General features: G+C 52.6%; 3 protein-coding genes across 15 annotated transcripts; 2 read left to right on the top strand and 1 right to left on the bottom strand.

Annotated features, from left to right (window-relative positions):
• Positions 1-13,754: 13,754 nt before the first annotated feature.
• Positions 13,755-27,532, top strand: U2AF1 (U2 small nuclear RNA auxiliary factor 1). 4 transcript variants are annotated; one of them, XM_067035197.1, is made up of 9 exons: positions 14,725-14,830; positions 18,278-18,365; positions 20,796-20,862; positions 21,670-21,736; positions 25,077-25,126; positions 25,276-25,374; positions 25,910-26,043; positions 26,142-26,234; positions 27,252-27,532. In XM_067035197.1, the coding sequence occupies exons 5-9, from the start codon at positions 25,097-25,099 to the stop codon at positions 27,388-27,390; spliced, it is 495 nt and encodes a 164-aa protein (XP_066891298.1). In that variant the 5' UTR covers positions 14,725-14,830; positions 18,278-18,365; positions 20,796-20,862; positions 21,670-21,736; positions 25,077-25,096; the 3' UTR covers positions 27,391-27,532. The 4 variants fall into 4 exon arrangements, with proteins under 4 accessions (XP_066891297.1, XP_058920807.1, XP_058920806.1 ...); XM_067035196.1 differs by lacking the exons at positions 14,725-14,830; positions 20,796-20,862 and adding an exon at positions 13,755-13,918; XM_059064824.2 differs by lacking the exon at positions 20,796-20,862 and having other exon boundaries at positions 14,693-14,830.
• Positions 27,533-43,242: 15,710 nt separating this feature from the next.
• Positions 43,243-73,466, top strand: CBS (cystathionine beta-synthase). 4 transcript variants are annotated; one of them, XM_059064784.2, is made up of 17 exons: positions 43,245-43,354; positions 47,083-47,302; positions 50,505-50,611; positions 52,524-52,658; positions 54,018-54,097; positions 54,178-54,312; positions 54,787-54,856; positions 56,104-56,195; positions 56,937-57,062; positions 57,458-57,542; positions 57,871-57,976; positions 65,826-65,903; positions 66,082-66,216; positions 66,886-66,994; positions 70,748-70,832; positions 72,608-72,765; positions 73,001-73,466. In XM_059064784.2, the coding sequence occupies exons 2-16, from the start codon at positions 47,091-47,093 to the stop codon at positions 72,751-72,753; spliced, it is 1,701 nt and encodes a 566-aa protein (XP_058920767.1). In that variant the 5' UTR covers positions 43,245-43,354; positions 47,083-47,090; the 3' UTR covers positions 72,754-72,765; positions 73,001-73,466. The 4 variants fall into 4 exon arrangements, with proteins under 4 accessions (XP_066891296.1, XP_058920767.1, XP_066891294.1 ...); XM_067035195.1 differs by having other exon boundaries at positions 43,243-43,354; positions 47,032-47,302; positions 72,608-73,466; XM_067035193.1 differs by having other exon boundaries at positions 43,246-43,354; positions 72,608-73,466.
• A 15,511-nt stretch (positions 73,467-88,977) lies between these two features.
• Positions 88,978-138,126, bottom strand: PKNOX1 (PBX/knotted 1 homeobox 1). 7 transcript variants are annotated; one of them, XM_059064788.2, is made up of 12 exons: positions 137,962-138,085; positions 120,254-120,322; positions 119,188-119,294; positions 115,440-115,567; positions 113,260-113,431; positions 111,280-111,450; positions 107,179-107,278; positions 106,227-106,324; positions 100,574-100,702; positions 97,054-97,130; positions 94,489-94,661; positions 88,978-92,155 (listed from the first exon to the last, which is right to left on the bottom strand). In XM_059064788.2, exons 3-12 carry the CDS (start codon positions 119,236-119,238, stop codon positions 91,944-91,946), a joined length of 1,311 nt encoding a protein of 436 aa, XP_058920771.1. In that variant the 5' UTR covers positions 119,239-119,294; positions 120,254-120,322; positions 137,962-138,085; the 3' UTR covers positions 88,978-91,943. The 7 variants fall into 7 exon arrangements, with proteins under 7 accessions (XP_058920771.1, XP_066891293.1, XP_066891289.1 ...); XM_067035192.1 differs by having other exon boundaries at positions 119,063-119,294; positions 137,962-138,080; XM_067035188.1 differs by lacking the exon at positions 137,962-138,085 and adding an exon at positions 137,633-137,747.
• Between the last annotated feature and the right edge of the window lie 2,198 nt (positions 138,127-140,324).

Raw genomic sequence — 140,324 nt, 5'->3', positions numbered from 1 at the left:
AAATACGGTCGAGAACAACGTGTCTTGTGCGCTAACATTTACGTCAAGGAAGCACACGTGCAGCCACTGCATAGGCTGTGTCTCTGGGACCCACTGGAGCGGGTGATGAGGCTGCCCTCGGTGAGGCGGATGCAGGGGGTCTCGCTTCTGAATTTTCTACCATGACAACAGCACCCACACATAAAGTCGTTAACTAAAGTACAAAGGCAAAGCATGAAGATAGAGGGCACCCCACAGAAAGCCATGGGGGCGGGGGGAGGTTGTGTGTGTGACGGGGGAGTGGTGGGTGTGTGTGGTGCGGTGTGTATGTGTTGACCGTCTTTACTCTGCCAGAAATACTGGTGTCCCAGAGGCCCAGGTGCAGACCTGAAGACTTCTTTTTTTCTGTTTTTTCCCTTAAAAGAATTTTTTTTATTGAGGTATAGTTGATATACAATATTAGAAGATTCCAGATGTACAACACCCTAAAGCCCTCTTAAGGGTCCAACTACACGGTCTGGCCTATTACACATGCTCATAAAAGAAAACACAAACGTGCTTCTTTTGCTGAGAACAGGTTAACTGATTCCCCTGGAGCGACGCGGAGTAAAACCCGTGTCACTCGTTCAGGAGCTGGTGGAAATGAAGTTCTCTCCATCCCACCCCACCCCACCCCCAGAGGCCCTGCTTTGCTTCAGGGCCTCCAGGGGGCCGCACTCTACCTCCTTAAACATGACTGGGGGCTGAGATTTCGTGGCTTTCCTCGGACCAGGGAGGGCAGCTATGTTCCATGTCCCAAAAGCACTGAAGGGGGCTTTGAGAGGAAACCTCAAAACTCCAGCCCCGGGGCTTCCCTGGTGGCACAGTGGTTGAGAGTCCGCCTGCCGATGCAGGGGACGCGGGTTCGTGCCCCGGTCCGGGAAGATCCCACGTGCCGCGGAGCGGCTGGGCCTGTGAGCCGTGGCCGCTGAGCCTGCGCTCCGCAACGGGAGAGGCCACAACAGTGAGACGCCAGCGTACCGCAAAATAAATAAATAATAATAAAATAAAATCTTACCTTTAAAAAAAAAAAAAAAAAAAAAAAAAACTCCAGCCCCATTAGACAGACCAACAAACCAAGGCCCAGGGGAAGGAAGCAAGTATTCCGAGCCTCCCAGCTGTAAATGCCCCGCCCCCCACGCTCTCACCAGGCCTGTGCTCAGCCTAACCACAGCCTCAGAGGAGGAAACGTCCTCCCCATCTTACACGTGGGGAAACTCACCTGAGAACTGGACTCCTTCCACAGCGGAGCCAGGATTCAGTCTGGTCTGAGGCTGGGGGCTGTGCAGACACGAGGCCCCAGGACGCTGTCCGTCCTGATTCCTTGTACAGGTGCCCACCCGCCTGCCTGGGTGAGACACGCAGGCCAAAAACCTCTTCCTTTCACACCCTCGCCCTCCGCGTCCAACCCATTAGCTGGGCCCAGCACCCCACCCCCGACATGCTTCCTGACCCCGTCTGCTTCACCCCCCCCTCCCTGCCCCCACCCGGGGCCAAACCTGGTCACCCTCCTGGGATCAGGGCCCTAACCAGTCTCCCCGCTGCCCTACCCGCAACACTCCAAGCTCTACTTTTTAAAGAAACAGCTTTACTAAGATATAATTCACGTATCACAAAGTTCACGCTTCTACAGTGTACAATTAAGTGATGCTTACAGTATTCACAGAACTGCACATCTATCACCACTGGCAAATTCCAGAACATTTGCTTTACCCCCAAAAAGAGACCCCATGCCCATTAGCAGTCACTCCCTATTCTCCCCTCCCCCACCCCAGCCCTAGGGAACCCCTAATCTACTTCCTGTCTCTACCGATTTGCCTACTCTGGACCTTTCACATAAATGGAATCTTACAATATGTGGTCCTTTTGTCTGGCTGGCTTATTTTACTTGAAGCCGTGTTTTCAATATTCATCCACGTGGTGGCACGTATCAGAATTCCCTTCCTTTTCATGGCTGCATACTATTCCACCGTGTGGACAGACCTCATTGTGTTTCTCTGTCATCCGCTGATGGACATTGGGTTGTTCTCACTGTCAACTAAAAACAGAACAAAACAGCAACAACAAAAAACGCACAACCTAAGGGTTGAGAATTCCGTCTTATTCAGGGACTTTACCGGGCACTACAGTCTGGGAAGGCAGCCTCTCAGCTCTGGGGAACTGCTCCAAAGAGGTAGGGGATGAACCAGGATGTGCAGGAGTTATTGCTGGAACAAAAGCCATGTATTTGAACATGAAAAGATTACTGCAAATCACAAAAACCAGACATCTCAAGTTAATGATCTCAGTGCTTTTCTCTGTACGGGAAGCCGCAGGAGTCTGGGCTCATTGAAATCACTCCTTTGCTCTCTGGGGCTGGCGTCCGTCCTGTGCTTTCTCATCCTGAGTCTCCGCGGGGTGCATTGCTGTGGGGATGGGCGGTGAGCTGCAGCGGCTGAGGGCTTGATGGCAGGCACCTGCCTCCACCCCGACTTCTGGCTGCTACATCCTTTGTTTACTGATATGGCAGGCAATAGTTTTCATTTGCAGCAGGCAAAGTTTGTCTGTGCACTTCACCTACGGCTACTGTGAAGAACGCTGCTGTGAACATTCAGGTACAAGTTTGTGTGAGACTAGATGTCATTCTAAAATCAATAGGTGCCACTGGGAAGTTTGAATGATGTACTCCACCCTTGAGGCTTTTTAAAAACATGGATCGGGTCTCAGTTCTCCTCCTTCACCCTCCCCGGTGACACCTATCGATTTCACAGCGACACATCCAATCTTGGGGTTCCGGCCACCCGGCCTGGCCAGAGCACCTCTCCAAACTCAGCCAGCCTCGTCCGCTCCCTCCTCAGGTCCAGGGACACTGATTGTCCGCTGAGCACCCCCTTCACCAAGCTCCCTCCCTCCCTCCCCAGGTCTCTTCGGTCACGGTCTCCCCCCCCGGTCCCCCCCCCCCATGCTAGTTCCCTACTCTCCACACCTGTCAGGTCTCAGCTCAAACGTCAGGACCTCAGAGGCCACCCTGACCCGCTCAACTGCCGGGTCCTCCTCCCGGCTCCGGGCCTCCAAATGCTCACTCACTCTTAACTCCCTTCACAGCTCTTAGAGTGGCCTGAAGTTAGCTCGTGCTTTTTCTCTTTTTTCTTTTTTTTGTAAGATGTTGGGGGTAGGCGTTTATTAATTAATTTATTTATTTTGGCTGGGTTGGGTCTTTGTTGCTGCGCGAGGGCTTTCTCTAGTTGCGGCGAGCGGGGGCCGCTCTTCATCGCGGTGCGCGGGCCTCTCACCGTCACGGCCTCTCTTGTTGCGGAGCACAGGCTCCAGACGCGCAGGCTCAGTAATTGTGGCTCACGGGCCTAGTTGCTCCGCGGCATGTGGGATCTTCCCAGACTAGGGCTCGAACCCGTGTCCCCTGAATTGGCAGGCGGACTCTCAACCACTGCGCCACCAGGGAAGCCCTAGCTCGTGCTTTTTCTCGCCTGTCTTCCCCTGAATGAGGGCTCCCTGACATTTTTTTTAAAAGCAGCAACAGGCCCCAGGTGGAGCCATTTGCACACCCCCAATGCCCGCCCCCCGCAGAGAAAGGAAGGAAGACTTAATTGCAGTTGCAACCCCTCCCAGGAATGTGACCATTAAACAGGTAATCTGAAATTTCCGGGTCAGCAAGAGTGAGGCAGTCCTCCGGGTACAGACCCTGCCGTCCCCTCCCCCAGAGAAGGTGGGGGGGCAGAGAAAATCCTTTCTTTTCTCCTGCTAATGCCCTCTTGCCCTGCCCTTCCTCTGTGTGTCAAAACCCTCCATTTCCTACAACCCCCTCGGGCCCTTCTGTTTACTAGATGGGCTATTGCTCGACCAGGAGTAGTTGAATAAAGCCAATTTGCCCTTCAAATCTACTCGGGTGAACTTTGTTTTTTAACCCCGAGGACAGGACTTGCTCTCTTATGCCCTGGTGTCCCCAGTGCCTCCAGCAATGAATGTGTGGTCCTAGAGGGGACAGGAAAAGGTGCGACTCTGATGAAGAAATGAACAATAGAAAGACTGGAAGCTCCTGCAGTCCTAGCCCCGCGGAGCTGCTTTCACCGTTACCAAAGCCCCCTGTCCACTTCCTACCCCGCCTGGTGTGTTTGTACGTGGTTTTGCTTGCTGGTTCGTTGGTGATTTTGATTTGGGGGCTTTCTCCTGTGTCATGAGAGCACATCCATCCTTCCACGCAGAAAGATAAACTCTCCTCCGTCAGGCCTATATGGCTTGTAATGCAGTAGGATACGGGTGCTACCAGCACGTGCAGGCAGTGTTTTCTTCTCCATGAAACGTAAAATGAGAAAGATCAGGCACACGGCTTTGGGATGGAAATGACTGCCCAGCAGAAGCTGCAAAGGCACAAAGCAGCCTGACGGGTCAGCCAGGAGGTCATCCCCACCCAGGGGAGAGAACGTTTGGCTGATGTGTTCAAACCCCACCCCCCTGGCAGCTGTGGACGCCAGCGCCCGGTCCACCTCTGCTGCATCAGCTCCTGATGCGTCTGCCATCACGGCCAACACACACTGTGTTATGGTCTCCTCAACAGTCACAGAGATGGGTGTCAGTGGTCGGGTCAAGCGGACACCAGTCCCTGGGCAGACCTATCATGACCACGATGGAACTAGGGTTTAATTCCCTTTGAAAGGCCACATGTGGCCAAGAGTCTGTATCAGCTACCTTCTGCCACAATCAACGCTGTGTAACAAACCACCCCAAACCAACAGTGCTTTTATTAGCTCATGATTCTGGGGATCGACCACTGAAGCTGGTCCACTGGCAGCTGGGCACCCTTGCGCATCTGCCATTGGTGCAAGTGGGCATGGCTGCCCTGGGCTCCGGGCTCCCAAGGAGGGTGGCCCCCACGCTGGCAGCCCCTAGAGTGTAAGTGTGAAGTCCTCCAGCGGACTTGCCAGGCTGGGAACCACACCACATCCCTTCCACCACGTTCTACCGCATAAAGCGATTCTCCTGGACGTGCCTCACTCGCGGAGAGGGGACACGAGACGCCATGGCTTGAGATGAGGAGTCACGGAGCCACAGGTCTAAGTGACAGAGTCCGCACACAGTCTTGCAGAGCCAGGGCACAGAACCAGCCTCAGATGCCGTCAGGGGGCCTGGTGCTTAACCTGCAAATTCCTCTTCCCCACTTCTGATCCTGTGGGGTGAGGCCCGGGAAGCTGTGTGCTTAGCGAGTGCCCAGGCCATTCGGACATGAGGAGTCCCTGACCACGCGTTAAAAGACATGGACCCAGGCTGATGTTTCTTAACCCAGATCCACAGACCTCAGGATGCTCGTGAACCCCCAGAAATGTACAAAGTTTCATGCTTCGAACCTGAGCCTTTATTCGGCATGGGAAAGGGCTCCATGACCCGAGAAAGGTTAAACTCGCCCATAATCCACAAGTACTCACTTTCACCCTGGTCTTAACCCTCTTGCCCAAGCCAAGGTGTGACACTCCACCCCCTCTACCACACAAAGAAATGTAAGGATGGTTTGCCTGATTTCACACGCATGGTTTTGTAGCCAAATGCCTCAGGTGTGTGGGAAGGAAAGGGGGTGGCTTCAGGGCACGTCCAGTGGGGCTGTTCTGGGGGGGGGCATAGATGAGCAGAGGGTCTGTGGCTGGGGACCAAGAAGCAGCCCCTGTAGACGGCTTACAGAACGTGCTTAGGTGGACGAAAGTCTTTGTAGAGATAAAACCCTCCTAAGGAAAAAAGAGGTCTGAGGATTTCGTTTCCTCATCTCAAATGACCCAAGGCCTTCCGTTTACTGTCCCAGCCCCACTGCGGCCATCTGGTGGGGCTGCCCGGGCGTCCTCGGTTGGGCCTGACGGAATCCACGTGGGTGGAGCCGTCATGAAAGGGGCGTCATCTGTCCATGCTGGGGTGAGAATCACGTGACTTCTCCAGCCACCCCCCCCCCACCCCCCCACTGAGGAACTGAGTTGGGTGTCTGAGTCTCTAAAAGAAAATTCTGTGTCACCAGATTGCGGCCTGTAACCTGAGTAGGACATCCCTGGTAAAATCAGCAAACAAACCTTCTGGGGAGTTTTTGCAACAAGCGTGGGCTCGAAATGCTCCCGTTAATCCAGACCCTGGAGGGGTCAACTCAAAGGCCGACGCACCGGGCAGCTCCAAGGAGAGGCTGCCCCAAAAATACAGATTCAGAGGCCCCAGCACGGAGATAGCGACTGAAGCTGAAGGGCAAGAGGGGCTCTCCCAGGGCCTCCAGGGGCCCTGCTATTCCCCCAACTCCACCTTACTGGAATAAGCCCAGAACCTGGGTCTCGGGGCCCCCTCCCAGCCACAGTGAGAGGCAGGGACCTCCCCAGAGAAAGGGCAGGAGAGCCCAGAGGGGTTGAGGACCATCCCTGAGGATAGCCCGAGAGGCCCTGGAGCCCCCACTCCTCCACTGACCAAACCAGGCCTCCTTCCAAGATCTTCTGGCTGACAGGGACCTGAGCAGTGGCTGCCCTTAATCCGCTGGCCCCAGAGTCTCCTGCTAGAGAGCTGCAGGGTGTCAGCGCCGGCTGGTGACAGGTTTTAAGGTTGTCAAAAGAAGAAAGTCACTCAGAGGCCCCCTGTCCCCTAGTCTAGTCACACCAATCTGGATTTGTTTTTTCTCCTGCTTGAAACTGTTGGGGAGGAAAAATTTCCACCGTTACCCCTCCTGGGTTCTTATGGATGGAATGGTAGTAAAATTGACACAAGACAGATTAGCAGGAGAGAAAGAAACTCATTTTAATTCATGCACAGGGAGGTCTCGTAGAAATGGAACCTAAGAAGTGGGCAAAGCAAGCAGCTTTTATATTTTTTAGAAAAACAAATGGTAAATTTGTGAGGAATTGAAAAGACCAAGAAACTTGCGTTTGGTGCCCAAATAGTGAAGAATCTAATCAGTTTGGGTGCCCAATGAAAGACGGCCCGGGGTTTTTTGTTTTGTTTGTTTGCGGTATGCGGGCCTCTCACTGCTGTGGCCTCTCCCGTTGCGGAGCACAGGCTCCGGACGCGCAGGCTCAGCGGCCATGGCTCACGGGCCCAGCCGCTCCGCGGCACGTGGGATCCTCCCGGACCGGGGCACGAACACCGCGTCCCCTGCATCGGCAGGCGGGCTCTCAACCACTGCGCCACCAGGGAATCCCAACACGGGGTTTTTTATACAGGCTTCTTGGCTCCTAATTCCCTCTCTGGTGATAAGGGTATCCTTCGACCTCCAGGTGCAGGGGGTGCACCCTTCACACGGGAGATTTCTTTCCTGCTCTCAGGGAGACAGAAAGGTCACAGTGTCCCTCTTGCATTGGTCATTTCTTAAGCAACTTTAATTCAAAACAATATGCCATCGAGGCACATTTCGGGGTGGCCTACCGTGGGCCCCACGATCCTGAACCACTGGAGTCTGCACAGGAGCTGCCTCCTCTGATGGGCTGGAAGGGACACGGTACGCCTGTGGGCTCCCATCGCGGTAACCCAAAGTTCCCAAGCCCACTCCCGGGGAAAAATCTCACATCACGTTCTCTGCATCTCTTTACCGCCGGCCCCAGACTGGCCCAGCTTCCCGCCCTAAACCCAGGAGACCTGGCTCCCCCGTTTTCCTTCAGCCAGGGGGCTGGTCGCTGGTAGCGAGGCTGTCACATGAACACCACTTCTCAGGAGGTAGACAGTGGCCTAAGGAGCCCTGAGGAGGCCTTTGGGTGGCATTGGGTGTTGGCAGCCCTGTTCCCATCAGAAAGAATCAGGCCAACAATCAAAACAGAGTCCCCTCCTGAAACAGAGAGGCAGCCCAGGTTCAGAGTGGAAACGGAAGTCTAAAGATGCTTCACAGCTGGCCAGCAGGGTCCAATCAGGAGACAGAAACCACGGGGGGATTTGAAAGGGAAAGTTTCTTACACAGAATTATGAAAAGGGCATTGGAGTAACAGAGAATTAATTGGCAGCAACAGGTACAGAGAACGCTGAAGGGTACAGGAAGAGCAAGACACAGGGAGCAGCCCCCAGGCTGACATGGGCTACCCACGGGAGACCCCAGCCCAGGCCGTGCTGGGGCAGGCACAGCGTGGCACGGTGTGGCCAGCAGCGCGGGGCAGGCACGGGGCTCGCTGGCTGGTGGAGAAGTCATGGGGGGCCTCACCAGCGGGGTTGCTGGAGGCTTGTCCTCTGGGATGCGCGGGGGTGCCGTGCCCCAGAGCTCTCTGCCAAGCCACCCCGGGGGATGCAGGAGAGGCTGCTCCTGGGACCTGCCTTGCCAGGTCACTCCAGTGCAGAGACCCTGGGAGAAGGGCCAGGGGAGGCGCTGGCCACTGTGTACTGCAGGGCCTGAACACTGGAACAGCAAGAGAAGCCCCTCCTCTGCGGGGTCCCTCCGCGATTCTGTACTGGCGAGGCTCCACACGGCTCTGGCCCCAGAGCAGAACGATTCGCAAAGCCCAGAGCAGGCAAAGAAGGGAGGGTCTGAAGCTGACAGGGAACAGACCGAGAGCTGACGCAAGCCCACGCGCCGGCAAAGTCCACGCCTACAGTCAGCCATTCCCCTGACGTCCACCCGTGCAGCACGAGGCAGCCCTGAGCTAGGGGGCCGTCTACAAAGGTGACTGAGGCCCTCGCGAGGGCGCCAGATTTAGCACATACAAGTGCAGGAAAAAGCTCAGCTGAGTGACAGATAATTTGTTAGTATAGATCCCATGCAATATTTGGTACATACTTATACTAAAAAATTATTCATCCTTTATATGAAATTCAGATTTAGCTGGGCATCCTCTGTTTGTTTTTAATTGAAGTACGGTTGATTTACAATGTTGTAATAACTTCAGGTGTACAGCAAAGTGATTCAGTTATATTTTTTTCTCAGATTCCTTTACACAAGAGGTTATTACAAGATACCGAATATAGTTCCCTGTGCTGTACAGTAAAGCCTTATTGCTTATTTATGTATAGTAGTTTATATCTGTTCATCCCAAACTCCTAATTTATCCCTCCCTTCCCTTTCACCTTTGGTAACCGTAAGTTTGTTTTCTATGTCTGTGAGTCTGTTTCTCTTTTGTAAATAAGTTCGTTTGTACTATTTTTTAGATTCTGTCTATAAGTCGTATCATATGATATTTGTCTTTCCCTGTCTGACTTATTTCACTTAGTATGATCATCTCTAGGTCCATCCATGTTGCTGCAAATGACAGTATTTCATTCTTTTTTATGGCTGAGTAATATTCTATTTTTTTATATACATACACACACACACACACACACACACACCAGATCTTCTTAAACTAACTGAATGTTAGACACTTAGGATGCTTCCATGTCTTGGCTATTATAAATAGTGCTGCTATGAACATTGGGTTGCATGCACCACTTTGAATTAGAGTTTTCGTCTTTTTTCCCGATATTTGGGCATCCTGTGTTTTACCTGACACTCTGACCCCGGCACTGCCCTCAGGGACACAGAGTGTGATAGACACGGTAAGTCCCATCAAGGCCTTTACTTCGGCATCTTCTGTTCACAAGAGTGTCGGTCAAGTACAGAGACTGGCTGAACTGGCTTATTCTCTGTGCCCCTTCCCCCTCCTCCGCAGGGGCTGGCCAGGGCCACGGCTCCTTCCATCAGTGTCCGTCACACCCCACAGTGATCGCCCCTCACCACGCTTCATTCGCTCACAAATAGTTCCTGGGATGCTTCTGCCGAGCTCCAGATCTGAGTCTTCCGGGGCCAGCGGGGCTTCGGAGTTCAAAGCAGTCAGAGCCAAAATAATAATAATAATAAGAGGACATATAACATATTATATAACCTCCATCAGGGCCTGGGGCAGGACCGCCAACACGAAATACACTAACACTTCTGCAGCCAAATCTGTCCCACTAAGTGGGATAAATACCCCATAAACAGTATTACACCTTGCTTCCGGCTGATTTATATAGTAATATAGTGGCTCGTGAGATGCTGAGAGAACTACAGACAATAAATTCTCTAGTACTTCTTACTCCCAAGGAAAACGTTCTAAAGCTTCAAGCTTATGCCAGTGCAAGCGAAGCTCAGCGCCCAGACATGCATGTGCAGTGAGTCATCTCCAGGCCTGGCTGCCCCAGCCCTGTGAGGAGGCCCAGCAGCGCCGCACAGCCTCAGTCACCAGGCTGGAGGTGGGCACTGGACGATGGTCATCTTGAGCCACGATGCAGCCCCAGAAAGATGGTGCCTCTCAGCACATCTCTGCGCATCACCAGCTCGGAACTAAGCCATCTCTTTGGCTCCGTGATTGCCTGCTTGCTGATAAATGTCCTCGAAGCCAGCGATTGGCAGGTCCCACATCATGACTGCACAGTCCCGGGGGGCCTCCTCAGCATTCACAGCGCCCCACCGTCTTCTCCCCTCCTTGTCCTCGTCTGTATTTAACCCAGTCCGGCGATGTCTCCAGCCCTCAAGGGAGGGAGGAGACCTGCTCCATTTCCATGCCCAGCATCTCTTCCATGTCCCTTTCCCCTGACTTAAGCCCTCGTTTACGTCAACTGCAGGAAGCATTCACTTACCCACCGCCCACTGCACCTCAAAACAAAGTTTTTACATTCACTCTTCATGGGGTGTAAAACTCCTGTCACAAATCGGGGGAAAGTGGATGTCAGAAATCTTACTTTTCAAAAAACATTCAGGAAGGCACCGTGGGCAGGAATAATGAAGTATCCGTTTTCTCCCAGCCTGGGCTTCTCTCAGTGAATTCATGCTGCTGATTGAAAGGGATTATCAAGCCAGGCAGAAAACACTTCTTGGGTTACCAGCACACGTTCGTTTGCATAAGAGGGCACCCACAGGGACGCATTCGCCCGCCACCCGTGGCTTTCTCTGATCACAGCCAGCTTCATCCTGAGTCGGCCTGTGCTTTGCATCCTGCAACCCTGCCTGTGCCCTCCTCAACCGTTCTAACGCCTTTCTAGAAATGGAGCCCAGGACCCAGCTGCCTCCTCTGCTCTGAAGACTAGTACAGACTGAGGTTTTAGCCCGAAGCAAGCTCAGCAAATCCACCATGGTTTTCAGATGGTTCCTGAAGAGAAGCTTTTCTACCCACAGACATTCAGACCGTTTTACATCACTGCCTAAATTTCCACAGCCAACCTTCTGAATATTCATGCTCACCTTTAAAAATCAGTTCTTCCTGTGCCGTCCAAGCTGTTTCATGAGCAGCAAATGCTGTTTGGCGTCCACTGGCGTCCTCATTGCCAACCCCGCCATCCACTTCTGCCCGCATCCCTGCCCCCCGCTGCAGCGGTTTCCATGTCTCAGTGGGTCTTGGTCATGACTAGTCCTGCAGAACCTCAACTGCCTGCCCTCGGATTTCCAAAGTCATACGTCATGGTGGCTCCCAACATCACTGGCTTCCTGGGATCACCAAGGACAGTGTTACCTGTGTCCCCAGGAAGCAGTGGGGTATCTTTAACTCTTTTTTCAGGCACGAATAGTATGACTGAACACAAAGTCACAAAAGGAAAAATAAACTTTAAAATTCAAAACATCAGCAACTGATAGAGGCACCTGCACCCCTGGAGCATTGGAGTGCTACAGTCAGGTCAGGTCAGATTTTGCAGCAAAGTGAATCTTGGCACCAAACTTATGGGAAAAAAACTTCTGTGTGCAGAGCCTTCTGCATTTTGGAATTGCAGATAAGGGACTGTAGGTCTGTTCTACCCGGGAATAAAAAAAGACAGAACCAGGGTCTTCAAAGAGCTCCCAGTCCAACAAGAGAGAGCTGTCTGCAAACAGAGTACAGTTCAGTGGTGAAAGCAGCTATTGTTTGGCGATGTCGGGGAGGAAGACCTTTCCCTCTACCCTTCTAGGGTTTTCTAGCTGCTCTAAGAATTAAGTTGACCTGAGACAGATTAATAGGAGAACATCAAACAAAAGTTTAATAACATGTATACATGGGAGAGGCACTGGAAAAGTGAGTATCTCACCAAAATGGCTGAAGCCCTCACCTGAAACACCATCTCCAGCTGAAGACAAAAGAGCACGCCGAGGGTAGTGGTTTGGGACTTCAAAGGGGTGGAAGGTACTTCACAGAGATGGAAAAGCAGACGTGTGGTAAGCGATGGTTCGTGGGCCTTTTGCAGAGACAGTGGGACAGAGTGGACTCTGACCTCTAGGTTTTTCCACCACATTGGGCCATGTTCTTTGTAGATATCTGTGGCGACGGCTCTATTCCAGGAACAGGCCCTTTATCTAAATTCTTTTTTTTTTTTTTTTTTTTTTTTTTTGCGGTACGCGGGCCTCTCACTGTTGTGGCCTCTCCCGTTGCGGAGCACAGGTCCGGACGCGCAGGCTCAGCGGCCGTGGCTCACGGGCCCAGCCGCTCCGCGGCACGTGGGATCTTCCAGGACCGGGGCACGAACCCGCGTCCCCTGCATCGGCAGGCGGACTCTGAACCGCTGCGCCACCAGGGAAGCCCTATCTAAATTCCTCAGGCAGCTAAGGGGGAGGTAAAAAGAAACACTTTCTGAGTCTTCTTTCTTACAATCAGCCTAAATTAATCCTCATGCAAAAGAGACACATTTTGGGGTGGTACACTTTGCTTACGTAGAGTGAACACCTATGAAGTGCTCCCTCCAAGGCAAGCACTGCTGACGCCATTAACAAATGGAAACTCTGAGTCCAGAGAAGTTCATAACCAAGTGCTATAAAGACTTACATCTCCCACCTCAACACATTTAAATTCTAACCTCCAATGGGGTGAGGGCCTTCGGATCAAAATCAGGCCATGAGGGCAGAGCTCTCACATATGGAATTAATGCCCCTATAAAAGGACCCCAGAGAGCTCTCTCTTCCCCGACGTGAGGACCGTTGGGGCCCAGGATAGGCCATCTCAAAATGTGCCTTAATGGCACATTGATCATTTTGAATTAAAGTACTTAAGAAACGGCCAATGCAAAGGGACACTCTGACCCTCCTTTCTGTCTCCCTGAAAGCAGGACATAAATCTTTTCTGTGAAAGGAGTATCCCCTGCATCTAGAGGCAGGACACCCTTATGCCCAAAGATGGGGAATTGGGGGCCGAGAAACACAAACAAACCTCATTCTTTAACTGGCACCCCAAACCTAAGTTTCTTTGTCCTGTCGAGTCCTCACAAATTTATTGTTTGTCTAAAAAGTATAAACGTTTCCTGCTTTGGCCACTTCTTAGCTCCCATATCGATGGGGCCTCCATGCACATGAATTAGTTTCTTTTTCTCCTGTCTGTCTTGTGCCAACTGTACTATCAGTCCAGCCACAAGAACCCAAGAGGGGTTGAGGGGAAGTTTCCCCCTCCCCAAGAGCACAGATAGGATCATAGCCCCTGCTATGACACTCACCAACCAAAAAAGTGGTTCTCAGACTGTGTCCAAAGGAAACCAAGAGGCCTCAGATCTGCTGTGAGAGCTACACAAGGACCTGATTATCTTTTTTTACCTTTCACCTGCAACCCATTCTCAAATGTGTTCTATACCAAATTTTAACACACTAGAGACGGCCAAAATATTAAACATTTCTGCCAGGATAACTCACTTATGTGTAGGCCTCCCCCCAGGATAAAACTTTGTTGCATTCTCTGTTTAGTTATGAACACCCGAGACTGCAGAGCTTGGTTGGCAAACACACCAGGTGTGCATTTGCCCCAAATACAAAAAGATGCCTGCAGGAGGCCACTTGTTGCAGGACTGCTAGTGGAGACGAGACTGGATCAACCCATGGGCCCATCAACAGGGGACGGGTTGACCACACAGTGGAGCTCTGCGCAGCTACAAAAGCAGTCAGGACCTTGACCGCGGATCCCTATGGTGCCTCCTCGAGGATGGACGGTTACATGAAAAAAGGCAAGGAGGAGGAAACAGTGGATAGAAAGGAGGGTCCTCCAAAAAACGGAATAAACTAAGAAAACCGGAGGTCGGTAGCTCTGGGGGAAGGACCTGGCGTCCCCGTAGGTCTGTAATCTCTGCTCGGCTCCCGACCGGCCCTCTTCCCGCAGCCTCCCCCTCGCTCCAGCTTTTCCGCGGTCTTTAGGGTTTACGCGCTGGGCGCTGCGGGCCAGTCAGCCCGGCCCGAAGACGTGCGGTCGGCCTTCTGGGCATCGGAGGCTCTCCGAACCCGCCGGGCTTTCCCGGGACCGGGCCCAGGCAGCGCACCTCCCGGAACGGGGGCGGCTGGGCGCCCCGATTTTGCTCCCCGCCTACGAGGGTGCTGGAGGAGGGATCTTCCCGGAGGAAGGGTTCGAAAGACGGTGGGGGTCCCACAGGCAAAGTGCGGGGAGAGGGCGCCTGTCCCGCTGAGAACCCGCGGAACCCGCCCGCGCGGGACAGGCGCGCCCCGGGCCCAGCCCCAGAGACAGCGTGGAGAAGAAGCCCCTCGTCCGCCGCCTCCTCCTCCTTGACCGCCATTTGCGCGCTCGGCTTCTTCTCGCGCGCTCGGCTTCTTCTCGCGCGCTCGGCACCGGGGGACGCCGGCGGGGGTCGCGGGGCCTCGGCCGTGGCGCGAGTAGCGCGGGAGAGGGGCCGGAGAGGGCAGGGAGCGCCGGGAGGGGGCGCCCGGCGGGGGCGCAGGCGGGCGGCGCGCGGGCTCCTGGGCCGCGAGGGCGGTGCCTCCCGCGCGCGCCAAGCCCCGCCCACGCGCAGGCAGCGTCTCTTCCGATTGGGCAGCGCCGCCAGGCCGTCGGGGTGGGGCGAGAGTCGTCGCGTCCGGGTGACGTCTCTCGCGGGCGTCGGGAGGGGTTGTCTGCGTCCGCAGCAGTGTCGGCCGCCGCGGCGGCGGGTGGGAAATGGCGGAGTATTTGGCCTCCATCTTCGGCACCGAGAAAGACAAGTGAGTTAGAGCCGGCCGCCGGGGTCCCGGGCCAGGGGGGCGGGTGGCGTGCGGCGGGGCTCGGCGGCGGACCCCGGGAGGCGGCGGGAGGCCCTGCGGGCCGGCGGGGGGAGGGGCGGGCGGCTCTTCCGGCCTCAGGAGTCGCGCGCCGCCGCCTCGTGCGCCCGGGCGGGCGGGCGATGGGCCGGGCGGGTGGCGGGCTTCCGCTCAGTCGGCGCGGCCTCTCCCGCCGAGGGTTCCTCGGCGGCCCACCTACAGGCGACCCTGGCCCCCGCGCCCCCGGCACTCGGAAGCCGCCTTGAGTTGTGCTGAAGTTGTCAACATTAACGATTTCCCCAACTTTCATCTTTTAATGTCGAGTCCGGCAAGCGGTAGTACAAGCTTCGCCCGCGTTAAATCGTTAGATAACTTAGGGTCCTAACTGTTAGGGTTTTATCCGCTTCACGAGCCTCTTGTGTGAGTTAAGCGTTGATCGGGCTGATCATAAGGATATTTGATGTGAAAAAGTATTTTGGAGATTACGGGTTTAACTAACCATAAAAGAGACATAATCTGATTTTAAAATACTTTAAGATGTAATTCCAATATAAGAGTAAGATGGGTGTTTTTTTTCTTTTTTGGGGTTGTATATCTTTTCGTAATCAATTGTTAGATTAAAAGTAAAACATATAATTTTGACTTTGCCACGTATTAATTACCAGTTTATTCACTGAAGTTTAGACTAAAGGGAAAGTTTCCAGACATTTTGGAGGATAATTCTTATTTTGAAAACCCAAAGATTAAGCTTAATCTATTCTTTGAATAAATGGTTAACATCTTAGGATTCTTTAGGGCTGTACAGGGCTTCCGTGAATATGTTTTTAATGATAAACTGCTAAGTTTGCTGTAGGTAATGTTTTAATACCACTTGATCAAACACTTTAAATTGTTTCTGTTTTCCAGGATGCAGTCTATCTTGTAAAATGTCTTCTTTTACACATTCTAGTATTTCCTGTGTTGTTTGGAAGAGGGGGTTATATTTTTTCCTAGCAAAACTCACAAGACAAAAGCATCAGTCATACTTACTCCAGAAACATTAATTGAGTGTCAACTCAAGGCCAATCTCTGGGCACTCAAAGATGGGTAACATTTGGATCTTGTTCTCAAGGAGCTCAAGGAGTGAGGGGGTACTTATCATGTAAAGGATAACTAAAGTAAAATGCACTAAAATGTATTAAGTGCTATGGAAGAGGTGTGTGCCCCGAAGGCTGTGGCTCCAGAGGCGGCAGCTTGGGGAACATGATCTTGAATGGATTGGCCAGCTCTGCTGGAAAAAGAGGTTTCTCGGAGTTTGCCGAAGAGCATGCAGTGTTAATTTCACTCTTGAGCTTATGTTAGTGTGGGCCATGACTTATGTCCCATGCAGTTTTTTTTCCATTGTTCTGGTAAAAAGCTGCATAAGGTGGTGTCTTCGCTGTTGCTCTATGAAACTCTTACTTCCGAGGTTCATTTCAATGTTTTTTATATTCTATAAATAACCACATTTCAATCTGTTGGTGTGCTGTATTGTAAAGATCATGGTTATAATTCAGGAAACTTGATTATTTAATCTAGGTTTCTCATTTCAGGGAGACTTGTGGGATTTTAGTTTCCAGGAAACGTCTTGACTCCTAAAAAATGAAGATGATGATTCCCGCTAACCTTTTTCTTTTCTTTTTTTTTTTTTTTTTTTTCAATTTAAGCTGGAAGTAAAATGTAGGTCTGTACCGATTAAAAATATTTAGCTAATTACACATGTGAGGTTATGGACATTTTCTAAATCTAAGCATAGATTAGCCTTTCTAATATCTTCTCTGTGATAGTAAATCATGTCTTTTATATCTTTTCATTTTATTTCAGTAGTTTAATGAGCACATTAGAAAAGTTTTGACTGATAGACTAAGTTCAGTAATTAACTGGGCATCATGAAAAGAGAGTCATCTCTGGAAGTACAGGACCAAGGATTGTTTTAACTATGTGGAATAGTTGGGTATTAATTGTTGAGATCGGTTTTGTCTATTCTGGGATATTCTTAAAATAAGCTCTTTTTTTTCGAGTGACTTCCTGAAAATGTAATGTTATATACTCAAGTGAAATAATCTGAAGCAAGACCTATAATTTGCAAATACATGTACTAATCATTTTCCTCTCCTGATAAATTTAGACTTTTCCACTTTTATTGCTATCTAATAATAAATCAATGGCCAGTTGATCTTCATGGTCCATCAGATTTCACTGAGGCCCTTTGACATTAACTCTGGATGGCCCTTGCTAAAAACTTGAATCTACAGTGTAACTTTCCCACCTCTGCACGTCTAAATTTGAATGGGGCCCACTAGTAAGAGTTCATAGTTCATCATAGATGGATTATGCAAAGCCACCTTTCACTGCTGTCACGCTGGCTGGAGTGCTAGTTTTGATTTTATCTGGATGGCCCAAGTATTGGAGTATTTTAAGGGAGAGCTTTGTGATATGGGGACAGAAGGTGGCCTTGTGTAGTTCCTGCAGATGGCGGGGGGAGTTCCCCAATAGCTTGTTTTCAGTGTATTAAAAGCAGGGGGAATGGTTTACTTCAGACCTCTTTTTGGAAATTTCCTATTCGTCTGGTGTCTTGGGTGAGGGAACCTGGACTTTGTGATTATTTAGATAATAACGGCTACGTGTAATGAGCACACAGATGGTACATCTGATTCTGGTTCTCGGAACAGTGCCATGTTGGCATTTTCCTCAGTTTACAGATGGCTCCTGAGACCCGGACAGGGACGGGCTACTGGCCCAAGTCCAGGCAGCTAGTAGCAGACTCAGGATCTTGACCCCTCGCTACACCGTGTTGACGTCCTCAAGAGAGAATTTCATCGTGGAAGACTAGAGAACAGATAGGTTTTAAGTTAAATACAGTTTTAGATTAACTTAACATACAGTTTAAGAGGAAACGATGGAGAAGTACAATTGACCTTTGAACCCCGTGGAGGTTGGGGTGCTGACCCTCTGCACAGTCATAATCCAGTCTGAGTTTAACTTCTAGTCAGTCCATGTCTGCTGTTCCGAATCCTAGGATTCATCCAACCATGGGTCGTGTAGTGCCGTAGGATTTAATGACTAAAAAACCTGAATATAAGTGGACCTGCATAGTTCAAGCCCGTGTTGTTCAAGGGTCAACTGTAGTTGAAAGTGGAGGGGATTCCAATGCGGAGGAACCAGGTTAGAATTAGAGTGTTCTTCGTTGAAAGAGTACCATGTTTTTAGAGGGGCAGATTGAAGCTGAGTAGTTCTAAAATATGGGAAGGTACCTGTTACCACTAAAAACAATGTGCCTATGTTTTTCTGAAGTAAAAGAAACGTAGTTTGATAGCATTTATCATGTTGATGACATTTCCATCTATTTGTTATCTTCCCAGCAAAATAATCAGTTCTTATTTTCCCTTACAGAGTCAACTGTTCATTTTATTTCAAAATTGGAGCATGTCGTCATGGAGACAGATGCTCTCGGTTGCACAATAAACCGACCTTTAGCCAGGTTTGTTTGTTTTTCCTTTTTTTTTTCCGTTTTCATGTAAATGATCAAAACTTCGTGTACTTTACAGAGGCAGTTAATTTCCATGTGTTAATAAGCAGGGGGGGGTTCTATAGTTTTATTTTCCATCTGTGTTCATAAATGTGTTTGTTTAAATGAGAATGAGGCAGGTGAACCACCCCTAGCGGAAGGTCTGAGAGCACCATTCCCTGTTTTTATCATTAGAAAAACTTGTTGGCTGTGACTGGTTTTCACCGCCTTACCACCCTCCCTGCCTCTAACAGGCGTGGGCTGGGAGGGGCAGCGGGGCCTGTGCTGCCTTCGCCTGGAGCCTTTGCTCCAGGCGCTGGTAGATGCAGAGCTGGCTTTCTGCTTGTTGCTCTCCAGGCGGTAGAGGTGGGTGGAGCCACCTTAGAGGAGACGCTGGTGCGATTGTCCGCAGAGCCGTCACATGGTGCACGCAGGGGCTCTCCAATACCCCCGGGTGTGTCCCCTCTGAGACCCCAGCCAGGGACACAGCAAGTTGTATCATGAAAGTTAACATTAGAGGACAGGCATTTACGTATTCATGGCCAGTCTGTTCAGTTAATTGAGAGATGCCTGTTACCTTGGGCCTGGCTATGTTGTGAGTTCAGATCAGTCAAAAATGGTGATTTTTGATAGTTTACTTTTGGCTAATTGAAGAAAAAGGCAAGGGTTTACACCCTGCAGCAGATCCAGTGAATTAAAGGGAGAAAGCACCTCTGGGAGGAACAGAAAACTTCTGTCCGTGTTTACCTGAATGTTTGGATTTGAAAAGAATCTATACTTCAGTCTTTCCAGGCTGAGGGCTCTTGAGCTCCTTCGAGCCGCCCGTGAAGTCTGAATGTGCAGCCTCAGGACCACTGTGTATAAGTATTTAGGAAAGTCAGTCAGTTGTTGTACGAAAGAGACAGTATTTTCTGATTTAATAGCTTTGAACATGTCTCTGGAAATTCAGAATATTGGAGAATTCGCTTTACGTTTTCTGTTTGTTGTATTTTTTTTAATGCGCTTCCAATTATGAACTAAAATCTCCCTCCCTAGGCCAGTGACCATGATTCTGTTAAAGTCTGGTGGGGTCAGGCGTATGTGTTAACTTGAACATCTTGTTTTGATTTGTTTGGTTGGCTTTAGGTAATCCTGACCACTTGTGATTTTAATGGAACTGAATTACTCCCTTTAAGTGAAGTTTCTTTTATTATTAAACAGCTACTGCCAGATGACCTGAGTGAGAGCTAAAATGAATTTCCTGTTGGATCACTGGGCTCAGTATAGCTTTTCCATCAGAGCTGTCACACACTGGTGATTCCAGTTAAAAACCAAGTGCGGTTGGCTTTGGGAACATCGGAGTCCTGAAGTGGTTGACTCGGGGTGGTATCAGTGGCTTGCAGAGAGGCCAGGCCCTGGGGGTGGGTCTGTGTGGTGGCAGCTGTGCTGTGTGGCTGGCGGGCATCCTCCCAGGTGGGCTTCCCAGAGCAGACCTGCGGTTGAGGGACCCGCACTGCCATCCCCCTTGACCTCGCAGCTAGAAGCGGAGCCGGCCGCTTCTGTGAAACCGCTTACAAAACTGCTTTGGATACACGTTGAGACTGAATATCTATTTTCTTAAATCATGCGGTTTATTGGTTCAGCGTGTAAATCTCTAGCATAATTCAGCGTGGGTTTCTTTTTAAGCTTCTTACAGTGATGTGGACGTTAAGATTCATGTAATGCTAGCTACTAACTTAAACATGGTTTGTTTTTTCAGACCACTTGAGTTTAAGAAGAACGGTACAATGTAAGGTTTCAAGTCTGCCTGATCCAGTTTAAAGCACAAGGGCTAAAAGGATTTTTTTCCCTTAAAAGAAGGATTGGAAAAGAGCAAATGTTTTAAGCTATTGTATTATGTAAACAGAGATCCCACCAAGAGAATGTAAACATGATAGGTGTCCGTGAGCGTTAGGAAACCCATTTGGTGTGCCTGTTTCCTACGAGATCAAGAGAGCTTGATGGACCACATATACTTGGGTTATGCACTTGGCTGTAAAATTGTTTTTCATATGGGGAATATGATTATAATGTGAATTTTTCGACATCATAGTGTCTGCTAGCTTGAAGTATGAGGAGATTTTAGCGTTCTATTATTTACCTTGTCTTAAAGCACTTCAGTGACATGGGACTACTCAAAATAACAATTACAATTTCTTCTTGGTTGCTGGCTGACTTGACCTAAGTCACTTGACCTAAGTCACCGCTCAAACTCTGTTTTCATAATATGATGGTTTGGGTGTACTCTTCAGAAGACAAGTGTCTGACTTGCAGGAAACAAACAGCAGGCGTTGAGCCATTTGCAAACAAGTTGTCTCTTTGCAATTGTCTAATATATGCACAGCAGCCAGTAGAATTCCCCTTTTTATTTTTTTTTCCCCGCAGACCATCTTGATTCAAAACATCTATCGTAATCCCCAAAACAGTGCACAGACGGCTGACGGCTCACACTGTAAGTCCCACAGTTGGAGAAATTTTTTTAAAACAATGGTGTTAAAGAGCCCACTCTTAATTGAGACAAATAATGTTGGCTTCTGAGCTGCTGACATAGAGCTGTTGCAAACAGGACACGGTGCCGGAGGTCCTTGGCGCTCACAGCAAGAACTTGATACTTGGCCGCGTTCAGCAGGCTGGCCGGGACCGGACCTCTTCCCACCGTGGACGTTTGTTAACGAGAGGGGTCCGGCCCTGTGACGCCCGGACGTCACCAGCCAGTCATTGGTCTTCACAGTGACTGAACCCCTGGCAATTATTAAGTTCTTTCTGTGAAATCAAAAACCTTAGGAATATTTAGGATTTAATAAGGTAAGTTGCCCAATAAGTGTGGGTTTTATTTCACCATTATAATTTTTCTTCTAGGAAGTAGAGATTTCATGATACGTAATTATTGTATTTCTCTAATCAGTTTATACAGGCACTCTTTCTCATTTGTTCATTAAAAGTTTCCTGTAACAGGAATATTTTGGTAGTAGCCTGCCGAGTTGTTTGCATTCTTCACTGGATTGGAACTTCGAAATGGAGAATTTTTACAGTCTGTGACAGAAATACAATATGAGCATGTCATGGGATCTCTGTTGCATTGCAGTGTCAGGGTGCTCCAAGACAGCCATCAACTAAGAGAAAACATCTCTGCTTCGAAAGAAAATAACTTGCTCTTTTTTCAGCACTGAGTCTTGACTGAAGTGATCGCCACAGGAAACCGGTTAAGTGTTTACATTTAATTTTCCATGATATAAAGTTGTTGCGTTTTGTATTTCAGACCATTGCCCTCTTGAACATTTACCGTAACCCTCAAAACTCTTCCCAGTCTGCTGACGGTTTGCGCTGTAAGTTCATACAAGTTCCTTCCCTGGTTCCCTGGGCTTGCGTGTCAGAGCTCAGCGTCAACTCCATCTGGTCTGCCGCTGTAGTGTCAAGGACCACCTTTCACTAGAGGTGTCGAGAGCTTGTGTCCCACTGACCCCATGGAAACCTCTGTTTGAGATTGGAGCTCGTGCCCACTTACTTAGGAAGGACCGAGTGACTGGAGAGGGTGCCCTTTACGAGAGCGTGGAGCTGCTGCTCTTCCGGTACCTTGGCCGTCATCCGGGGGAATGTGTGTCGGCTTAAATGTGGACACGTTCTTCCCGCTGAACAGTGAAAGTTTCTCTGACTTAAAAAACATTGTTCGGAAATTGTTTTTCAGATTTTATTTCTTATTAGACTTTTTTCCCCTTCAACTCCATTTTGGAGATCATGCTTTTAACTGTGAGAGCACTGTTCTGAGAATGCTTCCCAAGTAAGGCCCTCCAAGCTGCACTGACCCTGAGTGCAGCACCAGTCCTGTGTGGACTCCTGTCTTCATCAGGTACTTTCTGTAGGTATTTACAACTTCAGGAGTTAGTTTATTGCAGTTGGGAAAATAAAAGGATGCTTGGTAGGGAATAGCTCTAGCCTGGGCATTCAGTAGACATTCCTGGTTCCTTCAGGTAATGAGAAATGCTGAATTTAAGTTGTGAATGTGGTATTTACTGAGGGCCATCTTTTAGGGAACAGGAGAAATACTACTGTCTCTGGAAAGTTAAACTACAGTTTAAGTTTTACAGCTGTTGAACTGTAGAGTGAATTTAGTCATCTGAGGATAAACTGGAAGGAACATCCTGGACTCGTGTAAAAATCAAGGGGTCCAGACCAAAGGGTAGATGCTTCTCATTCACCAGTTTGTTTTGAAGCTGGAAAAAAGTAGATCACAGAATAATACCACGAGGTACCTTCGGATAGCCACAAACCTGGATCAAATACACCCTTGGCCCGGAGCCCCTCAGTTTATAGGGTGACCTACAGTGGGTGAAATGGTCCCAGCAGCCACCACTTCCTCAAGCTGGCCCCAGACTGGGAGGCCTTCCGGTTCCGTGTGTGTGCGTGCACGGTGCCTGTGTCTGCAGGGGAGGGACTGGTACATTTTTCCTGCCGAGACACTAAATGTTTTTCGATGCTAATGCTGATCTGATAGAGAATTAATTTCTTTCCCTGAATCTGACGGTAGCAGGATTTACTTGGTAGCCCTTGATTTAAAATACCTGGTTTTCTCTTTTTTAAAGAAATAAGATCAATGGGTGGAAGAAACTGTTTCTCTATGGACTGATTAAATAATTTTGTAACAGCCCTACCCTGGGGTAGAAATGAATGAGAAGTAGATGACTGAGTTATGACAGTTAATCACTCTTTGCCCTGCTTGTTTTTGGGGGGATGCGTATGCTTTATTGACAGAAGAATGTTGGATTAGTTCTCTGTGTCTGTATTTGCGATTCACAGGACTCTTGTTTTGCATATGCTACAAGATAAAAGTTTAGCTGTACTAAAGACTACAATTCTGGGGTTCAGATTGTACAAATTAAACACAGTTCTGATTCTACAATTTAGCTAGGTTCATCAGTTTCCTAAAATTACTGGCTCTTTTTAATGTACCCTTTTATCTGTAGAAAAATAAGCTATCTCTGCTCTGATTAAACTTAAAAATGAACCCCAGTTTAAGAGCGTTTCTGTAAGAAAACTGGGTACTTATTTAAAATACATTGAGTTGTGTAAATACTTTTTCAGTTGAACAGTTTTTTAATCACTCATCTCTGCCTTTTAGGTCATTTTGATTGACTCAGGCATTTTAACCAGAGTATAGGAGATATAAGATATGCCCACTATCAAGCATTTTAAAATAATGAACTTTAATATACATTTTTAAAATACGGTATTCTGTTATATAGTAACAGAATAGAAATTCTAAGAATATAGCCAGTATTTTTAACAGCCACCAAAATTTGATTCTCAATATTGCTAAAACTTTTTGAGTGTGTAAATATTTTCTGTCTTCTCATTTTTTCTGATGTGGAGAAGGAAATTTTAAACATTAAAATCTGCCCTTGGAATGGGCTTCACCAGACTAGCTTTTCTGTTGTTTAGAACTTGATTTCCGAGCTGTCGAGTAGCCATTGTTGCCTATTGCATTCAGTAAGTTCTGTGTTCTAATGCAAGCTGGATTCCTAGAAATTCAAAAATAACTAAAATGCAGGGACCCCGCCCCCCCCCGCCCAACTCCAGTGGCAAGAAAGTGAACTTAAATCGTTGTCAGAATCAAAAACTGAAGTTAGTTCTTATCCTTGAGGTAAAAAGTTTTCCAGAGAGCTCGGGAACGGCTCACAGGCAGCACAGTGTGGATAGAGCCCATGGCCACAGCCCAGCGCCCTTGGCGGGTGCCCAGAGGGGGCCGCCAGTCCAGGAGGTGGCCTGTGGAAGGTGACAAGTAATGACAGGCTGTCCCAGCCTCGAAGCCACTCCCTGGTCTGGCTGTTTGGAACGTCAGTTTACTGACACACCAGCTTTGTGCTTTCTCAGATTTAGGTTCAGAGAACGTTAGAGTTTGATGGTAAGATTTGGTAGGAGGAGGATGAGGATAGAATGTAAATTTGCAAAATCTATCCACACAACTGACTTGATTTCACTTAGTGCATGTGAATTATGAAGAATAAACTTGATGAAAATAGTTTGAAATATAAAATAATGCTTTCTTCAACGAAGCATTGTAACTTTCCCTTTATGCGAAAGAGGGCGTTCAAAATACTGTAATTGAACTTGGTAATTATACTACTGAGTCTTTATTTTCGGTCATTTGGGTTTTAATCGCATCAGAAAGAATTTTAATACCATTCTGTATGGCTGCTAATTGGTAAAAGAAGCTAGTCAGGAACATAAGCTTTTAATCGTTTACCCTGATTTCAGCTTTCATTTTAACCTAATAAAGGAAAGGAAAAAAATCAGTGTGATTACTTGGCCTGTATCTTAAATCTAAAAAGGAAGAAAATTTTCATTTAAAAATTTCTTAATTTGAGAGTCAACCTTTTCCTCACACTTTCTGAAAATGTTGGCCCTTTGATGCTGATTAAAACTTGTTGTGATTTTAACATTTTAATAGCCAGAATTGAGATTGTCATAAGGGGCATTTAAAAATCTCACCACACTTTAAAATTTTAACAAGTGGCTGTGTAATGCAGTGTCTTCAGTCTCCAGTAGAACGCAGCTCTCGTTTTCTCTCTAGATAATCTGATGTGTGTTATGTAGCAGTTTGAGTTTAAGCACAGAGCTGTCTCAGTCATGGTTCCCCGCTCTAACCAGCAAGATTTCTGTTGTTCACAGGTGCTGTGAGCGATGTCGAGATGCAGGAACACTATGATGAATTCTTTGAGGTGAGCTGTTGACTGAAACCCACTGACCTGTTCACCCTCTGTATCTGGAATTGGGACTTTTCTCCGTTAGTAAAAGTGCCTAAACGTGAGCTGTGTTCAGTTACTCTTTGACTTCTGTTGTGATCCTCAAACCGCTGTCCCCCCTTCAGGAGGTTTTCACAGAGATGGAGGAGAAGTACGGAGAGGTGGAGGAGATGAACGTCTGCGACAACCTCGGGGACCACCTTGTTGGGAACGTGTACGTCAAGGTAGGAGTGCGACGGCGCGCGGGGCTGAGCGGGGTCGGCGCCCTGAGCCGCTAACCTCGACGTTCACGCGCTCGCGCCTGTCCGTGCATTCGACGCGCTGACCGCCCTCGCTGCCTCCGGCTCGGGTCCGGCGGCCGGCCTGCGGGTGCCGGGAAGACGCAGGGGGGGCCCCGCTCAGCGAGTGGCTTCGGCCGTTGGTTAGCGGCTCCAGGACTGGGGAGAAGAAGCTGGTTTATATGTCTGGTTTCTTCTCCCCCCACCCCCTTTTTTAAATAAAACTTTCACTGCCTGCATAAATCATGACGTTCTTTTAACCAGTTGAATTTGAAAACCATGGCAACGTACGTGGCATGAGCTTGGACCGCGGCAAAATTAACTCATTGTAAATAAAGGGCGGGCTGGTGCTTAAATTGCTCTCCGACGTTACCCCACCCCAAGTACTTTACCTGTGAGCGGGTGACGCATAGTTGAGTCAGTAGTTGAAGACATTTGGCTTTAAAGTGTGGGCGGCAGCGTTTTTGCCTTGTCTTTTCAGTTTCGCCGTGAAGAAGATGCGGAAAAGGCCGTGATTGACCTGAACAACCGCTGGTTTAATGGCCAGCCGATCCACGCCGAGCTCTCCCCTGTGACCGACTTCAGAGAAGCCTGCTGCCGTCAGTACGAGATGGGGTAGGTGTGGGCAGGCCTCAGGGGCGCCCTGGGCGGGTGAGGGGCGCCCTGGGCGGGTCGGGGGCACGCACCGCATGACCCCGTCTGTTCTCCCGCAGGGAGTGCACGCGGGGAGGCTTCTGCAACTTCATGCACCTGAAGCCCATCTCTCGGGAGCTGCGGCGGGAGTTGTACGGGCGCCGCCGTAAGAAGTGAGTACTTGAGTGAACCGTGACTGTTTCTTAACCAAAATGCTGTTTTCAAGTAACGCTTGGCTTTCGTGTCATTTCTCCTTAAAAGGCACTGCTCAGAATGTAGTGCATGTTTTAAAATATAACATGTGCTCTTTGAAGGACGTTTTCCATGCATGCACGGCTCCCTCCTTGTCAGGTCGAGAGCAGACCTTAGTAACTGAGGGAACCGTTACGCTGGTGACCACTAAAATTAGGTTTGTTTACACGGTGTTTATTCTCAGATATCTGGACTTCCTTTACGTGCTGCCTGTTTCCATCGGGGTTTCTTGGTTTTTATTGGCTTGGGCGGGTTTCTTTGGCTGGGGGCGGGGGCACCGCCCTGCGGACCACCGACAGTTGGGCACCGTTAACGTGTCTGGTCCTGCTGCTTAAGTGCAGGTGGTCGTGTCACCAAGCAGAGAAGAGGCCAGGGTGTCAGTGTGACGAGTCTCTTCTACTCAGATCACTGAGTTCGGACCCCAGAGGGGTTCTTGTCCCTCTCCTGCCAAGCAGATATTTGGAAATGCAGACCTTATTGGTGATTGTTTCATTGTCAACAAAAAGAAGTGTAGGAGAAAATGAACCCTGGCCTCCCCTCACCCACAGTGGGCCCGACGGACACCGTCGCTGAGCTGCGTACATGCCCGGGCCGGGACCTGAGACTGGGGTCAGGTGTGGGGTGAGGGGTGTGTACGTCCCGTTCACTCTGGATTAGGGTTTCCCCTGGCCGTTTGGGTTGGCTCCACAGGAGGATGTGATAGAGAAGATGTCATATCTCTTCAGTCTTCAGGTGCCCCATTTTATCCCTGACGCTGTAACGTCTGAGACGAGGGCACATCTTACAGCTCCAGCCTGTGGCTTAATTGGCAGCGTTTTTCTCTTTTGTTGGTCTCATCGGCACCATGAGCTGCAGTGTTCAGACGTGTCAGCCCCCGTCCTGTATGTTGCGTGCTGCGGTGTGGGTGCTACGGTGTCCTTTCCTGTCCTTGGTTGCAGGCATAGATCGCGGTCCCGCTCTCGGGAGCGTCGCTCTCGGTCTAGAGACCGTGGCCGCGGCGGCGGCGGTGGTGGCGGCGGGGGACGGGAACGCGACAGGAGGCGGTCGAGAGACCGAGAGAGGTCTGGGCGATTCTGAGCCGTGCTGTTCTTGCCGCGTGTCTGCTGGGAAGTGTCGTCCGTCGTTGGTTGACCGAGCCAGTTCATAATGGGAGGTTTTTTTAAAAAAACAACAAAAAAAACAAAGATGGGTTTCTGAATAAAATTTGTAGCGATACAGAGTTCCTGTGTGACTGATTTCTTGTGCCAAGTCTTTGTTTCCAGTCTCTTCCTTTACAGACCTGCACGCACGTCATCAGCGCTTGAGGTGAAGGGTTTACATTGGTCACTTCGCGTATAAATGACACACCTTCCAGTTAAGGGAGAATTCGTGTGCGAAAAAGGCCTGTTTCCTCTGGTCTGCGTGTCAACAGGTAATCCAGTGTTTCTCTTCTGAAGCTGTTAGCAGACTGGAGTGGAAGCCCCGCAGACTGCACTGGCATCTGCAGGAAAGTTGATCTCTCGGCCAAGTGCAGTCCGTGGAGCCTGCAGCGTTGGGTTCTTATCCGTCTTCTAGTTTTGCTCCGAGGGCCGCCTTGTGTCCTGAGACACGGGTGGCACATAGCACGGGGATGTGCTCAGGCCCTCGCGTTTCTGTTTCACTGACTGAGGCTGCGTCGAAAACCACTAAGGGACAGGAGCACAAACCCTGTGATCACATCTGCCCCGGCAGAACCTTCCTGTCTGGCGTCACCTTCCCAAACCACCTTCCTCGTGGCACCGCGGGGCAGTGTGCCTCGGGGCAGCCGTGGAGTTGGGTCCCGGTTCCTGCCGTGGCCATTCCTCAGCTGAGAGCACAGAGATTCCCTTAAGAGAAAGTCTTACCCAAAGGCAGACCGGAACACGGTTCCAGGTGAGCAGCACACGGCACCGCGTGGCATCCCCGTGTTTCCTCATGGCAGCCCCAAGCACAGTTGCCCACAGGCGTCCGAGCCTCTTACCCATTCCTGGGAGGTAGGCCTGCTGAGTGCGGGGAGACACACTACTTCCCTGACCAGTTTGTTTCAGGGAAGTCAGCTTTTATCTGGTAAATTATAAAAAGTGATTTAGTGATTATGTTAGTCTTGTTCAGGTTTGCTTTCTTGAAATTTTTGGGTTTTCTTATTTTTTTGCAGTAGTAGGCAGATGATTGTGGATAAAGTGGCACTTTGAGTTGGTGGTCTAGGAAGTTATCTTTCTATCATTTTTCATACTCCCGAAAGAATCAGTACCAGTACTTCAGATTTTCTATCTAAGTTTCGTCAGAGTTGTGGAAATTACTGAGTCATTTCCACTGCATCTGAAGGAGGCAACGTGACAGAATTTTTAATTTGTATTTCTTAACTTTGATTAGAGTCACCTTTTCCTGTGAAAGTCTCTAGTTTCAAAAGTAAATGAAGATCCCTGGTGGTCCAATGGTTAAGAATCCGCCTTCCAACGCAAGCGACTCAGATTCGAGCCCTGCTCGGGGAACCGAGATCCCACATGCCACGGGGCATCGAAGCCCGCGCACCACAACTACTGAGCTCGCGTGTGCCTCAACTACAGAACCCACACGCTGCAGTGAAAGATCCAGCGTGGGGCAACTAAGACCCATTGCAGCCAAAAATAAGTAGACCTTTTTTTTTTTTTAAGTGTCTTGAAAACTTTGTCACCGAAGTCAGAAAGGAGCTTACAAAGTAAAGGGAAAGGAACCCTGCCGCCCCACCCTCCATACCCTAATGGAGATCTGGAGTGAAAGGCCGTTGAGGGCAGTTTGGGCCTGAAGCTGTCCTGTGTTGCCACTGGTTTGGGCCTGCTTGGACCTACCCACGTCAGCAAAGAGCAGCTCAGTAGATAAGCCCAAGTAAAGGTGGTAGCTCCCAGGTCCAAGGGGATTTTAATTTTTAAAAAGGGGGGGGAGCTTTCCTGGTGGCGCAGTGGTTCAGACTCTGCCTGCCAATGTAGGGGACATGGGTTCGAGCCCTTGTCTGGGAAGATCCCACATGCCACGGAGCAGCTAAGCTCGTGCGCCACAACTACAAAACCTGCACTCTAGAGCCCGCGAGCCACAACTACTGAGCCCGCGTGCCTAGAGCCCGTGCTCTGCAACAAGAGAAGCCACCGCAATGAGAAGCCCGCGCACCACAACGAAGAGTAGCCCCCGCTTGCCGCAACTAGAGAAAGCCTGTGCGCAGCAACGAAGACCCAACGCAGCCAAAAATAAAATTAATTAATTTTTTTAAATAAAAAAAAATAGATAACCAACAAAGACTTACTGTATAGTACAGGAAACTACATTCGATATAATAACCTATGATTTTAAAGAATCTGAAAAAGAATATATATATGTAAAACTGAATCACTTTGCTATATACCTGAAACACTGCAAACCAACTATACTTCAGTAAAAACAGTCTAGGGGGTGGGAGGATTGGGGAGATTGGGATTGACATATATACAATATTGATTCTATGTATAAAATAGAGAACTAATGAGAACCTACTGTATAGCACAGGGAACTCTACCCAGTGCTCTGTGGTGACCTAAGTGGGAAGGAAATCCAAAAAAAAGGGGATATATGTATGCGTACAGCTGATTCAATTTGCTGTACGGTAGAAACTAACAAAATATTGTAAAGCAGCTATACTCCAATAGTAATAATTTAAAAATCTACATAGGCTTCACCAAACATGACAGTTTCGCCTGTTTTTGAATTTTATATAAATGGAATCATTGCGTATCGCCTTGCCTTGCTTTGACTCAGCTTGTCTGCAACATTCAATATGTTTTTGGACGCCGCTGACTTGAAATCTGCAGCCCGAGGCATATGAATCGCGTAGTTAATACATGTTACTGGCACAACTAGCCAGCCAGAGGAACTGGAGGAGGAAGAGGAGGAGGGGTCGGTGGGGACACGTTCCCTGAGGCAGGAGCGAGCTTGGACGTGCGTGTGTGGATCAGGAAAGCCTGGCAGTGGGCTGTGCTGTGGAAGCACGGGGCCCTCGTCCCCCCTCACCCCGCACGTCGGCCGAGGGCCAGCTGCTCAGCTCCCGGCACTGTCATCTTCCCGGGGTGGCTGGTGGGGCAGCCCCACCTGGATGGAGCGTGGCCAGCCTGTGGGCGCAGAAAGAGAGGAAAAGCCCTTGCCGGTCCTTCATCTCTGATCACAGAGACGCACGAACTTCCTTCCACGCTGCATGGGGGTCAAAGCAAGTCACAAGGCCACTCAGCACTGCAGTGGGAGGGGCGCCAGCGGGAGGGGTCCTGGGATGCTGGGTGGACAGCGGCATCCTCCAAAGTGCATTCAAGGCCAAGCACATGGGAAAGAGTCAGGGCGACGTCGTACAGGGCCTCGTGAGCTTGGGAAGGACCTGGAGCTCGTTCTGGGCGGTGGGAAGGGTTTGAGCAGGAGGACCATACGTGCTGGTTCATGTTTCTGGGGCCGTGTCTCACCGCAGGGTGTTGGAAGGGGACCAGAGTGGAAGCTACTGCTGTGGTCCAGGCAGGCGGGGAGGGCAGCTCGCACTGTGGCAGGTGTTGGGGGCGGTTGAGTCTGGGACAGACAGTCTCCGTCCCCTTTGTGTTCTAGCTCTTCCAGTGGCCGCAGTGGCAGGTTGGCAGGTCCCTGGCTTCACCTGGCATGTCCCCAATGGATGGACGAGGTTGGTGCCTTTTTGTGCCATTGACCATTTGCATGTCTCTGTGAAGCACCTGCTCAAGTCTCTGCCCATCTTAAAATCAAGTCGTTTGTCTTTTTTCCTGTGTATTTCTAGGAGTTCTTTACACAGTCTGAGTCCTTTGTTGAAGGTTGCAAATATCTCTCCCGGTCTAGGGCTTCCTTTTCCCTCTCAGTGATGGGATGAACGCATGTCTTCCAGTGTAACTAGTCCAGTTCAGCAGTATTTCTTCTGTGCACAGTGCTTTCTGGGTCCTGTTTAACACATCTTTGCTCCCGAGTTGCTGCTGAGATTCTGCCCTCGCCATAAGCTTAGTGTCTTAGCGTGCACGCTTAGGGCACACGCAGGATTGTTCTCTGATCCTTTTGTGTGTGTGGGTGTGTGTGGGGGGCTTGTTTTCCTACAGGGTTAGCTCATCGCTCCAGCAACTTTTACTGTGGAAAGAGCCACAGCCTTCCCTGCAGAGCTGAGGGGGCCTCTGTTGAATCGGGTGACCACACATGTAGATGGGTCCGTTTCCAGGTTCTCCAGTCCCGTGTACCTCCTTGTGCCTCGCCTCACATGTAGTCAGAATGGAAGAGGGCCCATAGGACCTGAGAGAAGGTTCCAGGTCGCCTCCACGGGCTTTAACCTCGGCAGTTTTTTTTTTTTTTTTTTTCCTTTATCAGTTTCATTACTGATAAAGCTGATTGGAGAACATGAATGTGGATTTTAAGGCCCAGAGAACTCGTACTACCACCTCCGTCCATGGTTTGACCTTGGGACAGCCTGTGTCCGCAGGACATGCGGTCTCCAGGATGCTGCCAGTGCCAAGCTGGGGAGGGGACAGAGTTGGTCCCCAGGGTTTGCACCTTTTAAACTGATCAGTGTCCTGCAGTTGGGAGAGAACGGACAAGTCAAGGGCCTCCGCCGAGCAGACCGCTACTGTCCTCTCCTGGGAAGGAGGGACCGTGGGAGGAGAGGGGAGGAGGCGGCCCTGTGATGGGTGCTGCTTCCTTGTGGAAACACAGTACTGAGCTAAAGGGGCCTCACTCCCCACCCCAAGATTCCTCAGTGCTCTCTCCCAGCTCCCTGGGCGGAGGCAGTGGGGTCCAGAGTGGGCTGGAGAGGGCTCATCCCTCAAGGCTGCCCTCCGTCACGCACAGGCCACATCCCCAGTACCCCTACCCTTCCTGTTCTACGGATGGGCTTTTGGCTTCATCCCAAGAAGGTTTTGAACAGGTGAGAACCGTGCAGTAATCAGCTCAAGGGCCGCCCTGAGGTCAAGGCTGAAACTTCACTCCCTGAAGCATCTGTCTCCCCTGAGCCTCCGTCCCACTGTCCAGAGAGGCTTCCCAGCACCTGTGCAGGAGGCCGAATGAGAACAAAGCCAGCAATCTGAAACTTCCGGAATTGAGGATGTGTAAGCCTCCTCCCACATCAAATCGCTAAGAGAGGGTAGTCCAAAGCCGAAATCACCTTCCCCCATAAAGTTCAAAGACATTGAAGCTCAAGGTCTCTTCCTCCTGTGGCATCTTATGTAATGGAAGCTTATCAACCAGACAGTCCTGAGGCCACCAGGTGGCTGCCTTCCCTTGCACCTGTTCCAGGAGCAGCAGGACAGGCCTGAAAACACAGCCCTGCAAGTCCACGTGGCCCGTCAGGAGAGCTCCCTGCCCGGGACATAAGAGCTGCACCCGTCCCTGGTGGCGGGTTCCTGGTGGCCCGGTGACTCACGTGGATGGCACAGTATGGGTCTCGGGGGGACCTACCATGCCCCCCACCCCCGCTTGGGACTTACTGTTAGAGTGAGCTCAGGAGCTCTCACCTCCGAAACGGGGCCCCCATCTCAGGACAGACTGCGGTCTTTTGCTCAGAAGATGCCAGGCTCATCCAGGTGAACTTGGCTCACTCCCAGCTGGAGCTTCCTTGGCGAGCGTGTTCAGACCTTACACAGCAGAGCCTGAAACTCAGAAAATCCCCACCTGCATTTGGGGAACAAACATTCAGTCACCTGCTTCAAATCCCAGGGCTTTTTTTTTCTTTTTTAACAAGTTGAATCAAATGAAATTGCCCTTTTTTTGTAGGTTAAAAATGGTCAAACATCAGCAGTTTCATGTGGGTCAACCTAACATATCCCAGGGTTGGGTTGATTGCCATGGCAAGACGGGCAAGGAAAGCAGAGATGCAGGCGTCCGACTGCCTGGATGGGATCCTGGTTCCGCTCCCCTTCAGCTGCAGACCTGGGCAAGTCACCCGACCTCTCCTCCTAGGATAGTTATGAAGATTCCATCAGTTAAAGTTAGGTAAAGTTCCTCGAACAGTGAGGGGCACGTACATAGTAAGTGCTCAAGCAGGGTTAGTCGTTGTTATTAGTGGTAACACTACTAGTAGCTGAAGGTAGGACATGGTGGAGAAGGACAAGCAGAGGAATAACCAGGAGCCCTAATAGGCTTGTTTTACAAGGTGAGGACTTGACAGGTGGTGTAAGTAGTTACTGAGTACAGGCCTATATGGGAAAAGAATCTAAAAAAGAGTGGACATATGTATATGTATAACTGATTCCCTTTGCGGTACCTCTGAAACTAACACAACAATGTAAATCAACTATACTCCAATAAAATTTTTTTTTAAATAAAAAATAGGGCTTCCCTGGTGGCGCAGTGGTTGAGAGTCCGCCTGCTGATGCAGGGGACACGGGTTCGTGTCCCGGACTGGGAAGATCCCACATGCCGTGGAACAGCTGGGCCCGTGAGCCACGGCCGCTGAGCCTGCGCGTCCGGAGCCCGTGCTTCGCAACGGGAGAGGCCACGACCGTGAGAGGCCTGCGAACCGCAAAAAATAAATAAATAAAATAAAACAAAATAAAATAAGTTTTAAAATAATAATTTCATAAAGCAGTTACTAAGTATGAAACATACTCTGAAATTGACAAAACATTGTTGGGAAAACTAGAGCGGAGCTAAATAAATAGACCTCCCATGTTCATTCATGGGCTAGAAAATTTATTCCCCAAATCAAAAACAATAAAATACTTAGGAATAAATTTAATCAAGGAAGTGCCAGATTTGTACACTGCAAATTACAAAAAAAAATTGCAAAGAAATGAAAGAAAAACTAAAAGTGGAAAGTTATCTTTTTTTCACAGATTGGAAGGTTTGACATTGTTAAGATGGCAGTACTCGCCCAAAACAGTCTACAGATTCAGTTCAGTCCCTCTCACAATCCTAACAGCCTCTTTGTGCAAATGGAAAAGCTGATCCTAAAATTTTATGGAATTGCAAGGAAATCCAAATAGCCAAGGCAATCTTGAAAAAGAAGAACAAAGTTGGAAGACTTGCACTTCCTGACTTCAAAAGTTAGTACAAAGTTACAGTAATGAAAATGGTGTGGTACTGGCATAAGGATTGATGTATAGATCAATGAAATATTTAGAATTGGGGGTTCATAAGTAAACCCTAACATCTGTGGTCAATTGCTTTTGACAAGAGTGTCAAGACCAGTCAATGGGGAAAGAACTATCTCTTTAACAAATGGTGCTGGGACAACAAGTTATCCACATGGAAAAGAATGAAGTTGGATTCTTACCTCACACCATATGCAAAAAATGAACTCAAAGTAGATCAGAACTCTAAATATAAACCCATAAAACTCAACATGGTAAATCTCCACGAGCTTGGATTAGGCAGTGGTTTCTTAGGTATGACAGCAAAAGTGCAAGTTATAAAAGGAGAAAAAATAGATAAACTGGAGTTCATCAAAGCTGAACACTTTTGTGCATTGAAAGACACTGTCAAGAAAGTGAAAAATAGGCCTCACAGAATGGGAGAACATATCTGTAAATTATATATCTGATAAAAAGTCCAGTATCCAGACTATAAAAAGAGTTCTCCCAACTCAGCAACAAAAAGACAACCCAGGTAAGAATGGGCAAAGGATCTGAATAGACATTTTCCAAAGAAGATATACAAATGACCAACAAGCACATGAAAAATGCTCAACATCACTTGTCCTTAGGAAAACGCAAATCAAAACCACAATCAGATAGCACTTCACACCCCCTGGGATGGCTAGGATCAAATCAAGGAATGATGGTAAGGGGTGGTGAGTGGGTGAACAAATTGGAACCCTCCTACATTGCAGGTGGGAGTGTAACATGGTGTGGAAAACAGCTTGGCAATTTCTCAAAAGGTTAAACATAGAATTATCATATGACTGAGCAACTCTATTTTTAGGTATACATCCAAGAGAAATGAAAACACGTATCCATACAAAAAGTTGTACACGAGTATTCATAGAAACATTAAGCATAATCACCAAAAGGTGGAAAGCATATAAATGTCCATCAACTGATGAATAGGGAAATAAAACATTGTAGAGCCATATGACAGCATTTTATTGGACAATGAAAAGTACTGCTACATGTGACAACATGGGTGAGCCGTGAAAAGCATGCTGTGAGAAGGAAGCCAGTCACAAGTGACCACAAGCTATATGATTCCATCTATATGAAATGTCCAGAGTAGGCAAATCTCGAGAGACAGAAAGCAGGTTAGTAGTGGCCTGGGACAAACCCTGGGGTGTGTGTGTGTGGAAGGATTGGTGGGGGTGGTGGCTGAGGGGTTGGGGTTTCTCTCTATGGTGAAGAGAATGCTCTGAAATTGAGTGTGTGGTGCTGGCTACACACCTCTGTGGATACACGAAAAGCCATTGAGTTGTTGTACAGTTTAAATGAGTGAATTGTATGGTATGTAAATTGTATCAATAAAACTTGCAAATATTAAAAGTTATTGGCAGAAGAAAAAGCATTTATTTTTATTGTTAAAATAGATATGGCCTAAAGTTCATAAATAAGAAAAAGAAATACAGGATATCATCCACATTATGGCGATAAATACCATTTTAAAAATGGCCAGGGCTTCCCTGGTGGCGCAGTGGTTAAGATTCCGCCTACCAATTGAGGGGACTTGGGTTCATGCCCTGGTCCAGGAAGATCCCACATGCCACGGAGCAACTAAGCCCATGCGCCTGTGCTCTAGAACCTGCGAGCTACAACAGCTGAGCCCGTGTGCCACAACTACCGAAGCCCACACACCTAGAGCCCGTGCTCCACAACGAGAGAAGCCACCGCAATGAGAAGCCCGTGTGCTGCAACGAAGAGTAGCCCCCGCTCGCCACAACTAGAGAAAGCCCCCACACAGCAATGAAGACCCAATGCAGCCATAAATTAAAAAAATAAAATGAAAATGGCCAAATGAATCGTCTCTGAGACCTGGAACTGGGGGTGGAAAGAGACTCCAATGTTATTGGAGTATAGTTGATTTACATTGTTGTGTAATGCTTCTACCATTAGCTCTTCTCCTGCGTTTGCTTTGTCACCCTGTGGATGGGAACCGTTTCCTCCTGCTGCCCTGTAACTGGAGGGGCCAGCCAGCCATCTGCCTCTTTCTGAGCTGCAAGCCCTTTTGCTGGCCCCTAGGGACCTTGGGTGCAGGGACAGAAAACTCCTCCACAACAGACATTTTTTCACAGTTTTGGGAAGTCCAAGATCAGGTTGTCACAAGATTGGTTTCTCTCTCCTTGGTTTGTAGATGACCTCTTTCTCCCCGTGTTCTCACACGGTCTCCCCTCTGTGTGAGTATATCCCTGGTGTCTCTTCCCCATCTTATAAGGACACCAGTTAGATTGGGTTCCATCCTGCTATGGACTGAATATTTGTGCCCCCATCCCCCAACCAAAACCCCATGTGATGGTATTTGGAGGTGGGGCCTTTGGGAGGTGATGAGGTTGTGAAGGTGGAGCCCTCGTGATGGGGTTAGTGCCCTTATAAGAAGAGACACAAGTGAGCTTGTCCCCTGCTCCTTCCCCCAACGTCTACGAAGCCAGGAAGAGGCCTCACCAGGCTGGTGCCTTGATCTTGCGCTTCTAGTCTCCAGAACTATGAGAAATAAATGTTTGTTGTTTAAGCCAAGCCCCTACTCTTGTTAAAGAAAATTATTCTGACACTTGTTAAAAAGGTAAAGAAGACGTTATTTGAGACTATTGCAATAGGAGAGAGAGACGGGGCTCAACTCCAAGTACAAGGAGGGAGCCGGGGATTTGCAGCCAAGGAGCAGAGTGAGGGCTCAGTGGATGGAAAACTAATAGGAGACATCAAGGCAGGGAGATTCTTTTTTTTTTTTTTAATTTATTTTTGGCTGCGTTGGGTCTTCGTTGCTGCGCACGGGGCATTCTCTAGTTGTGGCGAGCAGGGGCTACTCTTCGTTGCAGTGTGCGGGCTTCTCATTGCAGTGGCTTCTCGTTGCAAAGCATGGGCTCTAGGCACACGGGCTTCAGTAGTTGCAGCACGCAGGCTCAGTAGTTGTGGCGCACATGCTTAGTTGTTCCACGGCACGTGGGATCTTCCAGGACCAGGGATAACCGCTGCTCCTCCAGGGAAGCCCTAAGGCGGGGAGATTCTTGATAAACAGACCTTGTAGAGTTCTTGCTAAAGGCAGGCCAGGGACTTATACAACAAAGGAGGGGGAACCTTGATCGGATGTCAAGGGTGATCAGATATGGGGTGGGCCAGTCTCTCTAAACTGACTTAGCAGGATGCCTGCTAAAACTGGCCTAGGTGGGCCCAAGACAAGGTGTGTTTTGGGGGGATGCTACTGGAGAAGAGGGCTCAGAGGAGCCTGACCAAGGTTTGGTCAAGGCGTCTCAGTTATCCTGAAGGCCTCTTTTTCACTTAATCACCTCTTCAAAGACTTTATCCACAAATATAGTTACATTCTTAGGTGTGTGTTGGGGGGTGGCGCTTGACATATGAATTTGGGGAGGTCACAGTTCAGCCCATACCAAGGACCCATTGTACAAGCAGACAGGGTAGGGGGTCCCTGGAGAAAGAGAACCAGGCATGGCCTTCTCAGCACAAGAGAAGCCATTTTTGGCCTAAGCCACTTTGGTTTTTTCTGTTTGTTTATTTTTGTTTTTGTTTTAAACTTGTATTTTATTTATTTATTTTTTGACTGCATTGGGTCTTCATTGCTGCGCATGGGCTTTCTCGAGTTGTGGCGAGCAGGGACTACTCTTCATTGCTGTGCGCAGACTTCTCATAGTGGTGGCTTTTCTTGTTGCGGAGTGCGGGCTCTAGGTGCTCGGGCTTCAGTAGTTGCGGCACGTGGGCTCGGTAGTTGCAGTGCGCAGGCTCTGGGGCACACGGGCTTCAGTAGTTGTGGTGTACAGGCTCAGTAGTTGTGGCTCGCAGGCTCTAGAGTGCAGGCTCAGTAGTTGTGGCTCACAGGCTCTAGAGTGCAGGCTCAGTAGTTGTGGCACACAGGCTTAGTTGCTCCATGGCACATGTAATCTTCCCGGACCAGGGATCGAACCCGTGTCTCCTGCATTAGCAGGCAGATTCTCAACCACTGTGCCACCCAAGAAGTCCCCTAAGCCACTTTGTGATCTAAGCTTGGCCATGGTGCTTGCCCTTAAACAGGTCTCAGTAATTAATGATCTTTGGGGAAGTGAGGGAATGCAGGAACACAGGAAAAGCAGTAAAGAAACAATAGTTCAGGACTTCCCTGGTGGCACAGTGGTTAAGAATCCACCTGCCAATGCAGGGGATGTGGGTTCGAGCCCTGGTCTGGGAAGATCCCACATGCTGCAGAGCAACTAAGCCCGTGCGCCACAACTACTGACACTGTGCTCTAGAGCCTGCAAGCCACAACTACTGAGCCCACGCGCCTAGAGCCCATGCTCCGCAACAAGAGAAGCCACTGCAATGAGAAGCCCGCGCAGCAAAGAGTAGCCTCTGCTCGCTGCAACTAGAGAAAGCCCACACGAAGCAACGAAGACCCAATGCAGCCAAAAATAGATTAATTAATTAATTTTTTTTTTAAAGAAAGAAACAATAGTACATTGGTAAAACTGAGTCCTAGTTCCTCCTCAAGGAATGTGCATCACAATCTGATACAGTCTTTGAGTTCTGCAGGAACTGAGACCCCCGCGAGGTACAGGATGGGATAATGATGTTGACCCTCCTCGCTTCAATCAACTTAAGATTGGATTCTGTCAACCTTGGCCCCAATTCTATGCTGAATTCTCCTCTGTTCAAGCCCCCTCATGAACATGCATACACCACCCAAGCCCCTCATGAATATGCATGTGCCCGTAGCTTAAAACTTACCCAGTTTTGCTGTTCGGGGAGACAGTGCTTCGGGAAGGATCCCCGGTGTTCTCCTTACTTGCTGCAAATAATACATCCTTCCTTCTCCCACTCTTTGGCTTGGTTTTGTCTCTTGGCTTGACACCCACCAAGAGGCAAACCCTGTTTTCAGGTAACAACAAGATCCAGCTTGATTCTTGATCTGGGACTATTTTCCATCAAAAAATGCTAGTGAAAGATTATAACCTATATAATATGGCTAGAATCCATGAATTTTCCTTATATAAATAAAAACATTACAAGTAGTGGTTTACCTATGGCTGCTGCATTGATGGCGGTATGGCTGCTAAAGCGTACAGGGTTTCTTTTTGGAGTGACACGAATGTTAAAATTGTGTGACGGTTGCACAACTCTGAATACTAAATATCAGTGCTGTGTGCAAAAACCCATTGGTGTGTGCACTTTCAATGGTAAAACGTATGGTTTTTTTAAAAACAGGAATCTATGAATCCACACTGGTGTAAATAAATGAATGAATGCATGAGTTGGGGAGAAGAAAAACTCGTATAGTGGAATGCCAAATAGTAAATGTAGAAGGAATGACAGAATTAGAAAACCATCCCTGGGCAACCATTTTCATCAAAATTGACTCAGACGGAAATCATCAATGGAAGCTATAATTAGAGGATGAGATTTGACAAGTCACAGGGTACTTACATAGTTTCAAAGCATCTCCCCAGGGCTTCCCTGGTGGCGCAGTGGTTGAGAGTCCGCCTGCCGATGCAGGGGACACGGGTTCGAGCCCCGGTCTGGGAGGATCCCACGTGCCGCGGAGCGGCTGGCCCCGTGAGCCATGGGCGCTGAGCCTGCGCGTCCGGAGCCTGTCCTCCGCGACGGGAGAGGCCACAACAGTGAGAGGCCCGCCTACCGCAAAAAAAAAAAAAAAATCTCCCCATAAGATGCTTACTAATTGCAAGAGTGAAAATGGTAACTTTACAGTGGAGCAAGCAAGCGGGCAAAGTTAACCTTGCCAGTGATGGGACACTCCGACAGCAGGTGCCCCTGTCAGATCACAGACACTGACTCAGCACCGCTCCTGTGGTCTCCATCCAGAGTGCATCCCCTGGGTGAAATTAGACCAAACCAAGGACATTCTACAAAATCCCTGGCTTGTACACTTCAAAGATGTCAGTGTCGTGAGGATCCCCTGGCAGTCCAGTAGTTAGGACTCCACGCTTTCACTGTTCAGTCCCTGGTCAGGGAACTAAGATCCCGCAAGCTGCACAGCACAGCCGAAAGACAAAAAAAAAAAGGTGGGGGAGGGAGGGAGGAAGGAAAGAAGGAAGAAAAAATATCAACGTCGTAATACAAAGAATAGCTAAGGAGACTCAGCCAGTGAATGTGGCATATGGTCAGGGACTGGCTATGCAGGACACTGTTGGAATGATTTTGGCAAACCAAGGAAGCTCTGTTGGTTAGATCATAGTTTTGTATCAACGTTAACTTTTTGTTTGTTTTATAAAGTATTTAATTTTTTAAAAGCAGTTTTAGCTTTAACTTCTTGATTTTGACAGTTGAATTACGGTCATAGGAAGCAATTCTTTGTTTCTGGGAAATGCACACTGAAGTAGTTGGGGGTAAAGGGACACTATCTCCAACTTACTCTCAACCATTCAGAAAAAACAGATAGATGGTAGATAAATTGATGACAGAGACTTAGATACATATTTTATATGTAAGAATCTAAGAGAGAGACACACAGAGAGAGAAGTGTAAAGCAAACATAATAAAAATTTAACATTTGGGAAATCTGGATGAAGGGCACCTGGAAATTCTTTATACTATTTTTGCCACTTTTCTGACATTCTGAAATCACATCAAAAAGTTTTTAAAAATTTGTATGCTTGCCTTTTAAAACAACACAAATTCATTGTCTCTCACAGCTCTGGAGGCCAGAAGTCCACAATCGAGGTGTCGCAGGGCCTTGCTCCCTCTGAGGGCTCTGGCGGGGGGTCATTCCTGCCTCTCCAGCTCCTGCTGGTCGCCTGTGTTCTTGTCTTGTGCCCGAATGACTCCAGTCTCTGCCTCTGTCTTCACATGGCCGTCTCCCCTCTGTGGGTCTGTGTCCAAATTTCCCTCTTATAAGGACACCAGTCATATTGGCTTTAGAGCGCCCCTCTTTATTCACTATGACCTCATCTTAAGTTGACTATATCCTCAAAGACCCTATTTCCAAGTCAGATCACACTCAGAGATTCGGGGGTTAGTAAAAGCTTCACATCCGGGCATCTTTGAGTATCCGGAAATTCTTACACTATGCCTGCCACTTTTGTGGCAGTCTGAAATGATGCCAAGATAAATAATTTGGAGCATAATCAAAAACTCCCCACTGGGGCTCCCCTGGTGGCGCAGCGGTTGAGAATCCGCCCGCCGAGGCAGGGGACGCGGGTTCGTGCCCCGGTCCGGGAAGATCCCACGTGCCGCGGAGCGGCTGGGCCCGTGAGCCATGGCTGCTGAGCCTGCGCGTCCGGAGCCTGTGCTCCGCAACGGGAGAGGCCACAACAGTGAGGGGCCCGCGTACCGCAAAAAAACAACAACAACAAAAAAAAAACTCCCCACTGGAAACCCTCCCAAGCACCCCAGGTCATTGAGGCTAAAGTCCGGATCCTGGCCTGGACTCCGCCTCCCCTCCGCACCTGCTTCCGTTCCAGCCACAGTGACCTTCCCTGCTTCCCCGGACACCCTGCCTTCTTCGTGGCCCAGGCCTTTGCACTGGCTAAGTTCAACCGGGGACATCCTTCTCCAGGACAAGATGTGGCTCCTAAGCTCTTTGCTCAAGGGTCACCTGTCCACAGAGACTTCTGACCACCTGATCTAGGACTCTCCCACGCCTGTCTCTCCATTCCCTGCTGTATCATTCCTTATTATGAGTCTCACTAGTGGAGGTTTTTCTAGGAAGTGATGTCTGTTGAGCCCCCTCCCCTAGGACAGCAACCCCACAGGCACAGAGGCCGTTTGTCTGAGCTTGCTGTTTCCCACGCAGCGCTGGGAGCTATGCGGGCACGTGGCCAGCGCACTAAACAGTTGGGTGCTGGGCCAGGTAACTCCATCCTGTATGTCTGCCCAAGCCTGGCGGCTCCGCCTTTCACCTAGTCACTACAGGGCAGAAGAAACTCAAGGGTCAGGGATTCTCCATGCAGCTCAGAACCTCAAGAGGCAGGCAGGCTCTTTAAAAGTCGAGAGCACCCTGTCTGGAATATTGTTATTAGCGGTGGCCTTCCCAGCGACCAGGGCCGTCCTGGCCGTCAGCCTTTGGCGCCCGTGACTGGTGAGAGCCTGCCGGCAGCCCGGCTCGCAGCGGCTTTGTGGCTTCTGGCCATGTCCACGTGCGCTCAGGTTCCCTCCCTGATGGGAGCGGTCACCGGGCCGGGCAGACAGCGGGGCTCGGCCGGCCAAGCACTGTGTATGCTGGGCCCTTGGACCGTGAGGGGCAGGGAATAAGTCGGGACAAACCCGCCGAGGTGGATCCGAAGGCCAGGTGCAGAGCGCCTACAGTCTGCGCGCTGGGTCCGCCCGCAGCTTTCAGCCCCCTGGGGTCCCGCGACCAGAGAGAACCGTGTCCGGTGGTCGCGGGACCGGGGCCTGCGTGAGGGGACCCAGCGGGCCGGATGCGTGCTGAGGCTCATCCTCGGGGCCTTCCAAGTCCTTTCTCTCTCCGGGCCGCAAATCAATATTCATTTATTACACTCCCGCAGAGCAAGAATTTACCCAAGTAAAACAGAATCGGGACATTGGGTACGGTGTTCGCACACCCCTGGATGCGCGGTTCTGATTGGGGTCCCGGGGCGGGGGTTGGGGAGAGGGTAGGGGTAGGCGGAGCGTACGGGGGTCCCGGGAGTGAGGGGAGAAGAGGGGACAGAGGCCACCGGGCCAAGGCTGCGTCAAGAGAGTAGGTGATGGGGGTGGGGTCTTCACCCAAGGTGCGCCAGAGGGGGAGGGTTGGGGGCGTGGCGGATGGGCGTGGCGAGAGGCGGGTACGAGAGAGGTGGTGGCCCCGCGATCCGCAACTCGGGATTGGCCGGAAGCAGGCCCCCACCCCCTCTTCTCGGCCAATCGCCTTCCTTCCACTCTGGCCGCCCGGTTCCCGGGGTGCCACCCAGCCCCGGGGTCGCGCTTTCCGGGTCACCACTCGCCGCTCCCGGACGCGCCCAGCCCGCCGCTTTTTCCCGGTCTCGGTCCAGGTGAGTACTTACCGGACCGTGACTCGCTCCACCCCTAGGCGGAGGGATCTGGCCGGGGTCTGGGACGGGGTCCCCGCCTCGGCAGCCGCTGGGCCGGCGTTGCATCATCTATATCTGCCAGCCGCGGAGCCGGCCCCGCGCCCCCCGCGTCCCGGACCCTCCCCTTATCGCGAGTCCAGACTATCCTGAAGCTGGGGGTTCCGCGCCAACGTGGCCCAGGGCCTCCACTCCAACTCCTGCGGCTGCGGAGGGGACGGCAGGGGGCGCGAGCCCGGGGGCGTCGAGCTGAGACTTTCGGAAGATGCGCTCTAATGGTGCCATCATTGATTTTTCGCTGCATTTTGGATGGGAAATGGTTGTCTCGAAAATTGCTCTTTTCTGCCAGTTCTGTGGAGTGGGGGTGGGGTGGGGTGTAAAATATTGATGTAGTTGCGTAGGCTGCACGGGAGGTGGCTGCCAGCGGTGGGAGGGAGCGCAGGGCGCGTAGGGCAAACAGGGCCTTGCCTCCAGCACGTACTAAGGGGATGGGGGAGGGTGCCCTGAGACCCCCCATTTCGAGCCCTAGGCAAGGCGGATGGCTGAGCTGTAGAATGGGGAGGGGTAGTGGGGAAGAAGCGGGAGCGCAAAACTTAGCCTCCCAAGAGTTACCTGGGGGTGTTTATCCCAAATGGTATCCCCCAAAGCCCCCCCCCAAAGGTCGGGTGACCGGGCGGTCTCCAGATCCTCTGTAGGGTCTCAATTTCCCGCCTGAGAAGTCTCCCTTTGAAACGGGAGTTTACTACCTCCCGCACCCTTGGCCCTAACTGGCTCCCTTGGGGCGACTGGTGCGCGCGTGCAGGGTGCTGGGGGGCACGGGGGGGCGTGACCCCAGGAGGGTCTTGTGGTTTGAGGTGCGGCAGGAGCCAGCCAGGACCGCGCCTTGGGAGCCCGCCTTCCCAGCGCGCACGTGCGTCGGCGCGCAGGGCGCTGTGCCCGCGGGGAGCTGTGCCCGCCAGGAGCTGAGACGGGCTGCGCTGGACTGAATCCGCGGGTTCGAACCCGGGTCGCCCAGCGAGGGTCCCGCCGAGTGCCTGTGGGTTCTACGGAGGCTCTGTCGGTCTCGATTTGAGTTCCCAGCAGCCCCTTACCTTTCGGGAGGTCTCTACAGGTGAGGCAAGTCGCCACATAGGAGGCGCAGGGCTGCCTGCGTCTTCCGGGCCGGTCTGCGGGGTGTCCTGGCCAGGGGGCTGCCGGCCTGTCGGCCTCTGATGGGGAGAGAGGTCTACGACAGAGGCGCTTCTGCACGACGGAAGAACCACCTATCCGCGGGCGCACCGCGGAGCGAAGGCAGTGTTGCGCTTACCTCGGGGGCGTTTTGAAAGGTGGAAGAAGGACGCGGGGACGTCCCTGCGTGGTTTCACGAGGGGAACTGAACGCCTGAAAAAGTACTTGCTGATCCAAAGACTTGAAGGAACCTCTGCTTTGGGCACGTTTGGGGGCAGATCGGCTGGGAGGCTGGTTTCTCCCGGAAAGCCGTGCGCCGCGGCCCTCGTGGATTTGAAACGGATGTGATTGCCAAGGGTGGGGGTCTCCGCTTCCCGTGCGCGCAGGCTCCGGTCTGGGCATCTGGGGCGACCTGCTGGGCGCTGGTCTGCACCTGGCCCTGCGCTGGGAGGCAGGGAACCAGCTGGGGCGGCCTCTGCCCTTGCTGATGGCAGCGGTACCCGGATGGGGCCGCTCCCGAGGAGAAATCCAGCGGTTCCACGAGCCTCCACGTGCACCTCCAAGTGTGGGGCCCTTTGCACCTTCAGCCCACTTCTGCCTGGGCCACCCGACCTTTTCACAGCAAACTGCCTGCCGAAATGTCCTGGGGAGCAGAGGGGCAAGGCTGGGGGCTGGGGTCCCTCCAGCTCCCCGGAAGGGTGGTGAGGGCTGCACGCAGAGGTCGCCCCGAGCCACATCCCCTGCCTTGAGCTCCTCGCAGGGACCTTCCAAACGCACAGGGCTCCAGAGACTTGGGGTTGGGAGGAGCTTTCGATTTACAGAAAAATTGAGAAGAGAGCAGAGTTCTCACGCACCTCCCCCCTCACACTCGCGGTTCTCCCTGTTATTACCATCTTACCGTTTTTACAGTTGATGAACATTATGATTAACTAAAGTCCCTACTTACTCAGATTTCCTTAGTTTCCCCTAATACCCTTTTCTGTTCTGGGATTCCATCCAAGAGACCTCATTGCATTTAGTTTTCTTTAGTTTTCACTGCTCCTTACGGAGTTGGAGCCGTGGTGAGTGTTCGGGCATCAGCCTGGTGGGTGATGGCTCCGCGCCGGCCGTGGACGGTCCTCTGTTCCGTGTGGGAGGTCACAGGGAGGCAGCCGAGCGGCTGAGTTCGGTCCTGGTTTCTGAAGATGCGAGGTGCATGTCCGCTCCTTGTCACCAGAAGGAGCCAGGCAGGGCTGCAGCCCCTTCTTTGAGTGTGTGCCCATTCCCTTTCCTTCCTTCCTTTCTTTCTTTTTTTTTTTTTTTGTCATCTATTTTAAGGTTCCGTGAGACTTTAAAAATTTGATAAAATACACGTAATATACTGTTTATTTTAACCATTCATACGTGTAAAATTCAGTAACAATACACACATTCACAATGTCGTGCAACCATTGCTATCATCTGTACCCCAGACGTTTTCATCATAACTCTGTACCCATTAAACAGTGACTCCCCTGCCCCTGCCCCCGGGAATCTCTGTTCCGCTTCATGTCTCTCTGATTTGCCTATTCTAGGTACCTCATATAGGTAGAGTCATGCAATATTCTTCTTTGTCTGGCTTATTTGACTTAGCAGAATGTTTCATTCCTTTTTGGGGGGGGTAAAAATATATTTATTATCATCTTCATCTTCCTCTTGTTATTTCCATCATGTAAATGTAGTCTTTTGAAACGTATATATATGTATTTATTTGGCTGCTCCGGGTCTTAGTTGCAGCATGCAGGACCTTTAGTTGCAGCGGGATCTAGATCCCTGACCCAGGTATCGAACCTGGGCCCCCTGCATTGGAAGCGCAGAGTCTTTACCCCTGGACCACCAGGGGAGTCCCTAAATGTAGTCTTTTTAAAACAACTTTTCTGAGATATCTTTGATATATAAAAATCATATATATTTAAGGTGTACAACTTGATGTTTTGATTTATGTATACATTATGAAAAGACACCACAGTCAAGCTATCAAGATGGATAACATTCATCATCTCTACATAGTTGCTGTGTGTGTGTGTGTCTGTGTGTGTGTGCATGCGCTCACATGTTGAGAAGATTTTAAAACTTCATTCTTCTTTCATGGCCAAATACCATTGCACTGTGTGGGTAAACCACGTTTTGTTTATACATTCATCCGCTGACAGACACTTGGTTTGTTTCCAGGTTTTTGCTATTGTGAATAGTGCCGTAATGAATGTGGTGGGCAAACACTGTACGTTTCCATTTTTTTTGGCTACATGCGTAGAGGTGGAATTGCTGGGTCACACGGTAGTCGTATGCTTATTAACCATTTGAGAATCTGTCCAGCTGTGGTCCACGGCAGCTGGCGCCTGCGTAGTTATGCTTTTTGCTGCTGAGCTACTTGAGTGGATGGAGCTCCACACCCCGAGGGGGCCGGGCGAGCGGGATTCCCAGGGCAGGCAACAGAGAAGTCGGCTCTTCCGCAGGTGTTTGGAAACGGCCCGAACTGACGGCGTCTCTCCCCCTGCCTTGGACAGATCCCACCATGCCTTCTGAGACACCCCAAGCAGAAGAGAGGTCTGCAGGCTGCCCCCACCACCTCTCAGGGGCAGCCCTGGGGAAAGGGAGCCTGGAGAAGGAGCCTCCGGGAGACACGGAGGACAAGGAGGTCCTGTGGATCCGTCCCGATGCCCCGAGCAGGTGCTCCTGGCAGCCGGGCAGGCCCGTCACCAACTCTCCACATCACCACACTGCTCTGTGAGTCAGTCCCCTTTATGGTCATAAGGTGGGGGGAGGAGTTGGTTACCTGAAGCCAGGTAGCCACAGGGAGCTGGGGTGTGAACCACCAGCCCACCACCCCCGTCCCTTGCAGTCACTCTGGATGGGTGGTGAGCTGGGGTGGGAGGTATTTTACAGCTGAGTCCCCCAGGGCTCAGAGAGGCCAAGCTCGTTTGTGCTGTAATGCAGCACCTAGTTCAGTGCCTCGCAAGAGCGGATGCTCAGCAGATAAAGGGATGTGCCCAGGTCCCAGGCTCCGAGTGACAGGTAGAGGGGAGGTTTCGGATCCAGATCCGTCTGGCTGCTTATAATTAGGATCTTGCGTGGCCTTCTCTGCTTCACTCCAGGCAGCGAAATATTTTTCTGTAGTGGGGTCTTTGTGGTTGGACTGAGACTGTGGGATAAATAAACCACGACTTTAAGCCTTCTCTTGGGTATTCATGTGTCTGCAGTATCTCATTATGAATAACTGCAGTGGAAAATGCAATTCACTTAGTCACAGCACCTGCTATATGTGTGCCCTGTTCTAGGTGCAGGAGATCAATCAGCGGGAAAGGAAAAAAAAAAAAAGGCAAAATTCCCTGACCCATCATGAAGCTCAAGCCAAGTTCACTAAATCTTAGGATTGTGTTTATTTCCTTAGTGTTATCTCCCAGAAGTACAACGGATGAGTCAGAAGCGCATGCCTTTTGGATGTTTGGTTCTTACTCCTCCTACACTGCTGTACCAACATTTATGATTATTGATTTTCGATTCAGAACTGGGGAGGGGGAGGGGGTGCTCTCCTCACCGGGGCCAATGGACCAAAGTAACATTTACAAACCCAGAAGCGCCCAGTGTTAAACATACCTCGATTCTGGGAGCTCAGGAGGCCAAGGTGGCCGCCGGCCATAGGGCATATGAGCCCCTGCTTCCAGAGCAAAGCAGAGCCGGGGGTGAAATGGCTCCGCGAGCTTCTCACTGGGCCTGGGGTGGCTGGGACACCATCCTATCCAGGCTGCAACCTAGCATCACCCCTGCACTTCACGTGGTGGCCTAACCCTCTTAGAACGCCCTGGTGGGGTTGCTGCCCCTTCCTGAAACCGCTTGTCCCAGTCCCGGTTACGAGAAGCTGGGCTCGGGCCTGAGGCTCTGGGGCTCACCCGCTGTCGGGACACCGGACCCGGGTCCCTGGACGAGGCGGCCTAGACGATCCCGGTGGTGAGAGCACAGGGGTGATGAGACAGGTGACGTGGCCGGGCGGCCTGGGGAGACCTCAGAGCCGGCACCTGGATGGGCAGGAGGTGCCAGCCCTGTGGGTATCCGGGGAAGGGGTTCCCGGCGGTTCCCAGGTAGAGTGGGCTTAGAACGAGGAGCGGGGTGGGAACAGCAAAGGGAGGGGAGGGGCTGCGGGGGGGCCGCAGAGTCAGGCGCCCTGCCAGGCGAGGGGTTTCAGGTTGTACCAGGGGGCTACAGGGCTCCGCTCCCGGAAGCCTCCTGGGCTGTCACAGGGAAAGCAGCTGAGATAACGGGTTAAATTCCCTCCCCAGGCCCCGGCCCCGATCACCTCAGCCAGGCTTCCCAGGTGACTTTCTGGCCCCCCACGGCCTGGTGCTAAGTCAGGAAGCCCGAGGTCTCCGCAGGGGCGGGGCGGCGGGCCTGGCCTCCCCCTTCTCAGGCCGCCACAACCTCTGCTGGGGGTGGACGACTCAGCGGCCCTGCAGTCCTTCCCAGGTGTCCACCCCTCCTGCCTTGGCTTTGACTAGTTAGTAAGTCAACCCCGAGGTCGCCCCTAGAGCTTGGTCTCCCTCCAAGTCTGGGGTCAGGAGCCCTTTGCCCCCGCCCGGGCTCTCCCCTCACCCTGACTTCCGCACCTCTCTCGGCCAAACCTGCCTCTGGGTGACTCGGGGCGTCCGTGACACCTCGCAGGGTGCAGTTGGGCTCCAGCCAGGCCGTGTTGCCGCCTGTCTGGGCCCTGGGGTTGGAAAGGCAGCATTCCCGGGGAGCTGGGTCACCACCTTGAGAGCGGAGAGGGATCTACATGGTTAATGGGTCCCTGCAGTGGGGACCGCGGCTCACGAAAGCGTGAGAGCCGTGGGGGTGGCACCCGAGAGATCCAGGGTGTAGGAAGCCACCGAGTCTCTTGGAACTCACGTCAGTTTTGCGTATCGCGGGGTGAACAGTTGGTTCCCGAGGGTGAGGATGGAGGCAGCATCGTGGGGGCCACTCGGGAAACGCGGGTATCACGGCGCGCACACAGCTGAGCAGCGGCTGGGCTACCCCACACCTTCCCGTCACCTGTCACCGGTGTCTCAGCTGGAAGGACCACTGGGAGGGGGCCAGTCACTCGAATGTGAAGGGGGACAGTTGGCCCGTGAGAAGCGAATCCCGTTCTGAGCCCGGAGGCCCACCTGGGAGTTCGCCTGACCTTTAGCCCCAAAGACAAGAGGTGACCAGCCAGAGGCCTTTGTTCCTTGGTCTGAGGATCAGGCTCCCTGCCACCTGTGCCAGACCCTCTGAGTGACGCCAGGGGCCTGCGTGGGCTCTTTGCGGGCACTGTCTCTGCCCGGTGGCCAGACTTTCTGAGGGCGTCTCTGTCCAGGGGTCCCCACCAGTTTTTTCATCGAAGAAAAGGAAGGGAGGTATCCCAGGAGGCAGGTGCTGAGAGAGGAGATGAATTGAAGATCAAAAACCTAACAGATCGGGACGTCCCTGGTGGTCCAGTGGCTATGACTCCGCCTTCCAATGCAGCGGGCGCGGGTTGGATCTCATATGCCAAAAAAAAACCTAAAAAGGTGGACCAGGACGTGATGTTGTTTTGAAGTCAGTGTGTGTTTGTTTTAACTTTTTTATTTGGAAACAACACGCAAATGAAGTTGCAAAAATCGCACAGAGAGGTGGTGGGGACGTTCTTGCCCAGCTGCCCGCCGGTACCGTCTGTTACCACAGTGCGTTTTCAAACCCCGGAAACGTTGGTGCAGCTGTTCACTGAATCGCATTCGTTTTCATCGGTTTTGAGGTGTACTTGCCCGTGCATGTGTGTGTGACCTTTTACCAAGTGTAGATGTGTGTACTTGCCACCCAGATCCTCACGAAAGGCGATTCTTGGATTTACTTCTTGATTGAGTTAAAAGAACGTGCTGGACTGCCAAGGCTGGTACCGTTTTGTTTTTCTGAGTCATCGTGGACTCTTCTGTTTTAGGGCAAAATCTCCCAAGATCTTGCCAGACATCCTGAAGAAAATTGGGGACACCCCGATGGTGAGGATCAACAAGATAGGAAGGAGCTTCGGCCTGAAGTGTGAGCTCTGTGAGTGTGGCTCCCTGCGGGGCGGGCGGGCCCCAGGCCCTGGGGGAGGGGCGTTTGACCACATCTCCTGGGGTCAGCAGGCACACAGGACGGGGTGGGGTGCCGGAGTCGGTGTAAGGGAGGCCGCGGCCTGTGAGCCGAGGCCTGAATTGTGGAGGGAAGCGTGTCCGGGCAGATGTCCGGGGCAGAGCCCCAGCCGGGAAGGCGGGCGCTCTAAGCCGGCCACCGCAGGAGCGGGAGGCCCGATCCCAGGATCAGAGCGGCGCCGCTCCGCCCCGGACCCCGGCAGGGAGGGGCGGACACGCCATGGGTGGGATGGGCTGACGGGAGAGCCGGGGTTTTTGCGACGAGGGTCCCAGCCGTCAGCCGGGCAGGAACTGGCTGCCCCGGGGCTCAGACAGATGCTCCACTTCTCACTTAGGAGACACGGCGTGGGGATTTGGGGGCTGTGTCTGGTACACACGGGGATCACCTGAGAGTCTTATCCAAGTCCTGTGGAGAAGGGACTTCTTTGCAGGAGGCTGTTTCCAGGAACACAAGAGGGTGGGGGGCTTTCTTCATCTCCACTCTTCTCCCGGGCTCAGGAGCCCAGGTAGACGTCAGCCTTGTCCCAGAGGAAGTGAAAGATGCAGAGGCCCTGGGGGGGCCAGGCCCGGTGCTGCTGGGGCAGAGAGAGCTGGGGAGGGGAGAGCGTGGGGGTCCTTGGGGGACAACACCTCCTAGGGGCGGGACCGAGGCCACGTGGTCGATTCACCCCAGAGGCATCACCATCAGAGGCTTCCCGCGCACCCCGCTGGTGAAGAATTCTCTCATAGGCAACAAGCAGTACACACCCCCAGGTGCTGCCGGGGGTGTATCAGAACAGCCCAGGAGACCTATCGTCTGCTCTGTGCTCCTCTGTCAGATAATAGAGACCAGTAACCAGTACCCCGTAGGCATGGGCCTGCTCCGTGCGCTTCAGCTTGGCAGGAGCCCCTGAAGTAGGTTTTACTGTGTCCATTTTACAGATGGAAAAACCGAGCCTCCGGTTGGTTACTCGGCTTGCCCACGGCTGATCAGCTTGAATCCCTGCGTCTTTGTTGGCTTTCCCGTGGGCTCATTAGAATTTTCTAACGAGTAATTCAAGTGTGTGACCTACAAAAGTCTGGGGTGCAGGGCTCCTCAGCGGTCAGACATTCAAGAGCCTCTCCTTCACTGTCCCGGCAGGGGCCTCTCTGGGTCTTAGGGGAGAAAGCCTGTCTATGGTTGTGGATTTCGGAAACCAGGACAAAGCAGGAGGAGCTTGTTTTGTGGGTGCTGCAGGCCAGCCTGGTCCTTCAGTCACGTTTGGCGCCATCTCTCCCCCTTTTACGAACACTGCATATTTTTGAGAGGTGGGAGGGAGTCCCCCCCACCCAAGGAAAGAAAAACAGAAGCAGAGGCTCAGGCACAGGAGAGGACGTCGTATCTGCTAGGTGGGGAAGATGGCGGGAGGCAGGTGTGGAAGGCATGTGGGCCCTGGCCTGGGGGTGTGACGGGCGGGCTGTGGCTTCAGGACATCAGTTCGTCTGTCATGGTCCGCTGGGTACGGCGGGGCTGTCTGCCCTGATTTAAGCCTGGGCTCCAGTCGGCCGCCCCCTGCACGCCCAGCAGGTCTCTTCGGGACTGTGCTGCCTCACAGGGGGTGGCTCTGCTCCGTCCATCCAGCCGGGGGGGCTTCTTAGGCTCCTGTGTCTCATGCACTTGGAGTTGCCACGTGGTCCATGGGGGGTGGGATGGGCAGGTGTCAATGGAAAGGCGATGATCTTCAGGACCACTGAAGCTTTTGTCCCTGCATGCGGGGCGTATCGGGTGCCGGGGAGGGGACGGCACGGCAGGCATCCCTTAGCTCTCGGGGGCCTCTTCCTCTCTCATGATGCGTCTTTGGCTCCAGTGGCCAAGTGTGAGTTCTTCAACGCGGGCGGGAGCGTGAAGGACCGCATCAGCCTGCGAATGATTGAGGACGCCGAGCGCGAGGGGACCCTGAAGCCTGGGGACACCATCATCGAGCCGACGTCGGGGAACACAGGTGGGCGCCGCCACGGGCCACAGCTCCCGGCCCGGGTGACCCACGGCTGCACGCGCTGGTGTCTCCGGCTGGCCCTTCCCTTCCCTCCACGCACTTTGCTCGGCACCTGATGCCTGCGTGCAGGTGTGTGACTGAGCCCAGCTTTCTCTGACGTCCTGCCGGCCCAGCTGCATCGGTGACGTTGGAGTCTCTCATGTGGGCAGCTACACCTGGTAGTAAAAATCTGTCCTAGTTTCCTATGGCTGCGGTGATAATCCCACAGCCCGGGTGGCTCAGTCCACAGACATTTATTATCTCACAGTCTGGAGGCTGGACAACTGAGATCAGGTGTCAGCAGGGCTGGTTCCTTCTGAGGCCTCTCTCCTGGGCATCTTCTCCCTGTGTCCTCACATGTGTCCCTCTGTGTGTGTCTGTGTCCTGATCTCCTCTTCTTATGAGGACACCAGACATAGGGGGTTAGGGCCCACCCATATGACCTCGTTTAACCTTCATCTCCTCTTCAAAGACCCATCTCCAGTTAGAGTCCCATTCTGAGGGGGGCCGCAGGGTGGGACTGCAACAGAGGAATTTTGGAGGGACACAGTTCAGCCCATAACACTCCGCCCTCTGGCCCCCAGAATTCATGTCCTTCTCGAATGCAAAGTGAATATACCATCCCAACAGCCCCCCAAAGTCTGAACCCATTCCAGCACCGACGTTGAGTCTCATCTAAGGATCCCCTAAATCAGAGGTGGATGAGACGTGAGGCTCGATTCCTCCTGAAGCAAAATTCCTCTCCGGCTGTGAACCTTCAAACCGGACAGGTTATGTGTTTCCAAAGCACAGTGGCAGGCCAGGCGCAGGACAGACATTCCCATCCAAACCCAGAAAGGGGTCGTGGGTCCCAAGCAGGTCCGAAGCCGAGTGGGGCAAACTCCGGGAGATCTTGAGGCTCCAGAACCCTCCTCTCTGGCAACATGTTCTGTCCTCAGACTAACTGCGGTGGCCCCTCCCCTCAGCCCTGGGCAGCAGCCCTGACCCCTTTGGAACCAGGGAGGAGGCGTCCGGCCCAGGCCTGTGCCCCGGGCCCGTGGTGGGGCTGGGCACGGGAACACGCGGGTTCCACAACGTCTGCTGCTATTGTCACCTCCCAGGCGCCCAGTAAGAGCTGGAGGAATTGGGGTTCATGGGCACCCTGCTTTTTTCTCTGGGCACACTTGCCTTTTTATCTCCGCCTCCACATTCTCCTCTTATCCCATTTGAGGGCAGAAGCGGGTGACGCAGGGCATTTTTGCAGCGCCCTCTCCCCTGGGCCTTTGGGGCTGGAAGCAGGGTCTCGGGGGCACCGTGGCCCCCTCTCACTCCATGTGCTGTCCCCAGGGATCGGGCTGGCCCTGGCCGCCGCGGTGAAGGGCTACCGTTGCATCATCGTGATGCCAGAGAAGATGAGCACTGAGAAGGTAGGCGGGCGTCTCCCCGGCCCCCTGCCCCTGCGCCACAGGCCCGGCGGGGAGGTGAAGGCCACCATGCACCTCTGCAGGTGGACGTCCTGCGTGCCCTGGGGGCCGAGATCGTAAGGACGCCCACCAACGCCAGATTCGACTCCCCTGAGTCACATGTGGGCGTGGCCTGGAGGCTGAGGAACGAGATTCCCAATTCTCACATCCTGGACCAGGTGAGGGCCGGGCCCTGGGGGATGTCTGTCGGGGGCTTGCGGCGGCGTCACCTCTGCAGCAGGAGCAGGGCCGCAGAGGGACCGGCGCGCTGGGACGCAGCCGCTGGCTTCTCCCAGCCCGGTGTGTGGCCTTTGGCTCTGCTGTCTGTGTGCCGGCTTCGAGGGGCTCAGCTCAGTGCGCTGGGATGCCCTTTGCAGAGGACCCTGGAAGCTCTCTACAGGCGTAAAATACATGCAGACCTTTTGACTGGAAGCTCTTCTTTGTCACTCACCGCACGTCTGGGTTGATTCAGAAATCGCATATCTTCTGGAGAGCCGGTTTTCATGCTTGGTGTCTCTTGAGGTTCCCGGGCCGTTCCCTGAGCTGCCAGGATCCTCTCTGGCTCGCACTGAGCTGTTTGCCTCATGCCCTGCGACTGCTGCCGGTTCTGTGCCTTGACTTCAACACGACTCCTTTGCTCTCTTTCCTTGCAGTACCGCAATGCCAGCAACCCTCTCGCTCACTACGACATCACGGCCGAGGAGATCCTGCATCAGTGTGACGGTGTATACTTCTAACCATGCTGTCCATCTTGACTGGGCGTGTACAAGTCACTTACCCGCCCCTTTGTAAACTCCTATTAATCCTTCAAAACCCAGCTCAAATGTCCCCTCTCTGTGAAGTGCTTTCTAGAGCATTTCTCTAGAGGGGTTTCCTCCCTCTGTTGTGCCCTCTTGGACTTTGCCCATGCCTCTCCTATAGCACCAAACGTATCACGTGGTTGTATTTGTTTACCTAGCAGTCTTTCCTCCAGACCTGTAGGAGCTCTTGAGTACAGGGAACAAGGGTGTCCCAGGCTGGTGCTGGGCTCACAGCTGGGGCTTCACGTTGCTGAATGGCACTTGGCCTCAAGCCCCAGCCTGGGCACTGAATTCAACATTGGGGTTTTCTCATCTGCTGAACTGGGGTGGTGACATCTGCAATTATCTTACTCTGTACAGACATGAGGCTGGCTTGGAACCTCTCCGCACAGTTGGCGCCAAGCCCAAGGGGGTTGCGATGTTTTCTGGCGGGCTGTTTCCCTAAGAGGTGTTCAGGAAGAGTTGCCAGGGGCTTGGCACCCCTGGCTTCCTGTTTGGAGCCTAGCGTTGGCTTAAGTGCCCTCGTTCCGTGCCCAGGAGCCAGGCAGCAAAGTCCAGGCATTTGCTCACCCAGGTTTTATTTGTGAGAATCCTCATTTGGTAAAAACAGCCTTTCTGCCTCAGCACGGGTGCCCGCGCTGACTTGTCTGCAGGTGCCTGAGCTGGCCACCGGGCACTGAGAGAGCCCAGACAACATCTGAGCCAAGCTGAGCGGTTTATTCTGGTTCCTTTGATAATTCGGTTCACTTACCCACGTCGTCTGAACCAAACAGCTTAAGGAACTTTGAAGAGCCTCCCTGGGCTCAGCCCTCAGCCACGTGGGGCCCACCTCCCGCAGGAAGTCACCTCATTCACGATTCACAACAAACAGGGATTTCAGGGACTGGCTGCCGTTCAGCCTCAAATGGGGCTCCCTGGGGCCCTGTTACTGTGACTGCGTCTTAAAGATGAAGGACTGTGAGAATAGGTTTGCTTTTGCCCTTGTAGATAACTTGGCTTCGTTGTGGTTGAGGACCTTCTTGCTTATTAAGAGTGGAGGGCCGAGCAGAAACTAACACACCATTATAAAGCAATTATACTCTAATAAAGATGCTTAAAAAAAAAAAAAGAGTGGGGGCCGGCCGCTGCAGCCTGAGGACGTTCTCCCTGACCTGCCTTCTCCCCTGTCAGGGAGGCTGGACATGCTGGTGGCGTCGGCGGGCACGGGGGGCACCATCACGGGCATCGCCAGGAAGCTGAAGGAGAAGTGCCCTGGATGCAAGGTGAGGGGCTGCGAGGGCGGCACCCTGCCCCACCCAGGAGACGGGGGCCTGCACACGTGCGCTTGTCCCACCTGCGGCCTGAACCGCAGCTGGAGGCTTAACTGTCAGGGTCCTTGGCCTTGGGCCCCCAGAGTGGCCTCTGCTTTAGAGCTGGAAGTTCCCACTTCTGACACTTCTGCATAGACGGCCTTGCATCTTATATAGCGGGGGGGGGGGGGGGGGGGGGCGGTACCTGTACCTGCCCGGGAGATAAAGGACCCGGCAACCTGGACGCCCAGATGAGCTGGGGGGTGGGAGCGTCATTGCAGAAGCCGAGAGCTCTCAGGTTCAGGTCCTACCTCTGCCCCACAGGGGCTCTGAGAGTCGGGGAGGGGCTCAGAGAGACCCCCACTGGAGGTGCCAAGCGCACCCTTCCTCTCTGCCCACTTCTCCGCCGTCCAGGAGAGGTCAGTCCTAGCACCCGCCTCGCCCCAGGCTCCCGCTGTCCCGGGGCGTCTCTTGGGGCTGTCCTGGGGCACCCCGCGCAGGAGGAGCTTTCCCGGACGCCACGTCCCCCAGCCTCGTGCCGTCCCCTTGAGTGCCCTGAGCTGGACATTTATTTACCTTGCGATCTCCCAGCGCCCGGGCCTGGGTTTGTGGGTTTCGAGCCTCATGCCCGAGGTCCGGGAACGGGGCCCGCGGCCCGATGACAGCCGGGTGCGTCCAGGTGAGACTTGAGCCCTAAGGCTGCCCGCTCTGCAGATCATTGGGGTGGACCCCGAAGGCTCCATCCTCGCAGAGCCCGAGGGCCTGAACCAGACGGAGCAGACGGCCTACGAGGTGGAAGGGATCGGCTACGACTTCATCCCCACCGTGCTGGACCGGACGGTAGGCGGGGCGGCGGTGACCAGCCCAGCCCTCGGGCCACAGCCTTTCCTGGCTGAGCGGGAACAGAGACGCGAGCTGCGCGCTGCACCGGGGCCAGTAGTCTCGGGGTCATGACGTGGTGACTCGCGGTGCTGTACCTGACGAGCGTGGGCCGCGGCCCTGGGGGGCAGACACAGAGGCCGTTGGGGGGTTGGCGGGTGGCACAGACCGCGCCGGCAGAGGGAGGGAGCCGGCTGGCTGCAGCGGTAAGCAGGCCGACGTGGGAGAGCTAAGGACCCCAGAGAAGGCTTCTTTTAAGGCCCTGAAGGATGCTTCGGTCAGGGACCTAGGTGAGAAGTGTGGCCCTGCAGCGGGGCCGGTGGGGGGGCTGAGCGCCTGCCTCGGCCCCCCCGCAGGTGGTGGACAGGTGGTTCAAGAGCAACGACGAGGATGCCTTCGCCTTCGCCCGCATGCTGATCGCGCAGGAGGGGCTGCTGTGCGGTGAGTGGGGCGCCGGGCACTCGCCCCCTGGCGGCCGCTGGTCCAGCGCCTCACGGACACCCTCGCGCTGGGGCTGCCCGGCCCGTCTGCCGCACGGCTCGGAGGTTCTGTGTGAGGGTTTGGTCGTGACGCTCGGCGGTAACGAGGAGAACGTGGGTGGACAGCGAGAAGCGGGGGGCGCCCCGAGCCCGGCCCCTCCCCCGAGGGCCCCTCCAGAGCGGGTTGGGGCGTGTGCACACGCACACACACACACACACATACACATACACACACACGTGCGTGCGCGCGCACCCGCCCCCCGCGGCTCTGACCCCGAGCCTCCCGGCAGGCGGCAGTGCCGGCAGCGCCATGTCGGTGGCCGTGAAGGCGGCCCGGGAGCTGAGGGAGGAGCAGCGCTGCGTGGTGATCCTGCCGGACTCCGTGCGGAACTACATGTAAGGAGCGCCCGCCCGGCCCCTCGGCTGCCCGCGCTCCGCCTCCCAAGCGCCTGTGCCGGCTGTGCCGCGCGCCGGGCCTCCCCGGAGACGCGGCAGCGGGAGGGAGGGGGCGCGGGGGGCGCGGAGGAGGACGCAGCCGGCCGAAGAACGCCTCCCCACCCCCGCTGCAGGGAGCTCCGGCTCTGCTGCCGCCCTCACACTCCAGCCCCAGCCTGGCGAGACCCAGGCTGGGGTCGGCAGCCCCGGGGACGGGCCGTGCGATGTCTGCCTGGTGGCCTCCGAGCCCCCTTCGAGCCCGCTTCGAGCCCCCTTCGAGCCCGATGGTGCTGAGTATCTGCACACCTGCCCAGGCGGCAGCTTGCAGCCTCCTGCTTCCAATTCCCGTCCTCTGGGCCGCCGGCTGAAAGCGCCAGGGTTGCTGTGCGGGATCAAGGGCACAGGGGGCTAGACACGTCCCCCACGGCCCCGCGGGCTTCCTCCCTGGCCCAGGCGTGGCAGGTTACATACCTCGGGGGAGCTCAGCTGCCCCTGGTGGGCGCCCGTTCCAGCAGGGGTGAAACACGTCTGGGTGTCCACCGCCAGGTCGCCCTGAGCATGGCCGTCCGCTCACACCACACAGTGCGTGAGAACGGCCATCTCTCCGTGTGCCGGGCCGGCCCGCCGTGCGTGCCCACGCCTGCCTGTGTGTGAGAGAGAGACTGAATGGGCCCGTCTCGGGCACACACGCCTAGGCTGGGGGGCTCTGGATCCGCTCTGCTCCCCACTTTGTGGGTCCTCGTCTGCCTGTTTTCTTCACATCTTGATGGGAGTATGATTGCTTTACAGTGCTGTGTTAGTTTCTGCTGTGTAACGAAGTGAATCAGCTATACATACATGTGTCCCCGTATCCCCTCCCTCTTGCGTCTCCCTCCCACCCTCCCTATCCCACCCCCCTAGGTGGTCACAACGCACCGAGCTGATCTCCCTGTGCTATGCGGCTGCTTCCCACTAGCTAGCTATTCTACGTTGGGTAGTGTATATATGTCCATGCCACTCTCTCACTTCATCCCAGCTTACCCTCCCCCCTCCCTGTGTCCTCAAGTGCATTCTCTACGTCTCTACGTCTGCATTTTTATTCCTGTCCTGCCCCTAGGTTCTTCAGAAACTTTTTTTTTTTTTTTTTAGATTCCATTTATATGTGTTAGCATACGGTATTTGTTTTTCTCTCTCTGACTTACTTCACTCTGTATGACAGACTCTAGGTCCATCCACCTCACTACAAATAACTCAATTTCATTTCTTTTTATGGCTGAGTAATATTCCATTGTATACACGTGCCACATCTTCTTTCTCCATTCTTCTGTCGATGGACACTTAGGTTGTTGCTTCCACGTCCTGGCTATTGTAAACAGTGCTGCAATGAACATTGTGGTACATGACTCTTTTTGAATTATGGTTTTCTCAGGGTATACGCCCAGTAGTGGGATTGCTGGGTCGTATGGCAGTTCTATTTTTAGGTTTTTTTGTTTGTTTGTTTGTTTGTTTTGTGGTACGCGGGCTTCTCACCGTTGTGGCCTCTCCCGTTGCGGAGCACCGCCTCCAGACGCGCAGGCTCAGTGGCCATGGGTCACGGGCCTAGCTGCTCCGCGGCATGTGGGATCTTCCCAGACCGGGGCACGAACCCATGTCCCCTGCATTGGCAGGCGGACTCTCAACCACTGTGCCACCAGGGAAGCCCTATTTTTAGTTTTTTAAGGAACCGCCATACTGTTCTCCATAGTGGCTGTATCAATTTACATTCCCACCAGCAATGCAAGAGGGTTTCCTTTTCTCCACACCCTCTCCAGCATTTATTGTTTGTAGATTTTTTGATGATGTCCATTCTGACCCATGTGAGGTGCTACCTCATTGTAGTTTTGATTTGCATTTCTCTAATGATTAGTGATGTTGAGCCTCCTTTCATGTGTTTGTTGGCAATCTGTATACCTTCTTTGGAGAAATGTCTATTTAGGTCTTCTGCCCATTTTTGGGTTTGGGTTGTTTGTTTTTTTGATATTGAGCTGCATGAGCTGCTTGTATATTTTGGAGATTAATCCTTTGTCAGTTGCTTCGTTTGCAAACATTTCCTCCCATTCTGAGGGTTGTCTTTTCGTCTTCTTTTTGGTTTCCTTTGCTGTGCAAAATCTTTTAAGTTTCAGTAAGTCCCATTTGTTTGTTTTTGTTTTTATTTCCATTTCTCTAGAAGGCAGGTCAAAAAGGATCTTGCTGTGTTTTATATCATAGAGTGTTCTGCCTATGTTTTCCTCTAAGAGTTTTATAGTGTCTGGCCTTACATTTAGGTCTTTAATCCATTTTGACTTTATTTTTGTAAATGGTGTTAGGGAGTGTTCTAATTTCATTCTTTCACATGTAGCTGTCCAGTTTTCCTATCACCACTTACTGAAGAGGCTGTCTTTTCTCCATTGTATATTCTTCCCTCCTTTATCAAAGATAAGGTGACCGTGTGTGAGTGGGTTTATCTCTGGGCATTCTGTCCTGTTCCATTGACCTATATTTCTGTTTTTGTGCCATTACCATACTGTCTTGATTACTGTAGCTTTATAGTATAGTCTGAAGTCAGGGAGCCTGATTCCACCAACTCCATTTTTCTTTCTCAAGATTGCTTTGGCTATTCGGGGTTTTGTGTGTTTCCATACAGACTGTGAAATTTTTATTTCTAGTTCTGTGAAAAATGCCATTGGTAGTTTGATAGGGATTGCACTGAATCTGTAGATTGCTTTGGGTAGTATAGTCATTTTCACAATGTTGATTCTTCTAATCCAAGAATATGGTATATCTCCCCATGTTTTATCATTAATTTCGTTCGTCAGTGGCTTACAGTTTTCTGCATACAGGTCTTTTGTCTCCTTAGGTAGGTTTATTCCTAGGTATTTCATTCTTTTTGTTGCAGTGGTAAACGGGAGTGTTTCCTTAATTTCTTTCAGATTTTTCATCATTAGTGTATAGGAATGCAAGAGATTTCTGTGCATTAATTTTGTATCCTGCAACTTTACCAGATTCATTGATTAGCGCTAGTAGTTTTCTGGTAGCATCTTTAGGATTCCCTATGTATAGTATCATGTCATCTGTAAACAGTGACAGTTTTACTTCCTCTTTTCTGATTTGGATTCCTTTTCTTTCTTTTTCGTCTCTGATTGCTGTGGCTAAAACTTCCAAAACTATGTTGAATAAGAGTGGTGAGAGTTGGGCCACCTTGTCTTCCTCCTGATCTTAGTGGAAATGGTTTCAGTTTTTCACCATTGAGAACGATGTTGGCTATGGGTTTGTCATATATGGCCTTTATTATGTTGAGGTAAGTTCCCTCTGTGACTACTTTCTCGAGAGTTTTTATCATATGGGTGTTGAATTTTGTTGAAAGCTTTTTCTGCATCTGTTGAGCTTTTCATATGGTTTTTATCCTTCAATTTGTTAATACGGTGTATCACATGGTTTGATTTGCATATATTGAAGAATCCTTGCATTCCTGGGATAAATCCCACTTGATCATGGTGTATGATCCTTTTAATGTGCTGTTGGATTCTGTTTGCTAGTATTTTGTTGAGGATTTTTGCATCTATGTTCATCAGTGATATTGGCCTGTAGTTTTCTTTCTTTGTGACGTCTTTGTCTGGTTTTGGTATCACGATGATGGTGGCCTCGTAGAATGAGTTTGGGAGTGTTCCTCCCTCTGCTATCTTTTGGATGAGATGGAGAAGGGTAGGTGTTAGCTCTTCTCTAAATGTTTGATAGAATTCGCCTGTGAAGCCATCTGGTTCTGGGCTTCTGTTTGTTGGAAGATTTTTTTTTTTTTTTTTTTTTTTGCGGTACGCGGGCCTCTCACTGTTGTGGCCTCTCCCATTGCGGAGCACAGGCTCCGGACGCGCAGGCTCAGTGGCCATGGCTCACGGGCCCAGCCTCTCCGCGGCATGTGGGATCCTCCCGGACCAGGGCACGAACCCGTGTCCCCTGCATTGGCAGGCGCACTCTCAACCACTGCGCCACCAGGGAAGCCCAGTTGGAAGATTTTTAATCACAGTTTCAATTTCAGTGCTTGTGATTGGTCTGTTTATATTTTCTATTTCTTCCTGATTCAGTCTCGGAAGGTTGTGCTTTTCTAAGAATTTGTCCATTTCTTCCAGGTTGTCCATTTTATTGGCATATCATTGCTTGCTGTAATCTCTCATGATCCTTTGTCTTTCTGCAATGTTAGTTGTTACTTCTTCTTTTTCGTTTCTAATTCTGTTGATGTGAGTCTCCTCCCTTTGTTTCTTGATGAGTCTGGCTAATGGTTTAACAATTTTGTTTATCTTCTCAAAGAACCACCTTTTAGGTTTATTGATCTTTGCTTTCATTTCCTTCGTTTCTTTTTCATTTATTTCTGATCTGATCTTTATGATTTCTTTCCTTCTGCTAACTTCGGGGGTTTTCTGTTCTTCTTTCTCTAATTGCTTTAGGTGTAAAGTTTGGTTGTTTATTTGAGATGTTTCTTGTTTCTTGAGGTAGGATTGTATTGCTATAAACTTCCCTCTTAGAACTGCTTTCGCTGCATCCCATAGGTTTTGGGTCGTCATGTTTTTATTGTCATTTGTTTCTAGGTATTTTTTGATTTCCTCTTTGATTTCTTCAGTGATTTCTTTGTTATTAAGTAGTGTATTGTTTAGCCTCCCTGTGTTTGTATTTTTTACAGTTTTTTTCCTGTAATTGATATCTAGTCTTACAGTGTTTTGGTCAGAAAAGATGCTTGATACGATTTCAATTTTCTTAAGTTTACCAAGGCTTGATTTGTGACCCAAGATATGATCTATCCTGGAGAATGTTCCATGAGAACTTGAGAAGAAAATGTATTCTGTTGTTTTCTGGATGGAATGTCCTATAAATATCAGTTAAGTCCGTCTTGTCTAATGGGTCATTTAAAGCTTGAGTTTCCTTATTTATTTTCTGTTTGGATGATCTGTCCATTGGTGACAGTGGGGTGTTAAAGTCCCCTACTATGATTGTGTTACTGTCGATTTCCCCTTACATGGTTGTTAGCATTTGCCTTATGTATTGAGGTGCTCTTGTGTTGGGTGCATAAATATTTCAAATTGTTATATTTTCTTCTTGGATTGATCCCTTGATCATTATGTAGTGTCCTTCTTTGTCTCTTGTAATAGTCTTTATTTTAAAGTCTATTTTGTCTGATATGAGAATTGCTACTCCAGCTTTCTTTTGATTTCCATTTGGATGGAATATCTTTTTCCATCCCCTCACTTTCAGTCTGTATGTGTCCCTGGGTCTGAAGTGGGTCTCTTGTAGACAGCATATTGATGGGTCTTGTTTTTGTATCCATTCAGCCAGTCTGTGTCTTTTGGTTGGAGGATTTAATCCATTTACATTTAAGGTAATTATCGATATGTATGTTCCTATTACCATTTACTTAATTGTTTGGGGTTTGTTATTGTAGGTCTTTTCCTTCTCTTGTGTTTCCTGCCTAAAGAAGCTCCTTTAGCATTTTTTGTAAAGCTGGTTTGGTGGTGCTGAATTCTCTTAGCTTTTGCTTGTCTTTAAAGGTTTTAATGTCTCTGTTGAATCTGAGTGAGATCCTTGCTGGGTAGAGTAATCTTGGTTGTAGGTTTTTCCCTTTCATCACTTTAAGTATGTCCTGCCACTCCCTTCTGGCTTGCAGAGTTTCTGCTGAAAGATCCGCTGTTAACCTTATGGGGATTCCCTAGTATGTTATTTGTTACTTTTCCCTTGCTGCTTTCAATATTTTTTCTTTGTATTTAATTTTTGATAGTTTGATTCATATGTGTCTTGGCGTGTTTCTCCTTGGATTTATCCTGTATGGGACTCTCTATGCTTCCTGGACTTGATTGACTATTTCCTTTCCCATATTAGGGAAGTTTTCAACTATGATCTCTTCAGATATTTTCTCAGTCCCTTTCTTTTTCTCTTCTTCTTTTGGGACCCCTATCATTCGAATGTTGGTGCGTTTAATGTTGTCTCAGAGGTCTCTGAGGCTGTCCTCCATTCTTTTCATTCTTTATGCTGCTCTGCAGTAAGTTATTTCCACTATTTTATCTTCCAGGTCACTTATCCATTCTTCTGCCTCAGTTATTCTGCTATTGATTCCTTCTAGAGAAGTTTTAATTTCATTTATTGTGTTATTCATCACTGTTTGTTTGCTCTTTAGTTCTTCTAGATCCTTATTAATCATTTCTTGTATTTTCTCCATTCTATTTCCAAGATTTTGGATCATCTTTATTCTCATTATTCTGAATTCTTTTTCAGGTAGACTGCCTATTTCCTCTTCATTTGTTAGGTTGAGTGGGTTTTTACCTTGTTCCTTCGTCGGTGCGTGTTTCTCTGTCTTCTCGTTTTGCTTAATTTACTGTGTTTGGGGTCTCCTTTTCGCAGGCTGCATGTTCGTAGTTCCCGTTGTTTTTGGTGTCTTCCCCCAGTGGGTGAGGTTGGTTCAGTGGCTCGTGTAGGCTTCCTGGTGGAGGGGACTGGTGCCTGTGTTCTGGTGGATGAGGCTGGATCTTGTCTTTCTGGTGGGCAGGACTGCCTCTGGGGGTGTGTTTTGGGGTGTCTGTTAACTTATGATTTTAGGCAGCCTCTCTGATAATGGGTGGGGTTGTCTTCCTGTGTTGCTAGTTGTTTGGTATGTGGTGTGCAGCACTGGAGCTTGCTGGTCATTGAGTGGAGCTGGGTCTTAGTGTTGAGATGGAGATCTCTGGGAGAGCTCTTGCCGATTGATATTACGAGGGGCCGGGAGGTCTCTGATGGACCAATGTCCTGAACTCAGTTCTCCCACCTCAGAGGCTCAAGGCCTGACACCCGGCTGGAGCACCAAGACCCTGTCGGCCACACGGCTGGTGAGGGTCACCAACTCTGCTTTGCCCTCTGGGCTTCAGTTTCCTCACCCATAAACTGAAGTCGCTCTGGGCTTTCAACGGGTCTTCCCTCCAAGCCTGCCCCTCTAGCTCCATGGCTAAGCTGCTGTTTGTCAGGTGCTTTCTCATCTGCCTTGTTTAGGGCAGGTCTCTGGCAGACCCCAAGGCCTGCTCGGTGTCTTCTGACCCCAGGTGCTATGGGGTCCCTCATCCCCTTCTGCCAGAGCAGACATGAGGACAGCCAGGGAAGAGGCCACCCAGGAGCCCCGAGGGGACATGAAGGCACAGGATCCGGGACAGAACTGTTACCCACCTGGGTTCTTGGACTCTTTAATCAATAGAAATTAATAAGAGGCCAGACGAGAAATTCAGGCAAGGCTTTATTGGGACTCATTCTGTAGCAGGTGGGAGTGAAAACAAGTAACAGTTTCCTTTGCTCTCTCGCTGAGGAGTGGGTGAGCTGGTCCCTTAAGTGGGGTGAGGGTAGGGGTGGGTCCAGGGGTCAGGGCTGGAGGGGTGGCTTAGGTGGTCTGCCCACCCCTTTGTGGTGCTGTGTACATGGGCATTTGTAGGACCCTGCTTTTGCTCCCAGCAACTCAGAAGCGGCAGTTGGGTTTTTGGTCTTTTTGTATCTGTTGCTTGAGAAGACATTTGTCCAGGTGCGAGCACTGCAGCAAAGGGTCCCAGGTCCCAGCGTACCACAGAACCTTCTGCTGTGCTCTGAGCGCATTCAGCCCTGGTTGACCAGATGCCCCTGTCGACCGCAGCTCCCTAGGGGGTCTTTCTGGGATCTGGCTCTCAGGCCTCTTCGCAGAGCCCCCAGCCAGCCTCTTTGGGGTCTCTGCTGGGCCGTGGGGTCTGGGGAGGGATGTTGGGCTTTCTCTCTCTGAGAACCTCCACCCTCAGTGTGGGCAGAGGTGGTGGTGAGACCCTGGTGACGTCTGGTGCCGCAGGTCCAAGTTCCTGAGCGACAAGTGGATGCTGCAGAAGGGCTTCATGAAGGAGGAGGACCTCTTGGTGAAGAAGCCATGGTGAGGACGCCTCTGAGCAGAGACCTCTCCCCGACCACACGCATGTGGCTCGGGACTTGCGTTCCTGGTACTCGGGGCACGTGTGCTGTCCCGCGCCCGGCTGGGCGCCCCCGTGGGCTCCCTGTCCTGGACCCGGCCTCCCGGTTCACGGCCTCCCTGCCCCACCCTCTTCCCGCAGGTGGTGGCACCTCCGAGTTCGGGAGCTGAGCCTGTCGGCCCCGCTGACGGTGCTGCCCACGGTCACCTGTGAGCACACCATCGAGATCCTCCGCGAGAAGGGCTTCGACCAGGCGCCCGTGGTGGACGAGTCGGGGTCAGTCTCGGCCTCCAGCCGGAGCCCTGCCCACTGGGCCCTGCTGGGCGCCCCCAGCCTGTGCTCCACACTGCTGTGTGTCAGCGGTGCTGGACGGGGCCGCCCAGTGGACCCCGCGGCCGGCCGGCTGGCCCCTGAGCACCGGCCGGGATGGGGGCTGCTCACATGAACCCTCTGGGCTTTAATGCCTCGGTCCCAGCCCACTGCACCCAGCATGTGCACAGGAGGCCGGTGTAGGGTCCCTCCCTGGCTCTGGGCATGTGCCTGACAGCGGAAGGCCGTGACAGATGTGCCCTGGTGACGGTGACCCACCATCAGGGCTCCCCCGGGACTGTCCCAGTTCTAGCACCGGAAGTCCCATGTCCCAAGGGCACTGGCCAGCTGGTCACCCTTGACACCTGTCAGAGTGGAGATGCCCAGAGGCCTCGCTCGTTTACCGCTCCCTGCACTGGACGGTCAGCTCCCAGGCAGGGTGTTTGGCCACTGCGCGGCTCCTGCCACACAGAGGCCCCGGGCAGATACAGCGGTTGGTTCTAAGAGGAGTCCTGGGTTTGGCCCTGAGGGTGGCTGTGCTGGCTTCTGCTGTCTTGGCGGGGGGTGGGGTGGGGGGGGGTGGAGATTGCGGGAGAGGCGCCAGTGCTGACTCCTGCCCCGTCCCCGCTTCCCCAGGGCGGTCCTGGGGACGGTGACCCTGGGGCACATGCTGTCCTCCCTGCTCGCCGGGAAGGTTCAGCCATCGGACCAGGTTCGGAAAGTCATCTACAAGCAGTTCAAACAGGTACGAGCCCCGCGAGGCCTGTGCCGTCGGTGCTGAGACCAGCTCCATCCCGGGAGGCGGGGCCGCGTGTCCCTCGCCCCGGACCCTTGACACCACCCCAGACCCCGTCAGACCCCTAGATCTGAGAATTCACCCCAGCTTCACAAAGCGAGCCCCAGCAGTGGTGAGGGCTCACCCACACCTATACTTTGGCAACGCCTGTGGCCCCTGGCAAAGCCCAGGGACCGTCGTCCTAGCTGAGCCGCATCTGCCAGCGTGACCGTTCCCGGAGCACCGGGCCCTGATTTTGTCCCGTGCCCACGTCATGTAAGATCACCTGGCACGCCTCAGTATGTAATACGAACCAGAACGTTCTGGGGGCCGAGGCGGGGCTGGTCAGACCCCGTGCTCATCCTGGGATGATGGCCGCGCCGTGACGGGCCAGGGCAGGGCCGACTCTGTGCCCCCGAGAGGGTGCCTGGGGTCAGCGCAGCCCCTCTCCCTGGCCTCCTGACCCTCCACAACCCCTTTCTCCTCGCACCCCCAGTGAGTGGGAGTGGTGAGTGGCTGGCTGTCTCACGCTTGAAAGGTTAGCGGGTGGAGCCCAAATCTAGGAGTGGATTTGATTTTCCTTTTTCCCCACCCCACACGTAGCTGAAATGTCACCGGAATCTGCGGGTTTCTCCCCATAGCCACCCCCCTGCCATCGCCTCTAGCGTGGTCCCCGCATGGCCCCTCACCCCTGGCCCTAACTCTCTGCGGCTGGAGAGACCACAGGAGACGTGGGTGGGGGCTTGTCCCTCCCGGCCCCGCGACCCCCGTCTCCCTCCACTCCTCCCGCCCACCTGCCTTGGTTCTCAGGCGGGCCGGTCCCTTCCTGCTGCCGCGGCACCAGCTACCTCCGCCCTCCTGCCCCCCACCCCCCGTCCCCTCCTCTCGGCCTCTCTGACCCCCAGGCCCTGAGCACCTAGCACACGGGGTGTGTTCTTGGAGCACTTATTGCCCCCCAGTCCAGTGGAAGCTTCAAGAGGCTGCCCTGGCCCCCGTGGCCCCTGAGTGGGCAGCACAGGGCCCGGCATCCCATGCACGTGGGTGGCCAGCCAGGCTGAGCAGGAGCAACCTTTCCGCCCATGCCGTTGCCCGCCAGCATTTCTGGAAGTGTCTGCGCCTCCTTCTCTTCCCTGCGTTGAGCTGAACATAGCTTGTCCCATTTGATGATTTTGTAATGAACACACACCCGCGAAACCACAGTCGAGAGTGTGCGTATCCATCCCCTCCCCCGCTTCTAGCCCGGCTTCCTCTCCCCTCCCCCCGCACGTCTGCCCCGCCCCGTAGACCGTGCGCCCTCCCCAGGCTCGCCCCACCGTGTGTACCCTTGTCTGGCTTCTTTCATGCAGCAGAGGGTTTTTTTTTTTTTAATATATATAAATTATTTTATTTTATTTCATTTATTTTTGGCTGCTTTGGGTCCTTGTTGCTGCGTGCAGGCTTTCTCTAGTTGCGGCGAGCGGGGGCTGCTCTCTGTTGCAGTGCGAGGGCTAGTCTTGTTGCGGAGCACGGGCTCTAGGCGCGAGGGCTTCAGTAGTTGGGGCACGCGGGCTCAGTAGTTGTGGCTCACGGGCCTAGCCGCTCCGCGGCATGTGGGATCTTCCCGGACCGGGGCTCGAACCCGTGTCCCCTGCACTGGCAGGCGATTCTTAACCACTGCGCCACCAGGGAAGCCCAGCAGAGTGTTTTGAGGTCCCTCCGAGGTGTGGTGTGCATGCTGCGCACCCCTTCCCTTGCCTGCGTCCAGCCCTGTTGTGTCTCTGGCCTTTCCTGCTGACCCTCTGCCGTGTGAGCCCTTCCCTCCCCCAGGGAAGAGCTGAGCCCTCTAACGTTACCGAGACAGGCCAGTAAATCGGGAGACAAGGTGTTGAGGCTAGGAATACAACTTTATTTGGAAAGCCAGCAGCCCTAGAAGATGGCAGACTGATGTCTCAAAGAACCATCTTCCGTGTGTGTGGGGGGGGGGGGGGGCGGTCTGGATGCCAGTTTCTTTCATAGAACAGAGAGGGGGAGGAGGTGAGGAAGTAAAGTAAAAAGGCCATAAGATTTGCAGATGTGCCCTGGAATGGCCAGCCTCTGGGAGGGGATGTGTTCTTGTCTTCTTTCTTGCAGCCCTCCCCCGGGGTGGACGGGGTCAGGATGTTTCCCTGAACAAAGGCACTTGGGTTGAACATTCAGGCAGAGGGGTGGGGTTCCCCGAGGCAGGCTGTTCTGTAGAGACAGTATCCTTTTAGCAAACAAAAGCAACAGGAAGCAAAGGTTAAAGTAAAAGAAACAGATCCAACCTGTATTCAGGATTGGCTCTTCCCTGTTTCTCTAGGTCGCCCCCCTTAGTGGCCGGGGCTGACCTGCAGCCGCAGCCTTCCCGCGGGGTGTAGCCGAGCCCCAGCTCCCTGGGCTCTAGTGCCACCCAGACCCTCGGGGGTCTTGACGCCCTGCCGCCGAGATGTTCGGCGGGGCCGTGTGTCCCTGCTCTGCTCTAGGCACCTGTGCTCTAGGCACAGGACGTCCTTCAGCAGGGTCCCCGGCAACCCTGGTCCAGATGGTGTCCCGAGGAGAATGCGGCCCCGAGGAAACCTGGGTGGGTCCTGTCTCCTGGGTACACCCTCCGCATCCAGGGCTGCCCCTTCCTGCCGCCACGGGGGTCTGGCCGCCGGCAGTGAACAGCGCGGGGAGGTCCCCATGGAGCTGTGGCGCCTCTTTCCACCCTTTTCTCCCGGCGGAGAGGAGAAATCCTGACCCCCCACCCCCACCCCCACCCCCGTGGTCTACTGACCACGCCCAGCCTCCGACCTCGTAAAGGCAAGCATCGGGCACGTTGCTTCCACAGCCCAGGGCGGCTGTGTTGTGTAAGGCTCAGCGTGCATTAGTGCTTGGCAGGCAGGTGGTGCCCAACCCTCCTTTTACACAGGTTAAGGCACCGCTGGCGCTTTTCCACCCTCCCCGGAGCTTGCGTCCTCTCACAGGGAACTTGCCTCCATTGCCAGAGCCTAACTAGAAAGGGTTCCAGTGGGGCTAACAGCTTTGGAGATCACCTTGGGGTTTGAAAGATGGACCTAAGTGTCCTTTTTTTCTTTTTCTTGGAAGCTCTCATCATGTGTCTACTGAGCAGACGGCCCAGAGTGGGCGATCACGTTCCCCGCCCCCTCCCCACGCCCTGTACCCCCTCCCCTCGCCACGCCCTGTGCCCCGCCCCCTCGCCACGCCCTGTACTGTCACCTCTTGCACTGAGGTAGGATTTGTTCCAATGGATGGCGACTATTTCGCTGTTCGTAACTAAAGGCACTACTTTACTGAGGGTTCAGTCTTTGGGTTCTGCAGCTCTGGGGGTTTTGACAAATGTACAGACCTGTACCCATTGCAGCATCACACACAGAAGTGTATGTGCCCCACGTGGCCTGGATCCCTGTATCCACCATTCCCCACTCCCTGAACCCTGCAACCGCCAATCTGACTAGTTTTGCCTTTTCCGGAAATTCATAGAGGTGGCATCACACTGTGGGAAGCCGTCCCACTGGCTCTTTGCACTGAGTGATACGTACGGACTCTTGCAGGTCATCCAAGTGTCCCTCCACGTGTGTCGAGTCTTTCCGTTTCTAAGTCAGCAGGAGGCTCCAGAAGAACCTTCTGGAGGGACGCCAGCCTCCTGCTGCCTTGCGCTCCTTTCCTCGGGCTCCGGCCAAGCTGGGCTGCCCTGGTGAGCACTGAACACGGCTTCTCTTCCAGATCCACCTGACGGACCCTCTGGGCAAGCTCTCGCACATCCTGGAGATGGACCACTTCGCCCTGGTGGTCCACGAGCAGATCCAGTGTAAGTGGGGCCCCCTGAGGGCTGGGGACTGGGGGGCGGGAGCAGGAGCCCTGTGGGGTGCCGGCCCCCCGGGCCCTGGGCCCCCGGCCCCAGGCTGTGTGTATGCTTTCCCACCGTGAGCTCACAGGGCATCTGGGAGCCGGAGGTGCAGATCCCCAGCCTTGGGTGCAGATCTCAGAGGGACCCTGCTGTGGGCCAACCTGGGTGCTGGCTCCCGGTGAGGTCACAGGGCTTTATAACCTGCTCACAAAGCCCTTCCCGGGCCTCCTGGCCGCATCTCCAGAGGCCGGGGATGTCATTCTGGTGCCGGGCGAGGTCGAGGGTTCTAGAAATCCTGAGAATTGGGGGCGGGCGAGTGCTGGTCCCAGGGCCTGGGCGCCCCCTCTCCCGTCCTTGGTTCCTCGGCGCGAGACCTGGCCTTGGGGGTGGGGGGAACCTGCAGGTGTGTACGCCCCGCCCACCCCTCGAGCTGAGGAGCGGCGCCGTGATCAGCATCGCAGCCTCCGAGTGCCAAGGAGGGCGTCCAGGCCCCGGACCCGGAGCTTGGGTGGGAGGCTCCCCTTCTTGTGTCACACACTCGAGTCTGAACCTCTACACACCCTGACGTGGGGTCTGGTTTCAGGGTCTGCCGACCCGGCTGGCCGGTGTCTCCCAGGGGCCTGGAGACGCTCTGACCGCCCACCCCCGTGGGGCTCAGTGCTTCTCCAAAGCTGCCCCTTTGCCTAGAAGCCCCTCATCTCTCCTGGGTGCCCCGTGCTTTTTCCTGAGGTGCTCCGAGCTGGCCAATAGGATGCCTGGCCCCTCTGTGTCTCCAGCAGCCCACCCTGTGTGACCGCAGCCTCAAAGGCGTGCGGGACACACAGGGAAGCGGGCTCTGGCACAGTGGGATGCCACCTGGGCATGTACCCCCTGCTGCTCGGCCCTGCCCGGCCCCCCGTGCGCTTCGCGACAGCTGTCAGTCAGGGTTCTCCCAGGAAACACAGCTCGTAGGATGTGTGTGTACGGAGATGTGCTACAAGGAATGGCTTATAGGCTGGCAAGTCCCAAGGCCTGCGGGGCCAGTGGCCAGGCTCAAGACCCCAAGAATCAATGTTTCCGAGTCCAGAGGCCGGGCATTTCCATCTTACTCGTGGTGGGTCGGCCCTTTTGTTCTATTTGGGCCTTCAACTGACGGGATGAGGCCCACCCACCCTGGGGAGAGCAATCTGCTCTACTAGGTCCATCCAAAATCAAGAGGTGATCTCACCCGAGGGCACCCAGAATGATGTTCGCTCAGCCTCGGGGCGCTCCGTGGCCCAGTCGGGGTGAAATGTAACATCGACCATGTCCGTCGCCCTCTCTGCCCGTGGGCGGCAGGGCAGGGGCCAGGGGCCTGCGTTCATTCTAAGCCTGAGAGCAAGGCCTGGGTTTGAACACGGAACTGTAGGCCAGAGATGTGAGCCGGGGGTGTTGGGTGTGAGTAGGACTGGAACTTCAGGCCACGACCCGGGCTTCGGGCGCCAGGGGCGACCGCCGGCTGTTCCGAACGAGCGTGACCTCGGCGTCCGCGGTGGGCGTGGCTCAGAGGCGTCAGGGCCCCGCTCTCCGCAGCTCCGCCCACGCGGCCTGTGTTGGGAGGGGACGGCACTGGCGCTTGGGCGGCCGGGGCACCCAGGTGCCCGTGGACGCGGGGCGTCCTCCCCGCGCCCCCTGCCCCCCTGTGCCCGGGGGCGTGGCTGCCTCAGGTCCGCTCCGTGTGGAGGCCCCTCTGAACCTGCGGCCTTGTCCCCCCTCAGACCACGGCCACGGGGAGTCCAGTAAGAGGCAGACGGTGTTCGGAGTTGTCACCGCCATCGACCTCCTGAACTTCGTGGCCGCCCGCGAGCGGAACCAGGAGACGAAGTCAGGAAGTGGAGGTGCCGGGGCCGCGGCCCAGCTCTGACTACCCCCCAAGGTTGCGCGGCTGTTCTCTTTCGCTTTTTCATAAACGCTAAACAAAGAAACGTGTGACTTTTAGCCACCTGGCTGCGGGCGTCACTCTGTCACGATGGGTAGCAAGGGTGCTCACTGCTCAGCCCGGGACCGGCAGAGATGTTCTAGTTCCCCGTCATTAACCCTTGGCCACCTGAGTGAATCTGTTTATGATTTGTTCGGTGAGATGTGTTTTTCTTTAACTAACTTTCTCTTAGGATGTTTCAGCAAGCAAATCTTTTAAAAGAGAACTCAGCCCGGCGCATGGACCCCTGCCATGACTGGGGTAGGGGCACTGAAGGCAGAGGCCAGTCCTGTCCCAGGAGTCCAGAGGGGGGAGCGGAAGTTTGGGGCCCAGGAGGCGCGGGTCGGCGCTGCGGCCCTTCTCCCAGGCACGTGGTCCACTTGGGGATGGGTTGGTTGGAGTGGCTGGAGTGTTTGGGGTCTTTTAATTGAGGGGAAATCCACTTAACCTAAAATGATCCATTTTTAAATGTGTAATTCAGTAGCGTTTATTAGAGGTCGTCCAGCCAACACCTCTGTCGAGTTCCGGAACATTTCATCCCCCCATTAAGCAGTCACTCCCCTCTCTCCTCCTTTCCTGGCGCCCACTACTCTGCTCTCCATCCCCATGGATTTACCTGTTTTGGATATTTCATATAAAAAGAATCATACAACCTGTGACCTTTCGTGTCTGGCTTATTTCACTTTGATGTTTTTTGAGATTCATTCACACTGTCGCATGAATCAGTACTTCATTTTTGTGGCTGAACGGTATTCCTTATACGGATGGACCACATTTTGTTTATGCATCGTCAGCTGATGGACACTTGGGTTGTTTCCACTCTTGGGCTGTTGTGACCAGTAGTGCTGTGCACCTTCGTGTACAGGTATTTGTTTGAACACCTGTTTTCAGTCCTTCTGGTTGTATACCCAGGACTGGAATTGCTGGGCCACGTGATAATTCTATGATTAATTTTTTGGGGAGCCACCAAATTGCGTTCCACGGTCGCACCGTTTTACATCCCCACCAGCAGTGCGTGAAGGTTCCAGTTGCTGCACATCCTCACCAACCCTTATTTTCTGGGTTTTGTTTTTCATAGCCGTGATAGTGGATGTAAAGTGTTATCTCACTGTGGTTTTGATTTGCATTTCCTTAATGACTAATGATATTGAGCATCTTTTTATGTGCTTGTTTGGTCATTTGTGTATTATCTTCTTTGGAGAAATGTCTATTCAAGTCCTTTGCCCATTTTTAAATTGAGTTGTTTGCCTTTTGTTGTTCAGTTGTAGAAGTTCTTTATATATTCTGGATACTAGAGCCTTATCAGACATGTGATTTGCAAATATTTTCTCCCATTCTGTGGGGCATCTTTCCTCTTTCTTGATAGTGACCTTTGGTGTACACCGGTGTTTTGTTTTTGATGATGTTCAATTTATCTGTTTTTTCTTTTGTTTCATTTTTGGTATTATATCCTTGCCAATCCAAGGTCATGTTTTCTTCTAAGAGTTTTATAGTTTTAGCTTTTATGTTTAGTTCATTGATCCATTTTGAGTTTTAATTTTTGTACATGGTGTGGGGCAGGGGTCCAGATTCATTCTTTTGTATATGGCTCTCCATTTGGGGAACAGACATTCTTTCTCCATTGAATGGTCTTGGCACTCTCGTGGAAAATCAGTTGGCCATAGATGTATGGGTTTATTTCTGAACTTTTGGTTCTGTTCCACTGGTCTATATGTCTGTCCTTATGCCAGTACCACACTGTTTTAATTACTGTAGCTTTGTAGTAAGTTTTGAAATCAAGAAGTGGGAGTCCTCTGGCTTTGTTTATGTTCAATATTGTTTTGGAAATCGTGATGTATCTTTCTTCATGTTTCTTGTGCTTGGAATTCTTTGAGCTTCTTGGGTTCCAACATCTGGTTTGTAGGAGTTCCAGAAAAGAGGAAACAAGAGAGAGGGAAATCACCCGTGAAATAATTCAAGAAACTGTCCCAGACTGAAAGACATGAGTTTGTAGATTGAAAGGTTCCACCTAGTACCCAGCGCAACGGATGGAGAAAGACCCACACAGGGAACATCATCGTGAAATGTTAGATCACCTGGGACAAGAAGATCAGAAAAAGTTTCCAGTTAGGGGTGGGGAAACCCAGCTCACAGACAGAGTCTAGGGAATGAGAAAGGGATCCAGCTTCTCCATCTCTAGCATGTGGAGGCTGGGAGACAAGGGAGCAAAGCCTCAAAACATCTGAAAGAAGCGTGGGCCAGAATCCTGGGTGCAAACATGCTCACCCTTAACCCTGGAGGGAGGTCGTAGACGTTTCCCCCGAAGCAGGTGCCCTCTGGGCCCTGGGGAGCACTGGAAGGTGCACTCCACCAAAATGAAGGGGGAAAACAAGGGCCCCAGCAGGCCATCAAGACGGGTACCCCCAGAGTGACGGGGAACAGGGCTGGGCAGCCATAGATTTCGATAGACGGACACAGCACGCAGGCCATGCTGAAGACGCAGCCCTGAGGGCCCACTCTTGTTTCCTACACGCCGGAGACGGCCCCTTCCAAGGCCCCAGACCACGTGGGCAGGCCGAAGATTCGACGGGAGAGGCCACCGTCCCTCGGGAGCTTTCTGGTGGGGCTGGGCTGCGTAGAGGGGGTGCTCACAGCTGCCTGACCCTGTCCCGGCCACCACGCTCCATTCACCTTCCAGGAAAGGCCTCCTGTTGTGGACGCGGCTTCACTCCTCTGTAAAGAGCCCCAGGTACAGCTGGGTGTGCCTTTGGGGAACGGCCAGTTCCTTAGTCCTCAGCTGTTTGTCTCTAAGACCCCGAGGCTCCTCCCGGGTGTCCTGCAGCCCTGGGCCCCCGGCAGCCGCGAGCAGGCCACACGCCGCTGTCCCCCCGGGGGCTGTGCGGGAAGCCGTCCGGACAACCCGGCAGGCGGAGGCCGTCCCCACCAGGTCCGAGGAGGGCCTGGGGCTGCACAGAGCTGCCGGGAGATGTGCTCTGACCTCAGGGGGGCTCATTTGATGATCTGACTGAGGATGGGGAAGTTTTTTCAAAAAAGTGTTTTTCCGTAGAACTGTGGCAGGACAAATAAGAAATACCAGGTCCCAATCCCTGGAACCTGAGAATGTTCCCCTCTTTGGAACTGTTTGCAGGTGTGAGGAAGGTAAGGCCCTCAAGACGGGGTGATTTTCCTGGGTCGTCCAGGTAGGGCCTAAAGGCCCTCACGTGCGCGCCAATAAGGGTCCGTCTAGGGGAGAGGCGAGGGGAGGCCTGAGACACACGGACAAGAGGAGGAGGATGTGGCCGTGGAGACAGAGGCGGGAGGGATGCGGCCACGAGCCAGGGATGCCAGGAGCCCCCAGAAGCTGGAAGAGGCCGGAAGGAGCCGCCCCCAGAGCCTCCAGAGGGAGCACGGCCCTGTGACACCCTGATCTCAGACTCCTGGCTTCCAGACTGGGAGGGAATGAAGGTCTGTTGCTGTCAAGCCCCCCGTTCGTGGTCCTTTGTTTCAGCAGCCCCAGTGTATCCGAGGAATCATCAGGTTATACTCTTGTATTTGACTTCTTTCACTCAGCATAATATTCTGATTTTAAGGGAGTATTTCAGACTTACCAAAAGGTGGAAAGAACAATACCCGCCCCGCTGAAGAAATAAAACCTCACGACGGCAGCTGGAGCCCCGCGTGGCTTTCTGATGGCGCCGGTGCCGTCTCACTACACTCGCGTGTGTCGCTCGATGGCGTGTGTGGTATCGGACGTATCGTGCCGCCGGCCTTTTCGGCCCCCGGCTCCGCGCTCTCAGGACGGCGTGTGGCGAGGGCCGCACCGGCCCAGCCGCTTCCGGCCGCGCCCTTTGCCTTCAGCTCCGCCCACCCCCACGGACGGAGGTTTGTTTCCAGTGCTTGTTACTGCGACGCGGGACGCGGCCACAAACGTCTCTGAACACAGTGGCTAAACTGTACAGATTCACTATTACGAACCGGCCAGTGTTCTAAGCATGTCCTGTGTATTCACTCAGTTTAAGTCCCGGGATTTAACCTCTAGACTTCTATGAGAGAGAAGAGACACTCATTCCTGTCTTGCATAAGCCACTGTTAGTTGGGGTCTGTGCTACTTACAGCTGGGCCCGACCCTCACTGGGATGCTTAGGCAGGAGGAGGGGGGCTCTGCTAGGAGTGATGGTGTCTTCAGTTTTTCCAGAGAGAGACAGCCACCCGCTCCCCCACCCCGCATCAGCTAGAGCTGCCCCCTGCATTAGCTAGAGCTGCCCCCGCCCCCGCCCCGCATTGGCTAGAGCTGCCACCTGCCACCAGCCCTGCGTTAGCTAGAGCTGGTGTAACAAAGTACCCCAAACTGGGCGGCTTAAACAACACAAATTAATCCTCGCACAGTTCTGGAGGAAAGAGGGCCAAGATCCAGGTGTGGGCAGCGTTGGGTCCATCTGGAGGCTTTCCTAACTTCTGGGGGTTTGCTGACAACTCTTGGGCTTCCCTGGGCTGTAGAAGCATCACCTTGACCTCTGCCTCCATCTTCACATGGCGCCCTCCCTCTGCATGTGTCTCTGTTTCCAAGTCACCCCTTTTTATAAGAACCCCAGTCATCAGGCTAGGGCCACCCCAATGACCTCATCTTAATTAACTGTATCTATAACTGTCTCATTCCAAATAAGGTCACATTCAGAGGCGCTGGGTTAGGACTTCAACCTATGAATTTGGAGGGGACTCAGTCAGCCCCTGACACCCCCGATATAACCTGCCCTCGTCCCTTTGTCGGTACCTCTGAAGACACTTCCACTTGGATCCCACTGGCGGATCCAGCTGCCAGCACACAGGGTACCTTTGGGGGAATTTGAAAAAGGCAGTCCCTCTACTAGATGCAGCCCTGAGGGCACACAGCTTGGCAAAGGCGACAGTGCCTTTGTGCAAACGGTGTTGGGACTTTCAGACCCCGACAAGCATTGAGTCCTGCAGAAAGCAGAGTCCTGGACCCAGTTCAATCTGGGTTTGAATCCTTACTCCCCACTCATCAGTGCGGGGTTCTTGTGCAGGTTGCTCTGATTTCTGTGTCTGTAAGGAGATAAGCTCGACGTCACTGGTATTTGGAATCCATTCAAACTAGATCAGGGTCCACCCACGGTCATGGTCAGCCTCAATCACGGCAGTCTTACCATCCCTCTCCCCCGTCCCTCTTCCCCGTGTGCCCCTCCTCAGGGCACCGCCTCGTGGGCCACGCCCCCGTGCTCACATGCACTCACTTCCCAGAACCCGCACACCCTTGGGGCGTACATCAACCCATCACTATGCGATGGGACTAAATTCAGACTCTGCAGGGAGCAGTTCCAAAAGCTAGTTAGTTATTTGAGGACAGATTTTTTTAAACGCTGTCGAGAGCCTGAAACCTCACCGAATCTATGCCTGAGACAGTTGACTCTTTCCCTCTCCCACCCATTATTGAGAAATGGAATCCCGGGAACCCGGAAGGTCTCCAAGCAATCACGGTGGATTAAGTCTTTAGAATGTATGCTTTGACATGCGGTCACTATTGAGTCATAATTTGTGTGGAGCTGTCCCCCGCCAAACGCTGTTCCTCTAAATAAAGGGACTCCTAAGGGGTAACGAGCTGGCTGGTGAGAGAGTTCTGTGGTTGACTGGTTGGCAAGCACTGGGGAAACAGTTGTTTCTTTTTGCAGGACTTCTCAGAGCCTTCAGTGTGCTAATGAGCATCCATTAGCTAATGTATCACTTATAATTCGGTTCTCCTGCAAGTGATAGAAAACCCAGATGACAATGGCTCCATTCAGGTTAGAGGAGATTCTCTCCCTGTCACTGAATCACAGTGCAGAGGCCAGCAGTTCCATCAGCAGCAGAAACCCAAGACCTTTCTACCTTCCCGCTCCTCCATCCTCAACACAGGCGTCTACCTCATGATCCCAGATGGCTGCTGGAGCACCAGCCATTATGTGTATGCTCCAGCAAGCACGGAGGAGAAGGGGATAAAGAAGAGTGTCCTCATCCCTTTGTTGACGTTCTGAAGTCGTACACGACACTTCCACTTGGATCCTACAGGCTGATCCAGCTGCCAGCACACGAGGTACCTTTGGGTGAATTTGAAAAAGGCAGTCCCTCTACTAGATGCAGCCTTGAGGGTACACAGCTTGGTAAGGCTACAATGCCTCTGTGCAAATTGGAAAAATGGTGAATTAATCCATCGCTGCCATTTCTCCGGGCAGACCTGGGATGCAGGCCTGTGCTGGGGACCCTCTAGTGTGAGCAGAGGTCGGCCTGGAGTCAGCTAGCCTCACCCTCTCTGCTCCACACACTTGCTCTGGCCACAGCACAGGAGGCTGCCCTGCCCACTGGCCTGAATGTGGGAACGTGTCCCACCTTAGCTGCAAAGGAGGCTGGGCAGTGGAACATTTATTCTGTGGCCACAGGCTCAGCTTAAAATGGGAGCGGGTGTCTCCTAAGGAAGAAGAAAAAGTAAAAGTTGGGTGCCGGTTCCAATCTCTGCCACACGCTCACCCCTTCCCAAGGTGCCCTTTTCAATGAAACCCCATATGACAGAGATAGCTGGCTCAGGACACTGGTGTCCCAGGGAGCAAGCAAACTGATGGGGCTCCTTGGGTCCAAACCCATGGTCAGCCCACATGGCTGGGGGACCCCCCCTCCCCCAAGCTGGGGTGGTGGACATGGGTCATGCCTGGCTGTGCCCGGCAGGAAGGGGGGCTTCCCGGGTTGTGGATTTTGCCTCGTCTCGTGACTCAAATCCTGGGGGGAGACAAAGCCCCCTCCCAACCTCTGGACCGGAAGGCGCCAGCCACTCCCGCATCATCCCTTGCAGCTAGGGTGCAGGCCCCCTGACATGCCTGGAGGATGAGATTGGCCACCTCTACCAGGTCCGGGGCCAGGGCCACCAGGAAGGAGGAGGGACGGGGAGCCTCTCTGCAGGGCCCGGCCGGCATGCAGAGAGGGCAGTGCCGTCCCACCCACTGGTGGCGGCAGCGTGGCCCCCTCCCCATCCCTGGGGTGTGACCGGCCTGAGCCTGGCCCTCCCGCTTCGTGGCCGTCAGTCAGGCCCCCCTGGCAGTTCCCCTTCTGCTGAGCAAGCCGCGGGCTGCGGTCGCGGCAGGAGCCCTGAGCAGGGACGTGTCCCCTCCACCGCCGCCAGGGATGGCTGGGTTTTCGTGCCGCCCTCATTCTCCCTCGAGCTGAGCGCACGGTGGGTTCCAGATCTCTGGCTTCCCGCTTCCCGGAGCCAAGCCAGCTGCAGAAAGCAGCAGCTGTCCTCCGTGACGGTCTGGCTAGCGCTGGGAAGACTCCTGCCCCCTTAATAGAGCTCTTCCCCATCTTTGTCTCCTGGGCCTGAAATACTGTCAGCAGCCCTTCACTCCTCAGGAGGCTGGCGCCGTAACGTGCCGCCACGTGTACACAGAGACCTGCAGGCTCCCAGCGAGGCTCTTTTATCTGCCAAATCGGTCAGTATTCGAGAGTAAGCAGTAGGAGGCGCTGGCATCCCTGGCCGCCCGGCGGCGTGGGCCTCCACCAGCTCCCGACCAGGGGAAATCAAATCGGGACAACTCCTGGGGTGGGGGGTGGGGGGTGGGGGGGCTTGACAGCAGGAGCCTTAAAATGCTCCTCATTCACTCCCTCCCTCACTCACCGGAGAGCCACTGAGCCCCCACCACCGATCAGGCACCCGGGCTTCCCTGCTCGTGGGAGGAATCAAAGAAGAAATAAAACAACTGCAAAGGTGATCTGTGCCACCAGGAAAAAGCGAGACCTATGGACGATGGATAAAAAGTACCGTCTATACACGTGGTAGAATCGTATTCGGCCTCGAAAGGGGGCATTCTGACACATGCCACAGCGCAGACGAGCCTGCAGGACATTATGCCGAGTGAAATCAGCGGGTCACAGAAGGACAGATACCGTACGGTCCCTAACTCACAGAGGTCCCTAGAGGAGTCAGATTCATAGGGACAGAAAGTGAGAATAGTGGGGGCCTGGGGCTGGGGGGGGGGCGGTGACAGGGAGTGAGTGTTTAACGAGGACAGAGTTCCCGTTTGGGAAGATGAAATAAACTGTGCACTTAAATATAGTTAAGATGGGGCTTCACTGGTGGCACAGTGGTTGGGAGTCCGCCTGCCAATGCAGGGGACAGTGAGAGGCCCGCGTACCGCAAAAAAAAAAAAAAAAATAGTTAAGATGGTAAATGTTATGATATGTGTATTTTACCACAATTTTTAAATTTTATTTATTTATTTTTGGCTGCATTGAGTCTTCGTTGCTGCGCACGGGCTTCCTCTAGTTGCGGCGAGTGGGGGCTACTCTTTTTTTTTGTTGTTGTTGTTGTACGCGGGCCTCTCACTGTTGCGGCCTCTCCCGTTGCGGGGCACAGGCTCCGGGCGCGCAGGCTCAGCGGCCATGGCTCACGGGCCCAGCCGCTCCGCGGCATGTGGGATCTTCCCGGACCGGGGCACGAACCCGCGTCCCCTGCATCGGCAGGCGGATTCTCAACCACTGCGCCACCAGGGAAGCCCAGGGGGCTACTCTTTATTGCGGTGCGCGGGCTTCTCATTGCGGTGGCCTCTCTTGTTGCAGAGTATGGGCTCTAGCCGCCCAGGCTTCAGTGGTTGTGTCGCTTGGGCTCTAGAGCGCAGGTTCAGTAATTGTGGCTCGTGGGCTCGGTAACTGTGGCTTGCGGGCTCAGTAGTTGTGGCTTGCAGGCTCTAGAGTGCAGGCTCAGCAGTTGTGGCTCATGGACTCAGTAGTTGTGGCACGTGGACTCAGGAGTTGTGGCTCACACTCAGTAGTTGTGGCTCACGGGCTCTAGAGCACAGGCTCAGTAGTTGTGGCTCGTGGGCTCTAGAGCACGGCCTTGGTGGTTGTGATTTGCAGGCTCTAGAGCGCGGGCTTAGTAGTTGTGGCTCGCGGGCTCAGTAGCTGTGGCACATCGGCTCAGTGGTTGTGGCACACAGGCTCAGTAGTTGTGGCTCGCAGGCTCTAGAGTGTGGGCTCAGTAGTTGTGGCTCATGGGCTCAGCAGTTGTGGCACGCGGGCTCAGTAGTTGTGGCTCACGGGCTCAGTAGTTGTGGCACGTGGGTTCAGTAGTTGTGGCACGCAGGCTCAGTAGTTGTGGCTCATGGGCTCAGTAGTTGTGGCTCACAGGCTCTAGAGCACAGGCGCAGCAGTTGTGGTGCACAGGCTCAGTTGCTCCGCGGCATGTGGGATCTTCCCGGACCAGGACTTGAAGCTCTGTCCCCTGCATTGGCAGGCAGATTCTTCACCACCGCGCCACCAGGGAGGCCCTCGCCGCAATTTTAAAAAGAAAGAAAAAGCAAGGAAAGGGTTGGAGATCTCTGGGAGGCAGAGTGGCCGCGTTTCCCAACGGATTGGCGGGGCTGCCCGGTGGACAGCACGGGAAGAGCCCAGCAAGCTGAAGGTACAGAAGGTGCAAAGGCCCTGGGGCAGGAGATGCTCTCCAAGTCAGGGGATGGGCCGAGGGACCAGACACGCAGAGGAAGCAGGCTCAGAGCCGAGTCAGAGGGCAGCCCCGCCGCCGAGGTGGCCCATCGTTTCTGGCTCGGTGCTGTTTCCTGCAGGAGCACGTCCGCCCTGCTCTGAGCCGTGCACCCACCAGAGGCTGGCTTTGGCGGGGTGCACATCGGCTCTTTGGTGAACGGAAGCCCCGTGTGGCATGTGTGTGCCGGCGCCCTGGATGGGGCGAGTCCACGGTGTGCAGAGGTCTTGCTGAGCACTTCCGGATGCTGTTCTTACAGCAGAGGCCACGAAGCCACGAGAACAGAGGAGGCGTCCAGGCCGGCGGGCGTCGTCAGAGCAGCATCGCCAGCTCCTCCTCAATCCTTTACCACAGGGGTCCCCGACCCCCGGGCCGCGGACCGGTACTGGAACCAGGCCGCACGGCAGGAGGTGAGCGGTGGGTGAGCAAGCGAAGCTTCACTGCCGCCCCCCGTCGCTCCCTGTCGCCGGCATCACCACCTGGACCGTCCCCCACCCCACATCAGTGGGAAAACTGTCTTCCACGAAACCGGTCCCTGGTGCCAAAAAGGTTGGGGACCGCTGCTTTACCAGCATGGCCGGGAGGACAGCAGGGGAGCAGAGGGGGAGGCCGGGCCGTCAGCAAGGCCGGGCAGGGAGAGGCAGCCCCGCGTCTAGGCGCTGGGGAGAGCCAGCGGGCGTGATGGGCTCGGTTCCGTGTGAAGGCGGGCGCTGCCGCAGAGGCTGGTCCGCCCTGGGGTCCCTGAACGCTGGCCGTGGAGCTGGAGCTTTGCTCAGGCGGCTCGGTGCGCCCCCCAGGGTCCCCCGGGCAGGACGCTCGCGTGGGCTCTGCCAGTGGACACGCCTCCCTCGAGTCCAGGAGCCCCGCCCTTGAGTCACGAAGACCAGCACCGGGCAAGGCAGGCGTGCGGCGTGCGTTTGTGAGTCGATCTCCCCAGAACTTTTTAAGTTCTCTAATTTTTTTGAAATTTAAAATTAAGTTAGCATTTCAGTATTTCGTGATAATAACAAATACAGGTCAGCTCTTTTTAACGTAACTGGGTGGGTAAAATTGAAGACTGCAGTTTTTTGGAACACGTATTTACTTGAAGGTTTACAACTTTCAAGAAAGGGAGAGATGGACGAACCACGCGTGCTACCGGAAGGCTATCAGAACCGAACCCCGTGTCAGAACCGTCAAAGGCCCGGCGATGAGCCCCGAGGGCGCGAACACACCCCGCAGGGGAGCAGCTGGGCAGGAGACGAGGAAGCGCTACGGGACCACCAGCTCCACCCGCTCCACGTGAGACGCCGCAGCAAGGGGAACACGATGCCGGGTGGGCCTCCGCCGAGGCACCGCGTCTCCTTGCTTCCTGGCCGGGGTCTTGCGGGAGCCCCCAAGGCAGGACAGGAGGAGGAAGCCGGGGTCCTGGACGCTGCTGAGGGGCTCTCCCAGCCCCCAGCCCCTCCCTGCGGCCATGAGGTTGGGGACGGGGGGGGGGGGGGGGGCCGGCGGGCGGCGGCAGAGACTCCCCCACCCGGGGAGGAGGAGGGGCTTGGCTCAGCCGAGCCCTCGGCGCCTGCGTGCGTACCCGGCCGGGCACGTGACCTCGCGGGACGGGAGCCCGCAGCCCCGGTCGCTGCGGCCGCCGCTGCAACACGTGGAGCCTCCCGGGCAAGGCAGACACGGGGGGGGGGGGGGGGTCCGTGGTGGGCGGCCGCGTGCGCGTTTGTGCAGCCGTCGGCTGTTCGGGAACACGCATCACTGCTTCAGAGACGCAGCGGCACCTGATCGCCAGGACGCACGGGCTGCTCGTTACAGACGGGACAAGGCCCTAAAGCCTTCGTCCTGGGGACACCTGATTTGCAGCTGGCGCGTTTCCCGTGCGTTTTAGCGACAGGACTGGTCTCTCTCTGCAGCCTGTGGCTCCGCCTTCTCGTGGACGCCCCCAGCTTCCGTGATGTAGCCCAGCCGTGGCCCCGGGGGGACCGGGCCGGCCCACGTGGGGATCGCCAGCCACATCCACCTCCTCCATCAGGTCAGGAGTGTCCCGGGCAGGGCGGGCCTCCTGCAGCCCCGGCGCAGGCCGTGGCAGGGGGGCTCTCAGCAGGCAGGGTTGAGTTACAAGCACACCAGTTGGGAGGGAGCGGGTGGGAAGCTGAGCCCCTCGCCGCACAGCCCCGGATGCCCGTCCTCGCCGAAGGCGCCACCGCAGGGCCAAACCGTAAGCGCCGCACCCTGGACGAGGCAGGTGACTGGCTGGAGGGAGGCGACCCTGGCAAGATGGGCCCTTCGCGCCCCTCTCCTGCCTCTTCCTGGGCCCAATGTCAAAGTCGGGGGGAGGCTGGTGACTGGATCCAGACCAGCACCAAAAGCGGCGTGGCTCACGGTCTTCTCCGGGGTCCACGGCACCTGCCGTGAAGAAGGGGCCCCGCGGAGGCAGGCACCGCGAAGGCAGAGGGCTCCGCGGAGCGCGGGCCCCCCCAGCAGCATCGGGCAACCACGACATCCGTCTGCTCACGCTTCCCACGTCGAGCAGCTGCCCCGCCTCACAGCGCAGCTCCCAGCGTCCGCGAGGCCACCCGCCCGTGCGCGGCGGGAGGCTGATGCCGTGGCTGGAACCTCCGCACGTGGCCTGGGCTTCCTTACGAGGGCACGCGTCCCGAGGGGCACCGCACCAACAGGACGCTGTCCACTTCTGTTCTAACCTCAGTCTCCAGCGTCACAGACACGCGTCCTGCCTGACGTCAAGGCGGAGCCGGACCTCACCCAGTTTCTAGAGAAGGGGACTTGCTTGATGGACAAAGTTCTAGAAGAGCACACGGGCCTGGAAAGACTGCTGTGGCCACTGTGGGAGGGTAACCTGTGGAGACCCCCAGGCTTGCCGCAAACAAACATTGCCGGGCCAGGAGTCAGGACGGGGACGGCTTTAGGTCGCTCAACGGTAAGGTGGGAGGCGACCGAGCAGCCCCTTAAACTCCCAATAAAAACCGTCTCTAGGCACAGCCCTTCCCCCTCCCGATGCCCACGTTCAATCGCTGACCTGCGGTGCAGAGAGCTCCTGTGTGCTCCGACCCCGACTGGACAAGCCCCACCTCATCCGAGACGGGCTCATCCTCAGGACCCACTCCTAACGCCTGCCCTCCCCCTCCCCCCCAGGCATCCTCCGTGGGACCTTGGGAAAGATACGTATCCTTGAAAAACAGCGTTTTGTACACTTCCCATGTGCCTAAATGGTGAAATAGGTCTGGTTCCACTTCCTTTTTCTCCACTCAAACCGATCGTAAAATCTTGTTTTCGGGAATCATTTTGGGGCCCCAGTTCCATTTTGGATGTAGAGGCCGTGAGAACACTTCACAGCCTATCAAGGAGAAAAAGTGGATAATCTACATCTTTAATTCTGCTTGAGCTCAGAGAGCTGCGCTTGCAAGGCGAGCGGGTGACTGAATCCCAAAGAGGGACAAGCCCCCCAAGGCGGGAGGCGGGGCTGCAGACTGGGTCCCCTTTGGCATAGCTGGCAGCCCAGCTGCGAAGGGCACCGCCTCGGCCGGCGGGCGTTCTCTCCCACGTGTTTCGGGGAGCAGGGCAGGGGCTGGAGACCTCCCCCGACCCCAGCCCGGTGCCCCGGGGGGGAGCAGGCGTGAAACGCTGCCCACCACCCTGACCCGACCCTCCCTCGAAGCAAAGCCTTAACCCAGCGGGGGAGGGACAGCCCCCACCCCCACCCCACCCAGGTGACAGCCGCTGCTTCTGGGGAGGGGCAGGGAGCCTCTCAGCCCCAGCGACACGGCCCCGACCCCGACCCCACCGAGACGCGAGGCAGAGGCTGCGGCAGAGGCGGGAGGGGGCAGGGTGGCTGCAAAGGCTGACCCCTGGGCCCCGGGACGCGACCGACCGAGCCTGGACCAGGTGAACACCCGCCTCCACCTGGGGGGCAGGGCGGGGGGAACAGAGCAGAGAGACACGCCCCCTCCCGCCCCGCCCCGCCCCCCAACCCAGGCGGGCAGAAAGCTGGAGGCCGGGCAGGAACACGGACGGAGACCCTGTGGCAGGAGGAGTGTGAAGGCCACAAAAGCAGCGACAAAACTAAACCCCAAACCCAGCACGAGGGCCCAACAGACGGACTCAGCCCCGCGCCGCACCGCGAGCTGGCCGCCGGCCGCGCCCCCTCCCGCGCACGAGGCCTCTCGGCTTTGGTCTCTGCTGTTCTACCATAAGTGTCCGGCATTCGGTCACGTATCATGAGACACGCGGCAAGGAGAAGACGAACCCCTCGCCCTCAGAACCAGCCCCGAGCGTCCACGTGCCGCCCGTCGCTGCCCCAGCCCGGACCGCTCAGCCGCGGGCACCTCGGCAGGTCCTCACGTGACCCTGCAGAGGAGTTCCGGCAGCGCCTGTAGGACCGGAGTCCAGCTCCATCTCCTTGGGGAGCGCTCGGGCTCCACGCCGGCCGTCCCAGCGATGCTCCCACGCTCGGTGCCACCTTCCTAACTTTTGCCGGCCAAGGGGCAGGCTCATCGTGGTCTGGATTTAGTCTCCGATGGTGGGGAGGCCCAGAACGTCTTCACATGCTTGTTGGCTGCACGGGTTTCCCTTCCAATGACCTGACTTAAGATCCTCTGCCATTTTCTTCTGATTTCTAAGACTTCTCCCTTTACCCTCAGTATGAACTCCTTGTCAGCTTTGGATGTTAACAAAGAAAGCGAGGGAGAAGCGTTCCTCCCCGAGTGTCGCCTGTCGGCGGTCCAGGCCGTCGCCTTTTTGGTTTGCCGCATCCACCAGGGCTCGTCCTCTGACTCGTGCACTCGGCCTCACGGCTCCTCCTCGCCCTGTGGTAATGACGGTGAGCTCCTCCATTAGCTTCCGCTGGCTTCGTGGCCACCGGCCCTGGGAGCCCGGCCGCCTGGTCCGGCCCGTGCCCCGCGTCCCCGAGGCTGCTCTCATCGAAGCGCCAGGGGCCCCGTCCCACGCCCTCTACTCTCCGCTCCTCCTGGAAACACGGCTTCCTTGGCTTCTCCGGCTCGATGCCGGGGAGCATCTCCTGCAGCTTCAGGGCTGTCCTCCTGCAACAGAACTCTCTGGCTGGAAAACTCGGGTCTACACTCAGAGCATAAACTACAAAGGGCTTCACCACTTACTGGGATTGACTGCGGCATTAATATCAAGAAAAAAACAAAAAACAAAACTGAGTTAACATAAAGCAAAATATTTTTTAAATATACCTGATTTTTTTCTACCAACCATTTTCTAAAAATGTGTAAGCAACGAGAGCCATCAACATCACTAAAATGTTCCTCTTCAAAGACACTGGGATAAAAGAATTCCTGATTTATCCCTGTATATTAAAGCCATTATTGGCTTTTACAGGCTGCACTCTTGGGTTCGTTTAAACAGTGATATAAAAAATGGAAACATCTGTGTAAGAAATGCGTTCTCAGTACTATTTGTATGTAAAATGCTTGCAAATTATTTCATTAAACAACACTAACTAGTCCTTTATAGACTAAGAGGGAAGAGCTGGAAGAGATCTTGCTGAGCTGAGATGGTCCTGGACCCTCCTCTGCAGAGGCCGGGCCTGGGCTGGGGGTCAGTGTGACGGGCAGGGCAGGCTCACGGCCGCGGACCGAGGTGCCCGCCCCCTAGGCCAGCGTTCATTAAGTGATCAAGCTATAGCTCTACTGTTTTGCAAATTTTAATTTTAAAATGGTACGGAGACCTTGGGTCTTAGTGAAAATAAGAGGATCTGTTTGTGAAAGGGCAACTTGTGCTAAGAATTTCTTCTTAAGAGTGTACATAACACTGCATGCGGGCTAAACATAATACGTACATTATTTAGGACATCTCATAATGCAACAAAATGCAAAACACTGAATATATGGTCCAAATTCAGTTATTTTCACGAATCGCTAGCTCATGACTTATCCACTCACCTCTCTCTAGATAGAATTTTATTCCTCAAGTATTCCTTTGAGCTATAGACCAAATCTTATAGACCAACTTCTTCCCATTTACAAATGAAGCACTTGAAGCCTAGAGGGGCCCAGGGCTGAGCCAAGGTCTCACCTGGTGAAATTTCATGCCGACCTTCTCACCTCTGACCTTAAAAGAGTTGGGGAGAGAAGAGGGTGACTCCCTTTTTCTGTCACACGGATCAGAACAATGTCTTGGAGCAACACATTTCATAGCTGTCATTCCTCATTCCAGCCAAGTTCACCATTTCAGATGCACTTTAAAAAATTACTTAAATCTGCTGACTTTAGATTGTAAGCATAAACGGTTTGGGAGTTAAAACTCTCTGACAGCGTTTTAATGGACACCCCCCTTCAGTATGTCCGGGACCTGGTCTGGCGGGTAATGTGACAGCATGAGCTATCGAAGGCGATACCTTACGAGTGAACCATTTTCTCATTACTATCAAAATAATTAGATTTGTGGTGAACTACAACAAAAAACAAATAGAAACTTTCCAATTTTTCTCCTGGAAAACCAACGACGAGCTGAAGAAACTTCGAAAAGATTCTTGAAAATGTAAATGGGCCCGCATGCGCCAGGGCGGTGCAATCCTAATTTTAAGACCGTGCGGGGGTCACAACGGACCCCAAGTGCCACCAGCAAACATGTCAACGTCTGAATGTTGTTCTTAAAATGGAAAAGCAGCTGCGGTGACATGAGCTTTAGAAAATAACACGTCCATGAAGCATGTTTCCGTTTTTAATTTTTTTGCTTTGATAAATCAGTTGCTTCACAAAAATCCCTTTCAAAGACAACAATCCAAGAAAACAATTGTTACAGTATTCACATTTAAAGATTGTCAGTTCATAGACCAAACAGAACTAAAACAGGGGAGGATGGCGGAGTTATTTCTGTCCCTAACTGCCAGAGGTGGGCCGTTCTCACCCTCCGGGGACGTCCGAGCTCGTCTGAAAGAAAAAGTGCTCCAACGCTTTCTCGCCCAGGTAAGAGTCGGGTCGCGGGCAGGTTGCGCGGAGGCGACTCCGGGAACCCTCGGGGCCGGGGTTCCGGCGTCGGGGCGCTGTGGTCTGTGGGCGAGCTGGGGCCGCGGCCCACCTCACTCTGCGCGCTGGATAAATCTTACACTGGCTTATTTCTGGAATCAGACCACGAACGCTCGGTGGTGCAGCAGCCGGGGCCTGGCCCGGCCGTCCGCTACCCGCTCACCAGCTGAGCCGCAGACGACACGCGGCGCTTGACCCGGGCGTCTCAAAGCACCGTCAAAAGCATCCTTCACAAGGGAAGAATTTAACAACAGCAAAGTCAGGGTCGAACGTGTTCGTTTAGAATGAAAGCTCCGCGGGGCCGTGCTCTCACGGGCGCTCCCAAGACTCCGAGGGCTGGACGACGGGCTCACCGCTGACGAGCGGCCCCGACTGAGCGCCAACGCGCAGGGCGGCGCTTCACGGCCTGCCTGTCGGGTTGCGGGGACCCCCTTAGTCACTCACGGGAAGAGCTCAAAGGAGCCTCGGGCCGCGTCCGGAGCGCCCTCTCTCGAACCATCTTCATCCTTGTCCTCTGAATGCGGCGAGCAGCGCGCAGACTTCGGCTGCGGGGCGTGTGGCCGAGGCCCTGGGCGCCGACGGCTGCACCCCCGTGCGGCCCCGCGGGAGCGCTGCCGTGGCCTGTGCGGCACGCGCCCTGGGACCGGATTTCTGCGGCGGGGAAACGCTGACCCCGAGCGGCCGCCCGCCGCGGTCACTGATCTGAGCCCAAGGGTGGGGGCGGTGGGGGAGGGAGGGAGGGGCTGGCCGGCTTCCACGGGGCCTCATCTTAAATTCTAACTTCGTTGGACTTCAGACGATCTTTTCAACTGGTGCAGACTTGACTTAAAATATTTGAAATTGTTTACAAATGAGGAACGCAATAGCCGCTTTAAAATGTTATTTTCTCCCCCAAAAGAGTCGAGAATCAAGTTTTCTTTGAAATCTCCTGAACTACTGTAAAAGAAATTTCTGTGTGTTTCTTGCTTCCTTCTGAGCTACCTAGGAAGCGCTCTCCTATGAGTGACTTGAATTATTAATAATTTCGGGGGGAACGTCAGTTCCAGAAGACAATCTGCACCAGATCAAAATACGCCCCACGTAGCCTTGGTCCACCACCAGTTACCGTCACCGCTTCTCAGGAACTGACGACCTTCCCGACCGACCGTAAGACTGTCCTTGGGAAGCGCGCCGAGCTTGACGGTTACACAGAGATTTCAAATCTCCGTGAAACCAGGGGCTCTGTTTCCTCTCTGAGAAAAAGCCCCACTTGAAAGCAAACCAACAGAAACAGATCAAAACCCAAGGAAACAAACCCAGTCTGCGCTTGTGGTTCATCTGGTCACCGGGAACCGAAGTCCCAACACCACTCCAGACGCGCTGTGATCAAGTCAGAGGGAAGAGCCGCGTGCGGGAGAGAAACCGCGGCCCCAGGGCCAGCGCGGGGCTCGGCGGCAGGAGGGCCACCGGCACCCCGTCCTCCAGGCCCGCGCGCTCCCCGCCCGCAGTGCGTGTTGGCGAATCGTGTACCAGAGCCGAGGGTTTGCTCTTTACCCCGGCTCTGAGCCAGCGGGAGAGAGGACACTTTATATTAGTTGATCATAAACCTTCTACACACAACATATGGCTGACTAAAAAATTCTAAAACAACACCCAGCTAACATGGTACACTAACCATTGAACTGTGGTCAAATTTAAATTAGACTGAAATATGTCAGTAGGAGCTTTTAACTGACCACTGGCTACCATTTCTTAACTTACCTAAGCTCTGCTTAGCAAGTACCTTTAGATGCATGTTTAAGATCAAGTGTAGGGTGCAGTCGGAGCCTTTACGTATAGACTACAATTTGAAGACATCAAAACTTCATTAAATAGGTGTTTCTTTTATAGGAGTGAATGTAAATTGCTGCCCTGGGATAGCAGAGAGCCATGGAATGCCAGCTAACTTTGGGCAGGTTCGTCAAATTTGGTCAATGCAGAACATTCCAAATCGAGACAGTAAAGCGCGGGCACTGCTTCTCCTCTAGCAATTTCATCCTCCGTACACTCATAATCCAATTCATAACGAATTTATAAAAATAGCTTTTTATCCAATAATTCCAGCAAGGTAAAAATAGGAGTTTCTTTTCACATATAGCAAATGACACAGGCTCACGGAACCCGAGAGAACGGAAGCACATTTAACCCGCCGCACACCCGCCACCAGGTCACACGCGGTTTATCGCTGTGTGTTGTCGTCCGCCCCGCACTGGCACTTTTCAGCGGCAGAAGCTTCTTCCTAATCCACGGGCTCCACAGATAAATCAGCCCACTGAGACCTGCTTTCACCACAGAACTAAATTTAAACTGCATAATTTTTTAGAAAACGGCAGCACTATTCCTTAATCAGTCAGGGGTTCGGGGGGCGGGGGAGAGGATCTGTCACTCAACATACTTTTAGCGTTAAACCTTGAAAGAATTTCCTTAAAAACACACACACGCGCGCACACACACACACACACACACGCACGCACACACCTTGAAAGAAGTCGCTGCCCCAGCAAAGACGCCCTGGAAGCTTACTAGGAAATACAAAAGTGCACTCTTCTATGCCTACATATAAAACATACTAGCAATAAAACTGTGTAAGGGGTTTGCCGCGCCCACCACGAAGCGCGGGGCGGGCGGCCCTACTGCAGGGAGTCGCTGCTCTCCAGCGCCAGCCCGCGCAGGGGGCCGGCCGCCAGCGCCGCGCCGCCGTCCCCCGTGCTGTCCACCGAGTCGTCCTCGCTCTGCTCGGCCATCATCACCTGCTGGACCGCCAGCGTGGCCCCGTCCGACGACAGGGACTGCAGGCCGTCCACGTTCATGCTCACGGGCGCGGTGATGGTCACGACGGCTCCTGCGGCACAAGGCGGCTGTCACCACGCCATCGGCGCTCGGATGCAGACCGTTACCCCTCGACCCGTGGGGCCGGGCTGCCCGACCGCCCGCGAAGCCCCCTGCACGTTCCCGGGACCGTCCGCAGGGAGTTCAGGACCCGTCTCTAGGATGGGCCCCAGACCCTGCGCGGCTAGGCTCTCACCTACACGGGGTCCGAGGGTCAGGACGGCAAAGGGCACAGACGCCCGGGGCGCAAAGCGAGCGCCCCACGGAGGACAAGAGACCCAGGACACGGGGGAGAGGCCACGAGACAAGGCGGGCGGGGAGGTGGGGTGGGAGGGCTGGGTCAGAGGAAGGAGGCCGGTCTGAGGGGGGAAGGAGAACCTGAGACACGCGCCCCTGCTCCTCCGGCCCAGCAGCGGACGGAGGGAGGCCGCCAAGGGCCTGCGAGCGGGACACCGGTGAGACACGCTGGGCCGAGGACGGTGCCGCGCTAGGGAGCCCCGCACGGTGGGCCGGCCGCGCCCGGCCGTAAAAACCTCCACGGCACCGACGGGTGAAGAAAGCAAGAGGGTGTCATCTGTGGTGTACGTGATTCATCTAGTACAACGTGTTTAGGAAACTTTTAAAAACGCCTCATTCACGCATTCATTCTTGGCCGTGCACAGACCACGGCATCAGACACGCACTGGGAACCTCCACAGGAAACTGGTACTACAGGTCGTCTCGAGAAGATTAGAAGCCGGGCTGGGGGAAAGATGACTTCTCACTGGATATCCCTGCCTGCACTTCTTCCCCAGTACATAGGTATTGCCTTTTCCAGGAGTGGGGCAACGGATGGGGAGCGAGAGAGAGAGAGGAAAAAAGCCTTTCTAACTAATTCTTGAATTAAAAAGGAAAACAAAAACGGAAAATACAAATGATTTAAGTATGAAGGTAAAACCACTGCCTATCAAAACCCAAACAAAGAAGCCAAAGCTTCACACGCACATACCACGAGGGGCCCATTCCAAGCGCTGGGCCAGCCTGCCTCTGGGACACCCTGAGCATCGGCAGGGAACAGATGAGCGCATGCGTACAGGAAGCAGCTGAGGCCGAGAAAAGAATCGGCCCCAAAGATCACAGAGCACGGTGGCCAGAGCTGGACCAGACCCACCCTGAAGCACAGGCCCTGGGCCACAGGCACTGACAGGTCTGGCCTCTGTCGAGGGGGCAAAGCGGGCCAGGACCCAGCACTGCCGGGACCACCAGGCAAGAACCAACTGCAAAAGCAAAGCACAAGAGGATCAGAGAGCGCCGAGTAACCGAACTGCCCGAACATAGCTGAGGAAGACCTGGAGAGACGCTGACACCCCCCCCCCCCCCCCCCCGATAAGGGAACGCCCATAAGGTCTGGCCTCTAGTCAAAGATTACCAGGCCCACAAACAGGCAGGAAAACCACCCGTAATGAGAATCCAGTCAACAGAAACCAGCCCAGAGCCCACAGATGTTACAATTAGCAGACGAGGTCATCCAAACAGTTACTGGCGACTGTGTGCTGTTTGTTCAAACGTTCAGTAGACCGTGAAAGATACAAAAGCTCACATGGAGCTTCTAGACAACGTCCAATGAAAAGCACAGGGATGGGACTAGCGGAAGAGTAAACATCACAGAACACAAGGCTGGGGAAGCTTAAGAATAGAAACAGAAGCTATCCAGGATGAAACAGAGGAAAAGAATCCAAAATCCTGGAAAAAGCAGCAGTAACTGTGTGAGTAATAATGCCCTGTCATATGGGCAACCGGAGCCCCTGCGGGAGGGGAGGTCAGAAAATACATTTGAAGAAATAATGGCCCCAAACTCTCCCGGCCGAGGAACAGTAAACTGCTGAGCAGAAAGAGTAAGAGGAGAACGAGAAGGTCAGAACGCGCTAACAACACAGCTTATTACATTTAAAAAGACACACGCACAGCCATCTGAAGTGTGAGGAGCTCACGCACACAGAAGCCGCTTGTCAACTCAACACAGGAACCGAGGCCCGTGATGGGGGCCGGGGGTCAAAGGGAAGAAGAAGAGCTGGACGAGGGCCGCAGGGACACGAAGCGTGAAGCGCACGACACGCCCGCTCCCCGCACCGAAGCGGGAGGGACAGAAAGAGACGGGAGGGGCCTCGGGGGCTGGCCTCGGACCCGGCTCTCCCGGGCACACCTGCACCCCTAACGAGCACCAGGACCAGCGCTCTCTCCCGGTCAGATGCAGAAAGACCACCGCCGGCCCTTGGCTCACGGCCTCCCACACCCCCAGCCCCCGGGACGGCGGCCGCCCACCACTGGCTGCAAGGGCCCAGGCCTGGGCCCGGTCCCGGTCCCCACCTTCGGACACGGTCAGCTCGCTGGCGGCTGGCTGTGCGGCTCCTGAGGCGATGGAATCGGGCCAAAACCTCTGGACGGGTCTGTTCTGAGCAGTTTTCTTCTTTGTTTTTGGAGTTTCTGAGCAACTAGAATCCAACATGGGCTGCAGGATTCGTCTTCTCGCATTGATGAACCTGCACGCAGGAAACAGGTCAAAACGGCCTTCCCGAGACCACCCAAGGCAGTGACAGGCCCGCCCGACAAACCCCAGGAGCAGAAACACGCGTTCCCCGCTAGAAGAAGCGCTCAGAGTAACGAAACGCATGTTATCTAAATGTCCGGAGAACAGGGCTGGTTTTTTGTTTGTTTTTTGTTTTTTTTGCGGTACGCGGGCCTCTCACTGTTCTGGTCTCTCCCATTGCAGAGCACAGGCTGCGGACGCGCAGGCTCAGCGGCCACGGCTCACGGGCCCAGCCGCTCCGCGGCACGTGGGATCTTCCCGGACCGGGGCACGAACCCGTGTCCCCTGCATCGGCAGGCGGACTCTCAACCACTGCGCCACCAGGGAAGCCCAGGGCTGTTTTTAAAGTAATTCATTTGAATAAAGACCAACTCTTCCATGGTGCCTTTCTTCCACTTTAACTGATTTAGTCCCTGTTTGTGAAATTGATATTCACAATGATACTGTCAACGTTGTGAATGTGGCTTGATTTTCTCTGAGGAAGGGAAAGGTCAGAGCAGCAAAACTACATGCCCTGCAGTCTCGTGACGCCCGAGGCCTTGCAGGCCGCGCGTCTCTTATCTGAGGGTCCCACCCGGCCGAGCCCCGAGTGTGGACAGATGTCCGGCTCTGAGGTCGCCTAACTTCAAAGTCCTAAGATTCAAAAACATCTACAACTGCACTAGGACATATTCTAATAACACAAATGAACGGTCTGGCGCCTCAGAGCTTCGTTCGGGGTCGATCTCCGGTCCCTGCAGCTGAGCGTGAGCTGGACTGGGAGGGTCCCGACAGCCCCGGAAGCTCACCGCCGACCCCAGCACCACCTGGGAAGGGACACCCGCTGCTACCTCTCAGTCTGTCTCTTTATCCATCTTTGTCAAAGCTGCCACGAGGCAGAGGCGTAAGCTAATGACGGGTGTGGTCCAATCTCGCTCCAAGATATAATTTTTGCAAATACAAAAGGAAAGAGAGTCACAAAAGGTAAACATAGCTCCAAATATTAACTAAAAGACTTTAGAAAGTTTCGAATTTATAAAAGTCATGTTTTAAACTGTGATGAATTTCAAAATTAAAAGTTGAGGTCAAACCTTCTAGGAAAGACAATTCTGTTAAGACAGCAGAGGAGCAACTTAGGGCAGGGCAGGGAGTCCACAAATGAGGAATCAATAGCGAGGAGAAGGCTGACTGGCGACAAACACATCAGAAAGTCCAGAGACGCACGTCTGCGTCTCTCATCCCACAATCCATCCATCACTAAACCAGACACAGCCTCTACATGGGACTGCATGAAAATAACGGAGAACATGCTAAGACGTTACAAAACTCACAGCCACACAGAACTCGAAACCTTTGAACTCTTGTCAACACTACCTAAAAGATCCAACAGGAAATAACTCAAAGAGTATGGTCTCTTGTGGCTCCCTAAGTAAAAAATACGGGCCCAAATGCAAGATGCTAGGAATACTTGATGCAACGCCAAAGCATGCCTCCTGCATACACAACTGCCCAAGATGGCAGATTCTATCATTTACATTGGAGCTCACCTGACCTTCAAGTTTACGTTTTGACAGTTAAAATGAAAAGATAACAATGTTTACAAGTGGTAGAATCTGTATTTCCTTTTCTTTTACGCAAGCCAATTTCATTAATCTGAAATCAATTCCTACATCTGAATCAGTAAAGAAAAACGAGGCAGATGACTGCCAAGCCGAATGCAAGGGCACACGCAGACCTCAACGCCGCTTCGTGACGTGAACGCCTCTTAGTTAAGGGAAAAGCCAACACGGTCCGGGTCCAAGTGTCCACACTGACGTGTGACACGAGAACCAGAACGGGGTGTTTCATAAAGGAACGCTTCCCTCTCAGGACCCTGAGGCCTGCTGTGGCACAGGACCACCGCGCGGCCGGCCAGCCGTGGGGCTCCCGCCCCCGGCCACCGCTGAACAAGTGACACAGACACAGGTTTCAAAAGGTAGGAGGGGTGCGGAGGGGCCACCAGGGGTGAGGGGAACTCACCCCGGCCGTCCACCGCCCAGAGGAGCTCGTCCACGGAAACATCGTGTTTCTGAGTGGAGGTTGGGGTGAGGGGCGCTGGTTAATGCCCAGGAGAAACCCATTTCTAATCAAGGGAGGAGGATGTCGGCAAAAGGTCCTTAGTGGGGTATCGAGCATTGAAAAGTTAAGGTGAAAGTGTGTGTGATGTATGCTTACCTGGCTGCCACCAATTCCAGACTCTGGTAACACAGGAATGCTAGTTTAAAGAACTCATGTACTTCAACCAAAATTTACTACTTATTGGCGTCACGATTGCCAGGTGCTCTGTTACGTGGATGGCACAATTTCAGAAAGCGGGCACAGCTTACCAGTTGTTAACTTGGAGTAGTGTCAAATTCGTCTGAGCAGCAATCTGTTTTTTCTCATCTTCTGTCGGGTAGGGATGCTGAAAATACAAAGAAGGGTCACCGTGAACTTCAGTTTTTAAAAAGGAACTCCAGATCATCCCGGTAAAACAGAAGCACACAAATAATCGTCAGTAAAAACTGGTGTCAAGGATGCCTGGAGCTAAAACCTAACTTCAGTCTCATCATTTTTTCCAGAAATGCCTAAAACAAATGAAGCCTTTCTCCCAGCTGCCCAAGAGCACAGGTGTTGCAGCAACGAGTGAAAGCCCAGGCAGAGGTGTGACGCAGACAGGAGTCCGCGCGCTCAAAGGCCACGGCGAAGGGAGGAGCGCGGGGCACGGAGAGGGACCCCTGGGCTGCACCAGGCGCCGCTCTAAGCACCCGATACCATCTGTGGCTTCTGTACCAACGTTACAGGTGTAATTCAAGGACCATCAACTGCATCCATTTAAAGCAGATAAATGGCAGAGTTTTGACCCACAGCAAGACAGAGCACGCAGGCCACCCCTGTACATCCTACGGAGGAGACTCACTGATCCCTCACGGTCACAGAGCTGCTGCCACCTGGATTTTACGACGAGGAAACTGAGCAAGGGCACTGCACACCCTCCCCGCATCCTGGGCCGGCCGAACAAGAGGAGGCAGCAAGCGGACGGGGCTGCTCCAGGCCGTCACATTCGGGCGACGCGTTTCTGTCACGGGAGGCGCAAGCACGGGCTGACGCTGGGACGCACGGGTGTCACCTACGGCGTCGCTGGACTCACGTGCGCGGCCGGCAGAGAACTGAACTGAGGGCTGGGGACGGGGTGTCTGCTATTTACTCTTTATTTCACGTATGACTGAAATATTTCACTCAGAAAAAGCCAGAAGTATAACAAATACAGACACACCTAGGAAACACTGCAGCTTCAGTTCCAGACCACCTCAGTAAAGCGAATATTGCGATACAGTGAGTCATTAATTTTTGTGTTTCCAAAACATGTTATATAAAAGTTATGTTGACGCTCGACTGTAGTCCATGAAGTGTGCAGTAACATTACATCTAACAGAACACTGTACATACCTTGACTTAAAAATACTTTATTGCTAAAAAAATGCTAACCATCATCCGAGCCTTCAGCTGCAGTCTTCTTGCAAAAGCCACAGCAAAGATGACTGAGCACAGATCATCATATCAAATATAATAATAATGGAAAAGTTTGAAATATTGAGAGAATTACCAAAATGTGACACAGAGGTCTGAAGTGAGCAAACGCTGTGGGAAGCAATGGCATCGAGGGATGTGATCCCGGCAGGGTTGCCACAAACCTTCAGTTTGTGAAAAACGAACACCTGAGAAGCGCAATAAAGCGCAGGATGCTTGCACCAAAATTCACAGACATACCAGAGGAAAACAATTTCTGTCTACAGTAATAAACAACTTCTCCAAGGTCGGTTACCATCTGCCTGTAGAAACCAGTACGACATTCACTCTAAAACCTGCACGCACTGAAGGCCCTCATTTTGCACCGACCAGGACCCCAGCAAATTAAGGAGGTGGGGGTCTCTTTTGGTTTTTAAGCGAACACTCAGTGTCCGGAAAGGAGCTGTGCATTCTGGGATAACCGCATTTCTCTCAACAGCAGTGGTCCCGTCCTCACACTAACCGACACTGATTCACTTCCATTCTACAGATGAGCATCTGGCCCCAAGGGAGAGTTTATGGAAACAGAAATATTGTTCTTGTCCTTTAAAAAGCTTGTAAAATAAAAAGGGGGCAGGAAGCAAGTACGCAAACCAGAAAACAAAACAAAACAAAAAACAGTAATAAGTGCTGCCCAGAGTGTCCGGAAAGCTACAAGGAGAGGGGACAGCGTTTCGGAGAAATGAGGTCAAGAAGAAGACACAGAAAATGCTTCATAGGAAAATAAATAAATAAAAGGCACTTTAATTGAACCTCTGAGCAGGGTCTATTTCAGAAATGATTAAAACAGTAAAGGAAACTTAACAGGAAAATAGCCAATGCCATCACTTACTTGTGCTGTAGTCCAATCGCTACATTATAGACACATTTATCGGCTGTACAATGTATCTAGGAACACATACGTTCTGCTTTTTCACTTATGTCCATGTACCTACAGCTTCCTAGTGCTTCTGGCCCTCGCTTATGGTGTTAACTCGCCGTACAGCCTTCCATCAAATTGACAGGTCCTAACTCACACACCAACCCATTTCCCATTATCGCAATGAACAGCACTGTAACATTCTGTCCCTAAACTTCTCCACTGCTCGTGACCCTTGCTAGGACCAGCTTCTAGGCGGGGTCGCACTGCCGACGACGACCGCGTTCTCCCGCGGCACGTGAGCTGCCCCCTCCGGGCCGGGGCACAGCCTGCAGAGCCCAGCTCCGGGCGGAGGAAGGGGGCTCAGCAGCGACCAGGGCCAAACCCCAGGGGGACCGGAGGCGATAGCCGGGTGAGGACGGAGGCGGGCGCCCAGGCACGGACGCGGCCGCAGCCCGGGCCAGGGGCGAAGGGGCGCTGCAGAGACCCGAGGGCACCACGGCGCACGGGGTGGAGGCGAGGAGGCGGGTCAGTGAGGACGCGGCCGCAGCGGGTGACGGCGGGCACTGACGCCCAGGGGCAGGTCCGGGCCGACCAGCTCAGCTCTCAGGAGAGGCCGGGCCGGGGCTGCAGAGGGACAGGTCCGCGGAGAGGGGCTTCTCCCTCCCGGCCCCCCGACCCTCCGGACCTCCGCATCCGCCCGCACGCCCCCCGGGCCCCACCCTCCGCCCGCACAGGCCATAACCCAGCGATGCGCCCACCGTCCCACCTCCATCCCCCCGCGCCCCCGGGGGCCAGCCTGGTCCTTTCCAACCCGGCAGCAGCGAGAAGTCTGTCACTCCTGGAAGCTACTCGTGGTCTCACCCTCCCCCGAGGTCGGGGGCGTGGGGACTGGGGCTCAGGCGGGTAACCGGCCAGCCTTCCCCAGAAGTCGGTGGGCAAGCGCGCACCCAGAGACAGGACGGCGTCGGGGGACGTGCCGAGGTCCAGGGGAGGAGAGGGGGCGCGCAGACCAAAGCACGCCAAGCTCCCCGCACGGGCACAGGCCCGTGTGCCAACCCCTCCGTCCACAAGCTCAACTCTTCATCTCCCTCCCAAATCCACTGTATCAAACATCGCTATTTTCCAAGGTTTTGCCCCGGAGCACCTCTTCTCTGCCCACTCCTCTAATTAACCTCACCTCCCCGCAGGCACCCTCCCCGGGCAGTTTCTCTCACGGGCGCGTACCGCCAACATCAGCTGAACTTCTTCCCTGTCACCAGTTTTTGGGTAACCCTCCCTTCTGTCCTGTGCTCGACCCATCATGGACAGTCAACAAAACCCCGATTCTTACACCCAGGCCTCTACCAGCCCCCACAGAAGTCCATTTTTTCCAGAAAATAAGCCAGAAAGAAAGCATCGCGGAGGCCTGGCTAATCGCGGAGCACGCGCGTCCTCACCCCGATGTGCTGGAAGAGCCAGGACCTCATCACATTGGTGGCGTGCTTCGGCAGGACCCCCCTCTTGTTCTTAGATGAGCCGTCATCTTGATGCAAGATGCTGAGATCCTGGTTTAACTGTAACTGAAGCTTTTAAACAATTGAAAAATAACGTTAGAGAGCACAGAAAATGATGACGTATCCAAGTAGCTTAACGAGTGCAAGTGGAGAGAAGATAACCAAGGATCTTATGGCTAAATGTCTTATTTACAGGAAAGGCATAAACACTGGGACCCAGTAGGGCTGATTTTCCGAGGATGTGGCCCCTCGCGTTGTAACCCTTTACACGCGCGTCTCGGCCACGCAGGGGCCTCCCGTCTGGTGATGCAGTGGGACAGACACCGAGAGGCCCCGAGTGTCCCACTCTGCACGCAGCCGAGCCCCGCCCTCACGCACACGTGCACTCAGCTTGTCTCCTCTAGCGACAGACGCGACAACAGCCCGTCTCCTGGCCTAGAGCAGGATTCAAGCAACCGACAAGGATGGACGGGGAAGCTGGAAGGGCCACTAACTAGAGGAGCCCGACCAGGAGGAGAGAAAGAAACACACAAAGTGCAGACACAGGGACCACAGAGCAGAGGGGCCAAGGCGACGACCTCTGCCCAGACGGCTCCGCGGCCACTCAAGACACTGCCCACCCCTCACCCTGAGAAGAGCCTGAGATACAGCCTGTTCGTTCCATCTCGGGAGGAGAGGACACGTGTGTAAGTCCCCTTAGACGAGCGTCCGTCCGCTCACACAAACACGAGGAAAGAGCACGAGGCCCCACGCGTCCAGCCAGGGGCAGCACCTCACGCCCACCGGCTGCAGAGACGGTGCCTGTGTCGTTCACCGCCAGACCAGGGAGAAAAGCAACGCCCCGCGCTGGGGCCTCCACACAGACACATCGGGACCTCTCCACTGTGGCCCACGCTTTACCTCAGAACTTCTGTGTGACCACCTAGAGGGGTGGGACAGGGAGGGTGGGAGGGAGGCTCAAGACGGAGGAGATACGGGGGGACATGTGTGCATATGGCTGATTCGCTCTGTTGTACAACAGAAACTAACATATAGCATTGTGAAGCAACTGCATTCCAATAGAGATGTACTAAAAACAAGTAAAAATCAACAAATAAGCATCAACTTCTGTAGGTCCGTCTCAGTATAAGATAGTTGTAAACATAATTTACAGCATTTGGGAGTTGATTTTGGAGAGGTTTCTATTATTTGTACTTCCTCTGGATTTACATCATTTTGGATAATTCTTTAAAAGACTGAACACCAACATGTAAACAGACAGCATTTATGACTTAAAGGAGACATTACAACCACTAACTATACCTAAAATTTCTTAAAACCTAAGATTATTACTAAGGGCATAACTGTTTTCTGGGATGCATGTGTTTGTTCATTAAAGGACTGAACAGTATTTTTTTTTTTTAAAGATTAATTTTTGGCTGCGTCGGGTCTTAGTTGAGGCACGAGAGATCTTTCGTTTCAGCGCTCGGGCTTCTCTCTAGCGGTGGCGTGTGGGTTTTCTCTCCCTAGTTGTGGCGCGCAGGCTCCAGGGCGCGTGGGCTCTCTAGTTTGCGGCACACAGCCTCTCTCACTGAAGCACGCGAGCTCAGTAATTGTGGCGCGCGGGCTTAGTTGCCCCATGGCATGTGGGATCTTAGTTCCCTGACCAGGGATCAAACCCGCGTCCCCTGCACTGGAAGGCAGATCCTCTACCACTGGACCATCAGGGAAGTCCCAAGGACTGAACAGTATTAAGCACTGCGTGTATGCTCACGCTTGTGTGCACAGGAAAAAGAAGGAAAAATGGGCTCTTAAAACTGGTCCCACTGGGGCCAAAATGAGACCGTCTGCTGTGTTTGCGTCAATTTAACACATGGCCTTCTTCATGCAATGTGACATGTATTTCAGCTTCAGTGCTGCTTTTTTTGTGCAGGGTTAAAACACATGTGGACTCATGAACAGGGAAAGTGACAGCTGGCCACATGACTCGACCTCACAGATGCCACCAGGGGGGCTTGGGGAGGCCAACGAAGCCGAGGGCCTGCGGGGGGACCGGCCAACCGGCCCACCGCCCCCCAGCAAAGCCGGAGCCCGCGCATGGCAGGGGGATTTAAAAGCCTAGGGAACTGCGGGAAAACCCACTTAAGAAGCAGTGGGGCCCCCATACCACTCCCCATCGTTCTCTGCAGGTGACTGATCTGCCCCCAGCGCTGCAGAGACTTGGGGTCTCTTTCCCAGAGAAACAGACCAGAGGCTGAAGACGGAGCACAGCTGGAGGGTGGGAGGAGGGGCAAGGCTAGAACAGGGTGAGGAGATCTGCACACAAGGTGGGAGACCCCGCCCACCCCTGCCCCTGCAACTATGCTTCCGCCACAAGCAAGAGATGAGAGTCCTGCTCCGGGGAAACGGAAGGAAGAAAAGGCTGAGGGGGGTGCAGAATTTGGAGGCCAGGCCACAGGCGAGCCGGCCTGCCAAAGCCTAGCACCTGACAAGCACCAAAGAGCATTCTAGTGCCTCATGTTTACATTAGAAGGACAGCCAACTGCCCCCAAACACCTGAACGCCTCCATCACAAAAAGCCAACAGCAAAGCAGATGAACGGTACGACGTGGGGAAAAGAGGGAAAGCGCAGAAGGCAAAGCACGTGTCAACCACCCACGAAGCAAGAGTAGGAGAGCGCACTGGGTAAAGAAGAGTCTCAGAAACTACAGCTACACTTGAGATGCAAAACTTAACAGATGGGGTGGAAGATAAAAGGCAAGTTCTCGGGAAGCAGACAGAAAGTAGACAATGGGAATACAAATATAAAAATACAGAAAAATCAAGGGGCTCGGTTCAGGAGGTGTAGCGTCCAGTCAGTGAGGGCTCTGGAAGGAGAGAATGCGCAGGCTGGGGGCGGGGGCGGGGCTGTCACAGAGAGTTCAGGAAAATGTCCCAGCCTCGAGGACACGAGGTCCCTGGCAGTGCCCAGCTCAGCTGACAAATAAGACCCGCGCCAAAGCCTCAGGGAAAAGAGACGTGTCTGACAGAGGAGAAAACACAGAAGGCAGGAAAGCGGAGCTCACACTGACCTTCTCGAAGGCAGCGCGGCTGCTAGAACACACTGACGGCGCCCGGGGAGCCCCTTCCTGACCTGGGATTGTACATGCAAACCAACTGCGTGTCAAGGATGAGACCAAGACTAAGTCACTTCTAGGTTTGCTAAGTCCCAACACGAGGCACCTCCCACACACGTTTTCTTCGCAAGTTCTCAAGGGGAGAGCAAAGCCTAGAAAGTAGAAGACGCGGGCTCGCGGAGACGTGCCGGATGCCCGACGCGCGCCGCCCGGCCGAGGTGGAGACCAGGAGGCCGATAGCCCCGCGGCCCCGCGGCCCCGCCCAGCTACCTGACAGGGACACCGAAAGCACGCCGGGGGATCCGTGAGGATTCAGCCCCCGACGCCGTGGAAACTCTGCAGAGGGGAGAGAACCCAGCTGCTGACTCGGGCGGCGTGATCACGGTTACACACGCAGCTCAGCAGAAACCAGCGTTTACACGCCCGCGCGGATGTTCACATTGAAAACGCGTCAGCTGCACTGTGTCTACACAAGCGGCATCCCGGCCAGGGAGGGGACGGGAGAGCACAGCCCCCAGCGCGACAAAAAGCCCAAAGCTACAGGTTGTACGGGGGCCGGGGGGGGGTGAGGGGCGGGGGTTTTATTTCAAACACGGAGGGAACAGCAGAACGGCCAGGAGGCCTGGAAGCGGTCGCCCAAGGGGAGCAAAGGTGAGGGTGGGGGCTGCTGCGAGTCTGGTGCAGGCCTCTCGGCAACGTGGGCACACGGTGACCTGATACCAGAGACTCGAGCATCGCTGTGAATCGCGAAAAGGAGGCGACAACTTGTCACACGCCAGACGACGGCGCGACCCCGAACCACACGAGTAACGGTTTTGCACAAATAAGACTACATCCCGGGGCAGGGGAGCGGGGTGGAGCGAGGAGAAATCGGTGGGACCTCACCCCCCTGGCTGCTTCTTATTTTCTCCGAAAAAAATGCTTTTAAATGAGTACATACCACGAGCACAACGGAGGACTCCTCCATAGAGCCGGCCCAGCCCGGGAAGAGCGTCCAGCTCCTCCGTGTGACCGGCGCCAGGGCAGAAAATGACCCCGTGGCCAATGTGCCCGGTGCAGGGAGGGGCCGGCCACCGCTGTGCGCCGTCAGAGAAAACCACGCGCTTCCTTGACCTCCAGTTTCTAGAACACAGAAGCTGTGACTGCTGAGGGACTCACCCCAACTACCTGCGGCCCGGCAAGAACCCGGACGTCGGCCAAATGAGAAGGAAAAATGCCCAGAGCGGCCACAACTGCTCTGCAGGATCACGTACCTACACGCGTGGGCTCCCTGGTCACAGAACGCCCCAGCCGGGCCCCAGCCAGTCTATTTACTCTTCCGTGAACCCCCCCGCCCGCCCTGCACCGGGCTTGTCCCTCCAGCTCCCCAGCCCTGCCGCCCTGCAAGGGACAGACGCCAGGGCTGTGATGGGGAGGGGACAAGTGCAGGGTGGGCTGCGGGGTCAGAGGACCAGAGCGGAGGCGGCTCCTGGCCAGCCAGCCTCAGGGAGCAGGGGCTCCGCGGACGTGACCCAAACTCTGCACGTCTGCTATGTAAACTCAGTCAAATTCCTCCTTAAACAGCAGAACGAATGAGCCTCCACTGTACAAGCAAGCACTGGACTCCACAGTGTTTCCTTCCTCTAAAAACAGTTCACTGTGAGGCCAGGAAACGCTCTGAAAGCCAGCTTGCTGTTCCCAGCCACTGTAAATGGAAAACTTCAGGGACGGCGGGCTGGCCGGGGATGGCGGGCCGGCGCTGGGGGCGCCTACCCTCACTCCCCATGGCTGGGCCTGGGGGCCACCCCGTGTCCTGGCCCCGGGTGTGCCCAGGCGGCCCCTGCCCCAGGCCCTCTCACACCTGCTTCTGATTTAAGAAAACACCGGCATCCCCAAAGCCGGGCCTCCACGTGGTTAACGAGGATGTAGAAAGCATCTGGGCCCAACACAAGGAACCAACGTAAAGAATGAATCAAAGGTCTTAAACAAGAACTGACGGCGAAAACACTGCTTCCGATGTAAACCCAGCTACGTTCAAAAAACTAAAAAATACGGGTATCTCCCTAGAACACAGAGGGGACTGGTCTCACGTCACCACAAAGGCACAGAGAGGATGAGACGGACGACCCCGGGTTGGGGCGCATGACAGCACTGCCAGCGCTGGCACTCGTGCCGGCCCGAGCCCCCCCCCTCAGCTGGAGGCCTGGGTCGGGGTGAACTTCCGGGGGTCCGGGCAGGGTGCGTCTACACAGCCTCCGCCCTCCTGAAGTGTAAACAAGCACACAGCCCCACGTGAGACGGGGCAGCAGGGGCCCCTCGCGGGGAGGGATCCTGGGGGACCTTCTCCTCCTTCCTTAGGCTTCTCTGAACTCTGCAACAATGCAGAAGATGAACCGTGCAGAAGACGCACGACACCGACGTTCAGGTTCACTGGAGAGCGCCCGAATGGCCTTCACGCCGAGGGGACGGCCGGGGACCTGTGCCGACGCGCCCCCAGGCAGCCCGCGGGCCCGCTCACGCACCTGGGAGTTCTGGATCCGGATCGTTCCGGGCGACAGCGCCTGTGTCACGACCTGGCCTTGGGGGGTGACGACTGTGACCGGCTGGTAGACCGCGCCCCCTACAAGGGACATGAGAGGCTGAATCACTCCCCGGTCCCACGATCATACCCGCTCTTCTCGGCGCGCTCACCGAGAGAACAAAGTCTGTGGCTGATGAGCTCTGAAAATCACTTCCAACGGTCAACAGCACTTTGCCAGTTGACTTTTAACTTCGGTGGAGGCGGGGCGGGCGGGGCAGCCTGTGAGTCCCCTCCTTTGTTCGCCTCCATTTCCTGGCACGTATTAAAGGACTTGGCCAAAGGTGTTAGATAACAAATATTTTTATTCTAGTTATTTTTTTCATCCAACATGCTTTCATCTTCCTGCGGAGGTTTCCCTCTGTGTGATTATGTGGAGGGTTTTAGTTCAATTTCTCCCCCTCCTTCTGTGCCCATTCCATTTTCACGATGGTTCTGTATGTGCAACGTATAAGAAAAACCATCACAGGAAGAGGACAGATTCCAGAGTTCCCTGGTGCATCCAAAACAAGTAATACTGACACTAAGGCTGCATTTTCATTTGCTTTTTATCATCAATTAATGACGCCACTTAAGATTTTCCTTCCAGGTGCTGCTAAGAGCACCATTAAAAACTAATGTTATTTGAAAATTTCTCTTGGTTTTTGCTATACATTTTCAACTCCCATATAAAACCTTTCCTGCCAATATTTTTTGAGAGGGAAACACAATTTGTATAAAATATTTGTTACTGAGAATGAACAAGAACCAGGCATTCAAAGAGCTCTAGACATTGACACTCCTGTATCGGGAACCGGAATTAATTAGAAACCATGTTTATGCACTTCTCCATTCTAATATAAAGGACTTCTTTCCGCAAAAGCTCAAGGAAAGTGTCCCTTCTCCTGCCGTCATACCTGCCACTGTTGCCATGGTGACGTTCCCCTGCTGCAGAGCGGACGCTGGCACCACGATTCCTTGGGGGCTGAGAGCGCCTGTGATGGCGCTTTGAATCGGCTGTAAGTCATAAACACACAGCAAACGCGTTATGTGATCAGAAAACAGAAAACCCACGTTGAAAACTCCAGAACACGTGGCATAATGGCATCATCAGTAAAGGGAAGATGCTTGAGGCAAAGAGCATCATCAGAGGACAAGCCTTCGTAAGGCTCACGTTACAGACATATCTGGAAGCAAGAGATGCCAAACTGACTAAATGTTAAATATGATATGATCAATACTGAGATATCAGTTTCAATTTAGCTTCCAAAAGATTATCTTTCACCTCATCAGCACACTAAACACACCCTACAGCCCTGGAGGTATAACTAGGAAGACTAAAATTACCTGATCGAGTCACACACCTTCTCCATTCAACTTGGCCCAGAGTTTTCCAAGAACCAAAGCCTCCTGGACAGGGTGAGCTATTCAAAAGATGATGCCACAGGCTGGGGAGTCACCCCCAGGGGCACAGCCTGTACCTGCCCTTCCCACAGCACAGAGCACACCGGAGCCCCCAGCGTCCACATCTGTGGGGTGCTGGGTCTGGGCCTGGCCTACTGCAGGCTCCACGCAAATGTCCCTAAACACCGTGTCGGAGAATCTACCCATCTGAAGTCAGATCCAACTGGGCCAATTTATGCATTTCCTGTGATGGCTGGACTGGGAGTTGGCGAGGGGCACGGATCTCTGCACCTGGCACCCAGCACAGGGTCTGGCACGCAGCAGGCACCCAGATATCTGAGCAGTTAAACAGCCTAAGTAGATATCCGTCAAAGACAATTATTCTGTGGGCTATCACATCCATTTGAACGTATAAGCTTCGGTAGGTCTATATAAAGTTTGCTATATAAACTTGGTCAGAATAAAAATTAAGCGATCCAAATCAGTATTCTAAGCTCCCACATCAAGAACCTAGAAAAAGAGGAGCAAAATGAAACCAGAGCAAGCAGAAGGAAGGAAATAATAAAGATTAAAGCAGAAATCAATGAAATAGAAAAACAGAAAAATCAATGAAATAAGAGCTGGTTCTTTGCAAAGATCAATACAGTGACAAACATCTAGAAAGACGGACAGAAAAAAAAAAAAGAGAGAAAAAAAACAAATTATCAATATCAGGAATGAAACAGGGGAGATCACTACAGACCCTGAAGATATCAAAAGATGAAAAAGGAATACTACTGTAAACAACTCAACACACATAAATTTGACATCTTAGACAAAATCCAACATGAAACAGATAATCTGAATAGCCCTATAACTAATAAAGAAACTGAATTAGTAATTTTAAAACTTCCAAAAAAGAAATCTCCAGGTCTAGGTAGTGTCACTGGAGAATTCTATCAAGCATTTAAAGAAGAATTAGGGCTTCCCTGGTGGCGCAGTGGTTGAGAGTCCGCCTGCCGATGCAGGGGACGTGGGTTCGTGCCCCAGTCCGGGAGGATGCCACATGCCGCGGAGTGGCTGGGCCCGTGAGCCATGGCCGCTGAGCCTGCGCGTCCGGAGCCTGTTGCTCCGCAGAGGGAGAGGCCACAACAGTGAGAGGCCCGCGTAACGCAAAAAAAAAAATAAAAATAAAGAAGAATTAACACAACCAATTCTACATATTTCTTCCAGAAAACAGAAGAGGAGGGAACATTCTCCAATTAATTTTATGAAGCTTATACTATCCTGATACCAAACCTAGCCAAAGACTGTACCAAAAAAGATAACTACAGACGAAGATCCCTCAATATAGACACAAAAATGCTTAACAAAATATTAGTAAACAGAATTCAGGAATCTATACAGAAAGAATTATGTGCCAGGGCCAAGTGGAGTTTATTTCAGGAATGCAAAGCTTGCTCAATATTCAAAAAAAATCAAGTAATGTAAACCTACCATATTAACAGATGAAAAAAGAAAAATCACATATCAATCTATACAAGAAAACATTTGTCAAAATTCAGAATAAAAATTCTCAGCAAAATAGGAATAGAAGGGAACTTCCTCAACCTGATAAAGAGCATCTAGAAAAAAAAAAAAACCTACCACTATTGCCCCTGAGACTGGGAAGAAGGCAAGATGTCCCCTCAATCCCATTCAAGATAGTACTGGATGTTCTAGCCAGAGCAACAAGGCAAGAAAAGGAAACAGAAAGTATACAGATCAGAAGGGGAAAAAATAGAACTGTCCCTATTTGCAGATGACAAGACTAAACAGGTAGAAAATCCTGAAGAAGCTACAAAAAGGATCTCCTAGGATGAATAAGGAAGTTCAGCCAGGTCTCAGGATACAAGATAAAGATACAAAAATCAACTGGATTTCTACATATTGGCATGGACTCTGAAGTTAAAAATATAATACAATTTACGATTGTGCAAAAGAGTGAAATACTTAGGTATAATTCTAAAACGACGTGCGCAGGAATTTTATGTCAAAAGTGAGAAAACGCTGATGAAAGAACTCACAGAAGAGTAAATTAGTGGAGAGAGCGCCGCGACTGTGGGCTGGGAGAGTCAACACGGGAAAGGTGTCAGCTCCGCCCAAGATGACACACAGGTTTAACGCAACTCCTGTCAAAACCTCAGTAACATGTTTTGCAGATATAGACAAGATTATTCTAAAATTCATGTGGAAAGACTGAGGAACCAGAATAACTAAAATAATCTTGAAAAGTAATAAAGTAGGAGGAATCAGCCCACCCAATTTTGAGACCTATATAGCCACAGCAATCAAGACTATACGGTCTAGATACACAGATCAATGGGACAGATCAGAGAACATAGCAACAGGGCCTACAAATATGCCCAACTAGTTTTTGACAACAGTGCAAAGGCAGCTCCACGGAGGAAGGACAGCCCTTTCAACAAATGGTGCTGGAGCAAATGGACGAACATACACACACAAAACAACTAACCTGGAAATGGGCCATGGATTTAAATGTAAAATATAAAATTGTTAGGAAAAAAATAAGAGAAAAATCTTTGGGACCTAGGGCTAGGCAAAGAGGTCTTAGACTTGACACTGAAAGTATGACTCAGAAAAGAAATTTGATAAATGGGATTTTATCAAAATGAAAAAGGTTTGCTCTGCAAAAGACCCTGTTAAGAGGATGGAAAGATATGCTAGAGACTTGGAGAAAATACTGGCAGACCATATATCCAATGGAGGACTTGCATCTAGAATACTCTCAAAGGTCAACAATTTTTTAAAAATCCAATTAGAAAGTGGACAAAAGACACGAGCAGACATTCTACCAAAGAGGATATACGGATGGGAAGTAAGCACACGAAAAGATGGTCAACATCACTGGCCATCAGGGAAATGCGAATTACAGCCACAATGAAATGTCACTACACACCTTCAGAATGGCTAAATATTACAGTGCTTCAACATGGATGAACTTGAGGACATTTTGCTAAGTAAGATGAGCCAAACACAAAAGGACAAATGTGGTATGACTGCCCTTACGTAAGGTACATAGATTAGTCAAGGTCACAGAGACAGAAAGCAGGAGAGTGGAGGCCACGGGCTGGGGAGGGGGGAGGGAGAATGAAGAGTCAGTGTTTCATGGGGACAGGGTCTCGGTTTGGGAAGGTGAGAAAGTTCTGGAAAGGATGGTGGTGATGGTTGCACAACAATGTCAAGGTGCTTAATGCCACTGAGCTGTGCACTTTAAAATGGTCAAAATGGTAAGTTTTGCGTTCTGTGTATTTTACCACACGCTTAAAAGTTCATTAAAAAGAATTGGAAAGAAATGACTGGTAGCCTGGTCTCCGGAAAGATCGGCTCCAGGGTCCAGGACACAGAGGGAACCTCCCTTTCTCACGGCACGAAGCCCAGGTGGGCTCTCTCTCCGGCCCGAGGGAACACGTTCCCGGCACAGGCCGCGTTCAGAGACCCAGAGGATCCTCAGAGCAGAACCGCCGAGGGCAGCCCCACAATCCTGAGAGGGCCGGTGGCCTCAGGCATGAGCACGTTTCACCCTTGCCGACGCTGCAGTGACCAAGCAGGCGCCCGGGGCCCGCCGTAAATACCTGGGACGGGACGGGGGAGTACGGGCTGCCGGGTTCCCCGCTCAGGAGAGTTTCACTGTTCATTTTCGTTTTCAGACAAGCAATATAGCGACTGCAGAAATCTTTGCAGAGTTCATTAACCTTTTCCAGCTCAAGAAGGTGAATACGCAGAACCTGGATTGCTTTTACCATCTAGAAGCAAGAAAATGAAGACTTTCAGACCAGAAGAAGGGAGCATGACAGTGAGTCATCACCACACGACTCGCCTTGGTTCTGAGCTTGGTCACGGCTCAGCTTGGTTATGAGCCAGCCAAGGCCACCTGTACCGCCAGTAACAGGAGGAGAAAGACGCCAGATATCATGCAGAACCACCAAGCACTCCAGCCCCGCTGGCCTGTGGCTTGTTGTTTCGGCTCCGTCTGCGTGCAGGGACAGAGGCGGTCACGGCTCCGGGAGCCAGCCGGGCCTCGACCCCGGCCTCGCCTAGCAGCTCGCCCTCGCCCCACTCCTGCTCCTTCATCTGCAACTGGGGCTGGATCCGTATGCACCTCCCGGGTGGCTCTTAATGTTGAAGAAGTTCGACTTACCAACTCTGCCTTTAATGGATTCTGCTTTGGGCATCAAGTCTAAGAACTCTGCCTACCCCTAGATTAGCCCCAGATACTAAAGATTTTCTCTTACAATTTTTCTAAAAGTTCTTCAGTTTTATACAGAGTCACTAAATTTGGGGGTAATTCACCTCCCAGCAGGTAGGTAACTGACACTAGTGACGACCCATTACCATAAACACCACTTCCTGGGAACGAACAACCTAAAACTCAGCTCCTTCCCCATGACCTTGCTGGTGGCAGTTCACACGTCTCTGTGGAAAGAACCAGTCAGCCGGTCAGTAGTGAGAATGACCAAGTATCAAGCTCTGCTAGGCCCTGTGCTAGGGCACCAGGCAGGAGAGCCCCGGCCCCTGGCGGCCTGGCCCACGCTGGCTGCCCCCATTCCCCCCTCGCTGACGGCCGCGTAACAGAGATTCAGAGGCAGAGAGAGCATGTGGTCCTCACCCCCCAAAGGCAGGCACTGTTGGTCCCAGTTCGAAGATGAGGAGACAGACTCAGAGTCAGACAACTCACCTATAAAATCTATTTGGCCGTAAGGTTGAATATTAATGAAAAATTAAAAACAATAACACCTAAGACCAAGGCAATTGATTCAGGGAAAAGTTTTCCAAAGACGCCTTCCTGCTGATGAGGGGCCCGAGGTTCTGGTCTGAGAGCTGTGGCCAAGTCCAGTGGGAATCCAGCCCCAGACCCAGGCCGCCCGGGCTGCCGGTGCTGAAGGGTTCCGCCCCCCTTGGGCACAGCAGTGACGCGAGCCCAAGGAACTCTCCACTGCTTTCGGGAAGCATAGAGAACCCAGGGTTTTGGAGCACTGGCCCTGGGAGGGGGGCACCTGCGTGAGCAAGGCTGGCTTCAGACAGAAAGCCTAAGGGAGGCCGTGAGGGGTGTCGGATCCTTGATAGGCCCGTCCCTGCTCCACACTCACGTCCCTGCTCTGTGCTCACAGGCCACTCCGAGTCGTCCCACAGTCTGTCACCCACCACCAGTGCCAGCCTCCAGACAGAGCTGTCCTGGAGAACAAAGTTGTGGTCCACGATCAGGCAAGAGCCAACACCTGAAGCTGGGCCCAGACACGTTCCCAGGAAGCAAGACACAGGGCACGCCGACCCCGGTGGACCTTCCTGAACATACGGGAGGGACTGAACCCCCAGCCCACGCAGGATGCAGGCTCAAGCCATCCTGTTGGATTATCACAGGAAGGGGGCAACAGAGAAGGCTGGAGACCTGGCGACATTCAAGTCACGCACGGAACATTATCTCATGAATTGTACAGTCAGTCCTCCCCTTTGGCAGAGCCACAGACAATCTGAAGTTCTAATTAGAAATTTAAAATTTATCGAACAGATTAAATTTAGAAGAAATAAAAATTAAAGACATGTATTTTACTTACTAAATTGTCAGTTTCTGGATCTTCACAAAAGAAGGGCTTTCCTTCCTTCTCTTGCTTCCTTACAAAGTTCTCAATGTCCACATCAAAACTGGCAGAAGTTGTGCCTTCCGAGCCCTGTGTAGATTGTTCACATTTTTCAAACAACAAAGCTAATAATGGAAACAGTGGATGCCTGGGGGGAAAAATTTTAAAATATGTGTTCTACACTTTCATGAAAATGTTTTAGTATGTACATATGCAATGCTTTATATAACAGCTTTGCTGAGATATAATTCACACGCCACACAATTCATCTATTTACAGTTTATAATGCAACGGATTTTAGTATAGTCGCAGAGTTGTGCAACCGTCACCAGAGTTGATTTTATAATGTTTTCATCCCCCAAAGAAACCCTGTAACTACTAGCCGTCACTCTCCATTTTCCACCAAACCCCAGCCCCAGGCCACCACTAATCTACTTTCTGTCTCTACAGATTCGCCAGTTCTAGACATTTCATATAAATGGAGTCGTACACTGCGTGACCTTTGGTGTCTGGCTTCTTTCACGTAGCGTGACGTTTCCTAGGCTCATCAGTGTTGTAACATGTAACAGTACTTCATTCTTTTTTATGGCTGCATTAATATTTCACTGTATGGTTAACACCAGTTGGACAGTTTTAAATTTTACTTTTAGATCCATACTCCATTTTGAGTAGATTTTTGTAAAGGATGTGAGGTCAGGTCAAGGATCTTCTCTCTGCATGCTGATGTCCAACTGTTCCAACTTGGACAATTTGTTGGAAACTCCACCTTTTCTCCATTGAGAAAATCAGGTAGACTGATTCTTCCAACTTTATTCTTCTTTTCAAAATTGTTTTAGCTGGTCTAGTTCTTTTGACTTCCATATAAAATTTAGAAATAACTTGTCTATATATACAGAAATATCCTGCTACAACTTTAATTGTAATTGCTATAGAGCAATTTTAGGAGAAATGACATCTTCACTATGAGTCTTCCAATCCATGAACATCGTATGCCCTTTATTTACGTTTCCTTTGACTGCTTCCATTGGCATTTTACAGTTTTCAACATAAAGGTTTTGTATGTGCTTTATTAGAATTTATACCTACATTTTTTTGGAGCTCTCAAAAGTGGTATTTTCTTTTTAATTTCGGTTTATAATTGTACATTACTGGTAGAGAAATAGGATTGGTTTCTGTGTGTTGCCCTTGTAACCTGTGACCTAATTAAACTCACTTATTTAGTTCTGGAAGTTCTTTGGTACACTCTTTGGGATTTTCTATATGTGGACAATCATGTCAGTTGTGCATAAAGCCAGCTTTATTTCTTCCTTTCTAACCTGATATGCCTTTTTTTTCTCTGTCTTGCCTCAGTGAACTGGCTAGACGTCCATTACAGAGCTGAACAGGAGGGGTCAGGGTGGACACCTCTGCCTTATCCCCAAACTTGGGGGAAAACATTCTGTCTTCCGCCGTGAAGTATGATGCGAGCTGCAGGGTTCTTTTGTAGTTTCCCTACATCAGGCTAAGAAAGTTCCCCTCTATTACTGCTTCACTGACAGTTTTTAATCATAACTGGCTGTTGACTTCTGTCAAGTGCTTTTCTGCATCACTTGATATGATCACATTGTGGATCTCATTGGTTGGTCTCTGAATGGTGACCCAGTCTCATATTCCTGGGATAAGCTCCACTTGGTCACTAAATATTCTTCTCTCTACACATTACTGGATTTTATTTGTTAATATTTGATGAATGATTTTTATGCCAAAGTTCATGAGGCATACTAGTCTTTAGTTTTTTTATATTGTCTTTGTCTGGCTTTAGTATCAGAGTGATGTTCAATTCATAAGATGAGTTCAGAAACATTCCCTCTTCTTCTATTTTCTGGAAGAGACTGTGTCAACTTATCGCTTTTCCTTCTCTTTGGTAGATTCCTCCAGTACAGCTATCTGGGCGTGAAGATTGCGTTTTGTAAGGTTGACTAAAATGTAGATTTACATTGCGAAACTTTTTATAAAGATATTAGGAATAACATTGTAATCTGAGAAAACTTTCACCCCAGTAGTTATCATACCATGCCTCACTATTCTGCCTGGCTAATAGCTCATGTTCCATTTAACCAGGTTTTCCATTCTCCTTACTCCTCTGAACACCCACACGCTTCACATCTCATTGCTACCTATAAATGGCCTGCTTGTCTGCGTCCATCGGGGTCTGGGACCCCACAGGGGGAGGGCTCACTCCTTCCACATCTGGTTCAGAGCAGGTGGGGTCTTGCTCCGTTTTTAACTCTGTTACTACTTGCATCTGTGAAAGGAGGAAGAGAACTTTTGTTACTAAAAAGAAAATAAGCTGCTACCAAGTACAGTAAGTCCCCTATGTACGAACCTTCAAGTTGTGAACTTTCAAAGATGCGAACGGATTATAAACCTATTACAGTACAGTACTACATAGCCAATTGTGTTAGTTGGACACCTAGGCTAACTATGTTGGACTTATGAACAAATTGGACATGAACTTGCTGTTGGAAAGGAACACGTTCGTATGCAGGGGACTTACTGTATTCTATTCTCAAACAGAAATGCAGTGGAATGGTAAACTGCCAGACAGTTATATGACAGGCAGTAATACGTAAAGAATACTACCAACAAACTCCCTTGAATTTAATGTGCTTCTAAATGGCTAAAACAAAGGTCAAATTTCCAAAACATTTAAAAATTGAGAGGACCGATATCTGTGAAATGCTTATGATTTTCAAAACCGTAATAACTCTACATCCCTGAAGGGAACTGGTACACATGCAGTCTTTCTCATCTGCCTCTCCTTTTTATCTGTCCTCACCCTGAGTAACGTTGCAGGAAGAGAAGAATAAACAAATAATCCAAGCTTTCTTATCTTGTCACAAAAACAACTCAAACCCAAGATGCTCCATATTTGTGACAGGGCTGAAATTCTCCCTTACCTATCCTTGGACTCAGGAATACACAAACTATAAAAATGTTATGGGGACTTCCCTGGTGGTGCAGTGGTTAAGAATCTGCCTGCCAATGCAGGGGACACGGGTTCGAGCCCTGGTCCGGGAAGATCTCACATGCCACAGAGCAACTAAGCCCGTGCACCACAACTACTGAGCCTGCGCTCTAGAGCCCACAAGCCACAACTACTGAGCCCACGTGCCACAACTACTGAAGCCCGCGTGCCCTTGAGCCCGCGAGCCACAACTACCGAAGCCCGCGTACCCTTGAGCCCGCGAGCCACAACTACCGAAGCCTGCGCACTCTAGGGCCCGCGTGCTGCAACTACTGAAGCCTGAATGCCTAGAGTCCGTGCTCTGCAACAAGAGAAGCCACTGCAATGAGATGCCCACACACCACAATGAAGACCCAACGGAACCGAAAATAATAAATAAAATTTTTTTTTTTAATGTTAAGGAAAGTCACTGCATCCAGAAAGCAAAGACCAACTGTGTTTAAAGAAACAGTGTTAAACGTAAGAGGAAGCCTTAAAGATATTACCACTGAAATTGCTTTAAACTGGCTGTGTTGTTTGTAACTTAGGGGAGAAGTATTTAAATCCTTCAACATAAAGAATTCAGTTTACAAATAAAACAAAATCGCTACAGTAAACTTCTCATTATCCCTGAGCAGATCACTGCCCTCCTCGCTTCTTCAGGACTGGGGTATCTGGGATCTACCTGCCCCACCCACAACCGCCACCCCCCCGCCCCTCAAGGAAGCAGCCTGTTGGGGAACCTGTGGCGGGGTATGGGGGTGGGGTGGAGCTCATCCACGGAGATGGGAGAGCCCGCATCCTGCCAAGAACCCAGCCTGGTGCTCGGGGCTGCAGCCGAGAGAGCAGCCCTGCAGGTCCAAGCTCGGGCCCTGTTCTCAACTCTCCAACAGGCCAGAGTGAGTAGGTTACTTCCATTCTGCTGCCTTTAGATGGAACAGTATACTTGGGAATTGCTTCTCTCTTAAAAAAATAAATCTGTGCGCCACAACTACTGAGTGGGACTTCCCTGGTGGCACAGTGGTTAGGAATCTCCTGCCAATGCAGGGGACATGGGTTCGAGTCCTGGTCCAGGAAGATCCCACATGCCGTGGAGCAACTAAGCCCGTGCGCCACAACTACTGAGCCTGCGCTCTGGAGCCCGCGAGCCACAACTACTGAGCCCACGTGCCGCAACTACTGAGCCCACGTGTTGCAACTACTGAGCCTGCGCTCTGGAGCCCGCGAGCCACAACTACTGAGCCCACGTGCCGCAACTACTGAGCCCACGTGTTGCAACTACTGAGCCTGTGTGCTGCAACTACTGAAGCCTGTGTACCTAGAGCCCGTGCTCCGCAACAAGAGAAGCCACCGCGATGAGAAGCCCATGCGCTGCAACAAAGAGTAGACCCTGCTCGCCCCAGACCCAATGCAGACAAAAAAACCCCAAACAAACCAAAAGCGACTGACTAAAGCCCAATCAAACACAGTCCTTCTGGAGAGAAGTCTGACAGTACTATTTTAAAAAGCCTTAAAGGATTTATTTCAGGATTTTAAAAAAATGATCGTGAAAAAAGAGGAATCTAAACGTTCAACCTCAGAGGACCGGCTAAGAAAATGTGGTCTGTCTGTACTGTAGAAGATCAAACGTTCAACCTCAGAGGACCGGCTAAGAAAATGTGGTCTGTCTGTACTGTAGAAGATCAAATGCTTACTGAAAGAATGCTCACAAGCAGTTCTCCACGTCACGGGAAGTGCTGAGCTGTTACAAGCGAGGCCTTTCCCCCACTGCGCCCAGCCCTGCCCTGGACTCCCTGCATCAGGGCAGGAACCAGCTGGAGGGAGACGGACACGTAACAGGGTGTGTCGGAAGGTGATCACTGCCACGGATGGAGAACAAAGATCAGAGGAAGGGACCGGGAAGCGGGTGGCAGGAGGGGAGCGGGCCGGGGGGGTAGCCAGGGCTGGTGGGGGGTCCTCGCAGAAAGCAGGGCGAAGCAAAGACCTGCAGGGCAGAGAGGAGCAGAGCCAAGGGGCGACCAGAGCCAGGGCCCGGGGCAGGCAGTGGTGAGAGCCTGTGAGCTCGTGGGGCCCTCCGGGCAGGGAGTCCACAAGGAGCCATCGCAGGGCCCAGGGACAGCGGGGACATCGTGAGATGTGCACTTGAGAGACAAAATCTCTTGGGAATATCAGAGGACTTCCTGGTGAAGAAAGCAGCCTGAAATACAATCCCCTACCTCTAAGAAGCAAAAACACTTAAAACATTTTTTTAAATCAACAAAACCAAACTCACTGCAACAGGAAACATCCCAGGAATGGAACAAAACTGTCCATCAAGGGAAGACCCGACTTGGGAAGGGGACAGGGTCGCAGCTCAGGTCCTACACGCCCCCTGAGTCTCACCAAGTGGAGAGTGACAGGCGGGCGAGGCACCCCAGGCTCGGTGGGTGGTTCCCTAAACCTTTGAGCAGGGAGCGGGCGTCGTGACCATCTCCTGCGGGGGCAGGAGACGTACAGACAGCACCGCAGCTGCACCCCACGTGCCATCGGACGCTGCCCTCTGCCACCCCCACGCAGGGGAATGGAACCGCACAGCTCCCGCCCAGGCCAGCAACCGGGCCTCACGGGAGTCTAGCATCATCACCACCACTTTTAAGAGCAACGACAGTTACTGACGCTGACGTTGGAAAGGCAAATCCCCAAGAAGCTGTGACTTAGGGGAGTCAAAATGACTGGCACCTCGGTGTCACTTAGGAACTTATTTGAACAGTTCTGCAGCTAGTCTTTCTGAGCACCGAGATATAATAAATGTACCAGACGCTCAGCGTTGAACCCGCACCCTCACGGAAACTCGCTTGTGAACACACACGGGGCACTGTTCGTGTTTCAGCACTAGGTCGGCTGCTACTTAGGGCGTGGGACAGAGCGCCCGCGCTCACTTGTTGCCCGTCTTGATAGCCGTCTATGCTCAGCGTCTGTGTCGCCATCATGGTGAGTGAGTTCTTTATAAAACATCAAATCATCTTGAGTCAAAAGCAAGCGGTGTCTGGGAAGACAAAAGCAGAGAAGCATCGGTTAATAACTCAGAGCATTTCTTGTCCCCTTATTCCACAGCACCCGTATACCTTTTTAAATACACATCTTCACACGGAGAGTGAAAACCATCCTTCACACTATAGTATATATAAGCCAGATCCGACTCAGCACCCCCGCACCTGCCTGGCGATTGCGTGTTTGTACTTGCCCCAGGCCTGGACACGTTATCACGTCTCCGGGCATTCGGGTTTATTCCTTCACTCACCTAGCAAACACCCGGTAATGTCTACACGTGCGGGACACTGTCCTGGGCCCTGGGGCTTTCCCGGGGCCACAAATAAGAGGAAGGCCAAGCAGCACACGGAGGGCGTAGGGGCGCTCGGGCGGGGTGACACGACAGAGGGTGAGCGCGCAGCTGGGTCACACGGCTGCGTGACGGGGCCGGTGCACTGACACTGAGCCCGGGGAGGCCGACCTCAGGCAGGAAGGACACAGGTGAGCTCAGGGAAGCTGCACCGGGCATCGGCTCACACCTGCAGGCGATGCAAAGGTGGGAACGCTGTCATTCACCTGTCGCCACGCACACAGTTAAACGAGACGAGAGAAACCAGGTGGGGATGCCGCCCGTGCCCCCTGCAGACAGGAGGACAGCGGAGCCATGTGCAGAGGGACAGCAGAGTTGGCGGGCAGTGGGAGAGACGGGAGCAGGTCACGCCCGCTCATGGGCCACGTGAAGACTCTGTGCCTTCTTGGCGGGGGTGGGGGGTAGGGAGCCCCAGGAAGGTCTGACCAGAAGGGCACTGAGGCTCCGGCTCAGGATGGTCCCGCTGACGGGATGCAGGGCAGGTGAGGGACTGTAGGGCCGAGGAGGGCGGAGGCCGGGTGGACAGGGGCCGACAGGAGCACAGGGCGTGCAGATGGCCCGGGATGGGTAGGGGGGCGGGTCCGGGGAGGGTCGACAGTTCCCACCTGAGCCACCGGCAGGGCAGAGCCGCATGTCCCGAGGTGGAGTCGATGGTGGGGAGCGGGTTCTGCGGCCTGGGAGGAGAAAGCAAGAGACGGGACGTTGAAGGTTTGAGACGCTTCTCAGTACCCACGGGGGAATTCTGAACGAGCGAGTCTGGGCCACCAGTACAAGCCTGGTAATCGTCAGGGCGTGGCCAGCACGTGCAGAGGTGTAAACGTGTCCCCCAAGATAGCCCAGGTCCTAACCCCCAGGCCCTGCAAGTGGGGCCTTACTTAGAAACAGGGTCTTTCCAGGGGTCATCACGTTAGGGGTCTTGAGAGGCGTGTCCTGCCCAGAGGGGAGGGGAGGCTCTGAGAGGCGCCGAGGGGATGGCCACGTGAACCTGTGTGAGTCCGAAGCAGACCGGAGTGGTGCTGAGACAGGTCGAGGACACCCGGAGCCAGCCGGTCCAGAGCCCAGCGCCGGGAGGGGCCCGGGCTGCTCACCTACAGGCATCCACCTGACAGTGGCTTCCCAACAGCTGACCTGAACAAAATGCACAGCAGAGGCCCTGGAAGGGCCTAGACCAAGAAGGCAGAGCCACAGCCAAGTGGGTCTCGGCTGGGGGCCAGTTCTCCACGGTTCCTTTCCAGCCTCCGCCGGCCCGCCCCACGAGAGGCCACCGCGGCCGCGCCCACAGCTGCCTGTGGCAGATCACTCTCCCGACTCTGGGGGCTTCCAAAATGCCCATAATAAATACTGGGGACAAGTCAACGTTTCATTTTAAAAACTTATAGATGTGTAGTCCTCCTCTCTACCAACCTGGTTAAAGCTTCAATATCTGACACAACTTGGTACAACTGTTCTAAAGGAAAAATTTTGAAATTTGCGTCAAAAGCTTTGAAAATATGTGCTCTCTCTACAATGGAACACCACGCAAGGAAGTGGGGGAAAAAAAAAGACAACTCCATATGACTAACATTTTGTTGAGTAAAAAGATGGGGACAGAGTGCCAAGGTCCCACTCCCGCCGGACACCGAAGGCGCCCAGAAGAAGCTGCCAGCAGATGGCGCTGTCCGCTTGAAAGGCTGGTCCAGGCCCGCCGGCAGCCATCAGGCTGCAGCAAAATGAGCCTCCGTGTCGGGGCAGAAACCCTGCCTGGCACCTGCAAGCCGGCAGGCAAACAGCCCCCAGCAGAATTCACAGGGTCAACCCGCAGAGCTGCTGGGGCTTGGGAGGAAGCGTGTGCCCTGGTCCAGGCCTCTGGCAACCTCAGCTACTCAGCTACAGGCCCTCCCATCCCTGGCCAAGGCAGGCCCAAGACAGAATCTGAGGGACGAAGGGAAACCTACCATTAACTGGGAGATAAAGCATCCAACCCAAGGATGAAAAGTCAGCAGGCTCATCTGTGTTCAGCAAAAACTCTTCTTTTAGGCATTATATGAAAACCAAAGTTAACTTGAGATTTCTAAATAATCAATTAATCCCTAATTCTCTCCCCCATTACATAGAAAAGTAAGCTTCTCTTATATTCAAACTCAACAACAGTGTCCTCACTTCTTTTTTTAAAGGTTATACTCCATTTATAATTATTTAAAAATATTGGCTCTATTCCCTGTCCTGTAAAATATATCCTTGTATCTTGTTTATTTTATACCTAGTAGTTTATGTCTCATAATCCCCTACCCCTACCTGCCCTGTCCCTCTCCCCACTGGTAACCACTAGTTTGTTCTCTGTATCTCTGAGTCTGTTTCTGTTTCGTTATAGTCACTAGTTTATTTTATTTCTTAGATTCCACATATAAGGGAAACATACAGTATTTGCCTTTCTCTGACTTATTTCACTTACATAACACCCCACAAGTCCCTCTATGTTGTTGCAAATGGCAGAATTTCACTCTTTTTTATGGCTGGGTCGTACTCTATCGTGTAAATATATACCACATCTTTATCCATTCATGTGCTGATGGACACCTCGGTTGCTTCCATATCTTCGCTACTGGAAACAGTGCTGCTGTGAACATCTGAATCAGTGTTTTCACTTTCTCTGGATATACGCCCAGGAGTGGGATTGCAGGATCATATGGTAGCTCAATATTTAGTTTTGGGAGGACCCTCCATACTGCTCTCCACAGTGGCTGCACCACTTTACATCCCCACAAACAGGGCACACGGGCTCCCTTTCCTCCAACTGTCTTCACTTCTTAATGTCACGCGAGGCTCTAAAATCCAAGTCAAAGAACTGCCAACCCAACAGACTGGCAATACCATGGTATTTAAGGGTGAGACACGGTTTTTGTCCATTTTATTTCTACAAGTTTCATCTAGTTAAAAAAGAACACATTTATGGAAATTGTCACTTTGGTACCCTTTCAAGAGTTCCAGCCAGACTAACACAAATGAAAAAAACACAACTTTCCAATTTTCATGTACAGAAACGTTAAAACAAAAAGTAATTAAATACAAAATTTAAAACTATACATCCTTTCTCAGCTAGCGATGATTAACTTTAAAACAACAGTGTGCCACTTTGCTAGCAAAGATGAAGTGAAACCCAGCACCCTGAAAGAATCCTAGGTCTCACAAACCGTGTAACTGGTTTGGAAGGCGATTTGACCATATGTACAGTTGCCCATAAAAAAAAGTTACACTCTTCTCAGACTCAGCTAAGAAGACAGCGTTACTGTTGCAACCTGAAAGGCAGACCAAAAAATGAAATGTGAGCCAAATCTAGCAGGCAGGCATTTTACTATTTCTAAGCACTGTAGTCCAGGACAACTGACAAACCAAGGAAGAACCAGAGGCAGACAGCCTGGCTGAGTCCCACCAGGTGGAGAAGGCCTTCCTGCTCGGAGCAGATGGCGAGTCCGGAAGGTCCAGGTTGGCTCAGTCCGCAGAGACAGAAAGAGGAGGTGCAGCATGCGGGCCAGACGGTGGGGGCGCCGGTCAGCAGCACCCCAGCTCCCTCACCCCAGCCCACGTGGCCCCCAGATGAGAAGCCCGACTCGCCTGAGGTGACTGCCTTACTGCCTTAGTGGTGTCTCTGAGCCCTGTGGGAGATTTAGATTTTAATATTTTTGTGTTTAGCTTCAGAATAATCTACGTATTTGACATTTAAGTTGTTCGCAGTACGCAAGAAAATCTGGCAGATTAATCTGAGGTTTTAGCCTTGATTCCAATTTAAAAGTATAACTGAGTTACTGATTTTACACATTTCTTTTTTAGTGAAAAGGCACAAGAAATTTACAAAGATTGTAAACATTTCTTCATTTATGCAGGTTTACTGACTGCCAGGGACTATTCTAGGTCCTGAGGGTACAGTAGTGAAAAAAACCAAGTTCCTCATCTGATGAACGTCACTTCCTGGTAGATGGTTTGGAAAGTTTGAGAACTTGAGATTCACTACATGTGTAATTTTAAGTTACTAGATCTACTGAGAAGGTTTTATTTATTTGGTCAGATACTTAAGGTGCTTAAAACGAAAAGTGTATCTACTAAACTTAAAACGAGGGTTCAAAATGCATAGAGATTTAAGTTGTATATGGGACTGATCATTAAAAATGGTACATGTAGTCTGATCATCTTGAGTTGACCAAAGGCTGTCTTATGGGTGAAAGATCAAAATTTGCTAAACTTATAAAGAGAAAAATGAAATCTACAAGTTCTAACATAAAAGCATAGAGAGAAAAACAGGCCTGTAGCTTTGTAGCCTTAATAAATGTTGATTTAAAAATAACCTCAGGGGCTTCCCTGGTGGCGCAGCGGTTGAGAGTCCGCCTGCCGATGCAGGGGACGCGGGTTCGTGCCCCGGTCCGGGAAGATCCCACGTGCCGCGGAGTGGCTGGGCCCGTGAGCCGTGGCCGCTGGGCCTGCGCGTCCGGAGCCTGTGCTCCGCAGCGGGAGAGGCCACAGCAGTGAGAGGCCCGTGTACCGCAAAAAAAAAAAAAAAAAAAAAAACAACTCAAATAATCTCTTCTCAAAAGAGAAGAGCTCAAAAGCCTTATTTCAAAGGGCATTAAAAACTCATGGCAAGTGGAGCAACTAAGCCCGTGTGCCACAACTATTGAGCCTGCGCTCTGGAGCCCGCCAACCACAACTACTGAGCCCGCCAACCACAACTACTGAGCCCGCCAGCCACAACTACTGAAGCCCGCACCTAGAGCCCGTGCTCCTCAACAAGAGAAGCCGCCGCAGTGAGAAGCCCACGCACCGCAACTAGAGAAAGCCTGCGCGCAGCAACGAAGACCCAACGCAGCCAAAAATAAAATAAATAAATTTTAAAAAAAGAATGAAGCCATTTGTTAAAAAAAAAAAAACAACTCATGGCAAGAAAGTCAGAGGCAAATCACGTTTCTCATCCACACTGACAGAAAAGAGAAACAGCAGCTACGCGTCCTCCATAGGGGAATGGCGGAATCCGTTACGGTTCTGACCATCCATCACGAACGTGAAGGTTAAGTCCAAGGAAAAAGGCTCATGGGTGCTGTCAAGTGGAAAAGCAGGGCACACAATCTGCTGTGCAAGTAACTGTGCCTTTCATTCAATCCACAAATGTTTACTGAAAGTCTTCTCTGGGCCAAGCTCTGTTCTAAATGCTGGGGATGGAGCAGCAAACCAAACAGTCCCTGCTGTCAAGAAACAACTTTACAACAATGTTGAAAAAGTATTTGGGTATTAATGTGGGGAGGAGAGACAGCTCTCTAGGACCAAGAGCGTGGGGTCCTCTCCCACATCCTTTATTAAGTTTGATGGTCCGGGGACTCCCCTGGTGGCGCAGTGGTTAAGAATCCGCCTGCCAATGCAGGGGACACGGGTTCAAGCCCTGCTCGGGGAAGATCCCACATGCTGCGGAGCAACTAAGCCCGTGAGCCACAACTACTGAAGCCCACACACCTAGAGCCCGTGCTCTGCAAGAAGAGAAGGCACCACAATGAGAAGCCCGTGCACCGCAACCGAGAGTAGCCCCAGCTCACCGCAACTAGAGAAAGCCCATGTGCAGCAATGCAGACCCAACACAGCCAAAAATAAAAAATAAATAAATTTATTTATTTACTTGAAAAGTTTGATGGTCCTCTCTGTGGAGGTCTTCTGTAGTCCTGGTTAATTAATCCTGAAACACTTCATGGTTTTTGTTGCTACTGTCAAAAGTGTCTCACTGTCACTCCACTTTCTGGTGGACTGCTGGGTAAGAAACGCTCCCAGTCTGGGCAGGCTAACCTTGCACCCGCCAACATTCCTAACAGCTTGTGGAGAGTCTACTGGTTTTTCTCAGCACACGCAGATGCATTCCCAATCAAGATTCCTGCTGTTCTTGAAAAACTCAAAAATTTTCAAAATGTCCTACAAGGCCACAGGTAACAAGTAAGAAGTGGGTAACGGCCAAGAACAGGTAAACAGGCCAATGGAACAGCAGAAATGAGACACTGGACTTCGTCAGGGCTGGAAGGAAAAGTACCAAAGACGCAAAAAGCTTTGGAATTTTGATGCTTTTACAAACGCCTCTCTGAACTCAACCAATTGCTGCAAAGCGCTGGTTGCCCCGGGGTTTTGGTGCCGCCCCCCCACACACACTGTACGTGGCTGACCACGCGCTCCCGCTCAGCCACGGGCACGCGGGCTCTCGGCGACCTGGGCGGGCAAAGCAGAAGCTCCCGCAAGATCAGAGCTCCGCCTCAGAGCTCTGATTACGTGGCCCGCGCTAACGCAGAGACACACAGAGAACTGGTCCAGGAGGGTCCATCTGCATTTTGCACTGCCAGCGTCCCAGCGGGGCTTAGTGGGGGCAGGAAGGAACACGAGGGAGGAGATATCTTCCCAGGGTCTATATACGTCCAGACCTAAGTGAGGCATCTTTAGAGCACGTCCCCTAACTCTGACACTCCTCCCGAGATGGGGGTCTTTGTCCCCTCCTCTTCAACGTGGCCTTCACTCAGAGACTTGCTGGGAAGCAGGAGAGCGCATCCCAAGCAACGCTGTGTTACTCCAGGGCTGCAGAAGCTTCCGCCGCCGTGTTCACCGGGACACTCACTTCTGGAGCCCCGAGAAGAAAGACGTCTGACTAAACAGAGCACCCCCTGCGCTCACTGGAAGGAAGCCCAGGCCACAGCGAGAGTCCACTCAGAGGTGCTCTGGTCAGCAGCCCAGCGCATGTCCCAGCTAACAGGCAGCATCAACGTCCAGATTTGAGAAAACCCCTCCAAAAGACCCCAGCCCTGGGCTTCCCTGGTGGCGCAGTGGTTGAGAATCCGCCTGCCGATGCAGGAGACACGGGTTCGTGCCCTGGTCCGGGAAGAGCCCACATGCCGCGGAGCAACTAAGCCCGTGAGCCATGGCCGCTGAGCCTGTGCGTCCGGAGCCTGTGCTCCGCAACGGGAGAGGCCACAACAGTGAGAGGCCCGCATACCGCAAAAAAAAAAAAAAAAGACCCCAGCCCTCAGCCACCAAGCCATCCCCGGCCCAGCGAGCTCCTAGCTGAGGACCCCGGCCATGTGGGGCAGAGACGGGCCGTTTCCACCGCACCCTTTCCAAACCCCTGGTCCCCAGGCCCCGGAGCAGAATGGGGTGGTCAGCCTTCTGTGCCCTCGCCAGTGGGGGCCGGAGCGCTCGGCAGTCTCTGGAGCCCTGTGTCCCCCTCCTGCTGATGAGCAAACAGGTACAAAGAGGCTGAGCGCCTCTGAGAGGCCGATCTGTCTGGCTTGGCTCCCAGGCCCTGCCATTCCCTCTATGTGCCGTTTCAGAGAATACAACGGAACTCTGTTTTGTAAAAATTAATAAACAGAAACCTTAATTAAATAGAGTTGGGAGGCCAGCAGGCGCACTCCCACGCCCCGACGGTAGGGCCGCCCGACAGAAAGCGGACTCCTCTTCCCGCCTGGCAAGGCCTCAGCCAAGGAGACACTGTCCCAGCCCAGCCCAGCAGTGAAGAGCCGCCGGACGGACCCCATTCCTCCAGCAGACTCTCGACTCCAGAGTCGAGAGCTATTTAAAAGAGCTCCCCCTCCCGGCCACGCAGGGACTTGCACGGGCTCCCCATGGCTGCAGACCCCAGATTTCAATTCCCCGTTGGTCCCGAATAAACCCAATTTTGCTGGAGAAATAACCAGCAGTCTATCTGTTTTATGACAACCGTTTCTAAGATAACTGTAGGACTCACAAGGAAAATCAGGCGAATGTTTGACAATCTGACAACTTTGATGCCTACAAATGTTAATTACATCAATTCAATCTATGAATTATAGTGTCATTCAAAACAGGAAACACTAAAAGAATGGAAGAAGAAGGTGAACCACCAGGTACACACCACAAATGACCTTCAGTCATGTAACGTTCAACGCTGCACACACGGTTAACTCGGCTTTGCAAACGGTAACGAGTCTAAAGAAAATGACGGCCTGGTGCTAAGTGTACAAGTGGCATCTCCCAAGAACAGCCAAGGTTTGCAAGTCAGACATCTCCAAAATATCGTAACAATTACTGAAAAGGAAAGGAACTCCTCCTTCCTGCCCGATCAACATGTATGAGAAATGCATGATGCAGCCACCCACCGTATGTTGCCAGCACACGGTAACGGTACTACCCGTGAGCATGTAAGAGTTGAAATGCTGGGCGATGAAGACCCCAATTGCAACCGTAAAGTTTATTTTCCAGAATGTCACTTTGGAGAAGAGCCATCACCTGGTGTTGATTCAACAACTAAGCGTACAGAAACCACCAACAACAATCACACCTCCATTCCCTGAGCTCCCAGTAACGCCTCCGGACCTTTCTCCCAGGGCCACACTCCCCAACCCCACCCGTCCCCCAAGGCCATTCTCCACACTGCAGCCCCAGCGATGGGATTTCTTAAGGCTTGCTGCTTTCCCTCTGGTATCAATTTTCAGAGTAACGTGCTGGTTCCCTAGCATTCCCAAATAGTGACCAGTGAGGCTGTGATCCATGGGTTTAAACATGTAAAAAATAAGTACAGCTTTTTTATATATGTATATATCTTCTGATGTTCCAAATTATCCCATCCTTTTCCAACGTAAGTCCCTTCAGTTACCTCCTACAGCTTTTAACACACTCTAGTAATTCTTGATAGCTTTCTTGCTTTCAGGTAAAACGAGATACTCCAGGATCATACTGTTTATTTTCTGTGCCAAACCCAGACTTTGCCATTGATCCAAGGGGCTTTGATTCCATTGGGAAATGATACGTAGAAACCACAATCTAGGTGCTGTGTGCTCATGGCTACTGGTTGGTCACTGTTTCTAGCCTTTCCAATGGACAGGGATAAGAAATGTTTTCTCATAAAATTTTTTTAAAACAAATTAACACTGATACCTCCAATTCAAATCTGGGATTACAGGGTATTTACTTTACTTCAAATTAATATTTGTATATCTCTTTTCTTACCCTGAAAACAATTTCCAAATGACAGTAACATAATGACTTATTTATCATTTTATATATGTGTGTGTATAGATATATATAGTTTCAAAATAATATGAATATTACTACTAACAATACAAGTACTAAAAATTGGTTAAGATTTCTTTGTAGTACCCTTTGTCTTTAGGATTTATCCCACTAGGATAGGCGTACAATCCAATTTGTTTTGAAGTCACTGGAAATCATAATTCTCCATGTACTTAAGCCACCAATTCAATTCCTAGTTAGCTTTTTTTTTTTTTTTTGGCTGTGCTGGGTCTTCATTGCTGTGCGTGGGCTTTCTCTAGTTGCGGCGAGCAGGGGCTGCTCTTCCTTCGTTGTGGTTCGTGTGCTTCTCATTGTGGTGGCTTCCCTTGCTGCAGAGCATGGGGTCTAGGTGCACAGGTTTCAGGAGTTGTGGCGCACGGGCTTAGTCGCTCCGGGACATGTGGGATCTTCCCGGACCAGGGCTCGAACCCGCGTCCCCTGCATTGGCAGGCGGATTCTCAACCACTGCGCCACCAGGGAAGTCCTCTTTTCTTTTCTTTTTTTACAGTATAATTTCCATGTTATTGTGTTTTCAGAGAGTGGTATTTCTTCAGTCTTTAAGGACTTAGCTCCTTACCTGGGCTTTGCTGGAGGCCATGGGGCAGCACCTGCAGATCTAAGTCAGCGTGGGAGTGCCCCAACCTTCCAGCTTCCCGAGAACCATTCTTGACTACCATATGCTGTGCTCTCGCAGTAACGTACTTTCCACACGGCTTGGGAAGTGCACAGGTGTCGAAAACACTTGCTTCGGAAAAGTACCTGACGACTTCGGCCTCTACTATGTTCCAAATGACGAACGTCTTAACGGGCTTGTTCTTGGGCACGCACTGGGCACAGCCGGCTCGGCGCCTTTTGGCGTGACCATTTTGCCTTCTTTTCTTGGTCATCTTGCAAGCAAGGAGCCCTAGTTAGGTTCTTTTGATTCATTTTGCTTTCAGTTTTAGGTAGTCTTCCCCGCTCCTTTTGATAATTTTACTATAGAAGATACGTTTAGAAACCTAACGTATAACCCTGTCCCCTCCCTCTCCAATAAGGAACCCCATTTAAACTAGTCTGGGGTTTAAGCTTTTTTATCATAAGCAAATATTTATACACCTCTCTCAGATAAAAGTGCATGCCCTTCTCAGCTCTGAGCCTTCCTTTTCTCACTTGCCATACCCTAAAGATGCTTCACAGCAGAGGCTGTCATCACCTTCTCTCCTGTTTACAGCTGCAGAGTGAGTACTACAGGGGTAGCAGACTCAGTGCAGTTATTTAACCAGCCCCTCAGTGGACATGGGTGTGTTTCCAAGTCTTCAAAGGGATCTTCTGGAAACCCAAATCTGATCAAGACACACCCACTTAAAATCCTTTAGAGGAGTCCTACTGCCTACAAGATACAGATCATTACTTTTTTTTTTTTTTTTTTTTTTGTGGTACGCGGGCCTCTCACCGTTGTGGCCTCTCCCGTCGCTGAGCACAGGCTCCGGACGCGCAGGCTCAGCGGCCACGGCTCACGGACCCAGCCGCTCCGCGGCACATGGGATCCTCCCGGATCGGGGCACAAACCCGCGTCCCCTGCATCGGCAGGTGGACTCCCAACCACTGCGCCACCAGGGAACCCCCAGATCATAACTTTTACCGCAGCACGGCTGGGTCCTTACAGTGCTCCTTCCTCCCCTCCCCCATCACCCCACTCCCCCCACCCCCACCCCACCGCGCACAAGCATACCAGGCCCTTCCGGGTTCTTCAGGGCCCTGGGCTTCTTCCCCCGACCCCCAAAGCCTCTGAGCACAGTTCCCACCCCCATCTGGACTGGCCATCCTAATCCTCGGCCCCTCGCCCAGTCCTGTTCCCCTGGCCCATTCACATCAGTCATCCCCATCTTAGAAGAGCTGCCCCTGACCTCTGACCCACATCTCAGAGCAAAACATGCCTCCCTTTTACAGTCCTTCCTACCGCTGCAATCTTACATTATTCGGACGGGCCTTGGATTAACTTGTGCCTTTACCACTTCCTGGCAGGAAGGAGCCGCGTCTGTTTTTGTTCACCATTGTACTCCCCGCCACCACCGCAACGTCTGGTACACAGCAGGTGCACAGTAATTTTGTTAGTGAATGGTTGTTACGTTTAACATAGTATCTGTTCCGTGAAAGTCTGATCTAACTCATGCCAGTGCCTTTTTAAAATGATAAATCTTGGGACTTCCCTGGTGGCGCAGTGGTTAAGAATCCACCTGCCAACGCAAGGGACACGGGTTCGAGCCCTGGTCCGGGAAGATCCTATATGCCGCGGAGCAACTAAGCCCATGTGCCACAACTACCGAGCCTGCGCTCTAGAGCCCACGAGCCACAACTACTGAGCCTGCATGCCACAACTACTGAAGCCTGCACATCTAGAGCCCATGCTCCACAACGAGAGAAGCCATTGCAATGAGAAGCCTGCGCACCACAACAAAGAGTAGCCCCCGCTCACCGCAACTAGAGAAAGCCTGTGCGCAGCAACGAAGACCCAACACAGCCATAAATAAATAAATAAATAAATTTTTAAAAGAATTACTAAAAAAAAATTTAAAAAGATAAATCTTGACTACCTTCTTCATTTCATCTAAAGTTGCTGGTCTGTACAAGTTTTCTACCTCCAAGTTCAATTCTTTTTTATTTATTTATTTATTTAGTTGCACCAGGTCTTAGTTGCGGCAGGCGGACTCCTCAGCTGCAGCATGCAAACTCTCAGTTGAGGCATGCATGTGGGATCTAGTTCCCTAACCAGAGCTCAAACCTGGGCCCCCTGCATTGGGAGCTCGGAGTCTTATCCACTGAGTCACCATGGAAGTCCCTCCAAGGTCAATTCTGATCATTTATATCTTCTTCATAAACTATCCACAGCTTTTCAAATTTACTGCCATCAAATTGTACATGGATGCTCTTACTTGTAAAATTTTCATATCTGTAGTCATATCCCTTTTTATTTATTTATTTATTTTAATTGATTAATTTACTTATTTTTGGCTGCGTTGGGTCTTCATTGCTGCGCACGGGCCTTCTCTAGTTGCTGCAAGCAGGGGCTACTCTTCGTTGCAGTGCACGGGCTTCTCATTGTGGAGCACAGGCTCTAGGCGCGCAGGCTCAGGGCTTAGTTGCCCTGCGGTCCCGGACCAGGGCTCGAACCCGTGTCCCCTGCATTGGCAGGTGGATTCTTAACCACTGCACCACCAGGGAAGTCCCCATCTTCTTTTTCCTCTAAAATGTACTATGTATGGCTCTAGGGCTGTACAAAAACAGGCCACAGTGGGACGTGGCCCATAGGCCTGCAGTTTGCCAACCCCAGGCCTAAAGTTTAGCTGTCCCAAGAGACATGTTATACTTGACAAATATAACACCAGCTACAGTGCACTCTCTAACTCAGTTCTGGTGATGTCAAGTCTCTTGCACTTTTCATTTAATCCACACACATGCTGGTGCATCCAGGCAGCTCCCTCCCTCCCAGGCTGCCACGCCCACCCAGCTAGACTTCAGTTTCCCAGCAGGGCACCTCCCCAGCTGCTCTCAGAAGCTGCTCTAAGAGTTCCACCAACCGAGAAACGCAGGAAATTCTGGGGTAATTTCAGTCTTAGTGGCTGTGAGAGCCGGTTATGAAGCCAGAAAAGGGCTGGGAGACAATACAAACTATATCTCTAGATTTTAGGGGGCAGTTACTTATCTTTCCCAAAACATTTAATTGATGATCCTTTTCTAAACCAAACCTGTGTATTAATAAAGCTAAGAAAGCTGTCAAGGAACCCAAGACTCTCAAAATTCTATATTCAAAACAACAGATCCTTTCCAAGACAACTTGGAGGACACCAGTTGTACGTCACTGCAGTGCAATCAGTTTTCATTCTGTGTGTGGGCGGGTTGAGGTGACGGCCACTCGAGAACACCAGCCAAATGTCCCCTGCCTTCTTCCCCGGCTCCATGTCCCAGCCCAGGGAGGTGTTCAATCAAGAACTCACTCTGAGGAAAACGTTTATCAAGAGATCACTTTATTTTTCAAGCAAGGTTTTGGGAGGTACCACTTGAAGTTTAATACACAAATAAAATCAGATGTTAAATCCTGTTAAAACCTATCCCCCCAAAATATTTCCAAGCCAACCACCTAGGTCCACAAGAGACACAGCAAAATTCTAACAACAAAGGTGTTTAACGGTTTCAGAGTCCATTTCAGTAAATTCTGAGCTGAACGGCCTTTCACAGCTGATACAATTTAAATTCACACCACAGCTCTGTTCTTAGGACCATGACTATCACGGACATCATTAAAAGTTGATATTTAAAACTTTCGTGATATACTTGCTACTAACAGTCAATGAATATGCTGCAGGAAAAACAGGAACCCCAACCCTTCAAGGCAAGGGCTCTTCCATGGGACGGTCTTTCTCCCTAGGGCACTGTCTGAGCTCACGCACTAGGCCTGGCGGCACCATCCCTATCCCGATCGGGCTGGCGCTCAGCTTGGCAGCCCAGAGCATCATCAAAAAAACATGGGAAACGACAAGACCTAAATGCTTGAAAGGCTTCCCAACGTCGGGCACGGCCAGAAAATAGAGATTGTAGGCAAATATTTAAAAGGAGAAATGTGTTGATTATGTAAATACATGAAAACATACGTAATAACACTGACTAAAAACACAACTCAAAGGAGCTGAACTGATGAATTTGTAAAAATGTATGCCTGTCCCATTAAACTCGGGTTCCACACAAGGCATTTTGGGAAATGCCGTTCTAGGTCAGTACTTCTTGGCCAGGGGGGACTTTTGTCCCCCAGGGAACACTTGGCCATATCTGAAGACATTTCTGGTCGCCACAACTGGGGGTTGGGGTCCCTCTGGTGTCTGCTAAAATCCCACAATGCATAGGACACGACGTACCGGCCCCAAATGTCAGCAGGGCCCCAGCGCTGAACGCCTGCCGCAGAGGATCATGGGGGTGTTTCACTTGGGCTGCAATAAATTGTGCTGAAATAAATATTTGTTTTATAGGGTTCTTTTAAAAAAATTTATTGATTTATTCATTTATTTTTGGCTGCATTGAGTCTTCATTGCTGCACGCGGGCTTTCTCCAGTTGCAGCGAGCAGGGGCTACTCTTCGTTGTGGTACGCGGGCTTCTCGTTTCTCATTGTAGTGGCTTCTCTTGTTGCAGAGCACAGGCTCCAGGTGCGTGGGCTTTTACTAGTTGTGGCATGTAGGCTCAGTAGTTGTGGCTTGCGGGGTCCAGAGCGCAGGCTCGGTAGTTGTGGTGCACGGGCTTAGTTGCTCTGTGGCATGTGGGATCTTCCCGGACCAGGGCTCGAACCCATGTCCCCTGCATTGGCAGGTGGATTCTTAACCACTGCACTACCAGGGAAGTCCACGTATTTGTTTTAAAAAAAAAACTGTGCACAAACATATAACTGAACTTAGACTATCGCAAAGTTAAATTCCTGATTTTTAATGCAAAAAAAAGACAAACTTTGGTAAAATGTCTCAGACAACGTGTGACATATAGTGAGGGCTTGCCAAACTCTCAAGAAGGTGTTATCTCTGCAAGTCTGATCAGACTGTTCAGGAAGCTGCGATCACAATTCCTACCATCCACAGTCCCTTCCGAGTGACCCTACCCACCACTGCAGACCCTGCTGAAAGGAGCCCACCGCTCCCTGGGGAGAGCTCGGGGACCAGGGGCTCCTGGCGCCCAGGTCGGCACCTGGGGGACTCGATGGAAGGCGAGAGAACTGTCACCCTGTCTCCAGGATGTGCGCTGGGAAACAGGAAGAGGATGAGGTGGGCAGAGCTGTGAAACGGAGAACGTACGGCAGGCAGTGGGCAGAAGCAGCGCACGGTTGAGAGCAACAGTGGAGGTGAGCGGGGAAGGTCAAGACCAGGGTGGCGGCCGGATCGGCCCAAGCCGCAGTTCCATCAGCCCCGAGGCCCAGTACGACCTTGGTCCCTGGACCCCGCGAGATTCCCTTTTTCCTTATTCCTGTGTGAACCTAAACCCCTGGACTTGAAGTTGGCCCGCTCCCTGCCGTCCTGGGGCCTGTCTACAACAGCCAGGCGTCCCTCAAAGACAGACGCAAGCGATCAAGGCATTTCCCACCATGTGTCCTGCAGCCTGCCCCCAACAAGGCTCTGCTAGGCCAGAGGTTACACCAAACGACACACACCTTTGGGTGGCAGGGTCGCCCTGAACTATTAATAATCCCCCAGACAGGAGCACATCACCCCATACTGAGCAGCTCACCCTGAGGGGAGGGATGACCAGGCCTGCTGCTGGACCCGCCAGGATGAGCGTACGCCAACACTGAAGGCAAGATTCAAGACAAAGGGCATCTGAAAGGTTTACTGACTCACTGGCCCTCAGTCCTGCAACCTGACTGATCAGAACTTTGCAAGATTCTGACAAAGCTGGAGGACCCTTTCCCCACGGAATCCTAGATGGAATGAAGCAGCTGCTCTGTCCCCTCCCCAGGTCCCCCAGACGCATCCTCAGAGCCACAGTGCTTCTGCATCAGGAGTCTGAAACCACCCTGTCAGACGGCAGGTCTGCTGGATCAGTACCAGGCCCTCTGTGAGTGAAACTCCCAGAAACAGTGAGTAGACCAGTGGGGCTGACGCACCGACACCAGGCACGGCTGCTGGTGAGGGCACCCAGCGGCTAGGCACCCTGTCCACTCGCTGGAGGGCACACAGCACAGCCGGAGGGGCCTCACTTGATGGCCTTTGCAGCCAGGCCTTTCCAACCAAACAACCATGCCTCCCGGCCCTTGAAAGTTTATTCTAACAATTTCCAAACTGAACCTTTTCTACACTATATTTCACTTTCCACGTCTTCCTAAACAGATTGTACAAGACAGAACAGTAACCTATCACAGTTGTGAGTCATCACAACTGGTGTCAGGCAGTAAACCCACGTGGCCTCACCCCACTATGACCCCATACTGTGAAGCTTTGGGTTCCCTGGGCTGCACTGTTTTTACTTTCTCATCACCCTTGCCATCAGTATAAGCATTGGAGGAAAGAAAAAGGAGGCACATACATATTCTTACTAAGGGATGGGCTGAGAGTAAATAGCCTTCCAGTGCAGAGGTTCTTAACTTGGTCTCTGTGAACCTGAATGAGAAAAAAAATCACATCTTTATTTGCAATAACATCTGGCTGAAGTTTAACACTCACTCAATTCCACCGGTAGACATGAAATCCTGAAGTGCACCTGTGACTTCTTCACCAGCAGGAACCACAGGTATTTTCACAAAGCATTAACATCATATACTCAAAAAGAAATTATTAGAGCCAGTGTTCAATCTGTTACTAAGTGAGCTAATAAAAAGCATGTAAAGAAATTTATCACCAGTTTGATTCAATATTTTGATAACTGTATTTCAGCGTCATAGGGTTCTCTTCTTGATCCTCTCCTATTTTTTCTAAACCGTCTGTAGGAGGAGGAGAGGAGGAGTCTGGAGGCCAGCAGAGCACAGGGAAAGGTCCCCTGGGGCGCATGATTTGCATCAGTCCAGAAATTTCAAGGTTTTCTTCTAAACAGTTTCAATTAGTTTGAAACAAAAGCGAAAGTTATAACCAGAATGTTGCCTTCCACTAATCCTAAGTAATACTTTCCTAAAGGTGCAACACACTGATACGGAAATGTAAATGTAGTACACTAGAGGACAGACAGCTGTTTACACCCAGTTCCATTAATGCTGACACTTAAATCCTCAGCATAGAACGTTAATCTTCCGAGTCATACCTCACCTACCATATTTCAATTCCCACTTGTAAATCTCTGAAGCAGGAAGGGCCCTTCCACTGCTGCCTTCCGACAGCCCCGTGTCGGTCAATATCACACAACCGTGCATCGCTGATTCAACCAAATACTGTAACTAAACGATCTACATACCACTCTCCACGCTCGGTAAATTATGAAAAAAAAAAGATGCAAGGCAGATCTGAGTCAGTGATCCATCTTCCAAATGCATGAGTATCACCAATAACTGTACTGGCAAAATTTTTACATTTCACTTCGATTCTTCCATACAATATTCAAAATACATTATATAAAACTATGTATTACAGAAATACATAAATCCATTTTCAGAAAGTCAGGAAAAATCATACAAGTATATCCAACGAAAGCTGAGGGTTTCATTTACCATAAAGTAGAAAGCACTCCCTTCCTAAGGAAAAACAAGTAGTTTCTATTAAAAACTAAGTCTTGGGATCAAAATTAATTTCAACCCCCTTAACGAATGGCAAATCTATCCTGGATGGTTGCAGGTGTGCGATCAAATATACCAAATGCATATTCGCGCATGTATAGGTGTCCCCCCCGCAAGGATCTGCCTTCTGCCCTTACCCGCCCCCGCCCCGTCCGCCCCGCCCCCGCCCGGGACTCCGACCCCAGCAGCACGCGCTGAGACGCATTCTAGGAGTCAAACTTCACAAAGGAGAACCTGGCTGGCCGAGACTCGGAACCGCTAACAAAACAGCGTTTCAACAGCCCCGACGATGATATAAAGCAGACTAACGCTCCCAGCCTTTTCTGAAGTGACTCACGATCCCTTTCTAAAAGAATGTGGAATTCCAGCGAGCGGCCGGACCGTGCCCGACGCGCCCAGGCCTCTACTTCACATCGGCCGTTTATTACTCGCGACGCATTTGTCACTCATTCCAGACACCGGGCACCCGGCTACCTCCCAGCCTCGAACTCGGCGGCGGCCACCTTAGGGCCTCGGTGACCGCCGAAGCACCCCCGCCGCGGCCGCGGCCGCCGCCCCCGCCCCCGCCCCCGCGCGCGCCCGCTCCCGGCCCCGCCTCCGTTCCAGGCCCCGCCCCCGTGCGCCTCCTCAGCATGGACCCCGCCCCCGCCGCGCGCCCCCGCGCCCCCCGCCCCGCCCGCGCAGGGGCGCGCGCCGCGCTCCGAGAGGGACGGTTAGGAGCGCGCGCCTCACCACGGGCCCCGCGCGGCGGCGGCGGCGGCGGCGGAGCCTTCCAGAAATTTCCGCGTCCCTAAGCCCACACCGAAAAACAAGCGGGGCGCGCCCCCGCGCCGGCCCGGCGGACAGCGCCCCTCCCCGCGGCTCCCCTCCCCCACCCGCGCCCCCTCCCCGCCCCCTGCCCCGGGCGGCGGATCTGGCGCGGCCCTCCCGGGCGGCGGCAGCCCGCGGAGACCCGGGCGGCGGCCGCGCAGCGGCGGCCGCGGCGCCTGCAGGCCGGCGTGATTGATAGTGACGGGGCGGCGGAGCGGCGGCGGCGGCAGAGCGGTTGAGTGACAGCTTACCTGGGTGCCAATCTTCATCACACTGACAAGCGGCTGCAGCAATCGGGACCCGCAGTGCCGCGCCCGCGTCCAACCGTCACGCCGACGCTGGGCCACGCGACACAGCCTCGCTCAATGGGAGGAGGGCGACGCCGACGCGCGCCGCATCAATATTCACATAGGGGGCGGGGCCTTCCGGGGCCTGACCCCGCCCCGTCGCGGCGCCGCGGCAGCCGGGGGCGGGGCCTGCGCGCCGGGGGCGGAGAGTGAGCCGGGGGCTGGCTGCGGCCGGCCCCACCCCCGCCTCGCTCCCCAGTCGGACCCCGCCCACGACCGCAGCGGCGCGGCGCGAGGAGAGGCCCACCCCGCTGGCCTCGAGCCCCGCCTCACTACTACGCAGCTGGGGGCGTGGCCTGATGGCGCCGCGCCCCCCTCTGCTCGCTACTCAGCGGCCCGGGGATGTGTGGTGTGGCTCGGGTGGGCGAGACCATCCGCGACGGTCCGACGGGGAGGGCGGGCTGTACCATCCGCAGGAGGAGCCTCGTGTCCTCTTCGCGCGCCCGGGCGCCGCGGGGCCCCGGCAGCCCCGGACTGCCCTCGGAGGCCGGGCCGCGCGAGCGTTTGGCGCCCAGCCCCCTACTCTACTCGGCGCCCTCTTTGTGTACAGGCCCACGGCAGCCCCCCGCTTTCTTCCCCGCGGATGCGCACGTGTTTCCCGAGCGCGGCGGCTGTGCCCAGAGACCCGGCCGACCCCGGGCGCCCTTAGCCCTGGTCCGGGCTCCAGCGACCGCAGCACGCTCGCCTCTGGTCTCGTGCTCTGCCCTCAGGCACCTGTACCCCGGTGATCCACGCAAGGCCCCGTCTGCAAGTGAAGTGGCCTCCCTTAGAGCGACCCGGAAAATGTGGTCCGTATTTCAAGGTGGACTTTCAAAGGCGGTGGTGCCTTGCGCCTGCGGGCCCTACTGGTGGCCTTGCGCTCCACGACGTTAAGGGAAGGGCAATCCTTCCCTAGTGCAGAGGCACGGGGCTTGGCCGACCGTCCATTTTTGCAGAAACCTTCCTCCTGTGTGGGATCGCTGTCTAGAGAAGGGCTCCCGCGCTGCTCTGGGAAGAAGCCGACCCAGGATAGGAACACGTGGCTGGAAGGTGCCTGGGGTGGGTTCAGTTGTGAACAGCTCGTCAGGACATCCCTCCTCTAAGTCTTCAGGGTTCCACCAACACCAGGAAGCCACAGATAGTCTGTGTGGTCCTGCAGAACGGCTCTTTTCCGGAGAGTAGGTTGTAGCAGTGCTTAGGCTCAGGGGAGGCCAGTGAGCCACTGACCAGTGGACAGTTGGAGGGAGGAGACCCCAAAATCTCAGTGATGCAGACCGGCTACCTATATGTGCAGGGCCCAGTGCAAAATGGAAATGCATGTCCCTTGTTCAAAAGATACTAAGAATTTTAAGGCAGGGACAGCAGAGCATTATACGAAGCTCGGGCCCAACTGTCTGCACTGGTCACAGGCGCGGTGCTGCAGCCCTGGCCTCACTGACCTCATCCTAGTGCTGGCCCAGGACTGAAGCTTTCACCTGGTTCCCATCAAGTGTGTGAGGCAGCAGGGGTCCAGGAAGACCTGGGGTTGTGCAGCCCCCTGAGAGCCGGGTACAAGTCACCAGGCAAATGAGGCCCAGGCCCTGCACCCCAGTCTGGCCTCTGCTCCTGGTCTCCTCTACCCGTGCCCCCATTATCCGCCCGCCCTTTCTTTCCTTCTCTCTACAGGGCCATCTGCAGAAAAGAGGAAGAGCTGCAAGTGCCGTCAGTGATCCCCTCCAGGTTTGCGGCTCTAAGGCTCACACATTTGGGGGCCCTCTTTAGGAAAAATAATTCAAAATGAGGTAGAAGTGGGGTCACAGAGGGTAAGGCTTCCTTTGCTTCCGTTTGTCTCCCTCCACAGCCTGCCCCCTAGTATTGGCACCAGGGTGGTTTACTAACAGAAAAGGAACGTTTGTGCACAAGCAGCTCTTCTGATTACTTTCCTTCCAATTTCTTTTTAATAAAGATTTGCTACTATTTTCCCAAGGACGACGTCTAGGTGTGTGAAATGCAAAGCCTCATATAATTGTTTATAGAACTCTCCAGATGACAGCAGGTGTGTGAGGCCAGGAGGGGAGGCACAGTAGGTGGGAGCAGGCAGGGGGGCGGAGAAGCTCTTTGAGGGACCCACAGGGAAAGGCAGAAAGAACTCTGCCAAGGTGCCAGCCAGCCTCACTGAGCCCCGCTCTGTGCAGCCCTGTCTCAAGCTGGAGCGGGTTGGGGAGAACGTAGGAGAAAGGTGAGCCTTGGAACCTGCCTGGCGGAGCTTATGAGCCGGTGCACAAAGCCTGTGGCAGCCCGGATGGGGT

Source organism: Kogia breviceps, chromosome 5 (assembly GCF_026419965.1).
Source record: "Kogia breviceps isolate mKogBre1 chromosome 5, mKogBre1 haplotype 1, whole genome shotgun sequence".
NCBI classification, from domain to species: domain Eukaryota; kingdom Metazoa; phylum Chordata; class Mammalia; order Artiodactyla; family Physeteridae; genus Kogia; species Kogia breviceps.
This window is presented reverse-complemented; position numbering and strand designations above follow the sequence as displayed.

Bases quoted from the DNA above. Each gene is read 5' to 3' on its own strand.
- PKNOX1 (XM_059064790.2), bottom strand. From the start codon at position 119,238: ATGATGGCGACACAGACGCTGAGCATAGACGGCTATCAAGACGGGCAA. The intron at 113,432-115,439 runs GTAGCAATGAGA...TTTTCCCCCCAG, and splicing joins GACAAGCAGGCCATTTATAG to GCATCCACTGTTTCCATTAT. The intron at 94,662-97,053 runs GTAAGCTGTGCC...TCCTGCGTGCAG, and splicing joins CTACTCCAAGTTAACAACTG to GTTCATCAATGCGAGAAGAC.
- CBS (XM_067035195.1), top strand. From the start codon at position 47,091: ATGCCTTCTGAGACACCCCAAGCAGAAGAGAGGTCTGCAGGCTGCCCC. The intron at 56,196-56,936 runs GTGAGGGGCTGC...CCCGCTCTGCAG, and splicing joins AGAAGTGCCCTGGATGCAAG to ATCATTGGGGTGGACCCCGA. The intron at 57,977-65,825 runs GTAAGGAGCGCC...CTGGTGCCGCAG, and splicing joins GACTCCGTGCGGAACTACAT to GTCCAAGTTCCTGAGCGACA.
- U2AF1 (XM_059064824.2), top strand. From the start codon at position 14,787: ATGGCGGAGTATTTGGCCTCCATCTTCGGCACCGAGAAAGACAA. The intron at 14,831-18,277 runs GTGAGTTAGAGC...TTTCCCTTACAG, and splicing joins TTCGGCACCGAGAAAGACAA to AGTCAACTGTTCATTTTATT. The intron at 25,375-25,909 runs GTAGGAGTGCGA...TTGTCTTTTCAG, and splicing joins TTGGGAACGTGTACGTCAAG to TTTCGCCGTGAAGAAGATGC.